Source organism: Neolamprologus brichardi, chromosome 22 (genome assembly GCF_056152115.1).
Source record: "Neolamprologus brichardi isolate AB-2024 chromosome 22, ASM5615211v1, whole genome shotgun sequence".
In the NCBI taxonomy this organism is placed as follows: Eukaryota; Metazoa; Chordata; class Actinopteri; order Cichliformes; family Cichlidae; genus Neolamprologus; species Neolamprologus brichardi.
In genome coordinates this window covers 31,590,021-31,705,000 of record NC_142124.1, presented here as the reverse complement: position 1 = coordinate 31,705,000, position 114,980 = coordinate 31,590,021, and the positions used below count along the sequence as shown (strand labels likewise).

General features: G+C 41.1%; 7 protein-coding genes across 16 annotated transcripts; 3 read left to right on the top strand and 4 right to left on the bottom strand.

Annotated features, from left to right (window-relative positions):
- The first annotated feature begins 7,417 nt into the window (after window positions 1–7,417).
- Window positions 7,418–19,747, top strand: tspan13b (tetraspanin 13b). Its single transcript, XM_087834885.1, has 6 exons — window positions 7,418–7,648; window positions 11,565–11,732; window positions 13,072–13,152; window positions 14,035–14,148; window positions 15,114–15,224; window positions 19,051–19,747. Exons 1-6 carry the CDS (start codon window positions 7,586–7,588, stop codon window positions 19,123–19,125), a joined length of 612 nt encoding a protein of 203 aa, XP_087691011.1. The 5' UTR covers window positions 7,418–7,585; the 3' UTR covers window positions 19,126–19,747.
- Window positions 19,748–21,834: 2,087 nt separating this feature from the next.
- agr2 (anterior gradient 2) lies at window positions 21,835–24,903 on the bottom strand. Its single transcript, XM_087834869.1, has 8 exons — window positions 24,779–24,903; window positions 24,334–24,458; window positions 24,186–24,249; window positions 24,046–24,098; window positions 23,809–23,885; window positions 23,618–23,681; window positions 22,191–22,274; window positions 21,835–22,080 (listed from the first exon to the last, which is right to left on the bottom strand). The coding sequence occupies exons 2-8, from the start codon at window positions 24,443–24,445 to the stop codon at window positions 22,031–22,033; spliced, it is 504 nt and encodes a 167-aa protein (XP_087690995.1). The 5' UTR covers window positions 24,446–24,458; window positions 24,779–24,903; the 3' UTR covers window positions 21,835–22,030.
- Window positions 24,904–29,049: 4,146 nt separating this feature from the next.
- Window positions 29,050–39,888, bottom strand: ppp1r10 (protein phosphatase 1, regulatory subunit 10). Of its 3 annotated transcripts, none has more exons than XM_087835264.1 (19): window positions 39,570–39,888; window positions 39,326–39,397; window positions 35,964–36,073; window positions 35,776–35,862; window positions 35,239–35,374; window positions 35,109–35,160; window positions 34,933–35,022; window positions 34,728–34,853; window positions 34,293–34,401; window positions 34,076–34,179; window positions 33,849–33,976; window positions 33,420–33,576; window positions 33,159–33,302; window positions 32,816–33,062; window positions 32,425–32,500; window positions 32,081–32,287; window positions 31,789–31,918; window positions 30,421–30,783; window positions 29,050–30,249 (listed from the first exon to the last, which is right to left on the bottom strand). In XM_087835264.1, the coding sequence occupies exons 2-19, from the start codon at window positions 39,338–39,340 to the stop codon at window positions 30,089–30,091; spliced, it is 2,442 nt and encodes an 813-aa protein (XP_087691390.1). In that variant the 5' UTR covers window positions 39,341–39,397; window positions 39,570–39,888; the 3' UTR covers window positions 29,050–30,088. The 3 variants fall into 3 exon arrangements, with proteins under 3 accessions (XP_087691390.1, XP_087691391.1, XP_087691389.1); XM_087835265.1 differs by having other exon boundaries at window positions 39,116–39,397; window positions 39,570–39,887; XM_087835263.1 differs by lacking the exon at window positions 39,570–39,888 and having other exon boundaries at window positions 39,326–39,563.
- An 81-nt stretch (window positions 39,889–39,969) lies between these two features.
- mrps18b (mitochondrial ribosomal protein S18B) lies at window positions 39,970–42,552 on the top strand. The gene is made up of 7 exons (XM_087835266.1): window positions 39,970–40,211; window positions 40,676–40,844; window positions 40,922–41,019; window positions 41,105–41,173; window positions 41,674–41,740; window positions 41,826–41,885; window positions 42,253–42,552. The coding sequence occupies exons 1-7, from the start codon at window positions 40,131–40,133 to the stop codon at window positions 42,447–42,449; spliced, it is 741 nt and encodes a 246-aa protein (XP_087691392.1). The 5' UTR covers window positions 39,970–40,130; the 3' UTR covers window positions 42,450–42,552.
- abcf1 (ATP binding cassette subfamily F member 1) lies at window positions 42,548–68,233 on the bottom strand. Of its 3 annotated transcripts, XM_087835260.1 has the most exons (26): window positions 67,968–68,231; window positions 65,376–65,432; window positions 64,979–65,025; window positions 64,825–64,902; window positions 63,639–63,750; window positions 63,525–63,556; window positions 63,343–63,432; window positions 61,561–61,632; window positions 59,910–59,990; window positions 59,735–59,830; window positions 59,059–59,181; window positions 56,464–56,564; window positions 54,185–54,270; window positions 53,955–54,094; window positions 53,430–53,578; window positions 53,271–53,354; window positions 51,411–51,535; window positions 51,174–51,286; window positions 50,721–50,895; window positions 45,988–46,062; window positions 45,552–45,622; window positions 45,435–45,467; window positions 43,787–43,955; window positions 43,637–43,701; window positions 43,482–43,554; window positions 42,548–42,868 (listed from the first exon to the last, which is right to left on the bottom strand). In XM_087835260.1, exons 1-26 carry the CDS (start codon window positions 68,026–68,028, stop codon window positions 42,702–42,704), a joined length of 2,475 nt encoding a protein of 824 aa, XP_087691386.1. In that variant the 5' UTR covers window positions 68,029–68,231; the 3' UTR covers window positions 42,548–42,701. The 3 variants fall into 3 exon arrangements, with proteins under 3 accessions (XP_087691386.1, XP_087691388.1, XP_087691387.1); XM_087835262.1 differs by lacking the exon at window positions 61,561–61,632 and having other exon boundaries at window positions 67,968–68,233; XM_087835261.1 differs by lacking the exon at window positions 65,376–65,432 and having other exon boundaries at window positions 67,968–68,227.
- A 3,522-nt stretch (window positions 68,234–71,755) lies between these two features.
- Window positions 71,756–81,898, top strand: c22h6orf136 (chromosome 22 C6orf136 homolog). 2 transcript variants are annotated; one of them, XM_087835240.1, is made up of 7 exons: window positions 71,756–71,949; window positions 73,462–73,678; window positions 75,571–76,206; window positions 79,379–79,467; window positions 79,568–79,768; window positions 80,151–80,220; window positions 81,601–81,898. In XM_087835240.1, the coding sequence occupies exons 2-7, from the start codon at window positions 73,580–73,582 to the stop codon at window positions 81,742–81,744; spliced, it is 1,239 nt and encodes a 412-aa protein (XP_087691366.1). In that variant the 5' UTR covers window positions 71,756–71,949; window positions 73,462–73,579; the 3' UTR covers window positions 81,745–81,898. The 2 variants fall into 2 exon arrangements, with proteins under 2 accessions (XP_087691366.1, XP_087691367.1); XM_087835241.1 differs by having other exon boundaries at window positions 73,459–73,678.
- A 1,319-nt stretch (window positions 81,899–83,217) lies between these two features.
- bag6l (BCL2 associated athanogene 6, like) lies at window positions 83,218–111,866 on the bottom strand. Of its 5 annotated transcripts, XR_015717064.1 has the most exons (25): window positions 111,330–111,866; window positions 111,110–111,227; window positions 110,429–110,652; window positions 108,834–108,893; window positions 108,609–108,731; window positions 106,418–106,596; window positions 104,311–104,440; window positions 103,893–104,081; window positions 101,340–101,556; window positions 100,156–100,218; window positions 98,396–98,691; window positions 98,104–98,182; window positions 97,270–97,568; window positions 96,915–97,164; window positions 96,665–96,834; window positions 94,887–94,940; window positions 94,689–94,791; window positions 94,284–94,408; window positions 94,055–94,189; window positions 92,739–92,801; window positions 89,745–89,930; window positions 85,960–86,067; window positions 85,624–85,770; window positions 84,377–84,608; window positions 83,218–84,253 (listed from the first exon to the last, which is right to left on the bottom strand). XR_015717064.1 is itself a non-coding variant. In XM_087834526.1 (24 exons), the coding sequence occupies exons 1-24, from the start codon at window positions 111,408–111,410 to the stop codon at window positions 84,155–84,157; spliced, it is 3,498 nt and encodes a 1,165-aa protein (XP_087690652.1). In that variant the 5' UTR covers window positions 111,411–111,866; the 3' UTR covers window positions 83,218–84,154. The 5 variants fall into 5 exon arrangements, 4 of the variants coding, with proteins under 4 accessions (XP_087690652.1, XP_087690653.1, XP_087690654.1 ...); XM_087834526.1 differs by lacking the exon at window positions 84,377–84,608; XM_087834527.1 differs by lacking the exon at window positions 84,377–84,608 and having other exon boundaries at window positions 92,739–92,798.
- Between the last annotated feature and the right edge of the window lie 3,114 nt (window positions 111,867–114,980).

Genomic DNA, 114,980 nt, shown 5'->3' with positions numbered 1-114,980 from the left:
CACTGACTGATATGTTGGGCTGTTTAAACAAAGATGCTTTGAGTCTGGTGAGTTGAATGTAACAATGCATAAAAACAACAGAGAAAAAGGTTTATTTCATCACAGATTAAAGACAAAGGATCTAAATATGTAACCGAGGATGTGGTTTGTCATTTCATTCAAACTTTGGCAGTACACAAACTGTGCACGTAGGAGATTAATCTTAAAACTTTGCTTGATTTTATCACTAATTTAAAACACTTACAATGTGAAGGCAGGTTATACTTCAAAGACTAAACAACATTATAAAAAACAGAAAGAAAAGAAAGCGCCAACAGTCTCATATATGACTTGACCCAAGCAGAGTTTTACCTTGGATACGAGACTTGCATTGAAAAGCATCAGAAAGTTTACTTGTAAAGTGTGACAGTGTGTCAGAAACACAGTTCATGACCTGGGAACAAATCACCAAATCATTCTGCCTCTGACACCATCGCATGCAAATTTGTCCCTGCAGCTTTGCTAACATGCATTTTTTAATAGGATAGAAAACGTCGTCTCCAGCATTTAATTACTGTGATCAATAATATGTATTTTCAGTAACTTTAAATTGTTGCATTTAACTAATATAAAACACCCGTACCTGTTCAATAAATAAAAATGTTCAAAATGAGTACTTAATTAATTAATACGCAAAATTCTGGAACAAGAAAAATGAAGTAAAACAAAACAATCTAAATTTGTATACCTGCCAGAACTGGGACAGAAAAGTGAGACCGAACCTTTTTCAGGCTAAAAACATGTTTGCTCGTAACGATTGTGTTTGTCATGTTTAATTTTTTCACTGGGTGTCATGCAGCCAGAGCTGTGTAGATGAGCTCACCACCATGACATATGTGTATATCCATTATCACCACACAAAGCCGCTCCACCTTCATCCTGGTGAAATTTTGCCTTGAAGAATCAAGGTGTCTGCTTACAAGCCTTTCCCAGGGATCTGTGACACTGACTTTACTCCAGCTTTTTTGTACCTCTTTGATACCCCTGAAAAGAAAAATCCACTCCATAACTGTCCTGTTCAGGCCATTACTGAAGTAGGTTTTTTTTCTTCCATTTTGCACTAAAATGATCTCCAATTACTCCAAAACGTCGTGTTGGTAATATCACATCGTCGGCTAAACAGAAGAACCTGGAGGGCTTAAAGGAAGCCCATTTGCTAAATTTTGCATCTCAGAAACTAGAAATTTGAGATTGATCTTTTATACTTTTCTTCAGCCCAGAGTAAGTGTGAAATCCAAGAGAGGGTAGTGGGGTCCTTGACAGCAGCCATGCTTGCTGCTTGTGTCTATGAGAACTGTGACAGGGCTTAGTGTATTCCCATGGGAGCAGAGGCATGGAAAATGAAGACAATGCAGCAGGGAATACAGAGCTCTAAAGAAACTGAGTAAACTGAACAGGCATGAGAAAGCGGGGTCTCTTATAGTCCAAGTAACACTTTGACACAGTGTTTGTTTAAATAGTCTAGAGCATCATTTACATTTAGCTAATGGACTGCAAGTACAGCAACGCAGACGTTTGGTAAAACTGTCCTCAGTCATTTTCTATCAAGAACCAAAAACCCATTGAAATCAAGTACAAGAGGATTTAACAACAAAATGAACTAAGTGAGACATTAATGAAGCACCTCTCTCATCCTGGGACCAGTCTGGATGCTACTGAACAGTGCGCTATTACTTTGGGACAGAGGTGGGCAACTGCAGGCCTCGAGGGCCGGTGTCCCTGCAGGTTTTAGATGTGTCCTTGAACCAACACAGCTGATTTAAATGGCTAAATTAGCTCCTCAACATGTCCTGCAGTTCTCCAGAGGCCTGGTAACGAACTAATCATGTGATTCAGGTGTGTTGACCCAAGGTGAGATCTAAAACCTGCAGGACACCGGCCCTCGGGGCCTGGAACTGCCCACCCCTGCTTTAGGACATGAAGAAATATGCAGGAAGTCCAAATATAAAATCTACAAATAAGTAGTTGTGTACCGTATGTTGGAATGGTGCCATATTTCCAGCAGCACAAAATAGACACAGAGTTGCTGCTATAGGGAGATAATCAGCAACGGTAAGAAGACTTTAACATGAGTTTCAAGCTCCTACATTTTTCGTCACCGTGTCACAAGAGCACTACAAAGTTCTTCGTTTCTTTGCTTTGGACTTTGAATACATCATTCTAACACATGAATATGCTTTAATCTAAACAATCCCATTGTAGTTGTGACTGTATGTTTAGGGTCAGTGTCCTGCTGGAAGGTCAACCTCTAGTGTCTCTTTACTGTCTTTTCTCTTCCCCTCTTTTCTTGAATTTCTCCTGTCTTACTTTCGTATCCCCCAGTCATGTATGTTGTGTTTGTAAAAACTTCAAACTTAAAAAAATAAAATAAATAAATAATGATAATAATATTTTGAACCTCTACTCCAGTCTCTAGTCACAGTATCTAACACGTTTATTGGAGTTAGCTCCACATGACTTTCTGTGTTGCTTGCTGCGCACACTGCAGTTATAGAAATGTTACATGTAAATGTAGAGCCGTACACGTCAGATTAGTTCACACAGTGTTGAATTAGCCCATCAGCACCAGATAAATCTGTCTGTAGTTCACATCAGGAGATTTTAAATCCTGAGAGTGCTTTTTCTCTTTGAGACACTAACATTTGATTAGAACCGGCATCGACATCGTGGTTAGGCAGGATTGTAACATCGTAACATTTCAGTGCAGAATTTTGATTCCCCAAATGTTGCATGAATGGCTTCTAAAATGATATTTGGGAGTGGTGCTCGAGAAAAAAGGAAATCGGACATAGAAAAAATAAGACAGGACAAAGGTGTGTAATACTTATTGACTCTTATTCATTTGACAGTTGAATTTCTGACACCAAAGCTTAGTTTGTAAATGTAATAGTTACTTTTAATCTAATACTGGCTAAACATAATGGATTTAGATGATGACTCTGAAGGCAGACGGAGCAGTCGCCTGTGCACCGCCTGGATTGAAGGCCTGTGACTCCATCCCCACACCTGGACCTTTTGTCTCGTCAGCGTAATTTCCCAAAAGTCTTGGAGATCTTTAAGGTGTTCACTGCCAAACTGAGATGAGGCTTTACGTTCCTTTTGCTCAGCAGTGTTTTTGTCTTTTAACGCCATCGTTGCCCGGTCTCTTTCTCATGCTGGAGTCATGAACACTGACCTTAACTGAGGCAGATGAGGCCTGCAGTTCTGGATGTTGTTCTGGGGTCTTTGATGAGTCGTCGCTGCACTCTTGGGGTAATTTTGGTCAGCCGGTTACTCCTGGGAACGTTCACCACTGTTCCTTGTTTTCACTATTTGTGGATAATGGCTTTCCAACCTTTTCCAGACTGAGCCATCTCAATTACTTTGTTTCTCATTTGTTCCTGATTTTCCTTGGATCACGATGTGATGTCTGGCTTTAGAGGATATTTTGGTCTATTCCACTTTGTCAGGCAAGACACAAGTTTTCCAAATCCAGCACAAGTGCAATGGCAGAAAACCAATCTCAGTGTGTTAACTAAACAGAAGCCCATACAGAAGCCAGAGGGAAACATTTGCAGTACAATAAATTAAACATAATAATCTTGGCTTTAACCCTAGAACTAACTTGCTTCAGCACTGGACAGCTATAGTGTGAGTGTGCCCCCGGAGGCTTTTGTACCCCTGTAAGTTGTAATTTCCATTGTGATCAGCTGATGATGACGTTGGAGGAAGATTCCACCCGTTCTCCACCTAACCCACCCTTCAAATTTGTGGAAAAGCAGGCCACATTTGGAGGAGCCTTCGAATTCGGATAGTCTTCGTCATCTCGCTGTGACGTAATTGGCCTTCAAATGCAGCACCTGGGCTCCCACTCTGTCTCTTTTTATGTAAGAGACACTATCAGAGGGGATTTTCTGGGTTTTTTGGAAAGATGTCTTATCCTACATCAGGATAACAACATAAACTCTTCTATATTTGTAATTAATTTAATTCTTTTATGGGCCAAATTTCATATTCACAAATGTTCTGAACAGAAAACTGCACTTCCTTACTTTCATGATGGAATTCCATAACTATATGACACTACCAGACATTCCTGATCATAAAGCAGTTAGAACATTATTGTTATTCTCTCAATCAAATATTCAAAAGGGTGCTTGATGCAAAAGGAAGAAGAAGAAAATAAATTGTGGTTGCTTTTTTAAATTTTCTTTCTTGCCTCCCTGACACATCTCGATTTCCTTCTTCTCTTCTCAAGTTCTGAAACGATTTTCTACAGTTTATGTTTAATCTTTGTTCTGCTGAGGCAGCTACCGCTCTTGTACTTTGTTCTTTTGTTAAAGTTTAAAAAAAAGAAGAAGGATGCAGCCCCTGGACACAGCTAATAACACCACTCTGTGTTGTAACAGAAACAGCAAGTGATACCAGAAAAAGCCAACATCAAGTGAGAGCGCCACCCAAAGGAGTGTTTAGGAATGTTATCATCACCTCTGTACATATGACATATTTCAGGACATTTAGTAGCAAGTGAGCATAAATGTCTTTGGTTTTTGGCAATGCACTCCGTCCTGCGTGTATACTTGTTCCCTCTATACATTGTAACTGCAATCCTTTAAGCCTCTCAAGGAAGGCGTTGCAGATTTGCAACAAGTAAAAACTAACAACCTGATTACCCCACACACATATTTTATGAGTTTTTTTTACTCAGAAGTACCACTGCAGGTATTCTTTTGTGCATTAGCAACAAAAACTTAATTTGAGAGTGGATTTAACAGAGACATTTTCACTTGTCACCACCATTCTGCAAGAATTTATTTAATATCATGCTTCTTAAGGATGATTTTATTTTTAAAACATAAAACAAAGAGGGAAACAAAAGGATTTCTGGGCTTAAAGGCCAACATTTGAAAGGTGGGGAAAAAGAAAAACTAAGAAAAATAGACAGTAGAACAATGTTGCTGGTTCTGCTGCACAATTTGGATGGTTGGGTCAGAATTTGGCATTAAACAATATGAACGTAGAGGAAACATCCTCCCTTTAATCAATGGTTCACGCTTGTGTTGGTGGTGTAATGGTGTGGGTGGTCCTCAGTACCAACTAGGCATTGTTTAAATGCCACAGTCTATTTGAGTATTATTGTTGACTATGTCTGTCCCTTTACACCCACTGTGTACCCACGGGGTGGCTCAGGAGGTAGTGCAGGCAGAGTCATCTGCTAATCTGTGGTTTAATCCCTGACTGCCTCAGATACTGAACCCCAAATAGACTTTGGTCAACAGGCTTTACAAAGGGGTTCGATATAAAATGTTAAAATTACATCTTTTTGTACTTATTGTACTTTCATTACAACCAAATCCATCCTTTTTGTCCACTTAAAATATGTTTACAGAAATATTATTAGATTTCTTGCAATATTTGCTGTCTTCTTGGCCGGATTACTCTTAACCTCCTAAGACCCGAACTCCTCCACAACATGCATTTTTAATTTCTCTTTGATATTTAGGCTGATTGGGACCTGATAAATGTAAAAACAAAGAATTACCAGATTTTTTTTTCACCTTATTTTTGTTTTTATGAAAAATCAGAGCCACATGAGGATATTTGTTTAAAATTTCGATAGAACAGTAGCAGTGTAATGTCCTCATAAGTGGATATCAGGCCCTTGTAGAGCAAAATTGAGTATTTTGGTCTAAATAACCCAAAATGTGATGTCCACAGATGTGGACGCAGGTCCGAGGAGGTTAAAAACAAATTTTTAATGTCATCAAGCTTTTTTAACTGCATAAATAAAGGACATATAAAAGTCACTCCCAAATACTGACGGCGTCTACGCTGTGATGTTGTTTGTGGCTCAAGATGACTTTTTCATTCACGAGGGACACATTAGATGTTTCACACAGACCAACAAGTTATGTATAGCAGTTTAAATAATACGTTTTTGGCAGACGATCACTTTTTGGCACAACACCGGTGCTATCACGATGTGAGGTTTTCAGCGAGTCATTTGAGTGTGACTGGTCCTGCAGCGCCATCTGTTGGTCATATAAGGTTATGATCGCTGAGTGGCTGCTCGGGCCACCTGCGCAGAGGAAGTGCGGAGCGACTGGAACCACGTATCATGTGTCTGTTACGTTCTGAGGTGATGACATCTGATGTCAGACTTTAGTAATAAATATAAAATAGGACAGTTTGTCAGCTGCTGCTCGGCGCTCAGCAGATGATCTTGTTACTGGCGTTACTCGTGTGTATTTTCACTTTCTCCCGTTGTTGTCCTGAACGCTGCGTGTGTTTGACGGCTCAGTGTGACCCAGCAACGCTTGTGCTGTTTTCAAGCGAAGAGTCGTCGGTGAATGATGAAGCTCAACGGCTCCTGACAACAACCACACTGGAATATTTTCAGAGGAAATTGCTTCTCTTTAGCCAATCAGTGGATCGGATATCCTGCCCCCCGTCACATGTGGACCAGGAGTCAAGTTAAAAAAAACACAAGACTACACGCAAACTGGACTTCCGTGTAATTTTAATCCTTCATAATAAAAGCATGGCATTTCAGCCTGGAATTAACAGACCACGTGCGTCCTTATTATACGATTAACACACAACTGATTGTAACTAGAGACGTTGTTACGTGATGTTTATAGACAAAGATACTTCAGGTGTCCATCAAAGGTTTACAGTGTTTTGTAGGTGAGGACACTGAGAACAGAGATCAGGATTTGACTCAGAATCAGAAAGGGTTTTATTGCCACATGTTGAGCAGGTTTACAACATTAGGAAATTGCTGCGGTACTTAGTGCAAACATACTGTCATATAACGCTTATATAGACATAAAAATTAAAATTAAAAGTGCTCCCCATTGGTTAGGGAGAGAGCTCGAGTTGTAAAGGCTGCAGCAGGTTAAGACAGATTGAACTGCACCAGCTGTGAAGTGAAGACTGTGTTGAGAAGATGGAAGGACTTCAAGGACCTGATGAATGTGCACTGAAGAGAATCAAAGAGACTTTATTAATACCAGAGCATACATACAACAAACGTGTTGAAACAGAGATATAGATAGATAAATATTAAGATAAATTTAGATACATATAGAGATACCGGTATAAATATAATACAAAAGGACACAAATATTTGTGCAAATATATGTCATGGTGTAACACTGAAGGCAGGAGGCAAAGAGGAAACCCACAGAGATGATTCGTGGATGTAGTGAAGGAGAAGATGCAGAGGGTTGGTGTGACGGAGGAGGATGAAGGTAGATGATCCGCTGTGGTGAAGAAGAAGTTAGATTGTCGGCTGCATCCAAATTTCCCTCAAAATTCCGATGTCTGTCTATCTCACGGTCGGTCTTTATTTGACTTTATTTTGAAGGGTCAATATGTGACTTCCTCTGCACTCAGGTGTTGGTCGTAAACCTCTTTTTTCCTCGCAGGTTGGACCGATCATCTATTGCTGCGGACTAGCGGAATAAGTAGCTCAGCGGGTCTTTGTCCGGGTTTGATTTCTTGTGTCGAGATATTTATTTAAACATCAGTTTCGAGGATTTATTGTGTTTATTTGCTGGAGAACATGAGCTGCGCTGGATTTACCTGCTCCAAGCACTCCCTGTGTGCGCTCAACATCCTCTATGTTGTGAGTATCCACATCACAGCTCACCATATGGATAATTAAAGTGCCGCGTTCATCAGTACAGATAGTATTTTATCACCCTCAGAGTGTGTAGATGGAGTGTAGGACACGTCCACTTTTACAGAATTCACTGATGCGGTCAGACGCTGCTCTAATCAATTATTCACTGTGGTAGGTGGGATCAGGTGGCCGCTCCATCCATCGGATGAACCGAATAAGAGACGAGAGTTTAGAAACGCGCCCGATTTTCTTTTTTAAATGGGAGGATCTACAGTTTCCACCTTTAACTGTGCTCTTGTTTTTTGGGGCGGGGGGGTCACTTTAGAGGTCGCCCTTACTGTGGAAGCCTTTCCTGCAGGCTTTGATAGCTCTTATCATGTCTGCTTTGAATTAAGGTGTGTATATGACGCTTGTTGGATCCAACCAGCCCTTAGCTGCACACTGACCTGCAGCCTTGCAGACCTTTAAAGAAGGCGCTCCATAGATTTTGCAATTCAGTGGCGACCACGAGCCGTTCGGAGCGTGTGCAGGAGGTAGGGGAGACCGGGGATAGTTGTAACATTTTTGACATTTCTGTCTGTAAATTGGAGCTCTTTTAAGGTAGTGGATTCAAAATGTAATGCAAAGTATTTACATGTCTCTGCTATTAAATAGTGCAGCTATTGTCTCTGCAGCACAATTACCCATTGCATGGTATGGTCTCCAACACAAAGAGTGAAATGTTACAATTAACCCCATAGTCTGGGTTAGTTGTAACATATCCTGGGGTGAAATGTAACACAATGAAATAAGGGTACTAACAAAACATTACCATGTGATCTTTGTTTATTCAACACATGAATGCACTTAGAGCCATTTATGTAGCTGTGTGTGTGTGTGTGTGTGTGTGTGTGTGTGTGACAGAATGCAGAAATCTAGCTTTTGAACATATTCCAACCCCCCAAAAAAGGACAAATTATGGAATTTTCTGCAACTGAATATTTAATTAATTTTGGTTGGTCTTCCTTGAGTTTGGCCTCATTGGCTCAGTGGGAATTATAACCTACAACTCTTGCACCAATTTTGAACATAACAATGAAGCTGAAAAAATGTAGTTGTGCACCAACATCGCAATTCCATTACTTTTTATCATGGCTTACCTTGGTGTGGTTTGCAAAGTGCTTCAGAAAGATGAGGAAATCTGTTTCTTGCACCCATCCTGATTTATTTCCACTACCAGTACTTCCTACTGGTCCATCTCTGACACAGTGGTCTGCATAATGTATGTGTGGGAACACAAACAGTGGAGGAATTGTGTTGCCAATGGCATTAACCGCATATACAAAGGTGACCAGTGAACCTCTCTCTGCTGATGTCGTTGCCCCAACTTGTTTAATATAAGTTAAAGTAATAGTGTGGTAAGTTGTAACATCTGCATTATTGTTACAACTGACCCAGACTGTTGCTGTTACAACTGACCCAGACTCCTATAGCCATGAACTAGCTAACATTACAGCCAACGGCTAAAACATTAGCACTAAAGATCTACACAGAATATATCCCCATAGACATACAAATAACATAATTTAAGTTTGATGAGTTTAACTGCAAAGCAGATAATGCTATTAGAAAATGAAATAAAGTAGAAAAACTTACTTTTTGGCATACAAATTACTTTTTTTCGTGTTAAATTGTCTGTGTTTGACAAAATGTGCTGATTTTTCACATGTGATAGCAGAACTGAGTTGGGCATGCACAGAATGAGTCACATCATTTGAAACTTAGCCCTGATTGGAGAAATTGGAAGTGTTACAACTGACCCACGTTACAACTATCCCCGGTCTCCCCTACTAATGATTTCACAGTGAGGTATCTGCCGTATCTGACACTGCAACTTTATATCATCATATCAGTCTGACATGTTGGCCTTTGCTTCTTGTTGAATCTCTCTTTATGTAAGTGTAGTACAACATTGTTGCTTATCACGTAAAAGTCGAGAGGATAAGATATTCACGTGCATTTAAGCTCACATTTAAAAAAGAAGACGAAAATGCTCTTATCACTCTTTTTTTAATAAAGAAGCAACATGTATCCATTCCCACAACTAGTGCTTGTAAAGCCATCCAGCAGAGCAGGTAGGACCATGTCGTACAAGTCAAGTCATCCCAGCAAAATGTCCCTAAAACATAACAACGCTACTGGATTTGCTCACAAAATCATCCACATAAATCGTTCTGTGCTACTGACTGAGTATTTTTACTTTTTAAAATTAGTTACCATGTGTCACGGTCTGCGGAGACAGGCCGTGCGGTGGTGTGTGTGATGGACCCAGGTGCGTACACAAGTGAGTAGACGGGAGTGAACTTAACAGAAAGCGAGCCTTTATTATGGCTGAAGACAAAGTGCACAGACACAGCAGGGATAGCGTGACTAAACTAGACGATAACTAAACTGGGAAAACTAATACTGTGACAAACTAAGAAGACTCAGAGACTATGGTCGTGTCCAAATTCATGGGCTGCTTCCTCCTGAGGCCGCATTTGTAGACCGATTACGTCACAGCGACGCGCCGAAGGCTGTCCAAATTCGTAGACTCCTCCGAATGCAGCCGACAAATGCGTCCTCCTTTTCCCCGAATTTGAAGGATGGGTCGGGTGTGTCCTTCGTGGCCTATCCCAGAATTCATAGCACGGCCCAGCCAAGCTCCAGTTTCCAGCAATGGCGGCCGCTACTAAGTTTTAAAATTACTCTTATTGATCTTTCTGGGCCACAAAATAAACTTTAAACATATTTTCAGGCGAGAATGTGGGTTAGCTCGTTGATAATTAAAAATGAACACAAAAAACGGAGAAAGATTTCGGGGTCCATTTTCGATTTTCGTGCCGTGGCGCTGACAACCGGAAATACTCTGAATTAAGGGCGGGAGTAGATCGAGAAGGCTAGACCGTCCAATTCCATAGCCGTTTACTTCCGGCCTACCCGACCTCCTGAGGACCCGGCCCACATAGACCACGAAGGCCGGGTCCTCAGGAGGATGCAGCCCATGAATTTGGACACGACCAAAGACCACCAGACTCTTTCAAAATAAAACAGGAAACCCAGACACATGAAGATAAATCATGACATGAACTTAACATAACCACACAGACATGAAACATGACAGGTAGACGCACGAATCAGGGAGACTGAGTACAGGGGGAGATGACAGAAACAACTAAGAAATAAAGGACTAAATAGCCACCTAGAAATTAACTCGATCAAACATGGATACAAAAATACATAAAACTCAAACACTGGGTCACATGACCCAGCCCATGACACCATGTGCATGTGATGAAGGAAGAAGCACATTTAAACTCTTCTGAACTTGATTCATGCTCCACTGCTGACACTGAGTGTCACCACTTCAGACAAAGACTCGTTGGCTGCTGGTTCATGAGCCACTCAGATTGTTTGTGGTCAAAGTCAATGCAGACAGCACAGACTGGACAACACAATGACGTTCTCTTATAACCTAAAGCAGAATTTCAATAATTAACCCACGTGTGATAGTGTGGATACTTATATGGCTGATTTTTGTTTTTTAAGCTGCTGCAGTTGATTTCACATGTTCGATTTAGCGCATATAAGTAGCTATGTTCAATCCACTTCTCCAAATAAGACCTATCACAGCTGTAGGGCAGTTGGCAGGGTGCACCCTGGACAGATTGCCAGTGTGTAGCAGAGCTAACACAGAGAGACACACAACCATTCAACCTAGAATCAGCAACTAACCAAACCTGTGTAACTGCATGTTTTTGGACTGTGGGAGGAAGCATGTAAAGAAACCATGTAGACACGGGGAGAACATGCAAACTCCTCACAGAACGGCCCTGACCAGCTGATAGATTAAAAAATCATGTTTAACTTTTCACACTCAGCCAGTATGTCTGTCCTGCAGATGGTCAGTCTCCTGATGATTGGCATCGCGGCATGGGGAAAGTGGTTTGGTCTGGTCTCCAGTTTCCAGGTGGTGGGAGGCATCATTGGTGTGGGTGTCTTTCTCTTCTTCGTGGCGCTGGCTGGCCTCATCGGGGCAATGAAGCATCACCAAGTCCTGCTCTTCTTTGTATCCTTCACAAACTCATGCTATGACTCTTCTTTCTGTACTTTCATTCACAACTTCTATAAAATGACGTTCAGTAATACAAATTCAATCCTTTTTCTACATATATAGTTCCAGTAGTGCCCGTTCACGGCAACAGTCATCTCAAGATGCTTGAAGATAATGTAAGGTAAAGACCTACAATAAAGGGAGGACCCCAACAATCAAACATAACCAAGCTCTTGGTGGCAGGAGACCTCCAGCAGAACCTGGTCGGGGGCATGTTGGTGGGGTGCATACAGAAACAAAGACAAAATAGAAACTATGTATAATAATATCTGTAACTACAGGGGTCCAACAAAGAATGGCCACGCATCATACTGATGTCTTCGGAAATTTATTTCTCTCTCTCTCTTATTGTCTTCAGACACCGTGAAAACTGAAGAAACACAAAGTTTACAACATAAATGTTTGAGCTTATCAGTCTCTCATATCAGTGTCCATGAACAGTCTTGTGCAAGCAGAACAGAAAAAATGCACAATAATGGATATAACAAAAATGTCCTCTCAGTGTAGAACACGTATGCAACATTATACAAACAATATACATTAAACCATACCGTGTGCGCCTCTTGGACCACATGCAGAATGACATTAACACTGAGGCTGTAGATGCATCTGTAGCCATGTATCCATGCTAGCTCCACGATGTCATGGTTGCGCTCTCAACCAAACTCTGGTCATGTGACAATTACAAACTTTACAGCACTTTACATATTTAACAAACACATATTTTGTAATCACATATTTTAGACATGTTTTTTTATCATCTTATCTTGTAAATAAATGAACTAAATTAAGCATGTATCTATCACAGAAACATGAAATAAACAACTTTATTGTAACTGTCTCAGGGACAGTTACAATAAAGTTGGTTTATCTTCTGTGGTCGTTGTTTTGTGGTATCGTTGAATTTGTGCTAATTAAAAAATCTAAAAATAATTCTGTAATATTTAGATTCAGATGTTTAATTAGTTGTAATTGACCAGAAATAAAAGAAAAGAATTTACAGTTAAAATGTTTAGAGCTGTGTTTGTCCTGTTTCTGACCAGCACACAGTTTATCTCCTACAATATGCTGTTTTAACATTCCTGTTTTGGAAAATTCATTATATATTAATGTATTTATGTGGAAGAAGATACCGAGCTGGATTGTATTTCACAGACAATAGTGAACCTTGCACACAGACTATTTTCTTACTATTAGCAGATATGTTTCTATAAATGAGCTCTGTTGCATGTTGCATGCATGTCCAATGTCTGCAACGTGTCCACTGTTGTTGTTCTTTGACAGTGACGCTCAGTATATGATCATCCTGTTCATGGTGTTTATTGTACAGTTTTCTGTTTCCAGCGCTTGTCTGGCTGTCAACAGAGAGCAACAGGTGAGAGCTTTGGTTTCTCCACAGAGTGCAGAGCAGCACAAATGATGCAGCTTGAACAACAGTTTTTTTCTGCATCACAACATATTCACATCCTCACATCTGTTCGTGCTCTCTGTTGCACATTAATTTGTTATTACTTAACTTTATATCCAGTACAGTTAGACAACTCACAGAGAAAACATCCGTACAGGTGGATGCAGGAAGGTGGAGGACTTGAACGAGCAGGCAGTACCGTCTCGTTCTTCCACCTGATAGTTTGAAACAAAACTCTCCTTGCAGCTTTGAGAAAACCCCACATATGATATATCGTTTCGTGCAGCTTGTTTGGGAACAGTGTGCTGTGACGTTTGGTAGCAATTTGTTGCACAGTTTTCGCAAAATTCCCAAAAAACTACAGAATCCTCCCCTATTCATTTGAATGGGAACGCGTCCAAAAAAGAAAGAAAGTGTGTGTAATAGGAGGAAGAAATCAAATTATATTAAATTTTAAAAATTAAAATAAGTGTAAATTGTGGTCAGTAAACACTAATAATATTACTTCAATGGGAATCATATTTTATAGATATTATCAGTAAATAACACATAAAAAGTGAAATGTAAAAGTAGATTTGACCTAAAACCTGCCTCTCCAAAAGTAGCTAACATAGAGCTTAAACAAAGGTCGTATCTTTTTTTCATCTATAAGGATGATTACTGATAAATAAAAACAAATAAAAGCTTAAATATAAAAGTGAACCAGTGTGGCTTCTGTGATTAAAACTCTAAACTTTTCAGGCTGCACAGACTATGTGCTCATTATGTCATTTAAGCAGAACCTCTTAATGTGAAAATACTGACAGATGACGGATGTAATGCTTCATGTTCCTTCTAACACTGCTCAAGGATCACCTGCTGGAGGTGGGCTGGAACAACTCTGAGAGCACCCAGAGAGATGTGGAGAAGAGCCTCAACTGCTGTGGCTTCAAACATGTCGACCCTAACAGCATGTGTGAGGCTGTGAGTTTGGATCAAGTCTTTTCCAAGTGTTTCCTGTTACATGTCACATATCTCAGTTTGTGCAAAGAGGCTGATGATGGTTCTGGTTTTTTAATGCACAATAAAATTGAACACATCACAAAATTTCAAGTAAATATATTTATAAAGTTTAGGTTGAAAGAAATTCTCACCATATGTTGATAACAACCCACCCACCTCACACACAACGAAATCAAACCATAGACACATAAATTGTGTGATTACATTATGTGTGATAATAAAACACTTTGTTGAAAAAATGAAGAAAGTGAGGTTCAGTCCCAGCTGATGGTCTATTAAAACATGATCGGTAAAACCAGTGAAAAGTGGAACTTTATTGTTGCAAAAATGTTGCTGGCCCTGGCTACAGAGGAATATTACTGAAGATCCCAGTGAGCACCACTGGGACCATAATCCAGAAGTGGAAATAACATCATTTTATGATAAACTGACAACGACCACAACCTTGCTCCTTGCAAGGTTTCAGACAGAGGAGTGAAAAGAATTATCAAAGTTGTCCAAGAGCCAAGGAGCAGTTGTGGATAATGCGACTGTTTTGCCCCATTAGCTCCAGCTGTTGTACCGTCCACGGGAGCAGCTGCTTAAAGCTGTAGCGCCCAGATTACTTACAGCTACTTCCTGCAGCTGATATAAGATGCAGTAAACTGAACACAGCTTCGACCATCTGTTTGTTGAAAAATAGTAACGCGAGCACATTTTCTTGTTAGTAACGGTAACGGCGTTGTAATGATAGGAATAGTAATTAGTTAGATTACTCGTTACTGAAAAAACGCCGTTACTTGTAACACCGTTATTCCCATCCCTGGTTGAGAGTGAGCTCCCTTGGTCTTGTTTGAAAAGTAACAGCAGTAAAGTTCATTTTAAACAATGACTCTACTGTCAGAAGCATTGGTACGGTTTTTAAACATGTGCTGTGTCTCTTGCAGGCTTGTTTCCCCAACAGCTTCTGTTCGCCTTGTGCAGACCAGATTAAGGAACACGCTGGAGATATTCTCCGATTTGTAGGAGGAATCGGCCTCTTTTTCAGCTTCACCGAGGTGAGCCATTACAGCCCAGACATGCCCTATGTTTTCAGAGAATTCTCATTCCCAACACGTAACATAGCGTCGGTATGTTGGTATGAGAGCGTGCTGATATTTCAGACCGGTAACAGTGCCTACAGCAGGCTGCCACATGTGTCCCATGGTAGCACCACCAACTTGTATGGAATACAAACCAGAAACTCAAATTATATTCAAAGTTAGTCTGTTGTAGAAAATGTAATCTTCCACTTCTGGACTTTCTCTAGTATATCAATAAGATCCAGTTTTAGTTCGATTTTCCTAAGGTTTTCAGTCTGTCATCTTCTTTCAGCTTCATATTTCATTTTCTGTGATTTAATCTTTTCCACAATAGTCATATTTGTCTGTATGGTGATTCCTATTGTTACGGGTTCAGATATTGAGGGTGAGCACAAAACAATAATGTCCAGAAGAGCTTCGGTCAAACAATGATTTTAACCCTTTAAGACCTACCATAGAACCAAGTCCGCCAGAGCTTATATTATATTTCTACATGCTGTGGAGCCATTTTTGGGAGCATTTCAAGTTGCTATACATCAATACAACCATTACAGCCTAAATTTTAATAATATGTCTGCATTAAGTGCATAGTAAATGCAAAAAAGTGCAATAAACTACAAAAAAATTGAAAATCGTTTTTGTTTTTTTAACATATATTTCTAGTTAGAGAAATTTAAGAGGCTTATCCCTCAAAACTGTAAATACAAAAAAGTTGCACAAAATAGTTTCCCACCACAGGAAATTTATTTTGAGTGTCTTCATAGTTTTATTTTTGAAATACACCAATTTTTATATACTGCAGGAAAAACGAAAATAAATATTATAATGCAAATTTGCAAAAAAGCAGCATATGCATCAAAATAAACTATTTCCAGCAGTGCAATATGAGTCCTAAGCATCCCAGAAACGACACAGAAAGTCATAAACAACAAATGTTCTGTTGACGACTTTTGACACAGTTAAAAGGACATCTTCTCCGTCTCGAGGTGCTTCCTATTAATCTTCTAACTCTCGCTTATCTCCTGGAACAAACTGTCCCTTAGGCAGACACAATTTTGCAGTCACAAGCTTTTTCAAACTATTATCTGAACTCTTACCTAAACATGAGTCTAACTACTGTTTGTGTGTGTCTCGACCTCCAACGCACTCGGCCTCACCTGCCCGTTGGCGCTTCTGACCTTTTACCAGACAGAAGCTCTCTGTGATAGGTGTAATAATCATAACTAAGAACATGTGTAATCTATTGAATAAATGCTTTGATGAAATGATAATTAATGTAATGGTAATGATGATTATGAATAGTAGCAGTAAATATTTCCCTGCTCTCCACACTATCTTTAAAGTTGGGCGACTGGACGAATATATCCACTATCGACGTAGGCGGAGCCTTTCACCAATCGTTTTTACAAGAGCGATTTATTCATTTATTTATTTATCTGCCCACGAGTACGTTTGCTAATAATGTTGATTGAAGCTAAGAGAAGCAGTCAATGGAAAAATAATTGGGCTGTTTTGACGGCACCGTCTTCCAGCTGTGAGCAAACGCACCGAGCTCAGAGTGCGCCCAGATGTAGCGATTCATTTATTCAAACTCATGACAGGAAGAAAGGCAGAAGCTCATGTTCAGAAAAAATAAAAACATTTGATTTAAATGGGAAACAAAGAGAAAGTGGCTTCTTTTTCCACTATAACCGTGTTTACAAGCTGTCCCAGTGTTTATCTGTCGCACACTCGACCAAACAACAAATGCAAGGTAAACAAAAACAAAGTTAAAAATCAAAATGTTCTTCTTTGTAATTTAGTGCATCTCAAATAAATACTTTTGAAGAAAAATCCAAAAGTAGCTATATTAATACTGAAACAAACAAGAAAAGAAGGTAAAATATTCCCTCAAACAAAACATATAAATTCTAAATGTGCAAATCAGTCTGTGCATGATTGCATTGCTCCACCCACCAAAAATTCTGCACCTGCGCAAATATATCGTCGGTTATTGGACTGATGATTATCGGTTGGAAAATTTTTACATATCGCCCAACCTTACTGCGTACAACTCGTTAGTGTAAAACTCTCAAACCCACATCTTAAAGCAGATGACTCGTAAGCTGGAGAGGAAATGGCGTCGCTACTTTAGAAGATCATCATTTAGCCTCGAGAAGTAGTTTGTTGCTCTATTTTTAAAAAAAAAAAACTCTATAAAGTTTATTTTCTTCAATCGCTGATTAAAGGAAATAAAAACAAGCCCAGGTTTCTCTTCACTGTAGCCAGGCTGACAAACAGTCAGAGCTCTGTTAACAACTAATGAGTCATTACCAGTGTTGGGAAGGTTACTTTTAAAATGTATTCCACTACAGATTACAGATTACATGCCCCAAAATGTATTCTGTAACGTATTCCGTTACGTTACTCAATGAGAGTAACGTATTCTGAATACTTTGGATTACTTAATATATTATCATGCTGTTTACAACTACATGAATGTACTATTGCTGTGATTTATTACTGTTACTGAAGTTCCGCGGCTCCGAACCGTAGTAAAGGGACCTCTGGCTAATACGGTGGGTTCTGTGTCGGCTCGTAGCCGAAAACTAGCTTTACTTTGTTGTCTGGGTCAACTTTGCTAGCAAGAGACAGAGAGAGGCGTTGAAAGGCTGCTCCAACGGAACTTATTGTTTTTGGAGAAAAACACGAACACGGTGTACAGTCGAGTCTTAATAGCTTACTTACAACTGGGCTCGTCAGGCTCTCTTCTTGGCTGCAGTGGTTATTATTATATTTACATGCTTCCAGCTCCCGTTTTTGCTCGATGACAGCTCGTACTTTTCCTTTTTCTCCCTCCCTCGCTCACAGACACATAACGGGTATGGCAGTCCATTCTCCCTGCAGCACGGACTACACTGCCCATGATGCTACATTCTTTAGAGCTATACCTGTAGCATTCTGCCTATTAGCTTAGCACAACAACAACAAAAAGGCCTCTCTCACCCAGGAAACACAGAGAGAGATCGTCACCCTGTAACCATGGCAACCGTAACACAAACAAAACCCAAACAGTCCTGACCCGCCACAATATGAAACAGGGAAGTACCGCCGTGTAATCCATTTATTTCAACAAAGTAACTGTATTCTAAATACCACCTTTTTAAACGGTAACTGTAACGGAATACAGTTACTCATATTTTGTATTTTAAATACGTAACGGCGGTACATGTATTCCGTTACTCCCCAACACTGGTCATTAGACAGAAAAAGGAATTCAGAGGATTTGTGTTGTAAAAGAAGAACTTGAGGCTTTTTCGCAGGTGATATCATTACATAGCAAACTTTAATATGGTCTTAACTGTTTTTCTTGTTTGAACCAACAAAGACACAGGATTCATTTTCAGCGTGGAAGTGAAAACAGCTGTTTGTACATTAATGATGGGAAAGTATTTAAAACATTTGAACAAATAAGAAAATAATTTAAATGACAAAATAATGACTTGGTTTATGTTTTTTCTAAGATGAAGAACGGTGTTGAAGTACAAAAAATACAGAATATAAAATAATAATAAAATATAATAATAAAGATTAGGCTAACAATACTGTGTAATCAGCATTCACACTAATAATTAATGAATAAGGTCACATGGATGGAAGCCTGACTCAGACCTCCTTCAGTGAGTTTGTCCAGAAAACATTTCTACATAAATAATTGTGGATTTAAAATAATTCTCATGACGTAGTGTTTTCGAAACAACTCCTTACATAGTATTGACTGACATAAGGAAACTTTTAACTTAGTGCTGTGTGTTTGTGTCAGATCTTAGGAGTGTGGCTCACATATTGCTACAGGAACCAGAAGGACCCACGAGCCAACCCCAGTGCTTTCCTGTGAGACAGCCAAAGCTCCTCTGACCAACATCCAATCACCTCATCCCCAAACGACCTCTACGGACGTTCTGACTTGTGCGTTTTGACTGATCACTGCAGTAAACCTGATGTGTTTCGTTTTCAAGAGCTAAGTTATGTGTGAGGAGCGGCGAACATGCTGCCTTCAGCATCCTGCAAAACACGGATACAGTTACACTGTGAAACAAAAAGAAGGAATACTGATCTGCTGTATAACCCAGACGTATTTATACATCCTGCCTGAGAGTTAACTCTGAACACTTTTTTGTCTTTTTGTTTCTTTTATAAAAACAGTCGATTCCACTGGAAGCAATAATATCACCACTTCTCTGCACACTGATATTACAGATGCTGATGTTTTACATGTGTAGAAATGTGAATGTGTGACGAGCGGCTTTGTTTGTAACCTGCAGATGTTTTGCATATTTGAAAGTAAGTGTGTGCCTATGAGTTTCTCTGTTTGCTGTGGATTTGCCCTTTTGCATGACTCTGTCCATTAAAATGTGGGCTGCTGTATAAAAAACTGCCACAATGAGTCTGTAAGCAGTTCCTCTGAGCCTTTGTACTGGAAACCACACTATGATACTAATCTAATAAAAAGAATCAGTGTCGTCATCACACGCTTTCTGTGTCTGATACATAAAACTATAAGCAGCGATGCACCACTGCAAAGTATGTTGATGCTGATATTCATCTGCAGGACCAGCAGCCTAATATTTGGGTTGATGAGGGCTGTGGGCAGTAGGTTTCAACGGACTGTTACCTCTAAATGCCTGGAGTATCTTGAAAGAGCTATAAACCCTAAAATGGGTTAATACTCATATTTTTACCTGTACTGTTTCACAGAGGGCGAAAAAGGAAATGTCCACAATTGAGACTTTTTGCAGAAAATTTAATAAAGCAACTGATAAAATTGTTGAATCAGACCAAAGTGGGAATATCTGACCATAACACCCAGCACTGAGGCAGCCATGGCCAAGGAGGCAGAGCAGGTCGTCTGCTAACCACGAGCTTGGTAATATAAACGCCGGCTCCTCCAACCTGCATATCAAACTTTCCTCTGGCAGGATGCTGAACCTAAATGCATCAGTTGGAGTCTGTGAGTGTCGGGTTAAACGCTGGTACTTTCAATCAGTGGATTTGGGGTCAGTTAATGTTTCTGTCACAACTCTGATTCAGTGATGTGCTGGTGACCATCAGCCTTTGATAACAAGAAATAATCATATAATGACCCCTGATCTGCAGTCTGTCAGCACGATGTCTGTCAGTCAGACAGTTTCAGGAAAGTTGAATTCTGGGTGGGCGGGTCCACACTGCCAGCACTGAAAGCTTTTTTGTGTTGCTGGGTAACCAAGTCTCAAGTCTTCTCAATTACAAAGAACCGGCTGTGTCAGCAACCTGCAGATGTTTTGCATATTTGAAAGTAAGTGTGTGTGTGTGTGTGTGTGTGTGTGTGTGTGTGTATGTGTGTGTGTGTGTGTGTGTATGTGTGTGTGTGTGTGTATGTGTGTGTGTGTGTATGTGTGTGTGTGTGTGTGTGCGCTGCTCAACAGAGTCAATCAGGCTTATCATGTTTTTTGTTAAGTCTGATTTTGTCCCTTCCTGACCTCTTATAGGAGGAAGCTGACTCAGAGGGTTTAAAAATCATGGTTATATTGCCTACAACATGAATACATGTAAAATAATCGTCCCTGTAAAATTAAAGTTAAAGTTAGCCATGATTCCCCGTGATTGTCCTAGTTTGGACTGCACATACCGTCAAATGCAGCTTCATTCAATTCAATTCAATTCAATTTTATTTATATAGCGCCAAATCACAACAAAAGTCGCCTCAAGGCTCTTCATAAGCTTCATCAGTTCATCATCTGATGTGTCGAGAAAAGGTGGGTGGAGAGAGATTGAAGCCCCTCCCCCCACCCGGGTTTCTCCTGGCATCACAACAAGAAAGGGTAAGAGAAGAGCTTAGAGAAGGTCTTCAGTGCTATAACAGAGCTTTTCCATTTTTTGCTAATAGTAAATCATCTTCATTTTTAATCAAAGATATAATCAAAAGACAAGTTTAATCAATATGTTAGATGAAAATATCTTTTCTAATGTCTACATTTCGTATGCAGAGACTTGAGCCAGCTTGGTTGGTCATCGGGTGATTAAATGTCATAAGTGAACTTTGTTCTTTTCAGAGACAAGAGTCTGTCTCCTGACACGTCTCTAGAAGTACATATTTGTATTTTGTGTTTTTCTAATTGCACTGTCATAAACTTGAACACGCTAAACTCTGGTTAGTGTGCAAACTAAATGCTGGGAAAACTGTGGGCAAAAATGTCTGTAATTATTAAACTTTTAATGCAACACTTTTATTGATCTACTCTAATTAAAGGTGAAAGTCTGCACTTCCATCACATTTTAAAAAACCTCCTATAGTGGTGTAAGAGAAAAATGACCGCACACATAAACACCTTTTGGCCTTTTGAGATAGATACAAATAACAAAGTGGTCATTATGGTTAATACAGGCTGAATGCATTAAAAACTGCTTTTTTCTAGCCCTCACACACAGCCTTAAACATTTAACAGCTGGGTGAGTGGAGATCTGAAGTTAACAGTCATTTCATTATTGTGTTGTTAGTATGATTACACATGGATTAAACATAAAGATTTGATTCCACACAGTCTGGCAAATAAGAAGGCAGACTATCTGTCAGTGAGAACAGCTTCATTTATTCACTCAATATTCCTGTCGTACAGTAATAATAACAAGCATTAGGAAGGAATTCAGGGAGAAAACATTTCAAGTGAAGGTGACAAGAAGAATTTTTCCAGTGCGTTGTTTCTCATATGTAAACTGTGGAGAAAGCAGCTGTGGATCAGCATCACAGTGTGTCTTCCTGCTGCTCACAGCTCAGACTTCAGAAGCTTCTTAGCTTTCTGCATGTTGCTAACCACTGAGGAAGAGACAGGAAACGTTTAATTACACAGTGTAAATGGATGCAAGCAGACAAAAACTGCATCGTGATACAAGTACGCGTCACAGCGTATGGGCTGCAGCACTTACAGAGTTTGATGTCACTTGGTTCATAGGCATACATGCGGTTGGCGTAGCGACCAGTGACGTCAGCCCTCACTGTCATTGAGGGGTCTGTGGAGAAATTGGCGCTGGGTAAGTGAAAAAACACCAGTTGTGTGCATCAAACTATAATTTCATAATATTTCACTATAAAATATCCGATTTGTAACATTTTATTTGTTGTCTCTGTAGTATATTCATTTACAAGGTTAGGATGGGCGAGGACTTTCCACAGCACCAATATATTGGAGACATGGTTGTAACTAGGGATGCACCGATACCGATACTGGTATCGGTATGAGTACACACACATTTTACAGTATCGGCCCCGATACCGATACTGGTATCGGTATCGGGGGCCGATACTGTAAAATGTGTGTGTACTCACTCGTAAAAGTTAACCGATACCATGAACCGATACTAACTTATTTCATTAATCAGAGGGTGGCTTGTCATTACTGTTGTAGTTTTTTAGATTGGCCACTAGGGGGACATCCCGCGCTAAACAGGCACAGGGTTAGGCGAGTGAGACTGGCGGCTCCAGATAAAAAGAGAAACTGGAGGCTGCTGTAGCTAGGCTAAACAAAATGTCAGCAGTGTGGACCGGAACAGCCAACTTTAACTTGGGTTTTGGAAAAATGTCAAGAGAAAATCCACGGGCAGTTAAAATAACAGAGGCTCTGACTCATTTTATCGCTCTGGATGACCAGCCAATGCCAGTCGTGGAAAATCAGGGAGATAATGGTGCCAAAACTTTCTGAAGAGGTAAAGACAAGCAGTGTGTGCGATGTCAGTTCTTGGTTTAACGGCACAGTGGACTGATGATCCACGGGCAGATGAGGAGTTTGTTCGTCAATGCCGAATACTTAAGTTATTTTGTTTGTTTGTTTACAATATGGACACTCTGCAATAATTTAAAAGTTTATTTTATTCCAAACAGAAGTGTTTATTTATTATTCTGAAAGCTCGAGACAGTGCCAATAGTTCAGTGATATTTTGTTAAATTACAATGTGGAGACTCTGCAATAATTTAACAGAAGTGCTTATTTTTCACTTGAAATTTTTTTGTGGTCATTTTTATTAAGATTTTATTTTTTATCGGCAGAGAGTAAAATAAAACCTGTCTTCCAATTCATTGCATTTGTGTGTGTGTGTGTGTGTGTGTGTGTGGTAGAAGTATCGGTTTTTGTACTCTGTATCGGCAAGTACTCAGATCCAAGTATCGGTATCGTATCGGTTTGAAAAAATTGGTATCGTTGCATCTTTAGTTGTAACTGATATACAATGCAGCGAATTATAGTTAATGTCATTCCCTTGAGAAACATTAAAAGGATTCAGTGCAATAAAACACACTGATAGATGTAATAGTAGTTCCCAGTCTATATAACAGATATGTCCTAATCTCAAGCTCTTACCAACAAAAAGGAGCCTGGGAACATACTGGCCATCAGGGGACAGATGTTTGTCTGTGGTTTCATACTGTAGGAGAAGCAAAAGAACAGTTTTTTACAGGCACCGTAAATCTACACGCCAGTGCTGAACCACAAAATGTAATACAGACTGAAAGACTTTAAAATACTTCATTTTGTCAGGTGTTGTAACCTACCACCAGATTAAGGATGACGAAGTCCTCATCAAGGATTTTTTGGATCTCGTTATCCTCAGAGAAGACTTTCTTCAGCGCTGTGGGAGAAAATTGACTTTAAGTTTTATAACTCGGGTGTGTAGAGAACAGCACCGGGATGACCAAGCTGACATCACATATGAACAAACACACACTCAGTCTTCAAACAGAACAAACACAGTGAGGAACTTAATAAGTGAAACAATAGCAGCTGCTCACCCTGGCTGTGTGGGCAGTCTTCAAGGTGAAAGATGACCAACAGGGGCTTGTTCCTAAAATACCAACCAGCCCATCATAAGCTTCAGCGAATTTTAGGGTTAAGCCAAAGTTTGGACTTTTATTTTGAAACTATGTCTTACTTTGACCTGGACCAGTAAAGACCCTCCTCATAAGTCTGAGCCCAGATCAGCTGATCGCCCCATCCTGCACAGACAAAGACACCATTAGAGATAAGTGCGTCCTTTACCTCATACTGGGCTTAATGCGTGAATGAAACGACTCAAATACCTCTGGACAGAGTCTGTGGGACCCTCTTCCCACTCTTGGGGATATATTTTGCAGCAAAGGTGGAGGAAATGGCTACCAGGACCAAGAGCACAGACAGCGCTGATTTAACCATCTTTAGAGTTTTCCTGAAACAGCAAACACAAACCAGCTACAAAATATTTCCTCTAAGAAATGCAAACCAGTTTTAGACTTGAAGCATCGGCTGTTTTGCTAAAGGAACTGCATTCACACGTCGATCAGCACATGAGCTGTTAAAACCTGCAGTAACAGGAAGCAAAACTGAAGAGACACTTTTATAGAGACTATTTTAACAGAAATCCAGATACTTTTGTGCTTTTTCGTTTCCTGTAATGAACATTCCTCAGTAAAGTTTTAGCTATGACGTGCAATTATTTCACATAGTAGAGTATTCACACACAGAAAGGTACAAAGTTCTTTAGCTTACCTGTTCCCGAATAGTCAGGTAGAGAATGTGGGCAGATCGTGGACTTGCACTGACTCTAGCTTCACCTGTCCTGTATTTAAGTATCTGTTGGCTGAGAGCCCACCTTCTTCCCTCCCCCACTTCTCTGTGCAGGAATGCCAGAGTGACGCAAAAGTTTGTTTGCCAACCAACTTCATAGTGAAAGTGGATCATTTGCATTTTCCGTGTGTATGAACAAAGACATCCTGCTGTAAGATCATGATTTAAACATTTTATGTTGGGACTCAACACACCTTTGTCAACCAGAAGAGAACTTGATGGAGCAGCACCTTTTTAAATAATATTAAATCATAGTTTGAAAAGGAATAAGAGAAACTATTTACAAATTAAGATTAAAAAAGATATTCATGTAGCCATATTTGTCAGTAAGCAATATCTGAAGTTTTTAGACGATGTAGGTATTCAGTTATTGTCGAATCACGGTTTGTGTTATCGTTGTAGGGTCTTCACAATATAAAGGCATAATTTGGTGCATTTAAATAAAAACTGAATTATTGTGTTTCGTTTGGCTGCTACAGTAATAATTAGTTTGATGCACATTTTGTATCGGTGTGATCAGGATGAGTTGGGCTGTTTGTCTTCGATCCAGGGCCGAGTCAGCATTAAACGTAGGAAGGCGATCGGAGACTGAATGATGATTGGTCTGCATGTGATTGGTTCAGAGCACAAAGCAGCAACTTGATATCCGCTTTGCTGCAAAGTGCACTGCTGTCATAGTCATGCAGAGCACGAATGATGCTTTGCATGAACAAAATGATGACCTGAGCCTTTAGTTTTTCAAAACTAGGACTTGTTAGCAGACAAGAGCTAATTCACGATGCACAGGTTTGTATCCTGCCTGGTTTTTATCTCAGAGCATCTCAGCCGTCGCCTGTGCACTTCAGCGGGGGTCTCATGGTCACCTAGCTGCAGTCAATAGCAGCTTTGTTCAGGCTCCGGCCATTCTACCTCCGATTGAATCAGGCCTTTCACCACAGATCTGCCTGCAGTTTCTAACAGTCCACACACACCTGCTCTCCTCTGCTCGGGAAGTAGAGTGAAACATTCATTTGAGTTGAGCAACATTTTTCTTTATGGGCACTAACAAATCATAATATGAGATAATAGGAGAACATTTGAATTTGCATTTTTATATTCCAGTAACAGACATATTTGGGTTTTTTTACTAAAACTTTTCCACTCACAGGAACTTTTTATCTAAGCAGCTTTTGTGTAGCTTAAAACAAACGGTTTCTATCTAAGCGAATAACATTCATAAGTCATTAACAGACAGTTCACGGGTTTCCAGGTTCATGAATATCCTCTTCTACCAGGATGTGCTCTTTATTCAGGACCCGCTGCACTGACAATTGTAATCATTACACAATAACATGTACACGTACACATTTATTTGTTTTGTAATGGGGTAAAACAACAGATGACACAGGAACTGAGCAAACAGATTTTATTAGTAACGTACATCAACGTTTGGTGTGATTAAGAAAAGGAAATTGACGTTTTCCCTGTTTCCCCCTCGTGTCTCTTGTTGCTGCTGCACTTTGTGTCAGTCTGGGTGTGGCGCTCCTTTTCTGCTCCTTCAGCCAACTCACCTGTACACCTGAGACTCATCAGCTAATCGTGACCTGCAGCATCTGTCTCAGCTTAGCTCTCCAGTTCCATTGTCCAGTTCACCCATTGAACCGACACAATGGCTCATTCTGGCCGCTCTCAGGGTCTTCGTGTTATTCGACCTTTTTCCGTAACTCCTTGTTTCCCTGTGGCTCAGCTCCATGACCTGCACTTTCTCACCACACCAATGTGAGAAAGACTAACATTTCTTTTTGTGACCAGTTGAACCTCATCATCATCATCATCATGGCTTTTTTGCCATAGTATCTTCTAAAATCTCCAGATCCTCAGTTTCCCATTTAAACCAGCATGAACATGTCATCATATCTGTTGTATTGAAATGGATGCTAGTTTAGAGCTTTCCAGTTGCATCAACTCACCAAAGACAGACGTTTTTATTGATATAGTACTGACAACAGTCACCTCAAGGGGCTTTTATATTGTAGGTTAAATAACTGACAATGTTAGAATTCCACATCTTAGATCCCAACACAGATACTGAAGACATAGAAATTCCTTCCACATATTAAATGCCAGATATTTGAAGGCCTCGGTTACTCAAACCTTTGTTCTGGTTTTATCCTTTTGATTTCTCCGTCCACGTCTTCTACAGTTAATTTTCTTTTTTCCTTTTGGTCATTTTTAACATTTTCTTGTTTTTTGTTTATTTTGTTTTTGAAAATGACAACAAGAAAAACAAAGAACTGAATTAAAAGGGGATAAAACGCATATCAGTGACTGAAAAGGTGCAGACAACTATCCTTTGAACATACAGCGTACGGCAATAACAATCTAACGAGATTTCACTAAAACAAAGAAAATTATTAATTAAGAATAAATATTAAATAGAGAGAAGAACTGAAATATATGAGAAAATATCTCCATTTGTATTGATTTGCCTCAAACATACTTTTACATACATTGTCGTCACTATTCCAGAAGTTTCCCTCATTTAGAAGATTCCCTTTTTTAAATATCTGACCCCTGCTTTTTAAACTTTTCTTATGTCGATTGAATTTCAAACAACCTCTGAATACATTTTGTGCTTTGTATATTATCATAGCAATGATCAGCTAAATCATACAATTTTAAGGCATGCAGGTAAATGAATAATCTGTTGGTTGGTTCATAATAACCTTGCTGTGGCTGCACAGTAAGTACAATGTAAACTATTGGAGTAGTGATGGGAAAGTAATGTTGCAAAACAGGGATGAAATTACAAAAGGAATGTCAACTTCAGCTTCACTGATGTGACCTATGACACAAGAAGCAAACAAGCTTATCGGTGTCAGTGTTTCAGTCTCTGGTGGTAGTTCAGATCATCTACTGATCAGAAGGTTGGCGGTTCGATCCCTGGCTGCTCCAGTCTGCATGCCAAATACGGGCATGATACTAACTAAGTTGCTCTCTGGTGCAGCCATCAGAGTATGAAGGTTAGACAGAAAAAAATCTGTAAATGACACAAGGTGTAGAAAGTGCTTTGACAAGGCAGATGGCCTGAACTAAGCCACATGGGCTCTGCACCGTGTGGTGAAGAGAACCAGTTGTTGAAAGGGTGAGAAAAGTGAGTATGCTGGAGGCAGAGTAGAAATGGAGCTGGGTGAGGTTGGTGGCGAGTTAAAAACAGGTCAAGGACCTCAGGCACAGGGAAGCAGGGTAAATGACCTGTATTTGTAAAGCACTTTACTAGTTCCTAAGGACCCCAAAGCGCTTTACACACCCATTCACACACTGGTGATGGCTACAATGTAGCTACAATGACACAAAAAGAGGGCTTGATTAAAGTATACATGGAAGTGGGTTTAGTGAAAGAAGGGAAGTAGAGCCCACAGACCACATTTCCAAATATAGACCCAAAATACAGATCTGTAGATACTTCAGAAAGTGAAATATTGCATTAGTGTGTAGAAAATAAACACTAATGCAAATCCAAATTCACCAGCTGTCTTTAATTATGATGCTCCCACATAGTCATTTATAAGTTGTACATTTCTGAGAACTGTGACCTCGTTTCCCTCAGTTTTGTCTCAAACATCTTTTCCAGGATTAGCTACAGCTGTCCTCAAAAGCATTGCTCTTATGATTTAGTGTCACTCAGCTTTTGATTCAGCTTTACTGCTTTGCAGCTTTGTTTTATGTGACACTCCACTTGCACGAGAGGTCGTCATTCGTTTAGTGTTCTTCTTGACTGCAATTTCCTGTTGAAATCTTCTGTTCCTTGACACAGCACTAAATAAATGTTTCTGTGTTTCTTGCACCAGGATGTGGAGGCAGCTTAGTGATGAGGTGTCCTTAATTCAGCTCCCTCTATTGCCTTTCACTCATATGTCTTTGTATCTTTGTGTGGTCTATACGCCACGGTCAATATTTGCACTAAAGGGCCGGGTTAAAGGCCGCTCCTCGTAACACTTCACTCACCAGATGCACTCGGCCCTGCCCTGATAACACGGACCTGACGTCAGCTGTCTCCACACGCACAGAGGACGGACCTGCCTGAACAGGATGTGTTTTCCTGATTTAAAACGAAACACCTCAACTAACAAATATTCCCAAGGTGTTCACTCAAACTGCTTGTTCATCAGTCACACTTGAAGGGAAAACACAGCAACACTTGCTCAGTATTTAAACATTTATTTAATACACTGTGTACAAAAGAATTCAACTGAAAATGAATGTGTATGAATTTATTCATACAGTTCATACCTTCACGGGGAAAAAAATGACAACAAAACCAAAAGAAATCCTGAACCACACCGTCAAGTTTATATAAAAAAAATGTAGAGGGTGAAAAGTTAAAAAACAAAAACAAACAAAAAAACTCTTACAGTCCCACAAGAGACACAAATGACTGTTTTCACAGAAAACACATAATATAGGCGACCCACAGAGGGACTCGTTCCCATCTTTAACACTGACGACACAAACCCTCCTGGATTTAGACGAGTACAGAGGTGACAGGCAGCGGCTCTGACAATAGCGTAGCATGTTGTGATCGCCCCACCACGCTTACATATGACACACTGCTGTTGGAGAAAAGCAAAAGCAAAGGATCGACTCAGATCAGCAGAGTTCATAGCAGCAGTTTTCTCAGGGGTAGGCAAACTCAGGCGGTTTAAGTTCTGTTTCTTTACAGGCCCAGTTTTCAAAAATCATCGATGAAGCCAAGTTTTTCTAAAGTTTTGTCTCATGCAGGAAGGGAAAACATTTCCAATTCTTCTGTACAAATCTTACCGATGGTGCAACAAAACCAGAGAGCAGCACTATAAGAAGGAAATGAAGTGGTGTGCTGAGCTGGACATTTTCATTTGGCCAACTCTGTTAATGATTTGGAAAGTGACGAAGCAGACAGGCAGCGAGCTGCAGCGGTTCAGACGCAGTGGGGACACATGGTAGCTCAATCTCACTGTTAAAAATGAACACGATAAAAACAAAGTCACATCAGTGATCATCTCACAGCCGTCCAGTCATTCATTTACAATCTCTTGTCTTCTCTCTTCTTGTCCTGTCACAGACTCTTCAGCTCCAGCAGCAAGCTCACAGTTCAGGACAGACCATCCTGGTCTTTCCATAATTGTCTAAAGACAGACGTCCTGCATTAATTGGATCGCCGTTAACGGCTACTCTAGTGTCTTTCAGTTATTCCCGGGCTGATGCCAACATCACCTAGTGTCCGTGCTGTGGGTGCTGATTATGTTGGTTGTTAGCGGGGTATTTGGGGGGCAGTGGTGGTCCGTTAACACCGGGGTGGTAGAAAGCACAGCTGCCCTCGTACCTGCAGCTTCCTTTCATCATGAAGTGACGACAAACTGGCCTCTTGGACATGTCTGCCAGGAGAAAACAGCATTAAACGGATGATAGATTTAAGGGTGAGGGTGTGAGCAGCAAATTGGTTACTATTACATGACTCTTGTATTCAGTACATTTGAGTGAAACATACTAAATACTTCTGCACAGTCTGCAAACTTTGCAGAATACAAACATTTAAAATAAGGTACCGTTCATATTGTTGTGTCCTCCTCCTCTGGGACCTCCTCGCCCTCTGCCTCTAAATCCTGGGTCTCCTCCTCCCCGACCACGGCCTCCTCGGTGAAAGTGCCCCCCTCTGTGGGGCCCTCCTCTCATCGAGTCATCTCCCCAGTAGTTGCCGTCTCCTCTCCCCTGACCTGGCGGTGGTCCCATCATGCGGGGGCCTCCGCCGCCGCTGAAAGGTGGTCCGTGGTTGTGAGGGGGCGGGGGGTGGTTAAACCGAGGACCACCGGGTGAACTGTTGGGCGGGTAGCCGCCATTCATGGGCATCTGCATGTGCATGGTGTTCATGCTGTTCATGCCTGGACCGTGTCCCAGCAGACCCTGGTTGACTGCAGAAACAAAATCAGGTGAGTGGACACGACCCGACGGTGACATATTTAATGTAACAGTTTAATTTAACCGTTAACCCTTTAAGAGCTACCATAGAACCAAGTCCGCCAGAGCTGATATTATAGTTTTGGGAGCATTTCAAGTTGCTATACATCAATACAACCATTACAGCCTAAATTGTAATAATATGTATGAATTAAGTGCATAGTAATTACATGAATTGCAAAAAAGTGCAATAAACTACAAAAAAATTGAAAATCGTTTTTGTTTTTTTTAACATATATTTCTAGTTAGAGAAATTTAAGAGGCTTATCCCTCAAAACTGTAAATACAAAAAAGTTGCACAAAATAGTTTCCCACCACAGGAAATTTATTTTGAGTGTCTTCATAGTTTTATTTTTGAAATACACCAATTTTTATACACTGCAGGAAAAACAAAAATAAATATTATAATGCAAATTTGTAAAAAAGCAGCATATGCATCAAAATAAACTATTTCCAGCAGTGCAATATGAGTCCTAAGCATCCCAGAAACGATACAGAAAGTCATAAAGTTGAACATAACTTTTAAAAACACCAGTATAGGCTCATGAGGCCCTGATGGTAAAAAACTACATTTCTGTGAAAATGACGTCACTTCCAGTTTCGGGCAGGTCATGGCAGACATGCAAAAGTTCGTGCTGACGTCTATTCCAACCTAGGAAGTGTTACAAACAGCTGATCGGATCAGCAAAGCGTGTTTCTGGAATATTATGTTTTTGTTGCTGCAAGTGCTTTTTATGCAGTTTTTGCAAAACTATATGTGGAAGGAAACTGTGACCGAGGACAAGCTGATGGCATAAGATGTAAGTACAACTCCTCCGGTTTCATATGCAAAAACAATTATTGCGCTAGCTCACGTGGTTGCAGAGCTACCGGGATTTAAAAGTAGTTGCGCAAAACGGAGCGTGCTGCTCCGACCGGTTTTAAAGGGTTAAAGATGAAAATTAATTCAGTTAATTCACCTGGTGGAGGTCCACTCTGGTTCTGGTTCTGATTCTGAGTCTGCTGGAGGGAGCCCAGGAGCTGTTTGATTTTATCTGAGAAGTCTGGTTGCTTTATCAATTCTTCAGTAGACTGGTTACCAGAGGGCCCCTGATGACAGACAGTTGTCATTAGTTACACTTGGCAGTAACAACAAAAAGAAAACTTAAACCGAGTGCAGAGATATTTTACAAAAACTTCCATAATTAAACTTGATTTCGACGTTCCATAATTAGAAAAGATGCTACTTTGTGATGATTGTCCTGTATTTACCATTATGGACGACAGCAGCTCCTGTATATTGACAGAGGGAGGCACAGTGTTGCTGACGATGTTGGAGGCCTGTGGGCTGCGGGAACTGTTGTTCAGGTTACCAATGAGATTGGCCAAGACAGGCGGCAGTTTGGCGCTCTCGCCAGAGCCCGGTTGTGACGTCGTGTCCATGGGTTCCACGTAGCCATCATCCTGCATTGACGAGTCCTGGGTTGGAAATCAGACTGACAGCTCAGTAGGCTGGTAGTGCACATGTAGAATATGTAAATGACAAGAATTGTAGAGAGTGTGTGTTTTAGTGAGTGTGTGTGTTTTAGTGAGTGTGTGTGTTTTAGTGAGCCAACCTCATCGAGTGGGATGAGACGGGGGGGCATGGGTTCATACGGCTCTGGATCTGGTTCGTGTGGACTGTCGGGCACACTGATGATGAGAAAGGAAAGAAAACTGTAAACACCAAATTCTTGTTTTAATAAAAGGACGATTTAACTTTTTGGTATCAACATGGTGAGACTCGTTTTCTCTCAGACCACAACAATGGCGGATGCTAAGCAAGACCAAAGCTTCTAATATGAAGAAACGTCTGTAAATAATGCTTGAAATGGTCATCTCAGGCACACAACTGAGGGCGTAGCAGCACACATACTGTTTAAACGTGTTCTACTTTCTCATCTTTTTGGCATCTGCTCGATCCTGGAAACATGCACTTACTAACCACCGCGCGTACATATGCCCTACCTCTCTTTGCTGAGGAAGATCTCTTGCAGAATGCCCATTTCACGGTCTCTTTGGGTGAGTTTCTCTGTGCTGTTTGCACCTGAAGTAACAAGACAGCCAGCCAGCGTCAGGGGTCTTGGGGGTGTCCAGGGGACTCTTTCTTCCATGGTATCGTGGGAAAGCCGACGAGCCATTTCAAATGTCTGCCGGTCCATCATTAGCTCTCGTTTTGCCGCCTCACCGAAGTCCTTAATTTTGTTGACATTGACTGTGAATTAAGTATAAAGGCATTAATAGTTGTTTTTTACAGACCAACTGTAAAAAGTCGACTCAAACACTTTGGTATTTGAACCTCCAGCTGTACCTCGTTCTGTCTCATCCAGATCAAAGTAAAAATAGTGTTTGAGCTGCTCCTCTTCAGCCCAGTGAACCGTCTTCTTCTTCTTGCCTTTCTTGGTCAAGCTTTCTTCTTCTCCACGTGGCTCTGCCAGAGCATTTGGTTTCTCGCCTGTAAACAAGACCCAACAAGGGAAATGTTTTATGCTCGTTTCCAACAAAACAAGAAAACACCCTGGAGGCAACATGTGCTCATTACAAATCATCATCATCCTCTTCAATAACTAACCGTTGTCAGAGGGCTCTGGGTCCTCAGAGGGAACGGGGGTCCCAGGCTGCTCCGGTTCCTGGTTTTCATCTGCAGGAGTGCTGGAAGCAGCGCTTTCTGGAGATGCTGGTTTTGTAGAAGATGCAGAATATACAGGTTTGCTGTCGAACGGGCTTGCCTAAAGGAGACAAGGCAACAGTGGTGAGTATGTGGTGAGAACAGCACAGTTTCTGTGTCTCACACAACAACAGACTAAAGAATTCGATACAAATGAACAGAAATACAGCAAAACAATGTCTATAATTTCCTGTCAAGCAAAAACAGACTAATTCTGCGGACATTTACATAAAATACAACAATAATTTAAAAATGACAAAATTAATTAAGAACAACAACAACAAGGAAACAAAATCTTGAATAAAATCTGAGGTCAGACTGTCCTGTCACTACCTTGTTAGTCGTGGGGGAGACCACCTTGGTGCTAGCTGTAATGTTAGCACTAGGTTTCTTTTTCTTGATCTTGATCCCGGGAACTGGGGCAGAGTTCAGAGCATCTAGGAAGCCAGTGCACTCCATGGCTGCAGGAAGAAAAGAAAGAAAACAAGATTACTGATACGTCACCATCACGTCCTTGTATTTAAGAGCAGAAGTTCTTCGGTGGGTAAATGTGAACTCACGTTGTGCGGGAATGATTTTGACTTTGATCTCCTTGGCGGAATTGGAGGGTGTGTTTAGAGGTTTATACTTTTTCTCCTGAGGTGGAGCATCTCCTGAGCCAGAGCTGTAGGTGAAAAAATGAACACAAGAAGAAGAATGTTAGCACTGCAGTGTTAGCGCCACCTGAGGGCACCACTGAGAAAGCTCACAGAACAGGCTGTTGTGCAGGTGCAATACCTGTGTCGTTTCAGGACTGGAGGCTTGATGTTGTACTTGCTGCCCAGCTGAGGTGCAGCTGGCGTCTTCTTAGGAGGGGCTGGGTTGGGAGGGTCTCCGATTTCCAGTCCTGAGTAACATAAAACACTGATGCTCACAAAGAACTTATTTATTTACTACAACTTCAGAACAACAATCCCCTTAAGGTGCTTTATATTGTAAAGAAACCCAGTTTTAGAAAGAACCCCAACAATAACGGACATTTATGAGCAATCATTTGGCAACAGTGGTAAGAATAAACTCCCTTTTAACAGGAAGTTTCCTTTAGGCGAACCAGGGTCAAGGAGGGGCAAAGTTAATGGGGGAAACGACAAAAGCAGAGGGAGGCAAAGAAAGACGAAGAGACAGGACAAGACGCGCTATTGGAGAAAGAGCCAAACAGCTCTCCACCTTTACCTATGGAGCGAATCTTAGCGTGGCTGGGTGCATGAGCTTTGGGTTTGTCCTTCTTCTCCTCCTCTCCACCTTTTTCCTTCATGTCACGCACAGGCACCTTAGTCTCCTCTTTCTTCTTTTTCTTATCTATAAAAGACACGTAGAAAGTCTTTAAATCTGATGCCTGTAGGATACTTTGATGCCAAAAAGAAAAGTCGATCTGTACCTGCAGGAGAGGTGGCACTGCCCGAGACGCTTTGGGAGCGGATTGTAGCCATCCAGCCATCCACAAGCACGGCAGCCAATTTCCTCAACTCTAAAAACAAAAGACAACACAACAAATTGAAAATACACTGCTGCCTATAGTTCAGAGGTTTCATTTCTAATGTAACGCTAACTCACCCTCAGTCTCCGCACTCTTGCTCAGCTGCTTCACCAACTTGGCAGTGTTGTTCTGGGACAGATTAAAAGCCGGTTAGATGTTATTGTTTCTCTATAGATTACAACTATAAACACAACAATAAAAAAATACCTGTTTTAGGTGATCAACTTTAAGGGGTAACTTCTGCAGCGTTAGCAGGATAAGTTGAAGTAGAGGAGAGTTGTTGGTGGTTTTGGAGTAGGTGAGCCAGGCATTGAGCAGCTTGTAGCCACCAACTCTGATAAACCTGAAAGAGCCAACAACAAATTATAGAGAAGGCATGCGAGGATAGACAGGATTTGAATAACCAGCAGGTTATTTTACTGGGACAAATAATTAAAAACAACAGTTGGGTAAATTACACAAACACACAATTGTTCTATAAACCTCACACCCCAATTTTAAACCTACACTCCAGAAAGTACTAAAACAACTTCACACAGCTCTGTTCATGCTACAAACAGGGACGTGTATGCTGACACAGCACATATGCAAACATTGACACGCGTGGTGGCGCCTCAGAGCACGGTGCTTGGATGTGTTTGGATGAAAAATATAAGAAGTGTGACTTGAACTGGAAGTTAACAGCTATCATGCTTTGAGAGTAACAGAATAAACTGGGACCACAGAATGTGATTTACAGCATACCTGTTAAGAACATCGTGGGACTTCGTCTGCAGCAGGATGTTCAGGTACATACATCTACTGACCATCTTAGTTGAAGCTTTCATCAGGCTGCATTGGAAAAAGGTGTTTAGAAGTCATTGAGTTAAAGTCCTGAACTAAAGCTGTTGTTCACAGTGAATGCATGTTCACATTTTAATTCAGTTCTTTACCTAAACACTTTTGGGACTCCTTCCAGACTGCGCAGCTCTCCATCTTTGCCCAGCAGAGCCTCCACACCTTTCAAAATCTCTCTTGGGTCTACTGGTCCCCCTGCCATACCCTAAAACACAATACTACATTAAATACACTCATCTACATCACACAGCTGTATTACATTTGTGTTATATGGAGATGTTTGGTCTGTCGTAATAAGTATCACATCAAGTGTGGGCTATTTGTCTGCCAGATAGAAAAGCAGGGCGCCGTCCAACAGAACTCCAACCACCCACCACACACACACGCTTCTCAGGGACACATATTGACAACTGTGTTAATCAGATCCCTTAAAATGTGTCAGAACAACAAAGTTACAGCAGAGTCAACCAACAGCCACCAACACATTCAGATTCCACTTTGAAACCGGTCCTACAGCAGCTCAGAGGACGACAGCACCAACCTGTTCAAGGACATTCCACCAAGCACACGCGTGCCACCAAACGCCAACAAGGCCCTATTATATCCACTGCACCATCCCAAAGGAGGCCTCTATGCCCAACTATCTAAGAAATAATTTAAATGTGTGTGTATATGTGTGTGTGTAGAAACACAAATCACCAAGTACAGACAGTCAGTAGCATGTTCTTGCAGCCATATAGCCATAAAGGTTATATGTGCTGTGCTGTCTTGTACTTGAGGTGTTTGGAGTACCAACTGCAGTAAAGCAGTGACCAGGCCGGGTCACTGCTACTTGCTCTTCAGTACCACAGGGGCTCTGCTCTCTGGGCCTTTCACTTGAAGGACAGCACATTGCCATAACACTTTCATTTTGTGTGCGAGGAAACCCTGTTTATTCCATTTCAAGCTACAATTAAAGAAGCAGGAGCAACGCAGACAACTACGCACATTTACAAAGTTCATGTACAAAGCTTCACACCTGCCATTAATCGTTTTTATTCATTTCAATATTTCACTATTAAAATGAAAAAGAATCTATTTACCTTGGATTTCATATGCTTATTTCATCATACATTTCCACTTATGTGTCACAGCTATATAAAATAGTTCAAAATATCCAAAGAGAATACTTTTAAGTAATGCTGAATATGACTTATCGGTGTTTGTTTTTAATAACATACATCTATCACAGTCATATTCATTTGTGCAAAAAATATAACTTTGTAAGAAAAAGGGGAAACAAACAAATACTTTATACAAACAAAATCTACTGTCATTAATTAATTATGACATCTAATGACAAGGTGAACGGTACAATTATATTCAACGAAAAAATAAAATATGATTAAAAAGAGCTGTATGAAGAATGAAATGCTTGGAAACTGTGACATTAGTTTGTTAATCTTCACCTGTGGTCATGTGATCAGAGTGTCAGTTTCTCTGTACTGGATTATTCTGTTTTCATGAGATAACTGACAGTTATCCCAGCCAGAAGGCACAAGTCTAGCCACTTACTGCCACCTATAGGTTAGTTAGTTTTTGCACATTGGCACTCTCTGTAGTAACAACATTTTAAATGGAAACACCTGTTAAACACCACATGAAGCTGTCACAAATTAAAGTGACTGTAAAGTTTAAAGGTGTTGGGTGTTTACTTACTTTTCATCTTTGAAAAGTGCAATACGAGCCAAACAAACAGTGAACACTCAAACACATGTGAATGCTCCATTGTTTTAGATTATTATTGTGTTAATCTGAATAACCCTCAAAACGATTCATAATATAACTGCTCGAACTGACCTTTATAATAAACATGCACTTTATTTTCTGTCAATGCATTTCGTAATGAAACATTTTGCCAATTTATGGAAATGTCATGATGTGAGGAATCAGTTAGGTCTTACCCGCGTAACTGTTGTAGTAGAAGTTTTATATAGTCTCAGACCTCCACAACACTGCAAATAACTCAAATCCTGTAAATGTCACAATTGTTACACATATACACACAATCAGTGGTTATACATGACCCTGGTTCCTGGTTCAGGAGGAGAAGCAGTTTTGCATAGACATACTGTGGTGTTACTACACATCACCAATACCTTATGTAAAACAAATGTTTGGCTTTCTATGCTTGGAACACAAATATCGTCACTGTATCGTTCATGGTTACTCAACAGACGGTAAATTGAATATATTCAATCAAGAAGCCTCAGAAGAAATCGAGCAACAGTGTAAAACGCCCTCTGTTATATAAGGGCAACTGAAGCGGCCTATAAAAGGCTGCTTCTTAACCTGAAATCTGTCACAGCAGAGGGCAGGCCTGCTCCTGCTCTCAGCTGCTTGACGAAGGGGAGGGAGGAGGAGGCTGCCTGCTAATCAGAGCACTCCCTCCGTTAACCACTTCGGCGACAACCCAGCTCCTTCACAAACAATCGCTGTCACAGCGGAGACCGTACTGATGGAATAACACAGCGAGCACCATATGCGTATCAAAGTCAGACAATGCGATGGCGTATGAGTCTATACTTGATCTGCACAGCCGTTTGCCAAATACTCCAAATGTAGTTCCGAGGAAAACGCGGCTAGCCCTCGGAGCTGTCCCGAGGACAAAAAGCAAATCGCAACTAGTCCACCATATTTGTCAATCCTGTTTGTTCGCCGGTCATCTTGCAATCTTTATCCTCAGATTGCCGAGTACCTGGTTTAGGCTTTTCGTGAACTCCCTGTGCTATAATTATCGTCATTTAAACACACGCATACACACACACACACATACAGTGCTTCACAAAATGTCCACAATCCTCAAACTAACGCAATCTTTATGTATAGATTGCGGTGGGTGTTCGTTCCGTGGATCAGCCCCTACAAAACAAAATCTGGCAGGCAAAAAGTCCGGCTTCATGATCTGGAAAGTTCCCTTCTGTGCCTACGGCAATCTTTATGAACAGATTGCTTATGGTTATTTTACGAATTTTCCAGTTATATCTTTATTTGTATAATTACTCAATTCCGTCTCACACACGAAGAAACGGAGCGTTTTGCTTCCGTCCACGTTCCTGTGTGAGCTCATACTACAAGTCTATGCTCAAATTATTTGCTAAGAACCAAGCTAACATACGGTGCCTGCTAGCCAGCTACCGCTAGGTAGCCTATTGTCTACGACTAATTTCATTTGAGGAATTTCAATTCAACTTCAAAATCAACTTACTATTGATAATATAGATCCTCAGCGTCTCGGGTATATTATAGTGTGCTTTTAAGGCACTTATAGATCCTATTTAAATAATTTTATGTCTTCAACCTTCATGGTTTTAATATCAACTGAAAAACTTCTTGTGGGTGGGGCTGTGATAGCTAAATGCTAGCCTTTCCTTCAGGAACAAACTGGAGGCAAAAATAGTAATCAAATGTCCATTACTTGAAGAAAAAACATGAATTTGAGTTGTTCAAAGTCCTCGACGGCTCAGTCTTCGGGAAAGCAAATTCATACCTGAAAAACACACAGAAAGCGCACATTTAATTTCATTTGTATACAAAATTCCCATCCCTCATCAACATCAACGTCCTTGAATGTTTTGTTTTATACACTCAGCAGTAATTTCGCATTAAGAGCTGAACAATGCGTCGAAAATAAGCCCCTCTGTTTTTCTGACTTGACTTACCTTTGACCAAATCCAGGAATGAGCGCGTGTAGGAGGGCTCTACCTTTTATACTACGTGACGTTTTTAACGTCACCGGAAACGTTTTTTTAACGTTTTCGATGAAACAAAATGGAGGATAACGGTCGTTCTTTGCCAATCAAGGACAATATGGCGCATCTCACATTGTTGGAAATCTAATTTTGAATTACTCCTCGTAATCGCCATCAATGCGTTAAATTTTTGTATAATTCGAATCAGACAAAACTACATCAACATATTTTATCGACAAACCCCAGTTTTACTGATTCTTTGATATATAAATTTAGTAAACAATATTCCTTCAAAATGGCGACTAGTCTTTTTGTTTGTCACGTGCTATAGATGTCACATGTTCGTGCTAACGGGAACGCCTCATTTTTAAAATAATCGTCTTTGTTCAACTAATTGAAATGAAAATGGCAGGATTGAGTTTTGCATCAACTAAGATTGATTTATTACCGAAATGATTTAGATTTAGATTATATACTCGAGAAGCAACTTAACCTTTCACCCCTTACCTCTAACCCGGGTAGGATCTGAAAATGGCTACCTCCATGAAGTACATCGCGACGTTTTTATGTCGTGTGTCGCCTTTAACTTCGTATTCAGTTCGTCAGTATCAGGTATTATATTTCATTAAAACGGTGTGCTGACTAACACATTACATGTATGGTGCGGGGGAAATGCTGGATACTGCCTTGTTGTGTTGTACCGCTTTAGTTAGTGCTGTGGTTTTTCTACCACATAAACATTGGTCCTACGGATATCAGATATTTGTTTGTAAGTGAGGCATAATAATTAAATGAAAACACTAATTGATATGTTTTTCATCACGATAGTGGTTTAGCTGGTCTTTAGTTGGTGTGTGCTCCAGTATAGATCTATATCACGCTGCTCCTGCCTGGGGGGTATTTTTAAAAAATCATTTCACAGCTTAGTGACACTTAATTTGATTAAACTGGGGTTGATATACAAGTTATTTAGAATTACAATCTTTTCAAAATTCTCAAATGGCTTTAGGCTACATTTATGAAAAGGACGTTTTGATGTTTTATGGTGTGATGAGGTCATTTTCTTGTGCTTTCAGTCCCGTCTACAGAGGCTACCTGCGAGGACATGTCTTTCTTTGTCTCCATTTACACATCCCAGACACTCGTACTGCAAAGCAGCATCGCTCCAGGACGAGGCTGCTTCTCAGGCTGCTGAGGCTTTAGCCCGCTACAAGGACAGGCCGTGGGATTACCTGGAGAGTGAAGGTGAGTGTCGTCCCTCGACAGACGTGTTGCCTTCTGTCCACATTTTGTGATCTCATTGCTTTTCCTGACCCTGACAGAGTATATTGAAAGGTATGGAAGCAGTCCAGTGTGGGCTGACTACAGGAGGAACCACAAAGGAGGCATCCCCCCTCAGAAGACTCGCAAGACTTGCATTGTAATATTTCAGGTTTTTGTTGTTGTTTTAACCACAGATCACTGATGTTAAGATTGATAAATAACCAGCGCACTTCTGTCTCTAGAGAGGTGACAAGATATGTGGGAACCCCTGCCCAATTTGTCGTGATCCAAACATCATCATTCACCATCAGGTGGGTTTTATGTATTGAGCCGGAGCTTTTGGGCCAGATTTTATTTTATTTTATTTTTTTAAAATAAATAACATTGTTCTTATGATGTGAACAGTTTATCTTGGCGCGTATCAGCGACAGGCCAATATCAGCTGTAGTTTCTTATACATCATCAGTCATTTGCTGCCAAAACACTGTTTCAACCCAACAGATTTCATGGACGTGGTTTGCAAAAATAAAATGCATGTCTGATTTATCTGCAGATCAGTTCTTTCATTTTTTTTGACACTAATGAAAAGAAAGCAGAACGAGAATACTTTGTCAGCTACTTCTCTCAGTAATGAATGATCAGAGTGTCTTTATGAGTTTGGTCATAACCCTGCACAGCAGCAGCCTGCTGGAGCTCATTTTGTAGGACAGTGGTCCTCCTCATACAAATGAGTAGATACTGTTACTCTGCTATGGTCCTCTCAGCTCTTCATGTGTAAAAAGTGCATCATTTGTTGTTTTTTTTCTTGCAGAACGTCAAGTTGTTGCAGCAATTCATTAGTCCCCACACTGGACTGGTGTTTGACTCCACTCGAACTGGTAAGTTATAATAGCCCCAATGTTAGAAAGTGTATTACTGCAGCAGGATGTTCCACTCATGCTCTGATGGTTCTGCTGCCTTCAGGTGTGTGTATGAAACAGCAGAAGAAGCTAAACGAGGCAGTTGACACAGCACAAGATCACGGTGGGTAAATCGTGATCGCCTTAGCTGCCACTCATCTCCACCAGAGCACTTTATAACACTTATACTGCACTTTAGTGCATTTATGGCACCTTTTTAAATAAGCACACCTTCTTGCACTAATCTTTTCTAGTGCAACAACTACCATCTTCTGTGCAACCCATCTGGATTTGTCTTTAACGTCCAGCTTAGCTACATGCTAGCTAACTGGCTCAGTCTTAAAGTATAGTTTCAGGCTACAAGTTAAGAACTATGATGTAAAAAGTAGTTTTATTTGCTGTTAGAAATAAAATGAAACGACACGAGTGGTCAGTTACAGCTCCTGATGAGAACAAATGCATCATTTTAAAACAACACTCTTCTCTTCTAGGCTTACTTCCTTTTCAGATTCCGTATGTGGAATTTTCAGGGGAGGACTACTCCAATTCCCATGATGCTGTGGGCTCCACACCACCACCCTCATCCTTAACTTTAGGGGACAACTGGTATAAATGGTATGGGGAAATAGTTCCTGATGAGAATGAAGTGGCTAAAGTCAAAAAGACATATAAGGCTTACTTAAAGTGATCGAGGCGCCGATCATGCTGTCGCAGAAACATGTTTGTTTTTAGCCCCTGTGATGTTCTACAGGTGCACAAAGTTGTACAATAAACCACGATGAAAGATTGAATCACTTCCTGTTTTATTTAAGCAGATTATACTTCAAGACATTTTATCACCTACATATTTATAATCCAGTATCTGTGCAACGTCAACCCCATAAAGATGTTACAGTCCAGAGGAGAATCCATATGATGTGTGCTCAGGCAGCAGCTCTGATCATGGATTGACCTTGCTGACCACAGTCTCTCCCAAAGCTTCCAGCACCTCCCGCTTGTAGTCATCAAAGTCTCCATCAATCTGGTTGATGGTGCAGTCCTCCACCACCCAGAGCTGGCACTGCGTCTCTGTGATGAGCCGTGCATCGTGACTCACGATGATCACAGCTGGACGAGAAAGTCGAGATGTTAATGCTCCGATACGCACCGGAGTCTAAAGATTTATTGGTAAAATCAAAGCTCGCTCATTCTTCTGAGTACAAATATTATATTTTAACAGAGCGTCTACGTGTAGAGTCTACATGTACCCCTCGCTGCCTACTGCACGATGCTGCAGACGTCCCTACTTTTTACTTTACGACTTTGGTGCTGGTGAAGAAACAGTTGCAATGACTTTTCCATGTATGTAATTATTCTGAACGTCCACACGGTGACAGTGTGGGCACATAACTGAATGTGATAACTTCAGATTGATATGGCTGTGCCTGTCTTTATTGCACTAATAAAGGCAGACACAGCCATATCAATTCGAAAGGTTCTGCCCAAGCCAGGAGTCTGAGGAGTAAACAGAGGGGTGGACTAATATAAAAGTATTTAAAATAAAAATATTTCCCAAATATGGGATAAATAAAGAATTTCTTAATTGTTCCACAGACACCTTCCATAGTGCTTTCCATCTAGCAGATTACTTCAAGCATTTGAAATAGATGTGTGAATTATGTGAGCACTGAAGCAGTAAGAATAGTCGTCCCTACTGAACTGATCAAGCAGCCAGTCTCACCTCCTTTGTATTCATTGATGGCCTCTGATAAAGCATCGATTGACTCAATGTCCAAGTTGTTGGTAGGTTCGTCCTGTGAGACGAGAAGCGATTAATCAACAAGACAGTAGAAAGTATTGATCACGAGGAAGAGCAAAAGACCGAACAACGCTTACCAAGATCAGCACGTCGGGCTGACGACAGGCCAGCTCAGCAAACACGACTCTGGCTTTCTGACCACCTGATGAAGACAAAATCCAGACGCTATTAGAAAATGTTTCCTTCACAAGATCGTACAATAAACATTCACCAGTTTGTGTTTATACCAGAGAGTTTGGAGATCTGAATGGTGTGGGCGTGGCTCTCGAGGCCAAAACGTCCCAGGCACTTCCTGCCATCCTGGTAGGGAAGATTGAAGTTCCTCATCAAGTACTCAGTGGCTGTTTCCTCCATGTTAAGCTGATCTGCATACTGCTGGTTAAAGAAGCCCACTTTCTGCACACAGAAAAACCTACATGTTAGCTGATGAAAACAGTATTTCAGGTTTGCACACAGGCTGTAGCTTCAGTGTTTTACAGTGAAACAGAAGGCAGGTTGTGTGGTCTACAAACAGAGAGCAGCATGACTTCTCTTCATATCATTCTGGGCAAAGTTAACCTTGGTTCATCTGTCCCAACAGTTTTTCTCAACTTTCCCGCCTCATTAGTCTGATTGTCTGGTGTCTCACAAATGTACCACAAAGTTGATCTGAACTCCAGTGAAAAGCTACTAAAAGCACTATTGTGCAAAAGTCTTCAGCCACACACAAGCTTTTTTTTTTATGTTGGCTGCTTTTTCACACTCTGTGCAGAAATGGAGGAAATTTGACAAATGGAGGATAAAACAAGACCCTCATTAGAAAATGTAGCTGTCACAAAGCCATTCTTAAGGATGAGTTCTCAACCACAGAGAAAATGGTAAATGGTCTGTATTTATATAGCGCTTTACTAGTCCCTAAGGACCCCAAAGCACTTTACACATCCAGTCATCCACACATTCACACACTGGTGATGGCAGCTACATTGTAGCCACAGCTGCCCTAGGGCGCACTGACAGAGGCGAGGCTGCCGGACACTGGCGCCACCGGGCCCGGTGGTGGCCCGGAGGTGAAGTGTCTTGCCCAAGGACACAACGACCGAGACTGTCGGAGCCGGGGCTCGAACCAGCAACCTTCCGATTACAAGACGAACTCCCAACTCTTGAGCCACGATCGCCCCTAAAGAAAGACCAAGGTATGACAAATCCCACCGAAACTGAACTGAAAATCAGAGGGAGCTGATCTTATATAGTGATGAATCCAATTTTCGATTCAAATCATCATCGACATAGATGGACGAAGTCAGCAGAGTCATTTGTAAAACATGGTGGCGGCTCGGTCATAATTTCAGACGGCATTTCAGGCTGTGTCAAAACCTACAGAACACATAAGTGGGTTGACCATCGATATGTAAAACCAGAAAGGGTCTAATTGGCCACTGCTTCAGTTTTTAGCATGATAATGATCCCAAAGTGGAATATTATCAGTTAAGGATCAACTTGCGCAGAGCCCTGAGCTAAACCATGTGGGTTCACCTTCACAGCGAATAGAACAAAAGACAGTCAACATCCAAAGACACTTGTAGAATAAAGACCTCAATAAACTGTTTGTACATCGACTTTTAAATATTAGGCTAAAAACCCTACAATATTAGAGAGAAACCCCTCTGTAAGCATCAATAGAGGGAGGGAAAAACTGCAGGACCAGGCTCAGGGAGGGGCAGCCATCTGCTGTGCCTGTGTGGAGGTCAGGCGAGCAGAGTAAGACAGGGCTAACAGCCAGAGTACGGGAGAGATTGTCCAGTTACATCTGAGCTGCTGAAAGTGGGAACTATGTATCAAAATGGTTGCTACTGTTAAAAAGTAAAACCCTTAAAGCATCAGTAGGAAGTTACTCACCAGCCGATGATTCTTCCTCATCTCACCTTTAGTCTGAAAAGTGAAACATCCTGTTAAGTCAGCAGATTGTAAGTTTTTGTAAATTTGAATATCACAGCTTTACATCTGCAGCCTTACAGGGTTTAATTTGCCAGTGAGCAGTAACAGCAGGGTACTCTTTCCAACACCGTTGGGTCCAACTATACAAACTACGGCAGGAAGAGAGAAATAAAACGTGAACAGAACATCATCTATAACCACGCATCTCATTCACAACACCACAGTGAGCAGTGCCTCCACATTTAGTTTAGGAGATACTGGGCACCAGCTGGTGATGTAATCCTTCCTGTATAGAAATGTGTCTCACAAGCCTACAAACAATAACATGGAATATAATCTGGATAAAACAGGAAGACGCAAAATCTCAACGTCTTCGATTTCAAAGTCTCTACCCTGGAAGGAGTTTTTCAAAAGCTTTGTTTCCAGTTACCTAAAATGACATTTACGTGTAGCTGAGAGGCTAAAAAGTACCCGATTACTTACTGAAAGTGTTCTTATGAAGCCGAATACTTACTCCTCGATTCCATGTCAATACCAAAGTCCACGTTTTTGAACAGCAGCTTCTGACTCTCGTAGCCAAAGTCTACACCTGCAGGTGGCACAAATGATGTCATCAACAAGGTGAAACGACTGTTACATTATTAAACAAGCCGCAGGAAGTCTCCTATATTATTGCTTTTCTGTCCTAAACATGGCATCATTTAAAGTATTTACTGAACACACACAGACTCCACTTGTTAACTGCTTTATGTTGATATTTGTACACTATTAGGACCCACGGACAGAAGCAGGATCACAGCAGGTGACCTGTCAGAGGAAACAGTAACACAGTGTTTCCATCCACTCACTATATTGGTGAAGTAAGTCGATGAAGTGTGTTGTTTAGGTTTGAATTAAAAAATGAAAGAAGCACATGCTCAGTAAGAGAGAGAGAGAGAGAGAGAGAGAGAGAGAGAGAGAGAGAGAGAGAGACAGAGAGAGATAGAGATAGAGATAGAGATATATAGAGACAGAGAGAGAGAGACAGAGAGAGAGAGACAGAGAGAGAGAGACAGAGATAGAGATATAGAGACCAAGAGAGAGAGATAGAGAGACAGACAGAGAGAGATAGAGATAAAGATAGAGATATATAGAGACAGAGAGAGAGAGACAGAGAGAGAGAGAGACAGAGAGAGAGAGACAGAGATAGAGATATAGAGACCGAGAGAGAGAGAGACCGAGAGATAGAGACAGAGAGAGAGAGAGACAGAGAGAGAGAGACAGAGATAGAGATATAGAGACCGAGAGAGAGAGAGACCGAGAGATAGAGACAGAGAGAGAGAGAAACAGAGAGAGAGAGAGAGAGAGACAGAGATAGAGATATAGAGACCGAGAGAGAGAGAGACCGAGAGATAGAGACAGAGAGAGAGAGAGACAGAGAGAGAGAGAGACAGAGAGAGAGAGACAGAGATAGAGATATAGAGACCGAGAGAGAGAGATAGAGACCGAGAGATAGAGACAGAGATAGAGACAGAGATAGAGACAGAGAGAGAGAGACAGAGACCAAGAGATAGAGACAGAGAGAGACAGAGATAGAGACAGAGATAGAGACAGAGAGACCAAGAGATAGAGACAGAGAGAGAGAGACAGAGATAGAGAGACAGAGACCGAGAGATAGAGACAGAGAGAGAGAGACAGAGAGAGAGAGACAGAGATAGAGACCGAGAGATAGAGACCGAGAGAGAGAGACCGAGAGAGAGAGACAGAGAGAGAGAGACAGAGAGAGAGAGACAGAGAGAGAGAGATAGAGACCGAGAGATAGAGACAGAGAGAGAGAGACAGAGAGAGAGAGACAGAGATAGAGACAGAGAGATAGAGACCGAGAGATAGAGACAGAGAGAGAGAGAGAGACAGAGATAGAGATATAGAGACCGAGAGAGAGAGAGACCGAGAGATAGAGACAGAGAGAGAGACAGAGAGAGAGAGAGACAGAGATAGAGACAGAGAGAGATAGAGACAGAGATAGAGACAGAGAGATAGAGACAGAGACCGAGAGAGAGAGATAGAGACCGAGAGATAGAGACAGAGGGAGAGAGAGAGAGAGAGAGAGATATATATATAGATAGATAGAGATAGAGAGACAGAGACAGAGAGAGAGAGAGATGTGAATATGAATGAAGTGTGCCAGCAGGGCTGGGCGATATATCAAGTTTTAAAATATATCGATATATTTTTATACGAGATCTAAGTTGTGACAATATTGTTTATATCGATATATCTATGTTACGTTATAATTATACTTGTGGAGCCACAGGTTTGCCTCTTTCGTCCACTTTTGTCTCTACACAGCGTTACTCTGCCTCGCCTTCACTGAACACAACTCCCCCTCCTCCCCCATCGCTTCACACAGCAGCTATCAAAGAGGAGCTGGTGATAATTATTATTATTACTATTATTTGGAGTGTCAGACGAGCAGCAGAATAATGTATTCTGTAGAGAATGTCGGGAAAGGTTGGAGCACTACCAGTATTTTCAGCATTTACAACAGCGCCATAAAGTGCAAATGAAGAGTGTGAAACTGTGTGCTGTATCCCAGACGGCAAAGTCTCCCAGCCTCCTGCCCCGAAACAAACCACCTTACAAAACTCGTATACTGTATTTTCGGACTATATGCTTACACTAAAATCCTTTCATTTTCTCAAAAATCCACAGCAGTATGAGTTCTGGTTGTACTTACTGACTGCAAACCGATTTTCTGTGCTACATGCCGCTCGAAAATCTGTCAAAGATGTTTTAGTACGACTTTGGTAAACTACGGAGCCGCACCGCCTGATGGATTGTCGGAGCATTACGGCTACCGTAGTCCGGAGCCTCACAGAGTGATACGTACTGTGCTTCAACTTAATATTACCGTATTGTTTGTGTATAAGGACCATAAATGGCACCTGGTCAGAGACACGGTTACGAAGCAGACTTCAAACTCCAGGCTGTCAGTCACGCAGTAGAAGTTGGGAACAAAATCTGTCTTTGTTATTATGCTCAGCGTCTGTTAGTTTACATTTTGACTAGACATGGACCGATCCGATATTACGTATCGGTATCGGTCCGATACTGACCTAAATTACTGGATCGGATATCGGAGAGAAATAAAAAATGTAATCCGATCCATTAAATATCAAAAAAGCACCTCACAAAACTTGCCACACGCGTAATTTGGCTCATAACAGTAGCACGTGGGAGCAGTGTGCTCACATGATAGAGAGGCTGTGTGTATTTGTAGCCTGCTAGCAAACATTTCATCTCCGAGGAAGTTATCTCAGAGAGAAGTAAAGCAAGTGTGTAAGTTCATCTCTGAATGTTTGTAAAGCATTCCCGCATTAAGCTTAACAACCGATATATGGAGCGACTGCCTCTTCTCTCTCTCTCTCTCTCTCTCTCTCCTGCTGCTACTTCAATCGTAAAACTGCTTAATGATCAGCTGATCGGCTTTTCTGTCGCGAGTCCGTCTCTCTTCTTTGTTTTTGGCCCACTTTGCACCAGAAAGAGGAAACCAGCGGCTGAACAACAGCAGCACTATTAAGCTTGATAAGCTGTTGTTAGAATTTATTTAATATTACTTTCTACACCAGGATCTTTTTCTACGCAGCTGACGGCTGGTAACTGTGCAGGGGCGGATCTAGCAAAGTTTAGACAGGGGGGCCGATAGGGCATTAACAGGGAAAAGGGGGCACAAAGACATACTTTTCTTTCTTATTCTCATTTAAAATATCTAGCTTTTAATTATTTAATAATTATCTGAATCTTACACCCAAAGTTTTAATCTGATGTAAAATGTATAGAAGTCCATTACGGTATATAGTAACTGTTAAGTCTAATATACCCTAGTAAGCTAAAGTCCTTTTTTCTTTGGGAAAGTACCATCTGTGAATTCTGCAATTCTGTTGAAGAAAGATGTTGAATCTATTTAATTATTCTTGAAAAATAATTTATTTCTGTGAATTTTTTTCAGCCTGCATCAAAGTAAAGTTGATTACATTGATTAAGCATCATGAGGTGGAGGGTGGTTCCCTATTTTCTTTTGCTGGGAGTTTGCAACCCTATTAGTTAGGTTGCTTAATATTTCTGCTAAGTACTCTTTAAAATACCAGAATAGGGAGGATGGAGCAGGTTTAACTTTATTAGATTGATCAGTGTTGCTGATCTATGAAATATTTTGGGTGCAGTGTGGTTTTTTTACATGCAGGTACAACAGAATAGCTTTAGTGTTGTTGTTGTTTTTTAACTTGAGTATGAACTTATACAAAAAGCAGCAAGATATTTAAAAAAAACAGTTTTATTGATTAAAAAACACACTATATCGGATTCATATCGGTATCGGCAGATATCCAAATTTATGATATCGGTATCGGTATCGGACATAAAAAAGTGGTATCGTGCCATCTCTAATTTTGACTGCACACGTGTGAGCTTTTTGTTATGCACAAAAACAACACTGTTTTTTAATAAATGTTGATAAAAAAAAATGACTCAAATAAACGACGTACATATACGCTGTATGTTAATAAAAGTGCCGGTGTGACATCTGGGACACAGCTTGGACTAAGAACTCTTTTTGTTCTTACTTAATGGCTTTAAAAAGAAAATATCGAGATATATATCGCATATCGCCATCTAGCTAAAGAATATCGAGATATGAATTTTGCGCCATATCGCCCAGCCCAATGTGCCAGTTAAATAAAGGTAACTTTGAGCACAGTTTGGGTAAAGGTGATCACTGTGTAGTTTCACTAAAGTCAGACCAATACCTCCTGATTTGGATGGATGAGCTAAAGAAGAAATCTCGTTTAATTCTTTCCTGCATAAAAACACTTCATGCTGAGGTTAGAAATTCCAGTTTTTCAAATGTAACAGAGGCTGTGACCAATGGGACCAACACAAACACAGACTAGGCCAAACAACAGGATCAAAGGACATGTTTTCCATGTTTTTTCCAAAGTTAGTTCACTCAGTGGTAACTGTAACCACCAGAAAAAAACATGGGAAGATGGCAGTGGACAGATATAAAAGCAGTGATGAAGATTTCTACATGAACTTCCTGCCCATCTCTTACTCCTTCATCTACAAACATTTGGTTTCTGGGGACCCAGACCTCAGCAAGCTCGGTTTCATATTTGAGATATTCACGTGTCGCTCGTCCTGAAACATTTGCTGTATAGCTGGGAATCAGAGAGAGTAGACTGAATGCTTGGAGCATGTGCATGTTCTTACTATGCAGTCCCAGTATGGGTGGTGAGAGAGGAGGTGGGTTGGGGAAGGTGAACTTTACGGTGTACTCTTTGGGTCTTTTCAGCAGCTCTGTGGCCTCCCGGCTCTCCTCCTCCTGACCTCCCTTCTTCTTGCCTTTTAGCTGCTTCCTGGTCAGGGCATCCTTAGTCTGTTTCTCCTGAAATAAAACAACGTAAGTGATGTCAGCAGGGACATTAGCCTGGATAAACGTGTCACCTGGAAATTAAGAAACATCTTGCTGAGTCTAGACCTTGCAGGCATATTACAGCAGCATCAACTCCACCAGAATGATCAGCTGATCATAGACTGACAGCCTAAACGGGTGGATTTTGTTTACATTTTAAATCCTTCTTCTCCTGGTTGAAAAGACAGTATTTTTGTAACTAGTTGATTTGGTGCTCAGGTGTACTTGAGTGAAGAGAAAGCCATACTCACAGCCTGTTTGGTAGACTTGCCACCAGCCTTCAGCTCTTTGAGTTTCTTCTCCTGTTTGTCGTACTGTTTCTGCAGTTCTTTCTGCTTCTGCACGTACATCTTCTTGAAGGTCACTTAAAAAAATGAGGAAGAACTGAGGTAAAGCCGTCCTAAAGTCTTTAACTAAATCACATCGTTTCGCACAAACTTCTCTCTCTGCAAGTAATTAGTGAGTAGCGACGACACATTGTCACTTACAATAGTTCCCTCTGTAATAGTAAAGTTTCTGGTTGTCTAAGTGGACGATATCTGTACACACGTCGTCAAGGAAACTCTGGTCGTGGGAAACTATGAGGAGAGTCTTCTTCCAGCCTTGAAGGTAGCTGCAGGTGGGAAAGAGAACAGCCAAAAACAACAAATGAGTCACATTACTAACACTGAAGCTACTGTCATAGCTGATGGAAGCTGCAGACTGTAGGAAAGAAAAATGTGGCTTTTTTCTTCTGTACAGCAATTTCAATAAATTAACAACAAATCATGGCAATGTTGTTTCATTCATTTTTCACACGAACCAAATTTAACCCTCTCAGGCTCAAATTAAACTTTTTGTTGCTAATGCACAACCAAGTCCTGCAGTGGTACTACTGAGTAAAATAAACTCATAAAATATGTATGTGGGGTAGGCATGCACCGATACCGATACTGGTATCGGGGCTGATACTGTAAAATGTGTGTGTACTCATACTCGGAAAAGTTAACCGATACCATGAACCGATACCAACTTATTTCATTAATCAGAGGGTGGCTTGTCATTTCTGTTGTAGTTTTTTAGATTGGCCTCTAGGGGGACACCCCGCGCTAAACAGGCACAGGGTTAGGCGAGTGAGACTGACAGCTCCAGATAAAAAAGAGAAACTGGAGGCTGCTGTAGCTAGGCTAAACAAAATGTCAGCAGTGTGGAACAGCCAACTTTAACTCAGGTTTTGGAAAAGCGATGAAAAATGTCAAGAGAAAATCCACGGGCAGTTAAAATAACAGAGGCTCTGACTCATTTTATCGCTCTGGATGACCAGCCAGTGCTGGTCGTGGAAAACATAGGATTACACTGTCTTCTCAGCATACTCGAGCCGCGATATGAAATTCCCAACCGCCCACACATCAGGGAGATAATGGTGCCAAAAGTTTCTAAAGAGGTAAAGACAAGCAGTGTGTGCGCGATGTCAGTCCTTGGTTTAACGGCACAGTGGACTGATGATCCACGGGCAGATGGGGAGTTCGTCAATGCCAAATACTTTCGTTATTTTGTTTGTTTGTTTATAATATGGACACTCTGCAATAATTTAAAAGTTTAATTTATTCACAAACCTAATTTGTATTTATTTTATTCCAAACAGAAGTGTTTATTTATTATTCTGAAAGCTCGAGACAGTGCCAATAGTTCAGTGATATTTTGTTAAATTACAATGTGGAGACTCTGCAATAATTTAACAGAAGTGCTTATTTTTCACTTGAAATTTTTTTGTGGTCATTTTTATTAAGATATTATTTTTTATCGGCAGAGAATAAAATAAAACCTGTCTTCCAATTCATTGTATTTGTGTGTGTGTGTGTGTGTGTGTGTGTGTGTGTGTGTGTGTGTGGTAGAAGTATCGGTTTTTGTACTCTGTATCGGCAAGTACTCAGATCCAAGTATCGGTATCGTATCGGTTTGAAAAAATTGGTATCGTTGCATCCCTAATGTGGTAATCAGGTTGTTCGTTTTTAACTGTTGCAAATCAGCAACGTCTGCCTTAAGAGGGTTAAACGAGTTAAGAAATAATTAAGATAAGACCTACTTGTCCAAAATTATGCAATCATAATAATAATGGTTAAATGTCATTTAATTCGCTGAAATCGGAGACAGAAAAAGGTAACAAGGGAAGGACAGAAGAACAGGAAGTTCTTCCAAACACCACTGGTTCCAACAATACAAGTTGGAAAGTGTATGGAACTACACCAGAATTAGAGACTTGAGTCTGTTTCACTGTGAGAAGTAGGCTGACATGTTTCATGAGCTCTAATAAGAGAACCTGTTAGAAATTTAAACGAGCTGTTACTGGTTAGAAAGATGACTCGTACTTGTTAAGCCAGATAACGGCATTCAGATCCAAGTGGTTGGTGGGTTCATCCAACATCAGTAAAGTGGGCTCCATGAACAGGGCTCTGTGGGCACAGACGTTAAGGTTGAGACAGGTTGATGCTACACCAGTTCCACTGAGGATGTTTGCTACAGCGTACCTGGCCAGGGAAACTCTCATTCTCCACCCTCCAGAAAACCTCTTGGTGGGTCTGTTCTGCATCTCAGGAGTGAATGACAGACCAGCCAATATCCTCCTCGCCTTGGCCTCAGCTGCTGCAGCTCCTATTGCCCTCAACTCTTCATAGACCTGTGGAAAGAAAAGTCAGATAATCAGCATACAGGCCAGCAAAGATCACCAAAGACTCTTAATGTGGGTCCATTATTAATGGGAAGGCTGTCGACAATTAAGGGAAGCACCGTCTGCCAGAACATTGTGAGGAATTATTTTACTGTTGGATGGTTTTTCAAACGTTACATCTCTACCTAATGCTGAAACCGAGCCTCTGGCTCAGCAATGGGCCTGAGGGTGTCTCTGCTGACACTGCTGTACTAACTTACTGCTAATGCATTTAAAGTTGAAGGTTAACTGAAGGAAGTCTTTATTAATTTGTAAACTATGGCAGCAGGACTATGTTCATAAGCTGTATACTGTATCAGGTCTGGTAGTGCACATGGACACCAACCTTATCCAGCCTCTCAGCTACACTATCCTCTCCCTTCTCCAGACGAGCCTGGAGCTGTTTCTCCTCTTCCAGAAGCTTCAGGCGGTGAGTGTCCGCCTTCAGCACCGCCTGAACTGCTGGCGTGTCATCAGCTACCACCTCTAACAAACAAAAGCATTGCACAGAGTCAGTGGGTGATAACAAAGGGCACACAGCAGAAAAACAACAGAGCACAAGAGGGACTCGCCTACCCTGTTCACACAGCAGCACATCGATGTTAGGAGGAATACTGAGAGCTCTATTAGCTATGTGCTTCAGTAGAGTGGTCTTTCCTTTTCTGAAAGAGAAAATAAACACGAGAAATCAGATTATTTCTGATTCAAAGTGCCTGGTGTGATTTACTTATGTCCTGGTGAAGAAACCAAGTAGTGCTATAAACGAAAAACCAAACATTGAAGCACACGTGTATATACTCTCTCGCCCCTGCAGGCGGTCTGTCCTCCAAGCTCGGGTCCTCTACCAGAGGCCTGAGCTTGAGGGTCCTGCTCAGTATCTTAGCTGTTCCCAGGACTGCGCTCTTCTGGACAGAGATCTCCGATGTTGTTCCTGGGATCTGCTTCTCGTGTTCCTTCTTCCTGATGTTGCTGTCATTCGGTATCACTACATCACTACGGCCGTCTTCTTCCGCTTGCCTACCACCACTATGTCCGGTTGGTTAGCCACCACGATTTTGTCCGTCTGTATCTGGAAGTCCCACAGGATCTTAGCTCAGTCATTCTCCACCACCCTTGGGGACATTTCCCATTTTGACTTTGGGACTTCCAGGTTATACTCGGCACACATGTTCCTGTACACTATGGCGGCCACTTGGTTATGGCGTTCCATGTATGGCCTGCCTGCTAGCATCTTGCACCCTGCTGTTATGTACTGGATTGTCTCTGGAGCATCTTTACACAGCCTGCAGCTGGGGTCTTGCCTGGTGTGATAGACCCCAGCCTCTATGGATCTTCAGATCAGAGCTTGTTCCTGTGTTACCATGGTTACTGCCTCTGTGCTGTCTTTCAGTCCAGCCCCTGGTAGGATTTCTGGATGTCAGCCACCTCCTCTATCTGCTGGTGGTACATACCTCCCATGACGGTTCCTCCTCTTTCTTGGGTTTCTGCAGCCTGAGGTATTCACTGAGCGGTCGGTTGGTTGGGGCCATCTTCCTGATGTATTCGTGGATGTTTGTTGTCTCATCCTGGATGGTGCTGATGCTCACCAGTCCCCGGCCTCCTTCCTTCTGCTCAGCGTACAGAATCAGGGTGCTGGACTTGGGGTGAAACTTGTCTTGATTAGCCAGCTCGTTATCCCAGCAGGGTACCTGATCACGGGCAGCGAGTTGGTGTTGATCATTTGTGAAGTGCTCAGCCAACGCCCCCTCGTGTGTCGACACTGTGTGGCACTTCGGCCGATTGGGCCCCTCTCAATTTTGTGCCCCTCCATTTTGACATGCAGATATACAGAGGACGACGTTGGAACAGTTTAAAAACTTGAGTGTTTGTGGAACAAACCCACTCAAAGTCTTGGGTTAAAGTTTTCACTTCTTTCTTTCTACATCAGCGCTTATGTGGCGCTATTGTCTGAGTGGCGACACCTATCGTACTGCAGCGGCTTAACGGCGAACAAAGTGACCATTGTGACGGTAGCTGCTTTACACCACATCCTCCAAACTTCAATATAGCATTTTTAAAAAGAAATCTACGGTAATTACATTTATTGCCCACTGTGGTGCAGTCCATCATCATACAATCACATGTTATATATAAAAAAGGGTTTACATGTCAGGACAAGACAAAGTGTGATTAAAACGATGCTTTTTAATCATGTCAGCCTCTGTCAAAACCACATATTAGTCACGCAACAATTTTTAAATTCCAGCAAGCCAAACGGTTTTTGTTCGTTAGAGCTGCTTCTGCACTAAAAGAGGAAAATCATATATATTTAATCTCTGTTATATTCTGGATATTTATATCAGAGCTATTTCATATATTTTTTAACTTTGTGATATATTTTATTATTTAACTGAGTTAGTCTGTTACTGTTCTTATTGTCTTGGAGCGACTGTAACCACAGTGTTCTCATTAGGATTGTGAAAATGTCACACAGCCAAGACACCACGTTTCCTGTTCACTGTAAGAGTGAGAGAGTCTCCGACCATGTCCCACCACAACAAGAGAAAAATCCATACTGTTGGTACACTGTGCAGCTAAAGTAGCTAATGTTACCATCGTGGTTGTAAACACACACACAGGGCAGAGCTATGTGAAGAACATCTGAAAATGAAAAGATTCAAAAAAATAAAGATATTCTGTGCAATAGTGCAACTTGAGTGGCTTCATATATTTTCATCCCTTTTCTTCTCTTGATCCAAATATTGTACATTATAGCCAAATTCCCAAAAGTCAGTTATGAAATGACAGAGCAAGTTTGAAACTGGGACTGAAAAGTGTCTGTGCTGCTAAAGTACTGATGACACAAAGATATTTACCCATTTGGTCCAACTAAACCATATCTTCTTCCTGCCACAATTAGAAGGTCAGCATTGACGAAGAGCTCCTTGCCATGAGCAGATATGCTGAACCTCTCCAGCTAAAACACACAAAGCAGAAAGTCACTGACAGAGATCGGAAAGAACAGTCTGACCTGTCATTCAGAAATGTAACAAAAACAAAAATAAATGAGCAATTCCTATACCTAGTTCATTTTTACCCTTTTCAGTATATGGGCATATGAAATGAAAGAACTGGGAAAGCCTAAGCACATCCTTATCACTTTGTCCGGGATTAAAAGGACCACCTGTACAAACAGGTTCAGTTCTGAAGTTTTGTTTGTTGGTCTGGTGTGTGTGTGTTGGCCTGGTGTGTGTGTGTTGGCCTGGTGTGTGTGTGTTGGCCTGGTGTGTGTGTGTGTTGGCCTGGTGTGTGTGTGTGTTGGCCTGGTGTGTGTGTGTGTTGGCCTGGTGTGTGTGTGTGTTGGCCTGGTGTGTGTGTGTGTTGGCCTGGTGTGTGTGTGTGTTGGCCTGGTGTGTGTGTTTGTTGGTCTGGTGTGTTTGTGTTGGTCTGGTGTGTGTGTGTTGGCCTGGTGTGTTTGTGTTGGTCTGGTGTGTGTGTGTTGGCCTGGTGTGTTTGTGTTGGCCTGGTGTTTGTTGGCCTGGTGTTTGTTGGTCTGGTGTGTTTGTGTTGGTCTGGTGTGTGTGTGTTGGTCTGGTGTGTGTGTGTTGGTCTGGTGTGTGTGTGTTGGTCTGGTGTGTGTGTGTTGGTCTGGTGTGTGTGTGTTGGCCTGGTGTGTTTGTGTTGGCCTGGTGTTTGTTGGTCTGGTGTTTGTTGGTCTGGTGTGTGTGTGTTGGTCTGGTGTGTTTGTTGGTCTGGTGTTTGTTGGTCTGGTGTGTTTGTTGGTCTGGTGTTTGTTGGCCTGGTGTTTGTTGGTCTGGTGTGTTTGTGTTGGTCTGGTGTGTGTGTGTTGGTCTGGTGTGTGTGTGTTGGTCTGGTGTGTGTGTGTGTGTTGGTCTGGTGTGTTTGTGTTGGTCTGGTGTTTGTTGGTCTGGTGTTTGTTGGTCTGGTGTTTGTTGGTCTGGTGTGTGTGTGTTGGTCTGGTGTGTTTGTTGGTCTGGTGTTTGTTGGTCTGGTGTGTTTCTTGGTCTGGTGTGTTTCTTGGTCTGGTGTGTTTCTTGGTCTGGTGTGTGTGTGTTGGTCTGGTGTGTGTGTGTTGGTCTGGTGTGTGTGTGTTGGTCTGGTGTGTTTCTTGGTCTGGTGTGTTTCTTGGTCTGGTGTGTTTCTTGGTCTGGTGTGTGTGTTGGTCTGGTGTGTTTGTTGGTCTGGTGTGTGTGTTGGTGTGTTTGTTGGTCTGGTGTGTTTGTTGGTCTGGTGTGTGTGTTGGTCTGGTGTGTGTGTTGGTCTGGTGTGTGTGTTGGTCTGGTGTGTGTGTGTTGGCCTGGTGTTTGTTGGTCTGGTGTGTTTGTGTTGGCCTGGTGTTTGTTGGCCTGGTGTTTGTTGGTCTGGTGTGTTTGTGTTGGTCTGGTGTGTGTGTGTTGGTCTGGTGTGTGTGTGTTGGTCTGGTGTGTTTGTGTTGGTCTGGTGTTTGTTGGTCTGGTGTTTGTTGGTCTGGTGTGTGTTTCTTGGTCTGGTGTGTTTCTTGGTCTGGTGTGTTTCTTGGTCTGGTGTGTGTGTGTTGGTCTGGTGTGTTTCTTGGTCTGGTGTGTTTCTTGGTCTGGTGTGTTTCTTGGTCTGGTGTGTTTCTTGGTCTGGTGTGTGTTGGTCTGGTGTGTGTGTTGGTCTGGTGTGTTTGTTGGTCTGGTGTGTGTGTTGGTGTGTTTGTTGGTCTGGTGTGTTTGTTGGTCTGGTGTGTGTGTTGGTCTGGTGTGTGTGTTGGTCTGGTGTGTGTGTTGGTCTGGTGTGTTTCTTGGTCTGGTGTGTGTGTTGGTGTGTTTGTTGGTCTGGTGTGTGTGTTGGTGTGTTTGTTGGTCTGGTGTGTTTGTTGGTCTGGTGTGTTTGTTGGTGTGTTTCTTGGTCTGGTGTGTTTCTTGGTCTGGTGTGTTTGTTGGTCTGGTGTGTTTGTTGGTCTGGTGTTTGTTGGTCTGGTGTGTGTGTTGGTCTGGTGTGTGTGTTGGTCTGGTGTGTGTGTTGGTCTGGTGTGTGTGTTGGTCTGGTGTTTCTTGGTCTGGTGTGTGTGTTGGTCTGGTGTGTGTGTTGGTCTGGTGTGTTTGTTGGTCTGGTGTGTTGGTTGGTCTGGTGTGTGTGTGTGTGTTGGTCTGGTGTGTGTGTGTGTTGGTCTGGTGTGTGTGTGTGTTGGTCTGGTGTGTTGGTTGGTCTGGTGTGTTGGTTGGTCTGGTGTGTGTTAATCTTTCTAGCAGATTCAGCCCAAGGTCAGCAGTTACATCTCTTCACAGAGTTAGCATGTATATTAAAGTTCATGAGAGCACAATGAGGAAAAAGACACACGTGGCTTGTTTGGAGGGACTTTCAGGGAAGGTGCTTTGACAAGCTATTAAATCATGGGAGTACTTCCGTTTTCCAAAGAACTTTATAGAACAGAATTTCAGGCAGTAGTCGCAGAACACTGCAAGTATCAAGAACGCTATACTAACCTTGATATCAGAGGCGTTCTCCAGCATGGCCTGTCTGGAAGACATCTCAGCCTGGGAAATGGAGAAATCTCCTTCCAGTGCATTCTGAGCACGGATACTGGCCACCTGATGCTCATACTCCATCTGAAAGGAACGGCGCACACATGGACGCACAACCACACAAATGAGAACAACAGCAAGGCACAAATTCTGCTAATTACATCAGGACCACAGAGATTATACCCGTGAACCCACAGCGATGCCACAGCAGCCTATGGTGCTACAAAAATGTGTACGATCCTGCAAGAGCTGCTCTTATGTTTTCGTTTCACACTGACAGCATAAACAGTGATGATCAAGTCTTCTGACTCTGAAAGGCAGTTGCACTATACAGGCCTTCACACGCATATGAACTTAGTGACATCCCATTCTGGGTGTGGTCCTGTTGGCTTCATCAGCTGATGGCCTCCAGCTCGCCTTGGAATGGCCTACTTGGGCACTCCACCCTTTCAGGGACGAGACCCTGCCCCAAGTGGAGGAGTTTAAGTATGTCGGGGTCTTGTTCACGAGTGACGGGAGAAGGGAGCGGGAGGTCGACGGACGGATCGATGACCGAGTATACAGCCATTTACTTTCATGTCAGTTTTTAAATAAGACTCAGCTATTTTCATAGGTTTGGTAGTTCTCTAGTAATTACCTGTTTTTTCTTCTTCTTCTTCTCCTTTTTGGTGAGATTAGCATACAGGTCATCTTCTGGCTTCTTGGCCTGCTCTGCGATGACGTCCTCTGCACTCTGAGGGTAACAGTCAGAAAAGGTTTGTTCACTAAGCAAAGCAGAGAAGACAGGACAACACCCTTGGAGAAAGACTTACCATTGTGGTGTCACCTATGTCACTACCCTCCTCTTCCACATCTTCATCCATGCTACGTGGTCTCTGAGCAGTTTTTTCTTTCTACGTGGACAGATTGAAAAGCCATCATTAGAGAAAAAGCACACCAACTCCATCATTATCCAACAGGTGTCATTCCTCTTGTGCTGTTGTCCAACTTCTGACTCTAAGACTTTAAAATAGTAACTGACTGGTACTTGTTTGGTTCTAGGTGTTGCACCTCTTAATGTTTGTAATGGTTCACTGTTGCTGACATTGGTAAATGATTGTGTTGGTTCTTAACCCTTTAAGACCTACCATAGAACCAAGTCCGCCAGAGCTTATATTATATTTTTACATGCTGTGGAGCCATTTTTCGGAGCATTTCAAGTTGATATACATCAATACAACCATTACAGCCTAGATTTTAATAATATGTCTGCATTAAGTGCATAGTAATTACATACATTGCAAAAAAAGTGCAATAAACTACAAAAAAATTGAAAATCGTTTTTGCTTTTTTAACATATATTTCTAGTTAGAGAAATTTAAGAGGCTTATCCAGTTGCACAAAATAGTTTCCCACCACAGGAAATTTATTTTGAGTGTCTTCATAGTTTTATTTTTGAAATACACCAATTTTTATACACTGCAGGAAAAACAAAAATAAATATTATAGTGCAAATTTGCAAAAAAGCAGCATATGCATCAAAATAAACTATTTCCAGCAGTGCAATATGAGTCCTAAGCATCCCAGAAACCACACAGAAAGTCATAAAGTCAAAGATAACTTTTAAAAACACCAGTATAGGCTCATGAGGCCCTGATGGTAAAAAAAAAAAAAACTACATTTCCGCGAAAATGACGTCACTTCCGGTTTCGGGCAGGTCATGGCGGACATGCGATAGTTGGTGCTGATGGACGTAGGAAGTGTTATGAACAGCTGATCGGATCGGCAAAGCGTGTTTCTGGAATATTATGTTTTTGTTGCTGCAAGTGCTTTTTATGCAGTTTTTGCAAAGCTATATGTGGAAGGAAACTGTGACCGAGGACAAGCTGATGGCATAAGATGTAAGTACAACTCCTCCGGTTTCATATGCAAAAAAAATTATTGCGCTAGCTTACGTGGTTGCAGAGCTACCGGGATTTAAAAATAGTTACGCAAAACAGAGCGTGCTGCTCCGACCGGCTTTAAAGGGTTAAACTCTGTTTTAACAATATATCAGTGCAGAAGCTCACAGATTATACAAAGGGAGATATGACAACAGTGTGAAAAGATGAGATTTTCTGTTCTCTTCCTTTTAATAAGTTAATTCTTCTTTCTCACTAAGTGCTCAGGCAGCCAATCACCTGAAGGGTTTCTCACTTGTACTGTGGGGGTTCTGGCTTGAATATAAAGTGTCCGATATTTCACTTTTAAAATTTCACATTTCAAGTCTTTGAACTGTGATGGCTGAGATGATAATTACTGCAAATACATTTTAAGGTTAATGAAATGCAATATAAAAATGTAGTCCACTGACATTTAATAAACTAAGGTCAAAGCTAAGAAGCAAACAGAGAAGATGCTGTAGACTGAAATAAAGCTGTAGAGTTTGTCATACAGACATTATTTGCTCAGCAGGACTCGCATTGACAGGTGAGCAGGACTCACCTTGGACTTAACTTCAGCCTTCTTGTTCTTCTTTGTAGGTTTCTCTTCAACATCCTCCTCATCAGACGCTGACTGACAGTAAAAGAATCAGAAACTGCTGTTTGGTAAAGTGTAAAGCTGCAGACCAACATCACAGACAAGACATTAAGTGTCCAGCAGCAGACTGAAGGAAATCTGATGCAAGCATGCATGTTTTAAAAAGAGAAGACTGAGTCAGTGGCTGGAATAAAGGAGTCAGAGATGTTGACCAGCCTTCTCTTAATAGTACAAAGGTTTTACATTCTGTATGTGCGCTGTTATGTTATCAAAAAGGAAAAAATCAGAAACTGAATATCAGCAGCACGGTGGTGAGCACTGTTGCTGCACAGCAAGAAGGTTCAATTCCAGCATCAGAGTCTTTCTGTGTGGAGTTTGCATGTTCTCCTCGTGTCTGCGTGGGTCCTCTCCGGGTACTCCGGCTTCCTCCCACCATCCAAAGACAGGCACTTAGTGGGGATAGGTTAACTGATTCATCTAAATTGCCCATGGGTGTGAATGTGCGAGTGAATGTGAGTGCGAATGGTTGTCTGTCTCTGTGTGTTGGCCCTGCGACAGACCGGCGACATGTACCCCGCCTCTCGCCCTATGACAGCTGGGATAGGCTCCAGCGCCCCCCGCGACCCTGAAAAGGGCAAGTGGAAGTGAATGGATGGATGAATATCACAATGAAAGCTCGGACGACATTGTGGTTTGTGCAAGACTGCTCCACAGGTTGGCTTATATTTTCAGTTTAAAGTGGACATGAAACACTTCATATATAAAAGCTGGTTTTCTGTTACTAGTTGGCTAACATGAACACATCTTTGGTAAGGTTCTGATGGTGCTAACCTCTTGAGCCCAAATGCCCTGGGGGGGCAAAGGGGTAGAGATCCAGTTTCACCGTCCGTGAAGTCAGGTGTTTTATGTAAATACCGGCATGTGTGGTTACAAATGTTACAAACCCCTGAATCTCAGCTAAAAGCACATATAAACCAGTACAACCACCAAACAGTGAAAACAAACAATTAACAGAGCAGTTACAGCATTTCACAAAATGACCGTAAACACAAACTACCAACCCACGAGTTCACGCGACTTCACGTAACCAAGCAAACAACACGTTTTCTAAAAGCCGAGATCTCACAGATTCCAGCTTGGCTCAAGCCAAGATTCACTGAGACACAGAAGAAGACCACAAACATGTTTCCACGTTTGATAAACAATAACATGAAATCATGGATATAAACACAGTCTATCTGAACCAGGAAGAACACAGCTTATGTCGTGATTTTAATGCTTTTTTATGCAGACTGTAGCAGCTGGATGTACCAACAGATGGCTTATGTGTCTCTATTGCATTGTCATTGACTTTTGTCTCTTCCATTGTTTGAGTTTTATCCTTGTGTTTCTATGCTCTCCTTCCTGCACCACCAGCTTTTGTTTGGTTTCTTGCTAGAAAGGAGTTTTCCCTGTGCTTGCTGACAGGGGATCGTCTGATTGTTAATACTGCAGGGTTCTTCTCTTATATTCTAAAGCCCCTTGAGGCAAGTGTTGTCTGTCTGCTGTCTACATTGGTAATATATATATTTATAGAATTAAATGTAGATAGATAGATAGAACTTTATTAATCCCTCGGGTAGGTTCCTCTGGGAAATTTGTTTCTGTGTCTGCACTTAGATGAAGCTACCACATTATGGTCACAGCCATACTGGCAGGAATATTAACTGTTAACACTCTTAACCCACATCAAATGGAGTACTGCACCTTTTCTGCAGGTTTTTCATCTTCATCCAAATCACTTTCCTCATCCTCATCACTCTGTCCTTGGCTAAGAGCAGCAAAGATGTTCCCACCCTGAAAGACACCAGAGATGCTTTACACAGAGTCGGTGTGTGAATGTTGTTGATGGTGGAGGTCGAGCAGAGTGTTTGTGAGTGCTGACAAACCTTTTTCTTACTTCCTTTACTGGACACAGTGACTGTGGAATCAAAAGATAAGTACATTGAAACAGCGTCAAACACTTTGTGAGGAAAAAGAATGATATTGTTGTAGAAATATACCTGAATCGTGTTCCTCATCACTCGCTTCCACTGACAGTTTCGACAGTGTCAACATGACATTTTCATCATCGTCACCTTTTCCTTTCCGCCGATCTTTCTTTTTTTTCTGAGGCTTGAAAAAAAATCAAATGTTACAAGTAGTCAGAATCTTAGGCTACGTTCACTCTGCAGGTCTTGATGCTCAATTCAGATTTTTTGATTAAATCCGATTTTTTTGTCTGCTCGTTCACACTACAACAAAAATGCGACAGCAAACGCGCTCTAGTGTGAACGCTCAAAGCGGCCGCATGCGCAAAAGAAGACGTCACACACAACGCGCTCTGTTTAGACCCAGAGCAACAGTATTGTTTGACTGATGGCCGTTAATATAAAGACTTCGGACTTTACGTTTCCCAATTTTTGCTTTAAGTTATTTTATTATTTACATAATAATGTAAATAACCTAATAATGATCCTTATTGCTGTTTCAGAGGAGCGGTGCTTCAAAGGATAGTTGCAGATTTCTGTCAGAATCTGCAGATTATACAGAACAAATAAAATGTTCACGTTTCTCCAACGTTGTCTTCCCAACAGTTTCACTGACATCTACACTGGATGGCCAGGAAGCGTTCGCGATGTCTTCTCCGGCGCTGATAATTGGCGTCTGTCTTGTGTCGGTGACGTAAAAGACGGATTTAATGCGACATGACCGTTCACACAGCAGTCGCTTTCTAAAACATCGGATATGTATCGGATTCAGCACCACATACGAAAGTGACCCAGATCGGATTTGAAAATATCGGATTTGTGCCGTTCACACTGTCATACCATGATCGGATATGGGTCGCATAGGGTCAAAAAAATCGGATTTGATGCGCTTTCGCCTGCAGTGTGAACGTAGCCTTAAAGACACTGTTTTAAGGCTTTATTTAGAACTCAAGACCAGTTTGAGCTTAGTGACACCATTTCTTTTTCAGCAGGAGCTGTTTAACCTACAGATTGCTCCATCACATGCTTTTGAATGAGCTGGAATTCAATGTGAAAAAGGGTGGAGGGGGAGGGGGGCACACAAAAAAACAGCCTACGCGATACAATTTCCAATTCTGGTAAGATGCTCCCGTCTTTTTGCCTGTGTTAAGTTACAGAAAGTGAATGCTGTTCTTTTCAGTTTGTTAGTTGAACACCTACATGTCATGTTGATGATTACCTGTTTTCCATGCATGTCTTTCACAGGCACCACATCCACCTTTTCAGCTTTGCTATCTGTGGCAAGTTCCTCAAAAAACTGGAGAAAAACACATCCAATGAGACATGCTGTCTAAAAACAATAACGTTATATGTTATATTAAACATGTACTCACAGACTTTTTCCCCTTTTTATCTTTCTTCCCCTTTTTGACAGTTTTTTCTGTGGAAAGAAAACCGATTTGAAATTTTACAGAAACACAACTGAGCATCACTGATGCAGGAATTCTGTGTATAAAGCTAGAACAGTAACTGTCATAGCCTAGTAGAATGAAGAGGGAATTTACCAACAGTGTGAGCAAGTGCACGTCAGTGCGACAAAAGCTGTACTACAGAGGTAGAAGCACTATGGGGTTGGCTGGCTCTATGCGTGTTTGTTTGTCTGCCGATTTCAGAAGCACAAAATTTGAAAAGAAACACGTGAAAACTAATGAATCACACAACCATGACTGACTAAGGACTACTGGAAATGGCGACACATTTAGGGCTGACAAAACATGTCTTGTTTTGCACCTGGTGTGCCGTTGAGAGGTGCTGAGCTTTCCGTCTGGTCTTCAGTATTCCTGCCAACTTAAAATAACACAGTGGAAGGAGTTGGAGAATATTTACACCCCAAACAAAAACACAGTCTAGCTTCTCTGGATGTCTTAAGTTACATTTCTCAATGATCAGAGTTTTCAGCATTTAAGGTTTTTAAATCACATTTCCAGAGTGAGATCACTTCATAACATCTGCAGTGAGCACAAAAACTGCACGAGGGTCTGCAGATGGAAATTAGCCCAAGGCTCATTAATATGCATTGTCCCTTTTTCTAAGTAAGTTCCTGTCTTTATTCAACAGTGCACACACCACAGAGCTCTGCACACACATTACTTCTTTTTAATTTGTAATGTTGGATCTTAAACACTGACTACAACTTCAGTCAGTTTTAAACATCGTTTTTTTAACACTGTCCCGTGTGTCACTGAGTGCAGGGACAGCTAGTCGCCCACAGGTGGCAGTGACTCTGTTTTGATAAATACTTGCAACCAAACAGCATGTAGTTTAATTTACGCCGCAGTGGTTTCACCGCAGGGCGATTTCACGTTTATACAGTAGAAGAGTTTCTACAACTCAGCCCTCCTCTAGCTAAATACTCCAAAACCACTTGAGCTGTCAGATATAACTCTGCAAAACACCCGTCTCAATCTACAGCCGTCCCTCGTTATCACGGTAGCTACGTTCTAAAAATAACCCGCGATAGGTGAAATCCGCGAAATAGCCAGCTTTATTTTTTACAATTATTGTAGATGTTTTAAGGCTGGAAAACCTCTCACTACACACTTTATACACTTTTCTCAGACAGGCGTGAACACTTTCACACTTTTCTCTCACCCGCAGGCGCCTCTGACGGTGCAAAATCAACATTGTTGTGTTTGTTGGGGAGAAAACGTACAAACATACAGTACAGCACTTTAGAGTCACACTGCCATCGAAAAATCATTATTTAAATGATCAGCATCTGTGCTCAGAAATGTATTTTTTTTAGTCGATTTTACAGAACCATTCACTCCCTTCAGAGCAATAGGATCCTCATGGTGATGAGCTTGTCGTCTGTTTTAACAATAGTTTCTCAACAGTAGGCTGGAAGTTACACAGCCAAATCTGCTGGGAAACACACTGGCGTTGCTATACCAATCTTACCACTGACAACTTTGCACACCTAGAAACCAATTCAGAACAACCTTAACATAAATGACTGTGGGAAGAAACCCTAGGCAGGTACAATGAACATGCCGTCTCTATTTATATAAAGACCTTCAGGAAGGCTTAGACCACAGGATTTACTATATGCTGTCAAATCAGTTGTATTTATGTACAAATCCAAACGCAATGCCTTTCAGGCAGTTTACCATACTGAAGGCCTCACACATGTTAAATCTAGATCCTAGGTAATTGCAAATCCTCTAAAATGCTGCAACATGAGCCAGCGTGCACCTCCCTGGCAATTTAACTATATCCGTGCTGACACAGCCCACAGCTATTGTGATTGGCCTGTTCAGCACTGTCGATTCCTCCTGTGCATTTCCAGGAACATTTTCTTTGCAGGTTTAAAATGAGACAATAATAATCAGAGCTTTAATACAAGGAAATGTAAAAACCTAAAGGTTTGCATAAAAAAAAAAAGACCACAATTCTTTATTGTGGCAGGCGATGTAAACAAAACAGTGGGACACAACATCGTCTCTAACACATAAAACACTACGCAGACTGAATGCTGGTAAGACACTGACCACTTACGTGGGTTACGTAGACTCTACAAAGATTAATTACAATAATCAAAATAAGCCGTGACTTCACAACTAAGTCTGCATCACTTAACCTTTTATTCTCATCCTACAGATCCAAATACTTTGACACTATGTAACATCACTTTTCTTGTTATGTACATCCTGATTATTTATGCCTCACATGTTGACAAATTACGTCATTCTTTCCAAAGGTTGCTTTTGTGGCCAGGACAAGGCGATTTTAAATGGAATTACATATTAATTAGTGGTCAGAAGAACAAACTTTGAAAAGAATAATTCATATATATATATATATATATATATATATATATTTGTTAGCTAGTACAGTTTATTCGGACCACTCGGTAAGGCTCAGCGACATATCTGTCGTTCATTAAAGATCAATTTCTACTTTTTTCTTCTACTATTCTCCCTTTATGTTACACGGGTTATTACTAACAGTGTGGCATTAGCTTAGGAGATGGGTGCGTGATGTAATAGCTTAAAGCATGTTGTTTGCTGATCCATCGTTTGGCTGTACTGTACAATCACCAACATGAGCTTAGACTCGACCGGTGCTGAGCCTCTGCGTGACCATATTTAAGCTAAACAGCGATTTGGTAAAAGTTGGGCTTCAACAGATCCGACAATACTCAGGATTCATGACAGTTGCGGTTATTTATGAGATAGCGACTGTTGGCAGCGTGCAGTTTTAAATGACGACTGTAAGTTTTCGGTATTGTTTCTGTTTATATTCTCTTTATCTGTGCTGCTTATCGTTAACTTAGCTGTAATGCTACTTAGCCTACTGGCTAGCTTCTCACGCGTCTCTCACCAGATGCCGGAGTTGCTTCATCGTCCACCCACTCTGCTTCTTCTTTCACCTTTTTGGGCATTTTGTTATTTTTACTACAATTTTCTGAAATTACAGCTGCTAAAAAATGTCGTTTGTTTCTCTTCTATTTTAAGCCAGGAGGCTTTCACAGCCCCACACACATGTGACACGGCGACCTGATGACGTGAAGATGTCGGATCGCCAACGACGTTAAAATTCTTCTTCTTCGCCAAATAAGTCAGTTACCACCAACTTTACCGCCACCATTGTGTTGGATGACCGCGTGCAGAATATTTCTTTAAATACAGCCGTGTTTGTTTATCTGACTCTGAATCAGTTTCACTTATAATTTTACATTAGGCTATTTTATTTGCAGATAAGCACCTCTGAAGAATAAAGAATACAAATATGATATACCCGGGTTTAAGTAATGAAATGGATTGAAATTAGGGTTTCCTGTTCCAGAAAGAGAATTAACTTTAACTCTGAGTCAGCTGCCATGGTAACAATCTCTGTGAACCTAATCTGCTCGCTTGCAGGTTTTCTTTAACAAACTCTGAATTTCTCTCTGACCTTTGCCCTCCTGCTGCCCCTGAACCAGCTGACTGACACACCGATTCCTGTCCTCACTGATAAAGGAGCGAATTAATTTGTACAAGTTTACAGTTTTACAAAAACTGAAATTCAGATTTATGTTAGTTTGCTATTTTGTGTAATTAACTTGAATGTTTTCACAGCCACTCAGTCGTAATTATATAATTGAGACAGCGTTTACATTTATTTATCATCCAGAATAAAATCAATAGTCTCCATCTGGACAGTGATGCTCTGAGACTGTTAGCTTCCATGCACTGCAAACATTTATGGCCTGGTGTATGTTACACATTTATGAATGATAAATCATCTGTCACCTTGAATGAAAAATGTCCATCACAGTTGAATCTTGGAGATGAATATTTGAGTGAAGATGAGGCTGAAATGACTTTAAGATTAAACACTTAACTAAATCTATTCAAAGTAACATGAAATGCAGCTGACAGTCTGTGTTCTGACTACATTAGTGTTGAATTGTGTTCATCGGTTGAACTTCAGTCATTTAATGACGAAACAACATTTTGGTGGTGTCTGAAATTCAGAATCTGAGCCTCGACATATTTTTCACTAAAAATCATCCGAACCATAACCAAACCCGAAAATATTATTTAAAAACTCAGATCATATTATATATCACACCATTAACTGTTCCTGGTGTTTTATACATCAATCAGATAAAACACCAGCTATTGATAAGAAAAAACAAGTTACAGAAAGTCTTGAGTGAGTAGTGCATATGTGCATATGACCTGAATGATATAACAGTGGGTTGAGTCACAATGTTCATCAGTGTGACAGCCGTGTGTGTGTGTGTGTGTGTGTGTGTGTGGGGGGGGGGGGGGGGGGGGTGTTGAACAGTTTTTATCTGGGATGTGAGGGGTCTGCAGAGATGTTTTCTGCCTGATTCCTGGACCTTTACTGGTCCCGGATGAAGAAAAGATCAGCATCAACGAGCCTCTCTGCAGACCTGATAGTCTGCTGCAGTCTGGCCCTGTCAATTCAATTCAATTCAATTTTATTTATATAGTGCCAAATCACAACAAAAGTCGCCTCAAGGTGCTTCATAGATACAGAGAAAAACCCAACAATCATATGACCCCCTATGAGCAGCACTTTGGCGACAGTGGGAAGGAAAAACTCCCTTTTAACAGGAAGAAACCTCCGGCAGAACCAGGCTCAGGGAGGGGCGGGGCCATCTGCTGCGACCGGTTGGGGTGAGAGAAGGAAGACAGGATAAAGACATGCTGTGGAAGAGAGACAGAGGTTAATAACAGATATGATTCAATGCAGAGAGGTCCTGCTTCATGACTGAGCCGAGCCAGACAATGACTGATGCACATAGGACAGACTGGATGATGGCAGTGTAGAAGATGACCAGCTGCTCCTGTGGCAGGTTGAACTTCCTTAGTTGCTGCAAGAGGTACAACCTCTGTTGGGCCTGCTGAGCGGGTTCAGCTCCAGGTGGTTCTCACTGCACCATCTTATTGTTATATATCAGACCAATGACGGTGGTGTCATCCACGGACTTCAGGATTTTCACAGATGCAGTCATTAGTATAGAGGGAGATCCTGCAGACCCTAGTCGATAAATTACTGACTCTTGGACTGAGCTCTTGTCTTTGTAACTGGGTTCTGGACTTCCTGACCGTCTGTGAGGATCCACAATGTCTCCTCATCTTCCATAGTCCTCAGCACTGGCTCCCCTCAGGACTGTGTGCTGAGTCCCCTCCTGTTCATGCTGCTTACATATGACTGCTCGCCTAATCACAACGACACAGCTGTGGTGGGATGCATCACAAACAACGACGAGGCCAGCTACAGGAAGGAGGTGGAACAATCGGAGGACTGGTGCAGGAAAAACAAGCTGGGTGAGATAGGTGGATGATGTCTGCGATCATGGTGTTAAAGGCTGAGCTGAAGTTCGTGAACAGGGTCCTGGTGTACATCCCAGGTTGTCGAGGTGATGTAGGATGTAGTGCTGTCCTACAATGACTGCATCTTTGGCCAACCCGTTTGCCTGTTTGGTAAACTGGGTCTAACAAGGGCTCTGTGATGTCCTCCAGGTGGCTCAACACCAAGCTTTCAAAGGCTTTTATGACCACACACATCAGGGCAAAGGGCCGGTAGTCATTTAATCCTAGGATGGTGGACTTCTTTGGAACCAGAATGATGGTGGAGGCACTTCATATAGCTCCAAAGATCTGTTAAAGATATGAGTTAAGATTGGGGCCAGTTGGCTGGCACAGACTTTCAGACGCACAGTTGAGTCCTGGAGCAGACACACATCCTACTAACAGATTTTTAGTGCAGCTCACGCTCATTTTCAAGTACGTTTCACGAAAAAGACACATACACACACTCAACACTATCTCTTTATTGCTATCTCTCGTTCACACTCACACCACCACTTTCATATTTTTGTGTTCCAGGTGCTGTATGTTTGCTTTTTTCTTACAGGTGCAGCAGGTGACGATACATTATGTATTTCTGTTTGTACTCTATCCTATAATTACAGTGGGATGCAAACGTTTGGGTAATCTTGTTAATAGTCATTATTTGCCTGTATAAATCGTTGGTTGCTACAATAAAAAATGTCAGTTAAATATATCATATAGGAGACACACAATTTAGGTCTTGTTGTTGTTCTTCTTCCTTTTTTTTTTTTTTGAAAAAAACAACAACAACAAAACAAACAAACTACTTCTCCTGGTTTTATTGGAGAGCAGTAAACCAGCTTAAATGAGCATTACCTCCACCTACTGGACTGGAGTCTTGACAGGAAAAGTCGAGCAAAGCCTTCTGCAACAATGTATTGCTGCCATTAAGAAATGTTTAGTTAAAACACATTTTTTTATGTCATAAATGTCTTTTGAATGTGAGCTTTCACTTAGATGATGGAAGGAATGCTGTGTAGCAAAACTATTATACAAGCCACTGTGTCACATATAATGATAATGAGATTTTAACAATTTTAAAAAAATGAAATATAACTATAGTTATATGTTTTACAGTTATAAATATAACTGTAAAAATACTGATATCGATTTTAAGAGCGGGTGTACTCGCGGCCTTCTACCAGCGCTTTCTACAGTCATACATTTTTTTAGATTCAGAAAATAAAACGTCACATGATGTTCAAGCTAATTGTGTTTTAAACACTTTTTTTCAGAGAGAAAAACAAACCACAAACAACAGGAATTTTCTTTAGTTAACGCGACTGAAAGTGTAGACGCTACACTTGACATTTTTTATGCCGCATTGTTTGATCGTTTGTGGCGCTTTGAGCCAGTCGCCGTTTTTCCAACAGACCTGAAAGCAGCATCACGACTGGCTGCGTGAGGTGTGTTTGGCCGGGCAAGGACACTCAGAGGGTTGGAATGACATTTGTGTAAGTTACTAGTTTGTTAACTGATTCTGCGGCGACTGTTGTACACAATCTAACCGGAGACTTACAACATTTGGACGGAGCAGGGACTTCGTCTGGAAAAGATAACATGAGGATCTTTTCAAACCGGTGGCTAGCTCATTGCTAGCTGTTGACTAGTTAGCATTGAAAGCTAACTGCCATTATTTGACTGTCACTGCATGTAACCAGCAGTAGCTGAAGTCTCCAAGTTAATATCAGCGTTGCAGGGATACATGTTATGGTTTATGTTGCGATAGTTTCGGAGAAAATCCAGATGTGACCATACAGGGATGTCTGACAACTTAAAACGCAGCTGTGCCCCATTTAACCTCCGGAGAATATAAAAAATTTAAACATTTATTTTTCTAAGTTATTTAAAACAACAATTTGTACTGCAGCAATTGGATTGTGTCACAGTCTAAAACAAAATAGTCCTGAAATTTTTAGCAATGTTGTAGGAAGGAGTTGTAGTAATGCTGTTTTTAAACTTTATTGTTAAATGCTATAACCCAATACTTTCCTGTTACGAGTTATGACCTAAGAAGTGTCCACTCAAAAGGCGCTGTCAGCTGGAAGATATGCAACTGACAGGAACTGTTGAGACTGCTCTGTTCATTTTGGCTGTAGTGCATTTGAAGTTGTAAGCAAGAGGCCTGTGTTGAAGTGTTCACGTGTTTCACTGGATGCCAGCTGTCACCATGGAGTTTCTGATTATAAACGTGAGGTGTGCTGCAGGTCCCGTGCTCCCGGCAGTCTGAGAGAACCTCAGTTGAATGCCTGAACTGTAGAGTTTGTGTTATCTTGCTGCACAAATACCACAAGATTTATTATCACACAAAATCTTCCTAACACATGCAATATTTTTAAGATGAATCATGTGACCGGTAAAACGTTACAGCTTTAGTCACAGTGATTGCCTGATAGAAGAAAACCTGTATGTATTTGATTTGCAAAAGCCAAATGAGGTGCTGCAGCAAAAGCTGAGACGAATCCTCTGCCAGTGTCCTCGGCACTCCCTGCTGTACTGATGCAGCTCTTTTGAACAACTAGTGTGTGGTGCAGTGCTAACTGTCAGAGAAGCTGCAGGACCTAGCCAAGCATTCAGGAGCTGGTGGTGCCAAAAACAGAGCTATAAGACTTGCATCTGTTAGGTGGACAGAATAACATTCAGCCGTTAGCCGTTTTAGAAAAGAAGGTGCAGAGCAGCTTTTGTGTTTGTTAAGCTCTTATTGCACCAGACTGAGCAAAATGTTAGCCAATATTAACTTTTTAGCAAATATATCATATCAGTGTAGTCAGTTGATTTGGTTATCAGACACTGATAATGTTTCACATTTTGGGTACAAATTACAGTGAAAACATAGAAAACTGCCTTTGCATTTTTTGCTTGATAATCAACTAATAATTTTGTCAGCAGGTTAATATCTGTGTTATAATAATGTCATGTAGCTGTGAACAGCTGACTCGATCTGTTCTCTCTTTGGTCTCAAGTAGATGAGGTAGAGGGCCTCTGGAGTAGTTGGGAATCTTCCAGTCGTAAAGTCTTTGTGCTGTTGTCTGTGCTGTGGGTGATGGTCATCGGGTGACCGGGGTTGCCCTGACCCTGTGGTGAATGTCTGTGAGCAGAGGAGGCGTGGCCTTCTGGGTGGGTTGTATCCGCGGCCAAGGGAGAAGGCAGCCCATCCAAAAATGGAGCTGGAGTGTCAGACAGGTAATTCACTGGATTTCTTGTTATGCATCAGTTGACAAATACTCCAGTAGTCCAGTTAATAGTTTGTTTTTCTTAGGCCTGTACTACAAAACAATTGAACATACCTAGAAAAGCATGTGTGAAGATTTCATTTAAGGTCCACAAATACAAATAAGTTCCCTGTAAATTTTTAAAATTACTTAAGGTCCAAGAGAAATCTTCTGGTAATGGTAATGGTATTTTACAGGAAATTGATTGTTCAGTAGGCAGTGATTTCACACCTGCTGATCTCAAGTCTCCAGCATAACTGTTTCTGGAGCAGGTAAAGTCTGCAGCATAAACCGATGGACCTCGGTAAGAAGTAAAACATCTTCATCTTAACCCTGAAGCTGCCTCGATGAGCCCAAGTCCTGTTTCGTAGTGCAGTCCTCTGAACTGTGTGTTAATTTAGACAGACATAGATGAAAGTGGAAAGGGGCGTGACCCCATGACCCTAAACTGAATAAGTAGTTAAGAAGATGGAATTTAGTATCAGTATCCTGAAAATAATGCTATCAATGAATGCCAATCCCGTCTGTCTGTTTGTTAAAGAGATTTCTTTGCATTAACTGGTTGACAAAACCTGCCCATATGGAAAAAATATATATATATATATAAATCTTGTTTGTATCTGTCTTGTATGAAACTTGTATGAAAAGCATACAAGAGTGAAAACACATAAGATCCCTTGAAAAATTATATAAATGAATCTTGTATGTTTTGAATACTTACTAAAAAAATATATGAAAGTAATGAGAAAGTGGCCACTTTCATGAGTAAATCATATAAGTTTTTACTATTTCTTTTCCATATGGGTAAGTTCACAGTTGGACCTGTAGCTTTATGGTTGCTGTCAATTTTCACTGTTAAATTCAATTTGTTTATGTATAGCACTAAATCATAATATGATGCAGACCTGCAGATCATTTTTGCTGCATAGAGTTTTTTAATAGGTTTTTAACTAACCTATAGAAACAACGTGAGTTGTAATACGAGTATATTTTTCGTCAGAGATGCAGCTATTCTCTGTTCTAGAACAGGTTTGTGTTTCAGGTAAAAAGCAAACTCAATGTTGGACATGGAAGACTGATTTCAGGCTTCACGTACTTCTGTCACAAAGAAATCTCACTTCTTGGACACCCTTCAAGAGTTATACTTGAATTAGTGGGAAGCAGCTAGGCTAGCTCCAACACTTAGGTTATTAAGTCTTCACACAACTTTTTATGTCAATGTTTAGCAGCGTAGCAACGTAAACAATCACATCCTCCCCAGGATGAATTGCATTCGTTTACATTTTATTACTACCAAAGGTTGTATTATGACAGATGAGTCACAGTGAACTCTCAGGGTAAAGTGCGAAAAAAATGGCAACCAGACCGTAAAACGTCACGATCAGTCACTGCACAAGGCTGTAAAACCTATTATAAAACAGGTGCTGCTCATCAGTTGCTTGACACTGAGCTTTCTCATTTTCTCACTTACAAAGAAGTGAACAGTCTCTACTCTTTAGAGACAAAACATGGGCCACAAATCCAGGAAAAATCCATTAATAACAGTTAATAAAGGCTATAAACTGATTTACATGTCACGGAGAGAAATAAGTATTCGATTGGCTCTGTGCTCATGTGACACATTTCAATCAATCAGTTACAGATCTAATTTACACCATGAGTCCTACTCTGAACAGGTATTATACATAAACCCAATATATGACAGCTTTTTAAAGTTTTTGGAGCTTGTTTAGAATAAATGTGTGTAAATAAAAATGGAAAAACCAAGGATGTACTGAGATTAAACTGTTTACAATCTAATAGATGAAATATCACGTTCTACATGCTTACAATAATAACACCAAGTCCTTGCTGCTTCTTTAGGTGGTGGATTGTCAGACCCGCCCCCTGAGCAGTGCAGCATGGGCGCTGGCCCCACCCAACAGCCTGAGATATCAGAACTTTAGGCAGCCGGTGCTGTCTAACCCCATACATCATGCGAGCCAGCCTCAAATGCGCTACGGCGAGGAGGATTGGGAGGACTCTCTCAGTGTTTGTGTGCTGGTGCGACAGGGCGAGTCACATGGCCTCCACACCCTTCTGGAGATCCCTCTGTTTGGTCACAACAAAATGGGAAGGCCCCTCACGTCTCCAGAGTTCTTGTTTCCACTGACCACAGTGGATGGTAGCAGAGAGGATGACATTAACGTAGTGACCTTCAAACGTAGCGACACTGATGCTGTAACGAGAGAACACGGCTGCTTCAGAAGCCTGTTTGAAACGGAGGGATGTCCTGCACCGTTCATGTCTGGCTCCACCTTTTACTGCTTTCATTGTCCTGGCACACACACTAACAGTGTGCTAAAGTACAGCCAGGACAGCGGACTTGACCAGAATGCGGTGGAGCTGCCCTCTGTATCGCTGTGCAGCCATGCAGGCCGAGCAGAGGGGGAGCATCGTGAGAGTGACAGGGAAGGAGAGGAAAAACTGGCCCTGATGTATGAAAGGCTGAGGATAGAGGTAAGAACCACTAAAGTATGAGAGCTGTCACTGGTTATGTTGACAGCTGTAGCTGACTCAATGCTCGCCTGGAAATCAGTCTCTTCCTGAAATATAAAGAGACACATTTAAATACTCTTATTGACCTTTCAAAGCATTTAGTACTACAGTCTGTACTGACTGTTTAATACACCGTCATATATAACTTAGACTGTACACTTGAGGCTTGAGGTATATAAGTTAATCCAACTTTTACACTGAAATACAGATTTTGAAATTTGAAATTTTTGAAATTTTTTTTTATTTCAGTCAACAACAACAACAGAATATAATTTTACATAAAAGTACTCAAACAGTAACCGAAAAAGGAATAGGCTGAAGCCTTGTGGCTTATCCTTATCCTCTCCCTTACCCCCATAGAAATAATCAAATCCTTAACCAAGAAAATAAACAGCATTGATAAATAAGTTGTATAACAGTTTGATAAGAAATCAAGAAATTAAATCAACACAATTTTTTTAACAAACCAAATTTCTATAACCTTGTATGATACTAATTTTTAAAAGAAAAACACATCTTCAGTTCATCATTAAGTCCATCCCATAATTTCACTCCCAACACTGACACACATCTATACTTAACATTGGTTCACTTTAGGCATTTCAAACTTATAAGACCCTCAAATCATATTTTCCATCTCTTAGTTGAAACTTACTTAAAATACAAATTGGAACATTCTTATTCATCACACGATATATCATTTCTAAAGTTTTAGAATATATAATGTCCATGAAATTTAACATAGATGATCCTACAAAAAACTGGTTGGTTCCCTATATCCAACTTTATTTATTATTCTAATAGCTCTTTTCTGCAATTTAAATATTGAATCCAAATCTGTTTTGTATGTGTTTATTTTGCATTCTCTCTGTGATAAAGCGTATGGCTTACGAATGATTAATTAATTATTGTCAGTAACTTTAGGTTACTTGCATAACCCCAGCAGCGTGAGTGAAATGGTCACTATGTGATTCACTTCCCGGTGTAATCCTCAGAAGCATTGATCTCATTCTGCCTGTCAAACTGCACAAAGTGAGGGGACCAGCTTCCTGCTGACTGATAAGCCCAGGATGCTGCTCCCTCCTACATCCAACACCACTGTTAAATCTCTAGGGGGTGTCCGGTCTCCCTGGAGACGGGGGGAGCCTTTCATAAAATGGCTCACCAAGGGGTACTGTTTTGTCCCCAGACCCTTAAAAGCAGATTAGCCTTTTCCACAGTTAAAGTACTCGTTAAGTTAACGTGTCCCTTATTGTTACACCATTCGTCAACCACCTCCGGTTACATTTACAGTGGAGGACGCTCCAAGCATTTTCAATAGCGTTAAAGTTGAATGTTGCACTCGACACAAAGCTCTATTTTCAGTGGTTGATATGAAGCCCAGGTTAGTTAATGCTTCATGCCAACAGATATGATTGTGTCTTATCTTCCTGCGTGACTGTGCATCTAAATATGTAGCAAGATGAACGTCCTGCTGCTGCAGCATGCTCAGTGCAGCCTTCAGACAGGAGGGAGGGTAACACTCTGCACAGATGCCCTGAAAAACAAACCTCTCTTATCTCCTGGGAGTGGGATACAGATGAAAAATATGCATCCTTCTGGCTAATCGATGTAAACCAGTAGCTCCCCGGCCCCCCAAACTGGTACCAAAAAATATCTGCAGTGATAGCTGCTTCACTCTGTTCACAGAGCTCTACATATGTTGTTTTTTTCTGACAGCAAGTGAATTTTCTCCTGAAGAATGCAAATGGAGCCTACATCTCTACAGAGATGCATTTTTCCAGGAAGGTAGGGGGAGTGACAGTAAACTGAAGCCCTGTTATTGTTTTCAGTAACTAGTGTTGGCCATCTCTATCTTTAGAGAGAGAAAAGTGTCAGTCTCCTGTGTTTAAGGCGTCCTGTGAGTCCCCGAAACTTGTGTCGTGGGCCCATCTAGTGGCAGGTTGTGACAGCTGGTGCAGGGAACTAAACACTTTACAGCATCCCAAACAGTAGATTCTGTTCAACTGTATTCAGTGGGAGAAATGTTTCGAACTCATCCAAGTAACTGAAAAAGCTACGACGTCCAGATGAACAGATTCTTTACAGCATCATTTGTGCCATATTTCCTGAGGGGCTAGTAGCCTCGTCTCAAGACAGTAATGGCGCTCAGCAGTTTACCTGTGTGTGCATTGAACACACTCCACCATAGGTCTAGATGTGACGGTGGGGCAGGCTTTATTAACTAGGAACAAAATCGTGTGCTTGTGTGGTCCAATAACAAGCAGTGACAGCGAGCTGTATCTCAAGGCAGTGTAACAATAGTGTAAAATTAATTAATGACAACTAAAATACTCGTTTGTACTTTTGTTCACAGATCAGAAATATCATCAAATCATCACAAAATAATGTTTCATCTTCCTTATGAATGCATCTCATGCAGTATTTAGAAATGTAACTAATGTTTGTTCATAATAAAGTCTTACTTTTAATCACTGTTATCCTGCTGCACCTCAACAGAGACAAACCAAGAAATTCTATTTTAAACCACTGCAGATGTAGCAGTGATGATGATACATGATCCACATGACAGGATTTACTCAGCTTCAGGTCAAATATTTTATTCATTTTTGCACAAAACCACCATAAAAATTATGATGACTATACACAATCATTGAAAAGTAAATTTGCTCCAAGGACAGGTTTTTGGGACAGCCTGTTACCATAAAATACATTACAATGTTGATATTTTACATTTGTATCCAAATGTTTTGATGATGAAAACAAATCAAGTATCTTCATTTGTCCATGATCAGATCGGACAATGTTTACCTGAAATTTACAATTTCGGATCACATGGTGAATAATCGGCTTTGCAACTTAACACCACCAAGATCATTTGAACACACATTTGTGTGTTTTTTTTGTTTTGTTTTTTAATGTTTGAAGAATTAAGACATTTTATAATAGTTTTACTGTATCCACATTGTTTCCACAGCACAAAGGGGCAAATGAATAACAAAAAACAAACTGGAGCCTGTTTATTGTAAAACCAAAACTCTGTTTTTAAACTAACAGAATATCTTGTTGAAGTGTTTGTCTTTAACATCAGCACCTAAACTTTGAAACTGATCTTCATCTGTTTGTTTTGCAGCTTCCAAGATTCTTTATGACAAACCATGACTACTCCATGTACTCAAACGATGTGGAATTCATCAACGGCCTCATAAACATCAAGACCAGGTGAATGTGCTTGTCTAGCGTGATGGCGATGCGTTATAAGAAACTCTTATCCTTTGACCAAACTCTTGATAAGTGTGTCTGATTGTGTGTGTTGGTGTAGAGGCCGTGTGATGTACCGGCTCACGCTCTCGCTGTGGCGCCTGCTGTGTCTGTGCTACTACGCTGAAGCTCGGCTGGATGTACTGAAGCTTACCAAACACATGGAGGACGGGACCATTAAGGCTCGCTGGAGGATCAGAGGGCTTCCTTTCCACTCTCTGCTGCTGCGCTTCTATCGCAAAGACAAATCGCACCTGTACAGGTAACAGCACATCCAGACCTGGGTGCACGGGAGTTACAAGGTTAAGTGGATATGGCGATTTCTGTCTCAGTGTGTTATTTTAAAGCTCCCAAAAATGTAATGAAGTAATCTTTCCATAAAATAGATTACTGTTCTGATATACTCGCCTTTTGGTGTTATGTATATAATTAACGTTTCCTTGTTTTTGAATTGAGTGTTTTTGGAACGAGGAAACAGATTTTCAGACAGGTTGCAATGTCCACTATAAACACTATCATGTTTTTAACATTAAAAACATAAAGACTGGGAATCATGGATAACTGATTCTTCCGTTCACACTTTCACATAAAAATGGGTGCACATTTTGTCCAACCTTAATCCAAATGTCATCTCTTACACATAGGTCCTATGATGCGTTCTCTACATTCTACATTGGACACGATGGATTTATTCACTGTCACAAAGTTGAGAAGGTAAGGAAGCTAACAGCTTTTTGCCACAGAGCACCCACAGCAAAAAGCCTTCAGTGCTATAGAATAACTACTCCCAACTAGGGCTGCCACCATTAGTCGACTAGTCACGAATACTGATTTAATAGTCGACGCGTCGTTTGAAGCTTTGTAAGATCACAAAAGACGCAGGAATAAGTAGTAGGATTTAAGAGTGTAATAACGGACTGAAACAGAAGATGGCAGCACTGCATGTACAAGGATGCCAGCTGCCGTTAAACCCCGAAGAAGAAGTGTCCCAGAATTCATAGCGCAGCTCAGCTCAGTTTCCAACAATGGCGGCAGCTAGTTAGTTTTAATATTACTCTTATTATTCTTTCTGGGTCACAAAATAAACGTTTAACATATTTTCAGGCGAGAATGTAGCTGTGTAAACCTCAAATATCTGCTCAGTTTATCAAGACACCACATATTTTCAAAAGCGCTCCGACGTTTTCGGAGACGTCTGTTACCCACTAGCTCGTTAGCTAGCCGGGGGCTAGGCTAACTAGAACCGTGAGAGCACCGGACTCCCGGCAAATCGTTTTCAAACCCACCGCCATCTTTCGCTACTCAGGTTAAACATGATATATAAGTCACTTAGATAACTTAAAATGTTATTGTTTGGCTTTTTTTAGTATTTTATTTTTTCCTGAGTAAATCGGTTTGGCTGAGATTAAAGTTATAGATTTTACACAGCTGAATAGTCAAGCAGACAGCTGATTATCAGAAGTGTGAGATGTTCAAGAATTTACTCCGGTGTCCTGTTATATTTTAGATAGCAAGGAGTTTATTAAACTTCACCGAAACAATCTGCAAATTTCATTAAAATGTAATAAACTATCATCTTGTCTTTATTTTTAGTTAGCACATACCTTACACACTTAAAGCTGTAAGCTAATGATAGTTATATAAGAGCAGATGCTGCTGGTGCAATAAGCTGTGCGTTTTACGTCCAATGGATGATGATCTGATTAGTCGACTAATTGCAAAAATAATCGGTGACTAGTCGACTATCAAAATAATCGTTTGTGGCAGCCCTACTCCCAACGATTGTCTGAGAGATCGAAAAAGATTTCTTTTTGGGTGCAGTTTTCCCAGCTTCACTGCTGATAAACTTTCTGACCAGGCAACAAGTACTTCTTTTAACCCGCTTTAACCTTAGTGTGCTTTAAAACACACCAGCGTCTTCAGCCAGGCCTCTCATCACTGTCAGTATTTGCATAGATTGAGAACATAGACAGGCGGTCAGACGTTCATCAGCATGTTGGATAGAAAGCAGTGAAAGGTCAGATTAACATGATGATAGTGAGACCTGCTGTGATATATGTGGATATGTTATATTTGTTGTTCTTTTTCCTGCAGGTGATGCCAGCTCAGCCCCCCGTCCTGCCCAGAGTAACTTCCCTCTTGACAGGGGTTCTGGTGGCACTGGGAGTGCAGGAACACCGACCTGCTCTCAATTTGTTACCCCTGCTTCTGTCATCACTGCGACAGAGCAGAAACTGACCCAGAACAAGCATTAGTGGAAAACCAGTGTCTCTATACCCATGTGACCCTGAAAAGCTAAAGTGGTCTTCACATAGGAAACACATGAAAACTCAAAGTTATGCTTGCTGTTCAAAAATATTCTTGTCCCTGAATTAAAACAACATAAAGTCTTTCTTCTGCTTCTCCTTTTCTAATGCTAGATCAGGCAATTGTTCAGATATTTATACTACCAACAAAGTCAATCAGCTTTTTCCTTTTTCCTCTGAATATTGAAGTGGTCAACAGAGCAGAGCAGCAGGAATAAGAACATATTTTGTCACTCTGGAGTCTGAAATACTGCTGGCGGCTGCTGTACCACATCTTTCATATGGTGCACCTTTGTGTAAATGTAACCTTTGAGATTTTTATACGTATGTATTGAAATCTGCTTTTTGGATCATTAATCCAACGAGCTGCCTGTTCAGTGTGGTAACCGGCTTGTTGGCATATTTGAATGAGTGGCACAACAATCTTAAACAGTTACGAGAGCTGCCTTTTTGGATCAGCACAAGTTTGATTTCGCTATAAATGAATATGGCAGCATTTGTCTAGAAAGGTTTTTGGTCATTAACAGTGGATTGTGTCTGCTTGCCTCTATGGAGCAACTCTAGGAGGAATAAAATGACACACACACATACTGTTATTTCACATGTTAGGAATTGGAGCTAGAAAGCAGATGAGGGAGAAGACCTTGAGCTCACTACAGAGTGAGCATCAGATTTGGGCTTCTTACTGTTAAACAGGATGTTACAACTCAATTAATGGTGAATTTAAAAAATTCCAAAAAGGAACTAGAGATGCTGTTACTGGTGGAGCTCAGATTAGCTACACCACCTAGTCAGCACTATGGATGAATGATAATATAACCGAGGGTGGAAAAATGATCAAGAACCAATGTCTGATTCTAAATTTAACACAATTTCTATTATTGTTTGCCACCTGGATTGTGCTGTGAGTGCCATACTAAGTCCAATTCAGTTGTATTTTTCACAGCTTCAAATCACAACAACAACAGTAAAGTAATTTTGCAAATTAAAATCCTACAATACAGAGAAAACTAAACGATCAGATGACCCCTTTAAAACATTCCTACAATTTTAACTAGTTGGTGTGTGTTACCTGACTGCATTGATGGACAAAGCTGGGTGGATAGATGGATGCTACGTCCTCTAATGATACTGCCTGGGGACAGTATGGAACAATTAACCTCTGTGTGTGAACAGGACCTCCCATTTCCATGAACACATTGAGTCTATTAGATATTATTCAAACCACTGCAGCCTCTACAGCGTGCTCTAATCGCTGTGATGAAATATTATGGTCAACAGCATCGAACACACACTCTGGTCTAGCAGGACAAACACAGAGATGAGTCCACTGTCAGAGACCACAAGCAGAAAGACATTTCAAGCCAATAATCCAGATGAATAAATACTAAAAATCAATAAAGACTGATTTAAAAGTGGATTTATGATCATGATGTTATCAAGCAGGTAGTAACAGTTCACAGTTTGACAAATATCACCGATGGGCTGTATCCTGTATCACTCAACAACAGTCAATTACACGTAATGCTCTAAAATTTAAAATGTGCAAGTCTGTGATTCACTGAAATCAATAAGATGTGAAAATAATATAAACAACAATCACGACTTTATATGGTAAAGTGCAACTGACGAAGCTCTATGCTACTATGTATTTCTAACAGAACTCCTCAGTATTAGTGTATCAGGTCTCTGCTGTTTGACAGCAGAATAGTTTAAGATCATTTTTAGCATAGATTTGTGCTCACCTGTTTTTTTCACCATCACTGTTCACTATAACAATAAATACACTTTATCTCATAAAATATTTTTGTTCTTAACACTATAACACTTTTCCTCCTAATATTAAGCACGCTGACTTATAAATTCGGACACTGTCAGATCACACGTTCACTCTCATTGTGCATCTGTTTCACAGATTAATGAAACTTTATTCTCTGAACATTCTGACTCTCTTTCCTAGCAGTGACACCACCACTAACTAATATACAGTAATATACTAATAATATCTCAAACTTTGGTATGACTGCCCACGCTGATTAGAAACTGCATACCATAGAGAATTAGTTCTGACATTAAGCTCGATCCCTTTGATCCTGTAGATCTGTTTGCTTCTGCACTGATGTCAGGTCCTTCTCAGAGGTGTTGGAGGTGTTTTAGCAAGAGTCTGCAGACTTTCCCATTCTAACCAAACTACAGCGGCGTGTCTCCATGACACAGAAGAGAGGAGGAAGTAAAGTCAGCAGCTTTCTTCCTTGCTTATGCCACATTACATGTATCAGGGTCTCACGCTGCAGGTTTCATCACCATCCTGCTCCTCTGTGGCACAAGCTGTTTGACTGGGACTAGGAGTCTTCTGTAGAGAAAGCTCGATGTGTGTTGGGGAATCTCTGGCCGGTGAAGTCTGGATCGTCTCTCACTCGTTGTGTGATGTCACACTTTACCTGGCAGGAGGATACAGACAGAAACAGCTCACACACAAAACTAACTCAGAACAGTGAAGTACGAGATCTGTATTGCAGGGCTGGTGGTACTGCCACGGAGTTCGTATCTCTTTTTGAACTTACCTATTTATCTACCAGTGTTGTTGTTTATAAAGTTGGGTTCTCTCACTCTTTCCTTTGAATGGGGTAATGGACCTCCTCACTCTTCTAAAGGTCATTTACAGAAAACCACTAAAAGTGGGAGCCTTTCTGTTTTTTATTTGGCTGTTAATAAAGCCAATACATCCTGATGATGACGTTGTTTCCTCATACATCTGCCGGTGACAACTTCATTTTTAGAAACTCTCTGAAGACCCTAAATTAAATGCAAAATACTCTCTGAGAAACATTTCTGTTCACTTCACAATAACAACCGACCATCTTTTCAAGCCAAGATCATTTTTCTACACTGGAAAAAGAATTGCGTCGATCAGAGTGCTTCCTTCTCTCAACTTCAAATCAACATCCTTTTTCCTCAGTTACATTTTTATTGTTACCTCCAAATCAGACATTTTGTTTGGGAATGTCCTTGAAAAGTCAAACTTTGTATGATCTCTAAGGCTACGTTCACACTGCAGGTCTTAATGCTCAATTCCGAATTTTTTGATCACACTACAAATAAAATGCGACAGCAAACGCGCTCTAGTGTGAACGCTCAAAGCGGCCGCATGCGCAAAAGAAGACGTCACACACAACGCGCTCTGTTTAGACCCAGAGCAACAGTACTGTTTGACTGATGGCCTTAATATAAAGACTTCGGACTTTACGTTTCCCAATTTTTGCTTTAAGTTATTTTGTTATTTACATAATAATGTAAATAACCTAATAATAATCCTTATTGCTGTTTTAGAGGAGCGCTGCTTCAAAGGATAGTTGCAGATTTCTGTCAGAATCTGCAGATTATACAGTACAAATAAAATGTTCACGTTTCTCCAACGTTGTCTTCCCAACAGTTTCACTGACATCTACACGGGATGGCCAGGAAGCGATCGCGATGCCTTCTCGGGCGCTGATAATCGGTGACGTAAAAGACGGATTTAATGCAACCTGACCGTTCACACAGCAGTTGCTTTCTAAAACATCAGATATGTATCGGATTCAGTACCACATACGAAAGTGAAAATATCGGATTTGTGCCTTAACCTTTGTTTAATACTTGCTTGTTTGTACAGGGCTGACTTTAGTGTAGTGTATGCTACACTGCGAAACAGGATATGTCAACAATCAATACTCAATTTTGGATGAATAACAATAAACAGGAGTAATTAAGTAATGAAGGGATCTCACGTCACACTACATCATCCCAGATCAGCTCTGCAGCAGCCGATTACCTGTTTGGCGTAAGCGTCCTGTATCTCTGGGCTCTCCAGCTCTACCTGCAGGCTGTTTGGGGACGAGACAGGCAGGACTCCCACAGCACGAGCAGCTCGACTAACTGCGTCCGACAGGGACAGGTGCGGTCCTTCACACTGGCTCGTCTAAGGGTAGAAACACTAACGTCATCCTTCTCTGCCCAACGGCCTTTTTCAAAAACCTGCAGTTCTACCTTCATATGCAGGTGAGAGAGTGCAGTCTTTTTGTTAGAGCTAAGGTTGACAACAGTGAGGAAGGGATCTGTGACACAATCAGACTTTTCTGTTCAGTGAGTTTGGAGCAGCAGTTCTCACCTTCCTTCTCTTAGCAGGCATCCCATGCAGGTAGGCATCCGACAGCGGGGGCTGGGCTTTGATCTTCCTCTGGGACAGCATGTCATGTCTGATGATGGGGACCCATTCCTGACCAACGTATTATTGCACAACTGTAAGTGATGGTCACTCATGTATGTAGCTAAAAATCTGTGTAAAGGAAAATCACAGGTTTGTAGGGCTTTGCCCTTCACAACCTTTCCCTGATGTCAGAACACACAACTGCTTATTTACATTTCCTCAGAATAACAAGCTGCCACAGATGCCTTTATGAAGACCACGCTGGAGAAAACAAATGCTAAGGCAAATAGATTCTGTAACTATAGTGACTGTCACTCATTTTTTAAACAGTGTGGTTTCATTAAAATAGCTTACCATCCCAGTACCATCCATGTTTAAACGGACTGAGGATGGATCGCTTTTCCTGCTCTGATTCTTTCTATTAGACAAAGTTTCAGTGCACAACAGAGGATAGTTCAGAATATTAAACATTAAACAGCACTGGCATTACTGGCAGCTGCCCAACTACACAAGATACCCAGAAAATAAGGTTGGTTTTTTTTTGGGGGGGGGGGTCTTAATCTGTGGGCTACTCAGAGACAATAGTCATGAGCCTTTCAAAGAAGTCCAGAAAACGGGACCACAATTTATAAAATTTATTTTTTTTATCCACAAACTGTCTATTTTTTTCTAAATCCATACAGGACATTATATCTTTTACCAACTGCCGTGCGAGGGGGGAGAAGAGTCTTTCTATTTGTTCTGGGCCGCACCAGAAACAGCACAGAGCGGATCTCGTTTAATTTATTGCCGCAGAACTTCACACGTAGTTTGGAAAACAGAGTTCCAGTGAAGGACAGGAAGTAATGGACCAGGAGCACCCCTACACCTTCTACAGGTCAATATACCAACTTAGCCCAGGACCAGTGTGTGTCGAGCACACACTGATATATTGTGAACTTGGCCATGTGTTTATGTGTGATATGAAAGTTAAGATTTGTTCCATTTAGATTGGACAGCAGCTACTGAAGAACATTGGAAATTTGAAATTAAATTGTACAGAACTGATATTGTGCTCCTAGAGGCTGGTTTGACCATTAAAGAATTGTCTACAGGATTGTCTGGAGGTTTTGGGAGAATTGTGCTGTCAGTGTCAGACCTGTAAAACCTGAGCAGTGGCAAAGTTGGTGGATAGTTGAGAAAAACATGCAAATTGTCCATTTACATATAAGTTCGCAAAAGAGTTTAGAGCAGGGGTCGGCAACCTTTCTGATGACGAGATTCAGATTTCCTCAGAAGTCAGTGTGCCATATTAGCAGTAAATTTAATAACGCTCTATATGAACAGTTACACACTATATAGAACCACTTCATAGGATTATATTTGTTTACAGATGTTGGCAGCTGTCAGCGAATAGTTCTCAGCTATTTTGAAACAAAAAAAGACTTTTTATCCATAACAACAAATGAACTGTACAACAGAAAATATAAATGCTATCTATGGTCTCCTCACAACAATGATAAGAAAAATAAACTGGGCCAATATGGCATGTTTGTTAATACAGAGACACACATGTTAATGTGATCTCTGGTCTCCGAGTGTCCAGCATTCAGAGGCTACCTGAGGACTCATGTGAGAGAAAACCTGCTCACACAGACATGTAGAGCCAAATACTGTCAATAAGGCCTCTGCAATGTTCTGAAGACAGTTAAACTTGTCCAGCAGGTGAAAATGCAGCTCCATGAACACACAGCTGTGGATTCCAGCTGCGTTCGTAGTTCAGCAAACTTTGACCCCACAGAGTCGAGCTTTTCAGTTCAATCAGCTGCTTCGATGTCGCATTAACTGGCATTAACTCAGCCAGTTAATGCGAGACAAATCTAGCTGCTCATTAAAGCTTTCTGGTTTGATCAGAAAAGAAAACATTGGTCCAAAACCTGAAAGTCCTGAAAACGCATTGTGAATTCTGTCTCGAGTTTATGGATGTATCCGTGTATTTCTGCAGTGCTGATGCTGTGCTGAGCCAACAGCTGCTGAAGCTTTTGAAGTGTCGGAATGTGAAAATTTCAACATCGCTTGAGAAAAAAAAAAAAACACCAGCTAACAACGTCCCTCTCACCAGTAGGCTAAGTTATTTTAACCCAATTACAAGTTGAATCTGATTGTTAGGTTTGTTAGCTAAGATACCGTCATTAAGAAACGGCACAACTAATGTGTCTATGCGAGCTAATCTGCAATGTGCAGCGCTAGCCCAACCATTTATTTTTTGATGCACCTTCTCAAATTAATTCACTGCGTGTCCTGCCCAGGGCTGGACTGGGACAAAAAATCAGCCCGGGCATTTTGACTAAAGAACTGCCCACCTCTTTCCTCTTTCTGGTGCGAAGTGGGCGATAAACAAACAAGAGAGAAAAGCCGATCAGCTGATCATTGATCAGTTTTCATGATTGAAGTAGAAACAGGAGAGGGAGGGGGGAGAATGAGAGAAGAAGAGGCAGCTGTGCAGCGTAACGACAGAATAAATCCAGCTTTGTGTCCGTGACAAACTGCATTCCTTTTCAGCTCAATACGAAACACGTAATATTTTCTCTGAATACAAGATGATTCCGTTTTTTAGGGGACGGTTGGAAACTCTACTAACTAACCTTATGAATGAAATAAAGGTCACTATCAGTAACATCATAGCACCCAGCTGTATAGAAACTCCATCATGCTAGCTAGTACACAGTGCGAGTTATTGTAACTGACTGTAAAAAGTCAGCACAACGAAAATAAACTCCACCTAAACTTGGTTTATATCTGACCCAGATAGACTGCAGGTCATAACTTCTTACTTGAAGCTCAGTTCACCTGACACTCGGACCGGCGGCCGCCTCGGGTCTCTGCTCCTCCTGCCTCCCCTCTCCCTCATCCACCTGCTGGCCTCTGTGGACGCTCCGCCACAGCCAGTTATTTTTACACATCGGCCAGCATCTGGCCAATCCACCACATTTCATTGTTTATGCCGTTACAAAAAAAAAAAGTTGGCCAGTCCAACTGTGGTCGTGTCATCAGTTAACCCTTCGTATGCCAGCTGTGGCACGCGTGCCCAGGGTTGCCGACCCCTGGTTTAGACCCTTTCTGTGAAAAGCATTATCTGTCATTGAAGGAACAAATAGGTGGTTTGCTGCAATTAGGGTGCAATTGGGCTTTGAAGTGAGAAAGCTCGGAGACCAAGACTCTTCCTAAACAGAAACCAAATTCTTAGAGACTGACTGACTCCTCTATTATTACTAGGTGAAGACAAAGCAAGAGGAAGTGATGAGCCTAAAGTCGCAGGTTAAGAAATCTTCCTGTTCAAATAAGACTCCATGGTGACCCATGACGGTTCAAGATGGTAGTGTCGCCAAGACAGCACACACCTGATATTTGCAGCCCAACAGTAGTATTGGAAACTAGGAAGGGCTAAGCCTCCCACCAGCCTGTGTCTTTGAAGAAGAGCTTTCCTCAATTTTGAATGTTTACCATTTGAAATGAATGAAGTGATTAAAGAATCCAGAGATTTAAAAAAGGATTCGGGAATCATGATGGGAAGGCATTGAAATACATATAGAAATTTTGGAATAGCATCATCTTTACAGAGTTAATCCTGCCCATTAAGGACAAAGATAAGTCTTATAAGTGTTATTAGATAAGACTGTGGTTCCATTTCTGAGGTTTGTTAATGACCTGTGCAGGAATAGCATAAAGTCTAAAAAAACAAAAACAGAACAAAACCTCGTCCTTACAGGTGGAACAGCTGCTGCCCACGGCTCCACTTCAGGAGCCACTTCGTCGTGTCCTGCTCGGGGCCCAGAGGAGCACTGAGATGAACCATCCACAGATAAACCAGGTGGAGGTGCTTCTCCCTCTCCGGTGGAAACCATGGCCTCCTCTGCTGTAGTGGCTGCAGCTGGAGACGAACTCTCCTCCATCTGACCGAGAGGTGAAGTGAGCACTAGGACTGCAACGATTCGTCGACATGATCGATGACGTCAACTACAAAAATGTGTGAACGCGGAGTTTTATTTTCGACGCGTCATATACTGATACTCGTAAATGTGATTTGGTAACTGCAATACACTCCAGGAAGCTAGGGGGCAGTATCGCCTATATCGTCTGCCAAGACTGTGCTCAATACTAACGAAGAAGAACTCGGCGCGAACGGCAACATGGAAACTGAGATTTGAAAGCATTAACGAGAAAATAAAGTTAAATGCAGACTGTGGACAGCTTCCATCCACGACAGCACTACTGCAGCGCGTGAGCATTGAAAACGCGCTTTAGAAAGTTCAGTTAGTGCATCGCGCTGACGCCGTGATTATGTTCATGTTTGTACTGTTTCTGTTAGCTTACCTGTGGGAAACTTCTTAGGATGACGCTTGCTAGGCAAACACCATTTCAGTTTTGTTAGCTAATGAGTGAAAATGCCAATCAAAAAGGAGTAGCTACACTGTCTCCTATTTTTTTCCTCACATTCATATTAGCATTTATTTTGAATAGTAAAACTCTTTCACCCAACTTTAGGTACTTAATCTGTGGGTTGGACTAATATATAATCAGTTAAACGGTTAGTTACTAACCCCATGTTGCTCTCCGATGCATCCATCGAAGTGTGAATGTGTATAAATGTTAGAGAGTAAACACTTAACAGTAGGGATGGGTACCGGTATCCGGTGCCATTCTGACATGAACGGTAGTAACCAGACCGAAAAGCAGCGCACATTTCGGTGCTTTTTTTTCCTGAGCTGTGATGACTTTAGATTCTAGCCAATCATTTTACGTTTCCGAGGATAGTAGGCGGGTCCAGGTACGTACGTTCTTTTAGAGCAGAGCTACAGATTAAAAATGCCCAAGGCTAAGCGGTCAAAAGTCTGGCTGTACTTCACAGCAAAATATGCAAACTCAGCAGCTGCAACAAGTGCTTTAAGCTGATACTGTGATACTGTCAAAGGAGGTAACACCTCAAATCTGATGAAACACCTGGCGACGCATAGCGTTTTTTAAAAGCCGAGAAATGCACCGTATTTGATAGCTTGCTGCGAGTCCTCACACCGAGCACATCTACTGCGGGTGTGGTGCCTGTTATCGGACCCGGAGTTAGCAACATCCCCCAAAAACCCGAAGAGGAGAGTCCTGGCCCCTAGCCCTGCCAGTGTAGCAGAAATGATGAGGATGATGATGCAGCAGCAGCCGTTCTTCTCTGCGTGAGTAGCTTAATGTTGTTCGTGTGTAATTTACGTTGAGTAGGCTAACCACGTTATTACATTAATGCATGTAAGGTGAACTAGCAAACATCATCATAGCTACATGCAGCTGTCTTATTGTTTGATGGCAGATACTCCCTTCACCCTGGCCAAAAAGGCTAAAATGACCAAAGAAAAAGTGGAAAACAGTTAAACATGAGAGGTTTTTGGACAAAGTTGGTGTTTTTTTCCATTGTTTAAGCACTGCTTCCAGCCAAGAGTGATACCATATATGCCCTATAGCTGCAGAAAAGGCTAACATTGTTATCTTTTTACAAAAGAACAGCTGAACATGAGAGGTTTTTGGACCAATTTTGTGTTCTCCATTCTTTAAGCACCGGCACCGTTTCAAAAGTACCGGTTTGGCACCGGTATTGGATAAAACCTAAACGATACCCATCCCTACTTAACAGTTTAGAACAATTGCTGGTGTGATTGGGTGAATGAGTTAGTTGTGTAAAGCGCTTTGAGTAGAAAAGCGCTATATAAGAACCAGTCCATTTACCATTTAGTTAGTTGGCATTGAACGCTACACCACCTGAAAAACCAAAATAACCACATTCATGATTAGTAACAGTCTTTGCCCGTGAAAACACAGGTGTATAGATGAGTTTGTCCTCATCACCTCTGAATGGCTGAGGACAGACAGATGCTTTCATGACAGAGAGCATCTTTAGCGAGGCTATCAGCAGCTGGGAGCAAGGCTCACTCCAGAGCACATCCCACTGCAATCATGAACTCATGAACCGAATCATCTGTAAATGTTGGAAACTTGTTATTCTGGACTGAAAAAAAGGGAATATTTTTGACTTAATTTGAAGCTTTATTTGAACTTGTGGACAGAAGCCATTTTAGTTTCGTTTGCACATTATGTTTTTGTTTACATACTACTATCCCTTTATTTTGTATCACTTATATTTAATTCATTTATTTTTTTATATTTTTTAATTTGGTTTTTATTATTATGTTTCCAGGGTCATTATTATAATTTGTTGCGTGACGAGACAACAGGGTGATGTTCACAGGTGAGCAGATTTGAGCAGGTGAGGTATTGAAGCCTAGAACAGGAGGTTTGCCCACAGGAAGCAGCAGTAAGAGTTAAATGCTGACTAATTGGCTAATCGAATAAAAATTGGCAGATTAGTCGACCACCAAAATAATCTGTAGTTGCAGCCGTAGTGAGCACACGAGCCTTTCATGTCGTTCCATTGGACTGAAGCACATTTGTAAGATACAAACTGCACTGCACATGGCTAGAGCGCCTAGCCCTAACAGAGAGAAAGCATAATGGTTGATTTAAACACTAATAAAAAATATTCACTAATTCAGACTAAAATACAGTTATACAGACTCTAATTTTGACAGTTTCACAAGTACAAAATGTCACGTACTCCACCTGAATCTTTGTTATATTTTATGACTGAACTCATATAATGTCCAGCTAAATGAAATAGAAAAGCTGAAGTTAGAAAAGAACAAAAATAAGTAAAAACTCACCTCCACACTTGTACGCTCTGTTGGCTGTTCCACCTCAGTCTCTGTCCTCTGGTTCAACTCCTCCTGAAATAACATTGTAACTAAATCTGATTCTAATTACTCAAATGACAGATTTAAACGTAGTTGTTAAGTCTGCTGTTGGAACAGAGTCGTATTGTAGACACAGTCAAATTGGAATACATTCAAATTTATGTTTGATCATGACCCTTACTTTTTCAGCTATGTTGGGACCAGAGATGGGCTGTAATCCGATTACTTTTTTCAAGTAACGAGTAAAGTAAGGGATTACTTTTGCAAAAACGGTAATTAGATTACCGTTACTTTCCCGTAGGAACGCTGCGTTACTGCGTTACTAAAACCGTGATTTTTTGCGAGAATGTCTCATGACAGTGACGTAAGCGAGTGCCACGTTCGTGACAACAGCTGTGTGCAGATCAACAATGGATCATATATCGAGTGCAGAGAGAGTATGAGCGTGCAGCGTTTAAAGCGTGGAAGTACTGACCTTACTTTGAGTTTGATTCCATAAAAAGTGACAAAAACATTAGTGTCCGTTGTGTGTGGGAAGAAAACTTCTTTTTACAGCGAAAAAAACCCTAAACTTCCAAACAAGCACCGAGTAGCTACGACGTAATGGGAAACTCACAGAGAAACTAACGGATTCTTCCACTGACCGCTGCGGCACACCTGCACCAGGGTAAACCTCCTCCTACCCCACTCCTGCTTTACAGGTGAAAATAGAGCAACAGGACCGCTAGTCTTTGACTTTATTTATTTTCTGCTGTGTTTTACTTGCATCTATTTGAAAGACTGAGTGTAAACACAAAAAAATATTTTATTTTATGTGCTGGAATGTGCAGAAAATAGGTTTAAATGTTAAACTAATTTCTTCCAGTCAGAGAATGTTGCATATAATTAAATTTTTGCTTGATGCATAAAGTTAAAAGATTAAAACTAATAAAACAAGTTTTAAAAAGAGACTTTTCCATTTGATTACATTTTGTATGATGATTATGCAGAAATAGTAGAATTGGGCTGAAAGATCTATCACTTTATCACCTATTCAGGTTGTAAATCGTGTTTTTAAAAAGTAACTAACTAACTAAGTAATTAATTACTTTCGAAAATAAGTAATCAGTAAAGTAACGGGATTACTTTTTGGGGGAAGTAATCAGTAATTAGTTACTGATTACTTTTTTCAAGTAACTTGACCAACACTGTTTGGGACCTGACTGTGTCTGTATTACTTGCATTGGCAAATCATATCTACATAGATGTGGTTTTAGTAGCAGCTTGATTAAGGACAAAAAATCCACCTGTAAATGGATAATGTAGTGTTGGATTTGGTCCTCAGTAACTGGGTTATGCTCCAGAATGATGTGCAGCCTCATAGACATCATGTTGGTCAGCCAGTTGACCAGACTGGGATTGACGTCTGCAGACATCCTCCTCTGCACAAACACAGAGATACACAGTAACAGGCAGCTGCCAATCTGTGCCACGAGCAAAGCACGTGATGCTGCGTTACTGAAGATGTATACAAACAATGTGTTGGTTGATAACAGCAGTCAGAGATCTGTGTTCTCCTCCCAGGCAATACAGGTTTAGAGCCAGACACTCAAACAGGCTATGAGTGCACAGCAACAGCAGGCGGGGGCCAAACATGTGATCTGTGACATGGAAAAAACAAAAAACCCAAATATAAAACCATCAGTGCAGGATTCTGGCTACACAAAATACTAAGATAAGAAAATACTGTCGTGAACCGATGCCCCTCTGTGGAGGTGATATATTTGAACAAGTAGATCAAACATCAAAGATTGAAATAAAACTAAAGTTATTCCATAATCCACAACAAACTGACCCCCAGCTTTAAGCCATTAACGCACTCAATGCCACATATAGCATGCCTGAAATCCCGTTTCCTTCTTGCAATCAAAGTGAACTTACCGTGGCAGCGAAGGATATGTGTGGCCATTTGCGTGAACTGCTGTCTGAAGAAAGACAGGTTGGTCTGAATTATGTCCACTCCCTCACGCACTGTCACTGTGGCCTAGATGCAATACACAGCGCTCACTTATGTGCACATGTCACAGGAAATTAAGAGTCTGTGTTACTATGTTTGTGTGTGGAAGACATCGTCCTTACAAAGCTCTCAGCTATGTAATCCTCAAGTCCATTGATGAGGTCCTCAGCTGCTGCCTGGAGGGAGAATAATGTCACATTTTTTCATTCGATTTTAATTTTATGGTATTACCTTTGTTAATGTGAATTTGTATTAAAACATTTTGAAAACTACTTTCTTGTCTTGCTTATTACTAGCCACTGCTATTTTTTATAATACAGGGTGGGCCATTTATATGGATACACCGTAATAACATGGGAATGGTTGGTGATATTAAAGTCCTGTTTGTGGCACATTAGTATATGTGAGGGGCCAAACTCCTCAAGATGGGTGGTGACCATGGTGGCCATTTAGAAGTCGGCCATCTTGGATACAACTTTTGTTTTTTCAATAGGAAGAGGGCCATGTGACACATCAAACTTATTGGTAATGTCACAAGAAAAACAATGGTGTGCTTGGTTTCAACGTAACTTTATTCTATCATGATTTATTTACAAGTTTCTCTTTGTTCACAGCCATTGACATGTTGAAAAGGTTAACACGTGAGGAGCGGATCGAAATTGTGTTGATATCTGGTGAACGCAGTAACTGGGTCATTGCAGCAGATTTCAATGCAAGATACCCTACGAGACCACCCATCTCCCATGCTACAGTTAGCAAACTGCTTGCTAAGTTTCGTGAAACTGGTTCAGTGTTGGATTTGCCAAAATGTGGACGCAAGAAAACTGTCACTAATGAAGAAACATCAGTGGCTGTCCTGGCTTCATTCAGCAAGAGCCCACAGCGTAGCACTCGCCGCATGTCACTGGAGAGTGGCATTAGTCGACCATCCCTTCGGCGGATATTAGCTACTCACAAACGGCACCCTTACAAACTCCAGCTACTGCAGCATCTCAACGAGGATGACCCAGATCGGCGCACAGAATTTGCAGAATGGGCAAAACAAAAATTGTTTTTCCAGTTTTTCCAGCAAGATGGTGCACCACCACATTATGGGTTCCAGGTCCGAGCATTCCTAGATGAACAGTTTCCTGGAAAGTGGATTGCTCGTCATGGGCCAGTTGAATGGCCCCCAAGGTCTCCCGATCTGACCCCCTTAGACTTTTATCTTTGGGGTCATCTGAAGGCAATTGTCTATGGTGTGAAGATACGAGATGTGCAGCACCTGAAACTACGGATACTGGATGCCTGTGCTGGCATTTCTCCTGCGGTGTTGCTATCAGTGTGTGAAGAGTGGGAGAAGAGGGTTGCATTGACAATCCAACACAATGGGCAGCACATTGAACACATTTTATAAGTGGTCAGAAACTTGTAAATAACTCATGAAAGAATAAAGTTACGTTGAAACCAAGCACACCATTGTTTTTCTTGTGACATTACCAATAAGTTTGATGTGTCACATGGCCCTCTTCCTATTGAAAAAACAAAAGTTGTATCCAAGATGGCCGACTTCTAAATGGCCACCATGGTCACCACCCATCTTGAGGAGTTTGCCCCCTCACATATACTAATGTGCCACAAACAGGACTTTAACATCACCAACCATTCCCATGTTATTATAGTGTATCCATATAAATGGCCAACCCTGTATATTTTACATAGATTGAGCACAGTGGATCTTTCATGAGTGACGATTAGGGTTGCAACTAAAGATTCTTTCAGTTACACTGATTAAAATACAAGCTGTGTGAAATGCACATGAGATCATGATTTAAGTTTTTCCCGTATAGGAGAGGAACAGCAGCACTGTCCCAGTAAAGACGGCACTGATGCCATTACATTAACTCTACATAGTACTCACAGCTATGTTGGCATCAGTAGGTTCTTGGTCCTGGAGATAGTGTTGAGTGAAGAAGTCTGTGAGCTGAGGCCGGATGCGTGTCAGAGGCTGGGCGTTCCCATGAAGCAGCAGCACCATATCCACCATAGAGAAGCTCTGACACACCAGGGAGAGCAGGTCCCCAAAGAACCCTACCATCAGATAACAACCATGGTGATTAGTGTGAACTGCAAGAACTTGTTAGGCACAATATCTTCATTCAAGGACTCACCCACGGCATCCCCAGAGCCAGGAACAAACAGGTTATTGGTCTGGGACAGCCTCTGGATGAACTGGGCAATGCTTTCTCCGCTGCCCTGCTGTGCCCCAAAAGAGCTCATCATGGTGGACAGCACTCCCTGCATAATGCCAGAGAATAAATCTGGGCTCAGAGAGTCTCCGGCTGGGCTGCTGCCGGTCTGAGAGGGAGCAGGACCAATGGACTGATGAGGAAGTGAGGCCCTGGGGCCAGGGGCAGGTGGCTGTGCAGAAACAACACCTGTTGCTCATTGACTGGTACAAACAGTCTTTATATTAAGGTTCAGAAATTTTTAATTCAGGTTTTCTGTCATTTTATCTGAACTCACTGGTGCCACGTCTGACACGCTCTGGAAGAAGCCAGGAACCCCTGGTAATGTCACAGTGATGGATGGAGCCAATCCAGAGCCAGGACCACCCAAGCCTGCTGCTCCCAGTAGAGATCCCAAGAGCTGAGCCATGTTTCCCTCTGGGCTGGTCTCTGCTGGCTGACCGACTGAGGTAGTACTTGTGGTGCGGGTGGATGTCTGTCCAGATGTATTAGCTGAGGGAAAGGGGGGAGAAGCAGTGCTGGAAACAAACATGGGAGAGGCAGACAGGGAGGACTGAGAGTTCGCTGAAGGATCACCTAGAGAGTTAAAAAAACATGAAAAAATAATATTACATTTTTGAGGCCAATACTGATAAAAGTCGATATTAATATTGTTTTTATTGCTCTCCTAACTAGTCTTCACACCATTTGTAGTAGAGACACCGTTTATATGTCCTACTTTTTTTTTTTTTACTGGTTTCTCCAAGGGTGTGAAGCCAGGTCTCCGATTCAGTTATCCTGACCTCCAGAGGTGTAAACATTTATTACAAGTATTGTTTTTAATAAAGGATGCTCAGGATTAATAAACCATCTGACACACTGTGCAGGAAAGTGCAGGAAGGACAGGTGAAGACGCCATGCTGCTAGTCAGTCAGCTGAGGTAACCTAGTGAATCTCTAAAGTCACAGTGAATGAATCCTGAGTAAGAGTGTGCTTTGGATAAAGCATGTGATGATTACACTTTTAAAATAAGACATTATCCATAAGCTTTTTAACTGTTAACTGGCTACACAGATGAGCTACACAAAAACACCACTGTAACAGGAACAGGAAGTGACACAATGACACTGACCTGGCTGCTCCAGCATCAGAAGCTGTCCAACCAGACCACTGATCATCTGGGTGAGAGAGGAGGGACCCAGTGCCGTGCCCTGTTTACAAAAAGGCGAAGTGTGCAGAGCCACACCAGTGAATATACGTTTACTGCACAACAGTTATTCTACATAATTCAGTGTGTTGTGAGATGTATCGAAGGTTCTAAAATTAGCTGACAGTCGATAATCAAATCATTTGTGTGTCACTTTTTAAGTACATTATGTTTGTGATGTTCAACCTGTATCTCCTCACACTCTGTGGTCGGTTACCTGTCCTGGCTGCTGGCCACCTGTAGCCCTCAGGTTGATGGTATTTCCCACAGGCTGGGTGATGTGGGTGGACAGGGATGGCCTGGTGATGACTACCCTACCCTGTACAGGGGTGTTGGGGAGCAGCGGTGAAGCAGCTGTCTGTGCACTGGGTGTTGAGTCAGAGCCAGAAATCACGTGCACTGGGTGGGCTGCTGAGGGTGCAGCAGCCATGGCAGTGGGTTGGTGAGAAAACTGGTGCACAATTGCCTGCATGAACTCAGGAGGTAATTCTGTGAAGTGGGCAGGTGTTGTGCCTGAGAACAGGGAGAGGACTAAACTTAATTGAGTGAGTGCACTTGAAGTCCACTTGGCCCAAGGTGTTAAAAAAAAAGGGGGGGGAAGGGGGGGTTATCTATACTAGAGATGGCACGATATCACTTTTTTAATATCTTGCTGCTTTTTGTATAAGTTCATACTCAAGTTAAAAAAAAACAAACCCTAAAGCTATTCTGTTAAACCTGTATGCAAAACATACACTGCACCCAAAATATTTCATAGTTCAGCAAAACTGATCAATCTAATAAACTTAAACCTGCTCCATCCTCCCTATTCTGGTATTTTAAAGAGTAAGCAACCTAACTAATAGGGTTGCAAACTCCCAGCAAAAAAAAAAAAAAATAGGGAACCACCCCACACTCTCCACCTCATGATGCTTAATCAACGTAATCAACTTTAATTTGATGCAGTGTGAAGAAAATGCACAGAAATCAATTATTTTTCAAGAATAATTAAATAGATTCAACATCTTTCTTCAACAGAACTGCAGACTACACAGATGGAAAAAGTACTACAGCTTACTAGGGTATATTAGACTTAACAGTTACTATATACAGTAATGGACTTCTATACATTTTACATCAGATCAAAACTTTGGGTGTAAGATTCAGATAATTATTTATTAAAAGCTCGACATTTTAAATGAGAATAAGAAAGAAAAGTATGTCTTTGTGCCCCCTTTTCCCTGTTCATGCCCTATCGGCCCCCCTGGCTAAACTTTGCTAGATCCGCCCCTGCACAGTTACCAGCTGTCAGCTGTAGAAAAAGATCCTGGTGTAGAAAGTAATATTAAATAAATTCTAACAACAGCTTATCAAGGTTAAACGTGCTGCTGTTGTTCAGCCGCTGGTTTCCTCTTTCTGGTGCAAAGTGGGCGATAAACAAACAAGAGAGACGGACTCGCGACAGAAAAGCCGATCAGCTGATCATTGATCAGTTTCACGATTGAAGTATCAGCAGGAGAGAGAGAGAGAGAGAGAGAGGCAGTCGCTCTATATATGGTTGTTAAGCTTAAAGCTGGAATGCTTTACAAACATTCAGAGATGAACTTACACACTTGCTTTACTTCTCTCTGGGATAACTTCCTCAGAGATGAAATGCCGGTTTGGTAGCGAGGCTACAAATACTCAACCAGACCGCTGACAGGTCTCGCACGCCACAGCCGCTCTATGACGTGACGCATACTGCTCCAACGTGCTACGGTTATGAGCCGAGTTACGCCGTGTCGCAAGTTTTGAGAGGTGCTTTTTTGATATTTAATGGATCGCATTACATTTTTTATTTCTCTCCGATATCTGATCCAGTCATTTAGGTCAGTATCGGACTGATACATAATATCGGATCGGTCCATCTCTAATCTATACTGCACTGTTTAAGCAACAACTCACTCAATGAAATCAACATTCATTTGCCAAGAAAATTATTGTTGATATTTCACTCACCAGGTTGTTGAGAAGCTGCGGCATTTGGTTGTCCTGGTATCTGAGACCCTGCAGCCGATTCACCTATTCAACAACATCACAACTCTTTCAGCTTCACAGCAGGGGAACTGATACACTCATCGAAAACAACCACAGAGTACGCAGTAGCTGTGTCAAATGTAATGTGCACACACTCATTTCAGCTGATGAAAGCAGCCATTAGAAGATCAATAGATCAACCCTGTAGTGACACATGACAGATTTCTAAATGATCCACAATAATAAAATTGTGACCCATCTGAAAATACCGTTTGCAGATTACTGTAATTGTTTGATTTAATTAGATGAGATCCATTTATCCAAATAAACAAATGAGTAGGGCTGTGCAATATGACCAAAATCTCATATCCCGATATAAAACATCTATCGTCCCGATAACGATATAAATCACAAAAATGTAACATTTTCTGTAAATTCTGAGAATCTCGGGCAGCTCGACTTGCGGGAAGTGTTTCCAGCTGCGCGTCATGTAGCTGGAGTCGAGTGTTTTAACCGATGCATGAAACAATACATTTTTAGACATAAGTTGTAACGGCGCCGTTTTCTTTGTGAGTATTTATTACACGGCGTGCTGCGGGGAAAAGCCTGTTCTAACGTTTGAGTCTAAGGTTTACTTTTTAATTCTCATCCGTAAATAATCTGCTCTTTCACGTGATTCAGTTTATTTTGAAAAGTCTCAACAGGATCTTGAGCTTTATTGTGAAAGGTTTATGCGGAACATAAACAAGCGGACACGCGATGGTGTTACTGTCGTTGTTGCTAACCACAACGCATATAAACAGGCGCTTGTCCATCTGTAGTGTGGTTATATTAAATATAAGAGAAAGAGAGAACTTTAAGAAATTAATATAACCACTACAGTCACCATCAAAACCATGAAACGATGAAAATATTGCTGTAAACAGTTTATTTTGCGACACCACGAAACAAACGATAGCGTAAAATGAAACGATGGACGTTTTTATATCGTCATCCGATATATATCGTTATATCGAACAGCCCTAATCTGAGGAGTTGCTCTACAGCCCTACAAATGAATACAGTAAATAACCACAGAAAGAGTGTCGTGTATAATACTGGCATCAGACGAGTTGCAGAACTTCATGTGTGCAGTCAGTTCTATGAAGGAACTGGAGCACACGTACCATCAATATTCATCTGCATCATGACTACAGGCTCCATCGTCTGATGTGTGATCCGGATCACCCTAGGTCCTCCTCGATTGGTCCCATTTGCCTGAAGAGGCAGAGTCTGGCCTGTAGCCTGCTGATCTGATTGGTCAGTGCCCTGAAAGGTTTGTTGCTGTCCATCAGTTGCTTGTCTACCATTAGACGTCATGGTTACTGTTGTCCCTAAATGCATCTGGAAGGGAAATTTATTTCAAGGTTTGTGACAAAGGTAGACACTGCCTGAAGCCCTCTGATCTGTTCCTTCTCCTTCGTAAACAAATGTTGACATTTGCATTTTCAGGTCCAAACACTGCTTAATCGCGCAAATCTGCACACTATTTTAATGCACATTAGTTTACATTGCAATAATGTAATGCATTAAAGTTACTAATCAATCAATGATTTTTTTGCTTCCTGTGCTGTGCAAGTAATAAGTATTTTTTATGAGTAATGAAACCAACCACTGAGAGCTACCAGATAACACTGCGCTGACACTAAGGAAATATAAGCAAAGTTGCACCTCCCTCATATTAAATCAACATATGAAATCCTGAAAAATAATGTAACGCTTTCATTATATCATGTCCAAATATTATGTCTACCCTTTAGGTTTAAAAAGGAGTCCCAAGTTTTAACATGTAGACGTTACTTAAAATCTATTTTTAAGGACAATATTTCACTGTTTCTACACTTTATATAAGAACTCAGACAGTGCATGGTGACAGTAATCCTCCTTCTAAAGTTCTGCATATTATTATATAATAACATATATAAACATTTTTTATATATGTTTTATATATATTTACATTTCTTGTAGTTGCTCACCAGGATTGCACAACTCTCAGGAGGGGTTTTAGCCCACTCATCTATACAGGAGCTCTCTAAATTGTTTATATTTCTATAGGATGGAGGTTTGGAGACTGGACAGGCACGCCATGATCTTGATATGTAACTTTTGTGTTTTTTCTGGATTGGTTGATATTTATACTTTCCATTAAAATGAAACTGCCATAATAATATTTTTATATAATTTTGTAAAGGTCTTTAAAGAACTAAAAATAATAGACCTTTAAACATTAATGCCTGTTTTTTCTAGTGTATGCAGGAATGTGCCTGAGACAATATGTTACACATTTTATTTTGGTTTCTTATGTGATATTTAGGGATGCAACGATACCAATTTTTTCAAACCGATACGATACCGATACTTGGATCTGAGTACTTGCTGATACAGAGTACAAAAACCGATACTTCTATCACACACACACACACACACACACACACACACAAATACAATGAATTGGAAGACAGGTTTTATTTTATTCTCTGTCGATAAAAAATAAAATCTCAATAAAAATGACCACAAAAAAATTTCAAGTGAAAAATAAGCACTTCTGTTAAATTATTGCAGAGTCTCCACATTGTAATTTAACAAAATATCACTGAACTATTGGCACTGTCTCGAGCTTTCAGAATAATAAATAAACACTTCAGTTTGGAATAAAATAAATACAAATTAGGTTTGAGAATAAAATAAACTTTTAAATTGTTGCAGAGTGTCCATAATGTAAACAAACAAACAAAATAACGAAAGTATTCGGCATTGACGAACAAACTCCTCATCAGTCCACTGTGCCGTTAAACCAAGAACTGACATCGCGCACACACTGCTTGTCTTTACCTCTTTAGAAACATTTGGCACCATTATCTCCCTGATGTGTGGGCGGTTGGGAATTTCATATCGCAGCTCGAGTATGCTGAGAAGACGGTGCAATCCTATATTTTCCACGGCCGGCATTGGCTGGTCATCCAGAGCGATAAAATGAGTCAGAGCCTCTGTTATTTTAACTGCCCGTGGATTTTCTCTTGACATTTTTTATCACTTTTCCAAAACCTGAGTTAAAGTTGGTTGTTCCACACTGCTGACATTTTGTTTAGCCTAGCTACAGCAGCCTCCAGTTTCTCTTTTTTTATCTGGAGCCGCCAGTCTGACTCGTCTAACCCTGTGCCTGTTTAGCGCGGGATGTCCCCCTAGTGGCCAATCTAAAAAACTACAACAGAAATGACAAGCCACCCTCTGATAATTAAATAAGTTAGTATCGGTTCATGGTATCGGTTAACTTTTACGAGTATGAGTACACACACATTTTACAGTATCGGCCCCGATACCAGTATCGGTATCGGTGCATCCCTAGTGATATTTAACTGCTGTAACGTTTTGCTTTTTAACCTGCCGAGGGACTGCATATGCAAATTAGCTCTAAGCAAACTCTTATAAAATGCTTATATTGTACATGGTCCCTTTTCAATCCTAATCAATTAAATTAAATTAAATGTGTCTTAATTGTATGAACCTACTGAAAATCTAATTCCACTGTACACCTTTACAATGGCAGATAAAGATATTATATTCGGTACAATTCAAACACTATCCATTGCTTGCATGTTATAATTGTTACGGTTATTACACTATATCCTAACACAATAGTTCTTCACAGTAGCCAAAAGGTCAGTGTGGTGTGAACCTACTGGCAGATTAGCCTGAAGCAGAACTGGGTGGTTGTAGTGAGCCAAGGGGCCAACTGCATACAGGTGACGTGGAGGAGAGGTTCCCAGGTTACAGCGTAGGTCACCAAGGACAACCAGTGTGATCCCTAAGAGACGAAGAGCATCTCCAACCAGGTTAAGAATGCGCTGATCTTCCTCTCTTTCCTGGGTCTGTGAAAAGAGTTATAAAATCATGATTAATGCTTAAACTAAAAAGCACTGACATGACAGTATCTACTTATCTGCAGAGAAACTCTTGGTTTCCCTTATTGAAGCCACTTCCATCAGTGCAAAAGGCATATTTCTTAGCAAGAGCTCCTGTCACAAAGTTTTGAGATGTATTTTTCCTAAGTACACTAGTGTGAATATTTTTGCTATGGCCACTACACGTTCATCTTACATTGTTGTTGTAGTCTGCTGAGGTGGCAGCTCCGAGGATTGAGTGGGTTCTCTCTATGAAGGGACGTAATCGCTCCTCCACCCTCCTGACCTCAGAGAGAACCTCCACAAAGTCAGCGGGACTAGGGTGGCTGAGGACAAACAATGGGAAAGAAGAGTCAGCGCTACAATAAACACTGGCATTTTTGACATGTGTCATAGGTCAGTTTGGATCCATTGAAATCTGTTGTGCTTTTAGAAAGTGATTTGGGGGAAAATTTGCACAGCATAAAGAAGCTAGGACATACAAAATGATATATAACATGATGATCTTTGAGAGTCTGCACTAAGGCGCACCGGATTATAAGGCGAAACAAAACAGTCAGATAAGTCAAACTTTACTCAACTCATTCTTCTTCCTTCCTCCACTTCCGTACCATTGATTCATTAATGTTGAATTCTCTCGTAGATGCTCTATGTATGTTGTTACAGCATATTAATGACTAACCTCAGTTGTTCTCCTGACTGAAGTTTGGTCCGTTTACAGCATCCTGCCATGCGATTGCATTTGTCTCAAACCATCAGGAACGCTCACGTTAACTTTTATCGAGTGGAAAAGTGTTAGCTTAAATCCTCCAGCTTCACTGTGTTTATGCTATGCTAACATAGCTGTGTCGCTAGCAATCACGTAGCACATCATTATATACCAGCTAGTCCAAATTCAGGAACCCTACAAACGTCACTGCTGTTTAGTTTTCTGTCTTCATTTATGTTGGAAGTGATAGCAGAGCTGTACGTTTGAATTTTTTCAGAAATCTCTCAGTCAAACATGCTATATCATGTTTAGGTGGAAGCTAGCGAGCTAACTTCCTGCTAACTTCTAACTCTGTTAAATCGAATAAATTCTGTTTTCATGGATGCCTGGATGTTAAACTTAATTGTTACACCTGGTAAAGCAGCAACGCTGATGATTTTATTACAGATGAAATAATTTAGACCGTTTTTAACTCTCAGTGATGCCGCAGTGTTCGTTTGAGTTTTGGACCCAGATTACTCCGCGAGGCTCCTGACTACGACAGCCGTAATGCTCCGACAATCCATCGAGCGGTGCGGCTTCGTAGCTCACCAAAGTCGTACTAAAACATTTTTTGACAGATTTTTGAGCGCCGTGTAGCACATAAAATCAGTTAGAGGTCAGTAACCACAGCCACTGTAGATTTTTGAGAAAATTAAAGGATTTTTAGTGTGCCTTATAGCAGCGGTCCCCAACCTTTATTGCGCCACGGACCGGTTTATGCCTGACAATATTTTCATGGACCGGCTTTTAAGGTGTCGCGGATAAATACAACAAAATAAAACTAGTACCGGTACCGAAAAAAATAAGATTTATTAATAACACACATGAAAAGACCCAGGAAAACCGAGTTAACGATAAAAACAATAACAAAATAACGCTGAAAACCGATAAAAACCCTGAAAACCATACATTTCACACCTGAGCCTCAACTCTCGCGGCCCGGTACCAAACGACTCACGGACCGGTACCGGTCCGAGGCCCGGGGGTTGGGGACCGCTGCCTTATAGTGCGGAAAATACGATAATTTTATGTCACTACTTGGTATATTCAGGATTGACGGTGGCTTGAATGACTGCGTTGGAGTTGACCTCCTGAGGTCCTGCCCAATGAGTTCTCAATGAAGAATATTTATGTGCCGCTATCCTTGTATCACCAAGCACTACAGTATTCATGTGTGAGGCTTTCTTATAGTCAGTCCAGGTGATAGTCATGCTGGTTGGTCTGGCGTATCAATGAGCAGCTGGTGCTGTAGCCCTTCTAATGCCTTTTAGAGATGTGCTCATGTACTGGCTTATGTGCCTACTCAGCTGATGATGATGATGATGCCTGTGGAGAGCCAGGTAACTAGTTGCTAATTTGAGACTGTTGTATAACTGTGATAAAGTCCTTATAGTAGTGATCACAGAGGATGAACGATTCTGTGAGAAAACACCGGAGTACTCAATCTGTCTAGGAAGTTACAATAGCAGCAGTAGCTAGAAACTGTTTAGCACATGACACAGCAAACTGTATAAACCTTATGATCAGATACCAGTTATTCATTTTGACTTACTTGGGCCCAGTGATAGCTGGTCTCTCAGTTTGGGGTGAAGCTGATGCTGCTGGGGGTGAGCTGGTAAGCACTACTTGTGGTGCTTCAGGCCTTCTTAGAGATGAGGACAATGGTGTTGGGGACAAAGAAGACGGAAGCATCGCTGCTTCTGAATGGGAGCTGCTGGCACTGGGCACTCCCTACAACACAAAACATGTCACTGTTCCCACAAGCATTTCAGTAGTTTTTTGTTTAAAGAATTATTCAAGAAAACTTTCAGCATCTAAATTTGCATATTGTCTACTCAACAGAACAAGTTAGTGAAAAGTGACTGCACACACATCCTGGTACTGAACCTGGGCTATTACTATAGTATTGTCGCTGAAGAGAGAAGTTGTAGTATTTTTGATTCAAAAGAATCCTTGCAGAGTACGGCCAAGTCAATGCCATAATTTGTCAGCTTTCTTTTGTCCATATACAATCTGCCCGCTGAATTTCATTAAGTTTATTCTTTGTTTCATCTCGTTTACAGACACAGTTGCCTCATCTCTCAGTTTACAGGTCGACAGGTTTTCAAAGATGTTCTGAAGAGTGAAGCCAATGAAGGGCCTTAAACCTGCATTCTACTCAATGACCAGCAGGGTGCAACCTGTCTGCAAAAAGACTCCCAGTTGTATATGAGTGTATAGGAACAAAACACTGGCTCCTTTGTTTTGTCACCTCAGTAAACACATTAATGATGACTTCATATTTTCAGTCATTAGCTTCAGGACAGACAGAATTAAACTTAAAGTTCATGTTGTTACTCTCAGTTAACCCTTTAAGACCTACCATAGAACCAAGTCCGCCAGAGCTTATATTATATTTTTACATGCTGTGGAGCCATTTTTGGGAGCATTTCAAGTTGCTATACATCAATACAACCATTATAGCCCAAATTTTAATAATATGTATGCATTAAGTGCATAGTAATTACATAAATTGCAAAAAAGTGCAATAAATTACAAAAAAATTGAAAATCGTTTTTGTTTTTTTAACATATATTTCTAGTTAGAGAAATTTAAGAGGCTTATCCCTCAAAACTGTAAATACAAAAAAGTTGCACAAAATAGTTTCCCACCACAGGAAATTTATTTTGAGTGTCTTCATAGTTTTATTTTTGAAATACACTAATTTTTATATACTGCAGGAAAAACAAAAATAAATATTATAGTGCAAATTTGCAAAAAAGCAGCATATGCATCAAAATAAACTATTTCCAGCAGTGCAATATGAGTCCTAAGCATCCCAGAAACGACACAGAAAGTCATAAAGTCAAACATAACTTTTAAAAACACCAGTATAGGCTCATGAGGCCCTGATGGTAAAAAACTACATTTCCGCGAAAATGACGTCACTTCTGGTTTCGGGCAGGTCATGGAGGACATGCGATAGTTTGCGCTGAGTCTAGTCCAAGTAGGAAGTGTTACGAACAGCTGATCGGATCGGCAAACCGTGTTTCTGGAATATTATGTTTTTGTTGCTGCAAGTGCTTTTTATGCAGTTTTTGCAAAGCTATATGTGGAAGGAAACTGTGACCGAGGACAAGCATAAGATGTAAGTACAACTCCTCCGGTTTCATATGCAAAAAAATTTATTGTGCTAGCTCACGTGGTTGTAGTTTTATAGGGATTTAAAAGTAGTTGCGCAAAACGGAGCGTGCCCGCTCTGACCGGTTTTAAAGGGTTAATATTCGATTCAGAAAAGAACTTAAATGCTTGCTTATTGGCTAATGATTTGTCAGAGATCAAATAGAGTGTTCAGTCATCAGGTCTGGTTTCATACCAGCAAGATAGTGATGGCTGCAATCCTTAAACCAGTGAGTAATAGGTGCTTACTAACATGCTTGGTAAGACCTATGATTACTTTAGTGCTGAAATGTTTTTCCTTCCCGATTTTTGTGTCATCTTATCCATTTTCAGACTAGAAATAAAAAAGAACTCTAAACAGAAGCCATAACACACAATTGATTCTCTGACTCCTCTGATAACAGTGTTACAGTGTACTTCCTGTTTGCATCACCCAAAGTATGCTGGGAGCTGTTGTGGCAAAAATCTATTCATAAAAAACAAAGGGACAGCACAGTACCAAAACAAATTCATGACACTAGGAAATACTGTGAGACTGCAAATAAAAACCCACAGTACATATGAAAACAGTCCATGTACTGTACCTCCAAACTGTGGATCAGAGAGTGAGCGTCTCTAAGCAGGTTCTCAGCAAGCTGCAGCCTCACCCTGGGTTCACTCTCAACTGACCGGTCCAAGTTGATTTGCACATCCATTGAGCCATTGCTCTAAAGACGCACAAACATATATTAGATTTACAGGACGAGTGAGGTAGAAGGGGTTTCCAAAAAAAAGAAAAAAGAAATGATTGGTGAATAATGACACTTTACCCCCGAACCAGTGCTGACCCTGGCTTCACCATCTCCAGTCAGCATCTGCTGAACTGACATCTGCAAAACAAAACAAAAAACCACAAAAAGCTCCTTACAGTTAAATTTAGGCCATAGGTACATCATAACCGCTAGTGATGCGACGTTCTGTATCGAGGCTTCGAAGCTTGTGTCGAGTAATGGAGGGGGCGTTTCCGCGATGCGCGTATCGAGGCTTGCTTCATTTATGGGAGGAGCTGAAAATGATGACGTCCGAAGCCTCGCTGCCCGGCTGTACCACGTGACTGGTTCATGAAGTGGTTCGAACTTTGCCGCGAGCTATGACAGCGATATAAACCCCTCAGACTTCATTCAAAAATGTAGGTGTTTGATGGAGAGTTGCGGTTAGTGAGAGTTTGGAGACAGTTTGGAGGTTTATGAGAGCGAGGAGAGAAAGTCAGGAGAGAATGGAGCCAGCTAAGAAGAGGAGGATGTCCTCCCCTGTGTGGGAACATTTTGATTTTATTCCTCCCAACAAGGTATGTAAATTTCTACAGAAGATGTATTTTCATAATACTGATGGTGCAATACAATTTATGTTAAGCAGCTTTACTTTTGTACAAGGTGAAGTGTTTGCTATGTGCCAGGGAGCCGGGATATAACAACAACACCTCATCCATGCTTAGGCACTACAGAGCTTTGCATGAGAATAAGGGGAACACCGATTGTGGAGCAAGACCAGGTGAACCATCAAATGCCATGATAATGTAGCATGCCGTAATGTTACTAACTGATATAACAATATTATACAACTGTAATAAGTTACATGTGTGATATTTATATTTGTGCTTTGTTCTTCTGAGGAAAGACAACAAAAACAATCTCAAATAGATAAAACCTGGTTAGCATGGTGATTGAGGACTCCAGGCCATTTAGCATTGTGGAGGACAAAGGATTTAAAAGATTTGTTAAATCATTAAATCCTAGCTATGTTCTCCCCACTAAAAGGTCATAAAAGCAGTGAAAATTTAGTTTTTACAGAATAAAATGTGAACAGGCAGGACTGAGGCCTCGGTGTGTAGCTGTCCACACCCCAACCACACCTCACAGTAAATGATCATTTCCATTTTAAGCATTTCCAAATGATCGTTTTCCATACTGCCAGTATAAATATACACAGTATGCTGCCATCACTACAATATAGATGTTTTACACACTCCTTTTGTTGTTGACATTTACAGGCTGTCCAGTAGGTGTCCTACTAGAGCAAATGAAGCTTCAAGAAGCTTTGCGCTGGGGTGAACCAATTGGATGAAAAGCTTCAGTGCTTCATGAAGCTTCATCTGCCCATCACTAATAACCGCAAATCCCTCTGAAACCCTGTAATGTGACCTGTGTCGTAATCTGAAGTGTATTTCTTTAGAAATGTGTCGTACACAATAGTACACGTATTAAAGTATTTAACACATAATGCACCAAGCACAAGCATGAATACTGGCAACAGCACCTTGGTAGGGTCTACACATGTTTACCACAAGAGTGTAAGTAAGCCTTTACTGTTCCCCTCAGAAGAAACTGAACAGGGTTCTTTGTCTGCACGCAGGCCTTGACCCCACCTGTATCTGCTGTGAGTCCATCATGTTGACAGGTAGGTTGAAGCTCCCCAGCATCACATAGCTGTTGCCATTGCGGTCATGTGGAGCACCCTGGGAGGAGGCATGGCTGCTGCTACTGCTTCCACCCTCTGCCCCATCAGTAGAAACACCTGCACCCCCAAAGGAGAACACAGTGGCCTGAGGCGGGGCACGCTCCACCAGATGGATGACCTTACCATCTACATCTAAAGGAAAACAAAGCGATGGACATCATTAGATGCTCCAAAATATTTATGGGTTACTGTTTGGCAATTTTTGTTGAAAAAGATAATAAGTGTATGAGTGGGGGGAAAACAAACAAACAAACAAAAACCCACACAAATCAGACAACAGTAGCCAAAATATTTAAATAAGGATTTACTTTAGATCGAGTGCTTGAGCAAATGCAAAAACTGAGCGAGAGGGGCTGTTACTGTGTGTGTATATGGATCATATCAAACACTGAAATACATTTCTTGCAAGCAGCAGTGAATTTTGTTCGCTCAAAATAAATTTCTCCTCATAATGCAACACTTGTACTTGCATTTTTTTTGTGCGCTCAGAAGAATGGCACAAAAATAACGCCATAATCAGACACGTGTTCAAAGATCATCCTAACTGTGCATGTTTGGATGCACAGGTCACGTGGTGTCATTTGCTCACTGTATTCAGTCAGCCTTCTGTCATCCTGTAGCACTCTGCCCTGGTAGATAAGTCTCTGCTTGTCAACCGGGATCTCCACTGAGGACGCTATGTGCTCCTTGAACTGCGTCACTGTCAACTGGAGAAAATACAAACACACAAGATATAAGCACCCACCAATCAGTTACCAGTAAGGGTGAGGATGTCTAACTAGATCAGCATTTTAAACAGAGACTATTACCTCGCCTCTGACTTTGTAAATCCTGCTCTGTGAGTCCAGAGTCTTCACGGTGACTTCAATCATCCCGCTGGACTCAGTCATACTTATCAATGTTCTAAATAGAGCGTTGGCCAGTTTATGTGCTCTTCTGTATTTGTAATTGTCGCGACTGTGGGGAATGGAGGACGACTCAAGCTTGAGGAAACACGCTGCATCTACGGCATGAGAGTAGTCAAAATAACAGATATGGTGAAAGCAACTTGCAACAGACAACCCATAGCCTGTTGTTGTTAATTTAGTTAGCTAGCTAACGTTAAGTAACCCCTATTACCGAGAAGGTAACAGTGCTAACTAGCTAATTTCCCCTGGAAGCGACGTTGCACGAGTTAGGTTGAAAAACGTCAGTCAGCTAATCGACACAAAAACGTGGGGTTTGGCTTTGGTTTGTTTTGAAATGGCTGTCTACAATATTAGCCAATGCAGGCTGAGCCGTTAGCTAAATAAACTCCCAAACGTCGTAATGGAAGCATGGTCACATGACCTCGATGACGTAAGATGTTGACGCGACTGCGTCTGAGCGCTTTTACAGGCAGAGGTACAATAAACATACTGACTGAGAAGTGGCACAATGTGTACTTCATCTTGCGACAGAGACTGTCGGGCGAATGCTTAGGGACCCTTTCACCACTTGGGGACCCCAAAGAGCAATTAACTTTTCAGATATTTTTAATTATTTGTTTTTCTTCTTCTTTTTTGCATGCGTGAATGATGAGTTATATATTATCAAAGGTATAAAGGTGTACAGAAACACAGTATTATGTAAACAAAGTACTGTTGTTGTAGTGATTTGTACTACAGGCTCTAAGCTCGTGTCTCCAGCGGTGCAGTCTACAATGTTAGGAAAGCCCCTGTCTGAATATCATTTTCATACAACTGGTTTAATGTAGTTTAGGCAAAGTAGCTAGCTAGTTACTAGATTTTTCTCATTTAACTGGTAGGTCACCTTACAATTCAAGGTCCTTTTTTTCTTGTTTGTGTAAAACTGAGCTTTAACTTTGATCCCGGTGGTTCTCACTAGTCTGGGTCACATTTTCAAAAATATGTTTTGGCACTGAAATCGACTTTTGAGAGAAAATGTTTTATACCTGAATTCAAAGGTCATGCCGTTTGTTAGAAAATGTGTATGGTTAATATTTGTTTGCATGAATTAATTAGTTATACACTTTTCGGTGTTGTATTTGATTTTAAACTATGTTGTTGGGGGAGGGGGGTGGGGTTTGTTTTTACTTGTTTCAAGTATTTTTTTTTATTTTTCTTTGTTGATTTTTTTAAATACTGTCTGTCTTTGATGAGTTTTGTTTATTTTCCATATGGAGAACATATTAATGCGGCGCTGTTTATTTAAGTTAAATTATTTTAATTGTAGTTACAGTTTTTGCATTACTTTGTTGTTACACTTCAGATTGGTGAGCGTTACAGTTTATTTAAAACCAAACATAATGAAGCAGTTGATGTGTTTACAGTAAAATCATTTTATCTTGGTTCATTTCATTACTTTTAGTGGGCCTATAACATTCATACTGTATCCCATCTAGAGTTAGTACTATAACACTTGAATAAAACATTTAAATCAACCCCCGGCCACACTCGTAGCTGAATTTACTACCATTTCAGATTACATATCATAACTGGATAAAAACAAGCCAGGCTGTCAATTAAATTATGTAAACAACACCGCTTCAGCTGTGCAGCTCTCTGAGATTTGATGTATTTTACGCTTCTCTGTGTGGCCAGTAGGGGGAGTTTGAAAGATTATTCTCCCAATTTGAAAAACTTGTCTGTTGCTAAGACCTTTATCACTGTGCATTACAGCCTGACAACTACTTGTAATCATAATTATAGGATAGAAAAACAGGTTTATAGTATGTGTATGAATGATTACTAATCAGTAATTATCAACAGCAATAGTGAGCACATTCTGCTCTGCTGGATCATGCATCTGCTTAACTGGTGTTCTATTAAAGTTTAATTTTTGGTCTCGCAAATTGATTTGTCTGTGTACACATTTCCATTTGGACACCGAATAGAGGGAGGTTTCACCGATCACAGAATCCAAAGAGCGTTACTGGAAGCAGATGGTGTATGCCACAACCAAATGCTGTATGGTTGAACTTTATGGTTCAGTAGAGGTAGAAAGTCCACTGTCAGCCCAGGAATGACCGGTCTACCTACAGACAGCTCTGTTGTCACCTTGTAGTACACAAAGTATGTGGTACAACTGGTCTGTGGTCTTGCTTGTGTTATTGTTGGTCCACCATGCAGCCACAGAGAAGAGCAAAGTTATAAGATTCAAAGAGCTGAATTGAAACAGTGTTAAAAATATTAAGAAGTGTCCACTGTAGACGCTGTATTTGCTTTTCATTCTGTATTTTTTAAATCTTTGACATTTCTTTCGTAGTTCTCCCATCACCGGTGAAATCCCCTCCCTTCTCTGATCAGGCCCACGTATCAAGCTTCATTATGATCCCGTAAATGTGCCTGTGTACATTTCCTGTCCTTTCACTGTCCGAATGGAAACATGTAATCATATGTTTCCATTACACTCTTAAATGGCAGGTTGGGCAGTGAGCTACAGTCGTGTGATGGCTGTGTGGTAAACTGGTTAACTTTAGATTAGTTATATGGGTACACAGGGTTCTGTAGCTCTTTCCGGCATATCTCGTAGGCATAGTGCCAAAGAGTCTATGTCAGGAATAGGTGTCAGATGACGTTAAGTGTTGGGAACAACCACCTCTGTGTTGCTGGGTGATGGTGAAAACTATTGGCTAAGAACAAAGGAAGAGAAAAGGAAGAGGGAAATGTTCGGAGGCTGCAAGAAGGAAAGCCAGAGATTACGTGGAGAGAGTAAGGACTGAACTGACCAAGGTTGTGGCAGTGTACGTAAACAGCAGTGAAACTTTAAACTAACCAGGCTCTATCCATGAACGTGCTGCACTGGCGTTTTTTTTTAATCAGAATCAGACTACTCTGATAATTCTAAAGAAATGATGTAAAGTGCATGATCCTGGTGCAGTATACAGTGTACAAACAAGCAGCAAATGAGTAGCAGCAATTCAAAAACATTTGACATGTGAATTAAACCGGTGATGATAAGATAATCATGTTAAACTGTAAATAGAGTCTGACAGCTGCTGGTAACAATGACCTGCAGTAGCGCTCCTTCCTACACTGTGGGTGTAAACGTCTACTGCTGAACGAGCTGCTCAGTGCTCCTACAGTCTCATCCAGGGGGGTGACGTCCATGATGGATGTTAGCTTAGACAACATCTTCTCCTCCCCAACCTGCTTGATGGACTTCAACGGACAGTCCAGGACAGAGCTGGCCCTCCTGACCAGTTTGTTAAGTTTCCCCCGTCCCTCTACTATTCCGCTGCTCCAGCAGCAGCATAAAAGACAGCAGATGCTGCCACAGTGTCGTAAAACGTCCTTAGAAGAGTCCCGTTCACCTCAAAGGATCTCAGCCGCCATAGCAGGCGAAGACGCCTTAGCCACTTTTAGTAAAGGGTGTTTGTATTTGTGTACCAATCCAGATTGTTATTGAGGTGAACACCCGGGTATGTGCACTCCTCCACCGTTTCCTGGATGTTCACTGGAGTAATAGGGGGTCACCAG

Coding starts and splice junctions, on each gene's coding strand:
- tspan13b (XM_087834885.1), top strand. CDS start 7,586: ATGAGCTGCGCTGGATTTACCTGCTCCAAGCACTCCCTGTGTGCGCTC. Junction 13,153..14,034: donor CTGTCAACAGAGAGCAACAG/GTGAGAGCTTTG, acceptor ACACTGCTCAAG/GATCACCTGCTGGAGGTGGG. Junction 14,149..15,113: donor CTAACAGCATGTGTGAGGCT/GTGAGTTTGGAT, acceptor TGTCTCTTGCAG/GCTTGTTTCCCCAACAGCTT.
- agr2 (XM_087834869.1), bottom strand. CDS start 24,445: ATGGTTAAATCAGCGCTGTCTGTGCTCTTGGTCCTGGTAGCCATTTCC. Junction 23,886..24,045: donor AGACTGCCCACACAGCCAGG/GTGAGCAGCTGC, acceptor TTTCTCCCACAG/CGCTGAAGAAAGTCTTCTCT. Junction 22,081..22,190: donor ACCAAGTGACATCAAACTCT/GTAAGTGCTGCA, acceptor TCTCTTCCTCAG/TGGTTAGCAACATGCAGAAA.
- ppp1r10 (XM_087835264.1), bottom strand. Junction 33,577..33,848: donor TCTCCCCCACGACTAACAAG/GTAGTGACAGGA, acceptor TGTCTCCTTTAG/GCAAGCCCGTTCGACAGCAA. Junction 30,250..30,420: donor AGGACACAACAATATGAACG/GTACCTTATTTT, acceptor TTCTCCTGGCAG/ACATGTCCAAGAGGCCAGTT.
- mrps18b (XM_087835266.1), top strand. CDS start 40,131: ATGGCTACCTCCATGAAGTACATCGCGACGTTTTTATGTCGTGTGTCG. Junction 40,845..40,921: donor GGATTACCTGGAGAGTGAAG/GTGAGTGTCGTC, acceptor TGACCCTGACAG/AGTATATTGAAAGGTATGGA. Junction 41,741..41,825: donor GTTTGACTCCACTCGAACTG/GTAAGTTATAAT, acceptor TGCTGCCTTCAG/GTGTGTGTATGAAACAGCAG.
- abcf1 (XM_087835260.1), bottom strand. CDS start 68,028: ATGCCCAAAAAGGTGAAAGAAGAAGCAGAGTGGGTGGACGATGAAGCA. Junction 54,271..56,463: donor GGTTTAGTTGGACCAAATGG/GTAAATATCTTT, acceptor TTTCTCTTTCAG/AAAAGGAAAGACCACTCTAC. Junction 46,063..50,720: donor ACCCATACTGGGACTGCATA/GTAAGAACATGC, acceptor TGCCACCTGCAG/GTGTAGACTTTGGCTACGAG.
- c22h6orf136 (XM_087835240.1), top strand. CDS start 73,580: ATGTCTGTGAGCAGAGGAGGCGTGGCCTTCTGGGTGGGTTGTATCCGC. Junction 79,468..79,567: donor CTCATAAACATCAAGACCAG/GTGAATGTGCTT, acceptor GTGTTGGTGTAG/AGGCCGTGTGATGTACCGGC. Junction 79,769..80,150: donor GACAAATCGCACCTGTACAG/GTAACAGCACAT, acceptor TCTTACACATAG/GTCCTATGATGCGTTCTCTA.
- bag6l (XM_087834526.1), bottom strand. CDS start 111,410: ATGACTGAGTCCAGCGGGATGATTGAAGTCACCGTGAAGACTCTGGAC. Junction 104,441..106,417: donor CCAGCTATCACTGGGCCCAA/GTAAGTCAAAAT, acceptor GTTTGTCCTCAG/CCACCCTAGTCCCGCTGACT. Junction 89,931..92,738: donor CAGAGCGTACAAGTGTGGAG/GTGAGTTTTTAC, acceptor CCTCTCGGTCAG/ATGGAGGAGAGTTCGTCTCC.